Source organism: Tasmannia lanceolata, unplaced genomic scaffold (assembly GCF_043159265.1).
Source record: "Tasmannia lanceolata isolate RefF3 unplaced genomic scaffold, GAP_Taslan_0.1 ptg000008l, whole genome shotgun sequence".
In the NCBI taxonomy this organism is placed as follows: domain Eukaryota; kingdom Viridiplantae; phylum Streptophyta; class Magnoliopsida; order Canellales; family Winteraceae; genus Tasmannia; species Tasmannia lanceolata.
In genome coordinates this window covers 67627291-67765529 of record NW_027518685.1, presented here as the reverse complement: position 1 = coordinate 67765529, position 138239 = coordinate 67627291, and the positions used below count along the sequence as shown (strand labels likewise).

At 39.6% G+C, this 138239-nt stretch overlaps 2 protein-coding genes, 8 long non-coding RNA genes and 1 pseudogene across 13 annotated transcripts; 8 read left to right on the top strand and 3 right to left on the bottom strand.

Annotated features, from left to right (window-relative positions):
- The first annotated feature begins 5032 nt into the window (after nt 1-5032).
- On the top strand, nt 5033-8569 carry LOC143885517 (uncharacterized). The gene is made up of 2 exons (XR_013253366.1): nt 5033-5217; nt 8080-8569. It is a non-coding gene; the product is annotated as an uncharacterized LOC143885517 (long non-coding RNA).
- A 37406-nt stretch (nt 8570-45975) lies between these two features.
- On the top strand, nt 45976-48671 carry LOC143883771 (uncharacterized). 4 transcript variants are annotated; one of them, XR_013252515.1, is made up of 7 exons: nt 45976-46128; nt 46231-46404; nt 46519-46584; nt 46692-46832; nt 47356-47511; nt 47641-47731; nt 48619-48671. It is a non-coding gene; the product is annotated as an uncharacterized LOC143883771 (long non-coding RNA). The 4 variants fall into 4 exon arrangements; XR_013252513.1 differs by having other exon boundaries at nt 45977-46128; nt 47356-47435; nt 48619-48640; XR_013252514.1 differs by lacking the exon at nt 48619-48671 and having other exon boundaries at nt 45977-46128; nt 47641-48199.
- Nucleotides 48672-57498: 8827 nt separating this feature from the next.
- On the top strand, nt 57499-63534 carry LOC143885515 (uncharacterized). Its single transcript, XR_013253364.1, has 3 exons — nt 57499-57653; nt 57748-57851; nt 63484-63534. It is a non-coding gene; the product is annotated as an uncharacterized LOC143885515 (long non-coding RNA).
- Nucleotides 63535-63550: 16 nt separating this feature from the next.
- LOC143885516 (uncharacterized) lies at nt 63551-68921 on the top strand. The gene is made up of 3 exons (XR_013253365.1): nt 63551-63605; nt 63914-63957; nt 67275-68921. It is a non-coding gene; the product is annotated as an uncharacterized LOC143885516 (long non-coding RNA).
- On the bottom strand, nt 66801-67763 carry LOC143885514 (uncharacterized). Its single transcript, XR_013253363.1, has 2 exons — nt 67362-67763; nt 66801-67182 (listed from the first exon to the last, which is right to left on the bottom strand). It is a non-coding gene; the product is annotated as an uncharacterized LOC143885514 (long non-coding RNA).
- A 201-nt stretch (nt 68922-69122) lies between the features above and the next one.
- Nucleotides 69123-69623, top strand: LOC143883252 (uncharacterized). Its single transcript, XM_077386598.1, has one exon. The coding sequence runs from the start codon at nt 69123-69125 to the stop codon at nt 69621-69623; it is 501 nt and encodes a 166-aa protein (XP_077242713.1).
- Nucleotides 69624-77647: 8024 nt separating this feature from the next.
- Nucleotides 77648-92927, top strand: LOC143883251 (uncharacterized). The gene is made up of 7 exons (XM_077386596.1): nt 77648-78083; nt 78437-78514; nt 78732-78872; nt 89031-89183; nt 89400-89559; nt 90055-90152; nt 91069-92927. Exons 1-7 carry the CDS (start codon nt 77705-77707, stop codon nt 92925-92927), a joined length of 2868 nt encoding a protein of 955 aa, XP_077242711.1. The 5' UTR covers nt 77648-77704.
- A 7303-nt stretch (nt 92928-100230) lies between these two features.
- Nucleotides 100231-100860, bottom strand: LOC143883770 (uncharacterized). The gene is made up of 2 exons (XR_013252511.1): nt 100456-100860; nt 100231-100336 (listed from the first exon to the last, which is right to left on the bottom strand). It is a non-coding gene; the product is annotated as an uncharacterized LOC143883770 (long non-coding RNA).
- A 430-nt stretch (nt 100861-101290) lies between these two features.
- LOC143883769 (uncharacterized) lies at nt 101291-103488 on the top strand. The gene is made up of 3 exons (XR_013252510.1): nt 101291-101446; nt 101716-101763; nt 102120-103488. It is a non-coding gene; the product is annotated as an uncharacterized LOC143883769 (long non-coding RNA).
- Nucleotides 103489-110218: 6730 nt separating this feature from the next.
- LOC143883250 (serpin-ZX pseudogene) lies at nt 110219-111472 on the bottom strand (annotated as a pseudogene).
- Nucleotides 111473-111819: 347 nt separating this feature from the next.
- LOC143885513 (uncharacterized) lies at nt 111820-127204 on the top strand. The gene is made up of 2 exons (XR_013253362.1): nt 111820-111890; nt 126738-127204. It is a non-coding gene; the product is annotated as an uncharacterized LOC143885513 (long non-coding RNA).
- The last annotated feature ends 11035 nt before the right edge of the window (nt 127205-138239 follow it).

Here is a 138239-nt window from a genome sequence, read left to right as displayed (position 1 = left end):
AGGGGTATGCTGCCAAGCCGAGTAGGGTGTTCTCCCAAAACCAAACGACGCACAAAGAGGAGGTTTAGCTAGAGAATGAGATTGGGAAAGTCTCCTATATACAAAGGAGGGGTATGCTACTCGGACTGAGCAAGTCCCCTAAGGATGGGCTTGGGCTAGCGCCTTCATCGCCCTCGCAATGAGAGGGGATTCTAGTATCTAAAGAAATTTAACAGAAATCTATAAGACTGTGTTAGTCTATCAAAGAGCGAAGAAAAGGCTACCAGGTAATCGCAAATTCCATTCTATTCTTATAAAAATAAATCAAGTGCTAAGCAAAGAAGAATTTTCAATTAAAAAATGCACAACCTATAGCAATCATAAAATGATAAACAACATAAATTAGTCCAGACCAGCCGCTGGATAGCCTAATAAAGCAAAAAACAATATCAAACACTTCTATGCCCAGCCACAAACACCACCCCAATATGAGGATGAAATCAGATGATGCTAAAGTAATCATCTGATATCATAATACACATGATAATATTTCTAATCCCGCCTTGAAATCAGACAGTACTCAAGTCGATAATATCGAATAGAGTAGTCATCTGATCTCCTTCTTTCCTAAAACAATTTATTTAAATAAAATTAAACAAATATGATAGGCTTCAAGATAATCTCACCTGAACAGTCCATTCATTATTGTCTTCAGAACCTAACTCAATGCTTAAGATAAGAAGAGTATTAGAAATATCAAAAGATTATGATAATTCCAATTAGTAAAAATTTCAGTGCGTACAGGGGACATCAACTTGTGCAGATCCAAGTGCGAAGCGGTGAGCCACAAAATATAAAGACGGGCTCCAAGTAACCTTATCATTGCCCAGAGAAGGGTTCTTTTTTAAAAAAAAAGGTTAAAAGAAATCCAAAAGGTTGGGTAGGCCTACTAAACAAAAGAGCCAGACAAAAACCTTATAATAAGAACTACTAAACAATCAGCCACTAAGGGAGGGTCCTAACTGGCTAAACATTCTAAGATGAGAGAATCCCTTAACCTGCGAAAACTCTAAGGCAGGAAGGGAAGAGGTTGGCTCAAGAAACATTCCGTCATAGCCGAACCCAAGAGAAGTGTTCCCAAAACATGATGGAACATCGAAACTCAAAGAGGATCCCAAGGAATGTGCGAAGAACGATCCGGGAAGAAAGGAAACCCTGCGAAGACCCTAAGATGGAGAAAATGATAAGAAGGGCAAGGGGCTGTTAGCACCAAGAGTGTAAGGGCTACTAGCACTGGGCTGTTAGCACCAAGAGTATAAGGGCTACTAGCACCAAGGGTGTAAGTGCTGCCATTACCAAAATGAAGAAGTGGCTGCCATGGATATCATCATGCTCAGCCAACAAAATGAGGGCTGCTAGGATCCACATATGGTGATGGCGGATATAGAGCTGAACTCAATAAGTGGTGAAGGGTGGTCTTTATCAAGAAGGGTATAAGGGCTGCCCAAATAAAAAAAGTATGGGGCTGTCATTAACAAAGATGCATGGGCTGACATTATCAAGTGGATATGAGAAATGGGACTATCAATGAGCTTATTTATCCCTTTAAAGAATAACAATTCAACCCATATAGCATTTTTTTTATCAATGGATCTTATCCCAACATGCAAATTAGTTCGGTTCAGCACTAGATTGCTTGATCTTATCCCAAAACTCAAAGGGCCAAAATCAACTTATGGAGAAGGTTGGCTGGTCAGAACTTATCTCACTCTTAGACCAAGAGACAAATGGCTTGGATCACATGAATGAACCCTGCTTTATTTAGAACCAAACTTGTATAGCTATGCTCTGCATTAATTCTAATATGATCTCAAAACTAATGAAATCTGAAAATCTGATCGGAAATGGGATTCACGGAAACCTCAGAAGAAAATTCAGAATAGAAATCTCACAACAAAGGCTATAGGCAAACATGATTGGATTCTCATAAAAGGAATCAAAGAAAAAGGGTGAAAAGAGGGTTACCTCTGCTCTAGCTCCTCTTCTTCTTCATCTTCTTTTTTTTTCTACTAATTGGGCTTGAAATGACATAAAAAGAAAACAAAGCAATTTCGCAGCTCAAAACTTTGTCCAAACAGAGATGATTATGACCGGGTTTGGGAGAGGAAATGGCAGCAATAGAGTTGGGTATTGACAAAGTAGTGGAGATTGGAGGCTATTGAGGATAGAGGTGGTCGAATTGAAGGCAATAGAGGTGAAGATGGGTGTTGATGAGTTGGATTTGGGTAGTGAAGAGGGTGGGTTAGCTAGGGATAGAGGTTAGAAATGAAAAAATGGTAAAAACAGGGGAAGTTGAAGGTGGTGGTGGAGTTGGCGGCTGGCGGTATGGAGAGGGGCAGATGGTGTGTGGCTGAGATAGGTTTGAGATGGGCAACGATCGGATGGTGGTGGTGGTGTAGGAGGGTAGTGGTGGAAATGGATGGCTGAGAGATGGGAGAAGGGTCGGATTAGGTTTATGAGTTTGGGCAATAGAGAGGTCGAAGTGGGTTTGCTTGATAGGGTGTAGATGATGGAAGAGACACGGCCGGATTCCGGTTGAAGCCACCAGAGAAAATCAAAAATGGGTTTAAGAGGGGTGATGAAGGTATGGTAGAAATGGGTTTGGGTTAGAGGCGGTGGAAATGGAGGTTGAGATGGGTTTGCAGAGAAATGGAAGAGGGTTTGGGTTTTGGGAGGTGGAGGTTGGTGGCTGTGATGTTACTGGTGGATGGGGAAGGAGATGGTGAGATGGGTTTGTAGAGATGGCCGGAGATGGTGGTGGCTGATGGAGGAGATGGGAGGTGGGTGGTGAGATGAGATGGGTTTGAGTGACGAAATGGGCAGAGGGAGAAAATAGGATATGGTGGAGGGTTAGATTGGGGGTTCTGTAGATGGGGATGACCGGATTCCAGCAAGGCCACCGGAATCCATGGAGGTTGGAGGTGAATGGGTAAATGAAAGGGGGTTTTGGTGGTGGACCGGAGAAGATGGCGCTGGGCCGGATTTCCGCAAGGATGGCCGGACGGTTGGGGAAGATGATGACGGGGCAAGCCCCTTCTCCTCCTCCCTCTCCTCTCTTTCTCTTTTCTGTAAATTTCTCTCCCTCTCTGCTTCTCTCTGCTATGCGGCTGCAGATGGGGCTCCCTCCTTCTTTGAGAAAACCCTAGTTCGTGGGTTTTATGCAGAAAATGAAAATTTTATACACCCCCTTTTTTCCGAGACAACCCCCTTGGTATATTTGCAACTATTCATTTTTGTTAGCAGGGGCAACCCAAGGAGAAAACAGGGCGAAAATTCAATCAGCTATACATGATTCCTAACCCTCCGATCTGATCTAATGGCCACAAAATATTGCTTGCGAGGGAAGCAACATAAATTCCCAAGAATGCCCTCTTTTACATGGGAAATGACGTATTTCATCTCCGCCCTTCCGAACTTGCACCACGACCCTGCCTTAGCTCGTTCGCTAGGCAAACGTGGTCGGATCTTGACGAAATTTCAGAGGGACCTTGGTGGGACCCTAAGCTAGCCCAGGGTGCAATTTGGGACCCTAACGCACTGATTTGGAAAAGTTAAGCACAAAACATGGAGGTGCAGGGCACGGTCAAAATGGGGTGTCTACAGATGCCCCTCTTTGGCAGAGCGTGTACAACACGCGAATGGCAAAGCTGACCAGACAACACATTTTGATCGACCCGAAAACAAAGCAAAACAAGTTTTTGGATTTTGACTCTAAAATGATATTCACAAAGGTAAAACAACAGAATAACACTACGAGACTCACAGATTGAAAACAAAAGGAAGATAACCTCTCACCGACTCTTAACTCAAGAAAACATATCATGACATATCAATGAGATGGCTTCTCTTTAAACTCTACACTTGGCAAAACAAACCATATTGGTGAAACTACTTTTCACCTCAAGCATATTCCAAACAATGGGGAAACTGCTTTCAAACAAGCATTCTAAATGAAAAGAAACTACTTTTCTCTCGAACAATCAAAACCAAAAGGAAACTACTTTTCCGACAAACATCATAAACACGAGAAACTACTTTTCTCCAAAATCTCTATCTCTGAGGAACTACTTTTCTCCAAAAACTCTATTCATGAGAAACTACTTTTTTCTTCCAAAAACTTCAAATAATTGAGAAACTACTTTTCTCCTCAAAACTCTATTTTCGAGAAACTACTTTTCTCTTCAAAAACCTCAAATAATTGAGAAACTACTTTTCTCTTCTAAAAATCTTCAAATAATCGAGAAAATACTTTTCTCTTCAAAACCTTCCAATCAAAGGGGAAACTACTTCTCGCCCAATCTCAAAATGAACGGTGAAACTACTTTTCACCCAATCTTCCAAACAACGGGGAAACTACTTCTCGCCTGATCTTAAAATCCACGGGGAAACTACTTCTCGCCCGATCTTCCAAACAACGGGGAAACTACTTCTCGCCCGATTTTCAAATCCACGGGGAAACTACTTCTCGCCCGATCTTCAAATCCACGGGGAAACTACTTCTCGCCCGATCTTCCAAACAACGGGGAAACTACTTCTCGCCCGATCTTCCAAATAAACGGGTGTAGACACCCACATTTTGCTTTACTTTAACCAACAATAACCTAATATATGTTTTAGGTCATTAATATCTTGATCTGACTTTACGGATCATCAATCGGGACAAAATAAGATAGGGTCACTTCATAGCCCGAACCCTGATTCCATTCCGAGACCCGATTTCCGTAAATCGTTAGATCAATGGCAGATCTTGACCTGGGTCTAACCATCCAAAACCACCTAACCTCTCCTCTCATCCTAACCATCCAAACCTCACCTAACCTCACTTAACCTCTCCTCTCATCCTAACCATCCAAACCTCACCTAACCTCACCTAACCTCACCTAACCACCTAACCTCACCTAACCTTACCTAACCTCACCTAACCTCACCTAACCTCCTATCCCATTCTCCTATAAATACCCTCTCATCCCACCATCCAACAAAAAGAAGAAAAAGAACCCCTCTCTTAGAAAATTCATCCCTCTCCCTCATCTCTTCAAGGGTTCGGCCATCCTTGCCGGATCGGGTGATTTTATACGTTGGGTGATATATATCAAAAGCAGTCATTATCAAGCAAGGAATCATCTTCAAGGAATTACCATCAAAGAAAAATCAAACACAAAGTGGGTTTCCAAAGAGGTAGGCATTTATTTCAATTCTATGTAGGGTCTGTTTTCATGCATATCTTTTACTTTAAAAGAAAAACCATGTTAGGAAGCATGTAGGGTCTGTTTTCCCCCTGGTTAGCCTCTGGTTAGACCCTGGTTGCACCCAGGTTCGCTGCTGGTTGCACCCAGGTTCGATGCTGGTTGCACCCTGGTTCCCTACTGATTCGCACCCTGGTTCCCTGCTGGTTGCACCCTGGTTCCCTACTGGTTCGCACCCTGGTTCCCTACTGGTTCGCACCCTGCTTCCCTGCTGGTTGCACCCTGGTTCCCTACTGGTTCGCACCCTGGTTCGATATTGGTTCGCACCCTGGTTCCCTGCTGGTTCGCACTCTGGTTAGACCCTGGTTGCACCCAGGTTCGCTGCTGGTTGCACCCAGGTTCCCTGCTGGTTGCACCCTGGTTCCCCTGCTGGTTCGCACCCTGGTTCCCTGCTGGTTCGCACCCTGGTTCCCTGCTGGTTCGCACCCTGGTGCACCCTGGTCCGCACCCTGGTTTGTACCCTGCTTCCTCCTAGTTAGACCATGGCTAGTCTCGGGTTTGCTCCTAACTTAGACCCGACTCACTTGACCCTAACCATTAACCCAATCCAACCAAGTCATATCCCAACACAATCCGAGTCGCATGTCTGAATCCATTTGGCCGAATCTCATAAGCCCGCCCACTTTGAATTCCGAAAATTCAAACCCTTGATGATTCCAATATGCTCAATTCTTTGATGCAAATTCCCAATTCCAAAATCCCATTGCTATATCAATGTTTTTGAATCTCAAGTCCAATGCTCAAATACAAACCCGATTCCTGATCCAAATACCAAACCTGTTTTCCAAAATCCAAGCAACCTCCCCAGTGGAACTACGTGTGGCTTGATCCCCATCACGGGGTACGTAGGCAATTTGGCACTCCCAAGTTCAGTCGCACCTTTCTCTATCTTTCCCATTCCCTCACACTATTCATCATCTCGATTCATCTCGTGTCTCTCGGAACCATTGGATTATGGTTTCCGTCGTAAGGACCCTTAGAGCCCAATTTAGGAACACCGGTGTCGTGTCGTGTCCTAAGTTTTAGGGAGTCTTAGGTTTTAGGGAGTCCTAGAGTTAGGAGTCCAGCCTCATCACGGACGTTTGCTATGTATAGCAACCGTGCCATAGGTCTAGTTACACTAGTCACCCAATCTTTCCCTAGGACAAGCCTAGTAAACTAGGATGTAGGCAAACCTGCATTAGTCTAAGGGACCATTTGCATTTAGATGAGAATCATATAGCATCTTAGATGAAATCCTAAGATAATAAAATCCTCAACTTGAATTAAATAACTTCTCCTAAAACTGTTGAAACAGTCAATCCCGTCTAGGTCGGTGTCCTAGTTGAGTTAGGCATAAGTAGCTTAGCTTAGGTGCACCGAACTACGTCGACTCTGATCCCAGTGAGGCTTGGGTACGTAGGCAGCTTGGATGTCTGACGGCATACCACCCGCGAGTCGGCACCACAACAAATTGTGGTGTTTTATATATTAATTTTCTTGTAAATGCTTAATTAAATCACTTAGGATTTTCCATTGAAATTAGATTCTAGGATGCATGTCACTTAGTTCGCACATTAACATAGAGTTGAATGAGCCATTTAAAATAAATTTAAAAGAGTTAGCTTTTGGAATCGAAGACCGATTATCGGGCAGGAATGGTGCATGTGGCGGATAACTCCCCATACCTTCCATTCTCGTAACCAGGTAGCGAGTCTAGATTTCTGGTTAATTACGGGTCCTAGATCCCACATCTAGGTGGCGACTCTGTCAGTCTCTTTCGTGTGGAATTCGGATTGCCTTAGTGATCCCAAGTTCACAGGAAAGATTAATTCAAATCAACATTAAAATGCACGCGCCAATCGCGTGGATACGAGAGACCAAAAGAGAGAGCGCGTGGCGGCTCGCGCCCCACACCCCTCTCGCGGGATCAGGGTACCACAGTCTGGCGACTCTGCTGGGGACCACCTAACTTCATTAAAATTTCAAAAGATAATTTATTTGAATTTAATTTAACTGGCTCATAAAAACTCTATACTTGTTAGATTAGTTTGTCTTGTTTTATTTTCTCATCACATTTTACTCGAACTTAACCTAACAAAACCTGAGGGCATCATAGATTGCGCAAACATATTGCACACACTTACATCACTTGCATCTAAACCCTTGCATCTCACGTGCACACACATCCTATTTTAGGAACCCGGAGTGTTATCTAGCATGGTTGACTGGGATTTCATCACCTGGTGCCTCTGTGCTAGAGAAGCATTCCACCCTTAGCCTAGTACCTTTATGGTACGTAAACGGATCTCTTGTTCACGTACTGATACGCCGGACACTGGTACAGTATATCGAACATGGATTCGCGCTAAGGGAACTCTTGGCCTTACCCCTAGATTAACCCACACATGCATGTAGTATACGAACACATGTGCATCACGTGTGTGAGCCTAGTTTAGGATATCCTACCTATTTGTGTCTAGATTAGGCCGTAGTCCATCTTCCAATGGCTACGATCGGTCCTTAGATACACGAACAAAGTCATGAGTCGAGATCCTCTCTCCACTCCGATAGATTAGGATTAGGGTTGATGCCTTCAGGTAACACTGATAAAATGTGAAAAAAAAAAAAAAAAATTTTCCCTTTGGGTTAGGATATAAATCCCATAATTTTCAAAGATCTCATAGGATTAGTCATTCATGATCTATCCGTTGAAAGCAATCTTATGCTATCTCATCTAATCTTTTGATCGTGCGTCTTTCGTTCTTCTGTCATACGATTCGATCGTATCTTCATGCCATCCCCTAACTGGCAGATGCAGAATCTCACAATCTTTCGATTATGCGTTCTCATGATCTGATCATGCCTGGTCCAGATAATCCAATCTTGCTTGTACCCCTGGTCTGTTCCTCCTCTAGGGGCTACCTTTTTCAAGATTATTTTGCTAAGTCCTTCAGAGTTCACTCTCAGAATCCTTGAGCTAGGGGCATTTCCCTATGCGAATCAGTCATCATTGTCCAAAATTGAAAGTATCAGCCATGATGATGTTCAGAACGAACCAGCCTTCGCCGAGCCTTCAACGCCAAACAGTTGCGGCAGTTAAAGTTTTAGTCGTTTACTATTTTATTTTGAGTCAGCCATCATGGTCAGTACAATTGTTGAGTCCGGTTCTACAGTTCTAGGTTAATGCCTAGTCTAGGCAAGTTATCTTTTGTTTTTCTTTTAGAGTTGTGAATCCTGAACATGTTCAGGATAGGTTGTCAGATGTAGTATCTTTTTCTTTAAATAAAGTTTCAGTTCCAATAGTTCACTTGTGTCTATTTCTTAAGTGTGCTTCTGATCTTAAAATAAGACTCCCTCCTCAAATGAGAACAAAATTGACGAAACTCCACTTGAGTCACAACGATTACTTGAACAAGAGGAGGAGCGCCAATCTCAGCCTTTCAAAGATGAAATTGAAGTGGTAAACACTGGCACTGAAACCTTGATCCAATAAATGCCGATTGAAAATACATTACCCTCTGAAGAGTGTGAAGAATTGGTAAACCCGTTTTGAGGATAAAAAGATGGTCCCGTAAGCGTTACCATTAATGTCAAGAGAAAGACCCAGATAGAAGGTTCAAGAAAGAATGAAGTGAATATCATATGCTATGCAAGGGGCATAGAGTGGAAATAACTTTCATATTTCCAATCAATGACCTTGGTTCTCAAATTCATAACATGAAGCCAACAAATTCAAGATAAGAAGTTCAAGAGCAAGTATTGAAAAGTGGTCATCAGATATCAAGAGTTACAAATCCATAGATGGAGGATGTCAAGGAACAAGTTTCGCTCTATGAAAGCCGAAAGCACGCATTAGAATCTTGAAAGAAGAAAATCCATTATCTTACCTGGAAATGCCGTCAAACTCCGTGAAAAAAAAAAAAAAGAGAAAAAAAAGAAATAAATAATCAGTACCAGACAGACTCTAGTAACCTAGATCGATTCCCAATCTGAACATCGAAAGGCCTCCTTTGGCCGATTAAATCCCAAAATCAAAACCCAATGTCAAAAGAATACCGATTTGCAAACCCTTCGAGCCTAAATCAAATTTTCTTGAAAACCCATCAAACTTGGGGCATTCCCCCGAACTACACGAGACCTGATCCCTACACTGGGGTACGTAGGCAGCTCGGTTAAACCGAGTTCGGTCGATTCAAAAGAAAAAGAAAAAGAAAAATCAATCGTTCCAAAAAAAAAGAGGGACAAGTTCCAAAAGAAGAGAAGATAATTATTCCAGAAAGAAAAGAAAAAAAGAAAAATCAATTAACCTTCAAACAATTTATTTTCAAACTAGGGGCATTTGCCCTGAACTACACACGTCCTAATTCCTACATGGGGATATGGAGGCAACATGTTCACAGGTTTGGTCGAAATCTTTGTTGAGCCTTAAGCCATTCTTTGTAAAGCCCTATCCTACCTATAAAGTCCCTCCGGTGTTCAGATTTAATGATCTAGGTCCCGAAACACAAAAAGAAAAAAAAAGAACGGAGTTTGAAGATCTGCTAGACTGAAAACCTGAAAGGGCGGTCTAGGCAAAATTTAAGATCATTTCCCTGCTAAGTTGAAAACCCGAAAGGGCGGCTTAGGCAAAAGCTAAGGGGATAGCCTGCTGGATCGAAAACCTAGAAAGGTGGTTCAGGCAAAAGTTAAGGCTAGCGCGGTCCGCCAAGTTAAAAACCCTGAAGAGGTAACTTGGTCACGGTAAGAGAATCAGTATAAGAAGGCTACAGCCGGTATCAAGACTGAAGATCAACTGAAATTCAAGCAAATTCAAGTGATATCCTCAAAACTGGGGGCATTGAAGCTAAGCAATCTTAAGGGGCGTAATTAAATCCTTGAGGCATTACTGTTTCAAGGAAGAAGTCCCATGTGCACCAATTGAAAAAAAACATTCCTTGAAAGGATAGACTTACCAAATAAAATATTAACTAAGTCAGAAGTATTACTGTGTCTGTCAGTGTAGTCAGTCAATCTTTGTCATTCTATGTTCACTCCTTCAGAGCTGCTCAATCTTTTGAGTAGTGCATTTTATCTAAGTTTTCTCTTTAGAAAGAGTCAATCGTCGTCCTGGTGTCCAAATGATGCAACTGTCTCGGTGAAGAAGGCCCAGCCTCGTCAGCTCCCTGCGATCGTATGAAGGAGTTCGAGAATCTAGTCAAACAGCTACATTTCAAAGAAGATCAACTCAGAAGAGTTCAAAAGTAGAAACATCAGAAAGCCCAACTTTCGTAAAAAGATCATACCCCAGGAAGGCACCTTAAGCTTGGAAGAGCCCCAGATGCAATGGTGGTTGAGCCAATTTCTCAGAAAGATGAACCATTAAAATTCGGAATCTCCTTCCAGTTGTTAAATACTATCCTGGTCAAGAAATGTTTATCTAAACACCTGTCAAGAGGCAAATCCCACTTTTCCATGATTATATCCAAGAGAGCCATTGTTCTAAATTACCAATCTCAACTGTCTTGTTCAAGGTTTCAGTTATCAAAATCCCCAGAAGACAAGACCAACAGTCTCATTGAGAAAAATCTTGTTGAAGTTTCATAAAAGTGTTCCTAATCCATTCTTGTTACTAATGGTTCTTCGTTCATAAGGTTGGTCGTCTCATCATTCGTCAAAGTCTTGGTTTCCAATATCTTTACTGGGCACGATCTATAATGTCCCCGATTTCATTGAGTTCAAAAAATCTAAAATTCATCAAATCCAATTCTACGTCAAATTCAAATTCATGAAAACCTCTAAATTCTTCGAGCCCATTTGTGAACGGTGCCTCTTTTCTCGAGGCCATTTGTGAATGGTCTCATCTTCTCCATGAGCCCGTTTGCGGACGGTGCCACATTTCCCAAAAATACAAAAAAAATAAATAAAAATAATAAAAATTCATCAAATCAAATCCCAATTCAAAAAAAAAAAAACAAATCCAATCTTACGTCAAATTCAAATCCTACGAAAAATCTCATGTCCTCTTTGAGCCCGTTTGTGAACGGCGCCTCTTTTCTCGAAGCCATTTGTGAATGGTCTTGTCTTCTCCTTGAGCCCGTTTGTGAACGGTGCCTCATTTCTCGAATCCATTTGTGAATGGTCTCGTCTTCTCCTTGAGCCCGTTTGTGAATGGTGCCTCATTTCTCGAGTCCATTTGTGAATGGTCTTGTCTTATCCTTGAGCCCATTTGTGAATGGCGCCTCTTTTCTCGAATCCATTTGTGAATGGTATCGTCCTCCTTGAGCCCGTTTGTGAATGGTGCCTCATTTCTCGAGTCCATTTGTGAATGGTCTTGTCTTCTCCTTGAGCCCGTTTGTGAACGGTGCCTCTTTTCTTCGAGTCCATACAACTATAGTCTCTTATCCTCTTTGAACATCATACATCTATGATGTCTCATTTCCTTGGAATCCGTACAAATACGGTATTTCATTCTCTTCGAGTCCATACAACTATGGTCTCTTATCCCCTTTGAACATCATACAACTATGATGTCTCATTTCCTTGGAATCCGTACAAATACGGTATTTCATTCTCTTCGAGTCCATACAACTATGGTCTCTTATCCCCTTTGAACATCATACAACTATGATGTCTCATTTCCTTGGAATCCGTACAAATACGGTATTTCATTCTCTTCAAGTCCATACAACTATGGTCTCTTATCCTCTTTGAACATCATACAACTATGATGTCTCATTTCCTTGGAATCCGTACAAATACGGTATTTCATTCTCTTCGAGTCCATACAACTTTGATCTCTTATCCCCTTTGAACATCATACAACTATGATGTCTCATTTCCTTGGAATCCGTACAAATACGGTATTTCATTCTCTTCGAGTCCATACAACTATGGTCTCTTATCCCCTTTGAACATCATACAACTATGATGTCTCATTTCCTTGGAATCCGTACAAATACGGTATTTCATTCTCTTCAAGTCCATACAACTATGGTCTCTTATCCTCTTTGAACATCATACAACTATGATGTCTCATTTCCTTGGAATCCGTACAAATACGGTATTTCATTCTCTTCGAGTCCATACAACTTTGATCTCTTATCCCCTTTGAACATCATACAACTATGATGTCTCATTTCCTTGGAATCCTTACAAATACGGTATTTCATTCTCTTCGAGTCCATACAACTATGGTCTCTTATACCCTTTGAACATCATACAACTATGATGTCTCATTTCCTTGGAATCCGTACAAATACGGTATTTCATTCTCTTCGAGTCCATACAACTATGGTCTCTTATACCCTTTGAACATCATACAACTATGATGTCTCATTTCCTTGGAATCCGTACAAATACGGTATTTCATTCTCTTCGAGTCCATACAACTATGGTCTCTTATCCCCTTTGAACATCATACAACTATGATGTCTCATTTCCTTGGAATCCGTACAAATACGGTATTTCATTCTCTTCAAGTCCATACAACAATGATCTCTTATACCCTTTGAACATCATACAACTATGATGTCTCATTTCCTTGGAATCCGTATAAATACGGTATTTTATCTTGCCCAAGCCCATTCAAAAATGATGCTGCATTTTCATTAAGAATCTTTCAAAAGTCATCCATTATTCTCTCTGAGACCATTTGAAAATGACGTCTCATTTCCTCTGAAGCTGTTCAAAAGCGATATTCCTTTCCCTCCGAAAATCCATTTGAAAATGGTATCCCATTTCTCTCGTTGCCAGCGGCACCGCAGCGGGTTTGTTTTATTGCATTCCAATTCTATGATTTCATCTAAGGTCTTGCATTATATTAGGTTGCATTGTGTTTAGGGGGTTCCTTTGTCGATTAAAGTTACGCAAAATGGTTCTGTCATTTTAACTTTGGTATTCGATGACTACGTCGTCTCTACCAAAGAGGGGCATCTGTAGACACCCACATTTTGCTTTACTTTAACCAACAATAACCTAATATATGTTTTAGGTCATTAATATCTTGATCTGACTTTACGGATCATCAATCGGGACAAAATAAGATAGGGTCACTTCATAGCCCGAACCCTGATTCCATTCCGAGACCCGATTTCCGTAAATCGTTAGATCAATGGCAGATCTTGACCTGGGTCTAACCATCCAAAACCACCTAACCTCTCCTCTCATCCTAACCATCCAAACCTCACCTAACCTCACTTAACCTCTCCTCTCATCCTAACCATCCAAACCTCACCTAACCTCACCTAACCTCACCTAACCACCTAACCTCACCTAACCTTACCTAACCTCACCTAACCTCACCTAACCTCCTATCCCATTCTCCTATAAATACCCTCTCATCCCACCATCCAACAAAAAGAAGAAAAAGAACCCCTCTCTTAGAAAATTCATCCCTCTCCCTCATCTCTTCAAGGGTTCGGCCATCCTTGCCGGATCGGGTGATTTTATACGTTGGGTGATATATATCAAAAGCAGTCATTATCAAGCAAGGAATCATCTTCAAGGAATTACCATCAAAGAAAAATCAAACACAAAGTGGGTTTCCAAAGAGGTAGGCATTTATTTCAATTCTATGTAGGGTCTGTTTTCATGCATATCTTTTACTTTAAAAGAAAAACCATGTTAGGAAGCATGTAGGGTCTGTTTTCCCCCTGGTTAGCCTCTGGTTAGACCCTGGTTGCACCCAGGTTCGCTGCTGGTTGCACCCAGGTTCGATGCTGGTTGCACCCTGGTTCCCTACTGATTCGCACCCTGGTTCCCTGCTGGTTGCACCCTGGTTCCCTACTGGTTCGCACCCTGGTTCCCTACTGGTTCGCACCCTGCTTCCCTGCTGGTTGCACCCTGGTTCCCTACTGGTTCGCACCCTGGTTCGATATTGGTTCGCACCCTGGTTCCCTGCTGGTTCGCACTCTGGTTAGACCCTGGTTGCACCCAGGTTCGCTGCTGGTTGCACCCAGGTTCCCTGCTGGTTGCACCCTGGTTCCCCTGCTGGTTCGCACCCTGGTTCCCTGCTGGTTCGCACCCTGGTTCCCTGCTGGTTCGCACCCTGGTGCACCCTGGTCCGCACCCTGGTTTGTACCCTGCTTCCTCCTAGTTAGACCATGGCTAGTCTCGGGTTTGCTCCTAACTTAGACCCGACTCACTTGACCCTAACCATTAACCCAATCCAACCAAGTCATATCCCAACACAATCCGAGTCGCATGTCTGAATCCATTTGGCCGAATCTCATAAGCCCGCCCACTTTGAATTCCGAAAATTCAAACCCTTGATGATTCCAATATGCTCAATTCTTTGATGCAAATTCCCAATTCCAAAATCCCATTGCTATATCAATGTTTTTGAATCTCAAGTCCAATGCTCAAATACAAACCCGATTCCTGATCCAAATACCAAACCTGTTTTCCAAAATCCAAGCAACCTCCCCAGTGGAACTACGTGTGGCTTGATCCCCATCACGGGGTACGTAGGCAATTTGGCACTCCCAAGTTCAGTCGCACCTTTCTCTATCTTTCCCATTCCCTCACACTATTCATCATCTCGATTCATCTCGTGTCTCTCGGAACCATTGGATTATGGTTTCCGTCGTAAGGACCCTTAGAGCCCAATTTAGGAACACCGGTGTCGTGTCGTGTCCTAAGTTTTAGGGAGTCTTAGGTTTTAGGGAGTCCTAGAGTTAGGAGTCCAGCCTCATCACGGACGTTTGCTATGTATAGCAACCGTGCCATAGGTCTAGTTACACTAGTCACCCAATCTTTCCCTAGGACAAGCCTAGTAAACTAGGATGTAGGCAAACCTGCATTAGTCTAAGGGACCATTTGCATTTAGATGAGAATCATATAGCATCTTAGATGAAATCCTAAGATAATAAAATCCTCAACTTGAATTAAATAACTTCTCCTAAAACTGTTGAAACAGTCAATCCCGTCTAGGTCGGTGTCCTAGTTGAGTTAGGCATAAGTAGCTTAGCTTAGGTGCACCGAACTACGTCGACTCTGATCCCAGTGAGGCTTGGGTACGTAGGCAGCTTGGATGTCTGACGGCATACCACCCGCGAGTCGGCACCACAACAAATTGTGGTGTTTTATATATTAATTTTCTTGTAAATGCTTAATTAAATCACTTAGGATTTTCCATTGAAATTAGATTCTAGGATGCATGTCACTTAGTTCGCACATTAACATAGAGTTGAATGAGCCATTTAAAATAAATTTAAAAGAGTTAGCTTTTGGAATCGAAGACCGATTATCGGGCAGGAATGGTGCATGTGGCGGATAACTCCCCATACCTTCCATTCTCGTAACCAGGTAGCGAGTCTAGATTTCTGGTTAATTACGGGTCCTAGATCCCACATCTAGGTGGCGACTCTGTCAGTCTCTTTCGTGTGGAATTCGGATTGCCTTAGTGATCCCAAGTTCACAGGAAAGATTAATTCAAATCAACATTAAAATGCACGCGCCAATCGCGTGGATACGAGAGACCAAAAGAGAGAGCGCGTGGCGGCTCGCGCCCCACACCCCTCTCGCGGGATCAGGGTACCACAACGGGGAAACTACTTCTCGCCCGATCTTCCAAACAACGGGGAAACTACTTCTCGCCCGATTTTCAAATCCACGGGGAAACTACTTCTCGCCCGATCTTCCAAATAACGGGGAAACTACTTCTCGCCCGATTTTCAAATCCACGGGGAAACTACTTCTCGCCCGATCTTCCAAACAACGGGGAAACTACTTCTCGCCCGATTTTCAAATCCACGGGGAAACTACTTCTCGCCCGATCTTCCAAACAAACGGGGAAACTACTTCTCGCCCGATTTTCAAATCCACGGGGAAACTACTTCTCGCCCGATCCTTCAATCAACGGGGAAACTACTTTTCGCCCAATCTTTCAAACAACGGGGAAACTACTTCTCGCCCGATCTTAAAATCCACGGGGAAACTACTTCTCGCCCGATCTTCCAAATCAAAGGGGAAACTACTTTTCGCCCAAAAAAACACGGTGAAACTACTTTTCACCAGACGATAGCTATACAGACCACTGCTGAAAATCCATCTGTTTAGCTATCCGGGTAACTCTGACTCCTCTCTTTCAAGGTAGCGAATCACCCAAGATTTATATGGTCATGCTAAACAGTTCCATATAAATCTACGCAGATATACCTGACTCCTAACTCGTTAGGTAGCGGTACATTGCGAAGCGATGATTAAGCAAGTCACTACTTGACATTTCATTGCTAATCATCTCGGTATTCAAATATTTGAGGAAACTACTTCTCGCCCAAACATTCAATACCAAGGTGAAACTACTTTTCACCAAGCAACAATTAAACAGGCCACTACTTGGCACCTCACCAAACAAAAAAAAAATAGGCCACTACTTGGCACTTTACCAAACATCAAAAGATTTCATTTTTTTTCTGAAAAAAAAATGCCCCTTGTTTGGGTTTAACAAAGAAAAGATTTTTTAAGGCCCAAAGGGCTTGCAAACATGATTGATGGGATTATCGATATTATATCGAGTTCATTGATAGCATAGCTATCTCCTGTCGAGAATAAATGGGAGTGCATGATCATTGCTGAAGACCAGACTCGAAAAACTTGATGGGATTTTTGGATATTGACTCTTTTAAAGAGAGGAAAAGCATTCTGCTAAGATTTGAAAACTGCAAAAGCAGGAATTCTAGACTCCGTTGGGTACTAGATTTTCTGAAACATTGACTCTTTCAAAGAATGAGTTCAATTTAGAAATTTGGAAGTTTAGCTCATGAGATGTGCTCAAGCTTCTCTCCACTCTATCTGCTGAGAAAGTCTATCTCAATTATCAACATATTTGATATCTTTTATGACGCAAGTCATAAAAGATGCCCCTAGTATGATTACTTCCATGACAGGATTCATAGGAGAGCAAAACCAGGATTGGCAAGAAAGTTCAAGTTGACTTGGGTTCTTTCTTTGGTATATGGGTAAAAGGATATCCACAATGGATGAGTCTGAGAATTTTTTTTTCTTTCATTGCTCACTACTTGAAGCTTTGATGTCTCTGGCAAGTTTGAACAAAATGTCTCTTGCCATTTCCTTGATTTCTAAACCAGGATCTACTCTAAATTTTTTTCACATTTAAAAAGGTATACGCTCGCTCTTCCAGTGCCAAACACTTCGGACATTGAGAGAAAAAATGATAAAATAAGAAAGACTTCCAATGACTCAATCAAAGAAGATTCAAATTACTCAAGGGACTTGACTCACTTTTGATTCACCCTTAGATAAAATGTGTTATTTTATTATGGTAAGGCTAGCCACTCTTAGAGTACCCTCGAAAACCATGTCAAAAGGCTCTAGTTTCCTCCATCGGGACATCCGTCATGGTTATTACCCCCTTCGGATTGCTTGGTTTTAATGCCCCTAGTTTAAAAAGGATATCAAAGCAAGTCTCACTGACACTTCTCGGGTTCCGGGATCCTGTCCTGTTTGAAGACTACTTCTCCATCTCCTTGATTTCTCTCTCTTCAAAAGAAGTCACAACTTTGGCTTTACAAGTTTTCAGTCTAAAAGACCACTTGTCTCAACTTTCGTTTGCACTAGAAGGACTTTCTAGGAAGGCTTGGAATCAAAAGGGTGGGATATTTAAAGTTCAAACGATTTGGACCGAATCTGGTCTAGCCAGACTACCTACGTACCCCAAAAATGGAGGATCAGATCCGCGTAGTTCGCTTTGGGGTTTTTCAAAGAATGGTTTAGTATTTAGCTTCAAAATTTTGAAAGGAATTTTATCCTGAGGTTTGACCGAACCTGAATAAATCAAGTTGCCTACGTACCCCTGAAGAGGTGGGGATCAGGTCCGACGTAGTTCGGGTGCATAAATGCCCCGGGTTTATACTGTGTTTGAAAAGAAATGGTTTCATTTTACTTTAGGCCCAAAGGGTTTACAAAAAGATTTTTAAAACATTAGGATTTTGGCTATAAAAGCTTAGACTATCAAGGATGGCCTCCTGGTATACTTGGCGTACAAGCTCTTTTGCTTAAGATTGAAAGACTTAAAAAAAAAATTTCTAAGAGTTTGAAGGCATGTCAGGCAAAACTTCAACCACTGCGCTCCACTCCTATCTCGAAGATCTTGAATTTATGCTCAAGGTTCCACAACTCCTTGTCTCTTTTTTCTTCTTCTTTTTTTTCTTAGGGCTCAAATTTATCATCCAACTTCCTTGCCGGAAAGTCTTCTCTCAATATTTCATCAGCTCCACAGGATGTCTGATGTTTCACTCTTTAAAATTTTACTCTTCAACTGGATATCTAAAGCCGATGAAGTCTTGCTTTGCTCAATGACAGGGCATTCCCTTGGTTTATCCTTATAGGATCAAGCAAGACTACCTCAAATCCCTATAAACAGGTTTATCAATTCTTTGCGCTCCTCGGGAGATAAAGTTTTGCCACTCCATCTTTCTCTAGTTTCGAATTTTGATACCATTATCAATGGCTTCGATTTCTTCTTCAAGTGGCTATGCTCGACGCTCTTCCTCTCGTTTGACCATCTTTCAGATCTCGAGGTGAATTTCGTCTGCATTCTCATCCGAGAAGGGGGTCTTTAGTTGTTTTAAACATTAAATCCAAGAGTGAATCATAAACATATGAAGATACAGAACCAAATGCTATATTGAATTGAAAACTTTGAAGTACATAGATGACTCACAGACACGCCTCTATGAGCTTTACATTTGATTTGACAGAAAATAGAACACTGACTCTGAACACTAAAGACTTAACAAACACGAAACACATTCTTTCTTTCTTTTTTCTTTTTTTACTACAAGACTCACCAGCCTTCAACACAGGAGTTGGTAAACACTTAACAAAAATTGAATCTTGAAACAAGATACTTGACATATGACTCTTGAAACATAACAGTTGAACAGAGGCGAGGACTTGGCACTGAAGTTCACAAGTAGCACGCCTTCCTCCATGTTAATGCTGGCTAAGGAGTTCGACCCTGGTTCAGAAACCTTGGAAAGGGTGGTCCTTTGAAGTCCTGTTGACTTGGCCCAAATTGTCTTTGAAAATCTGCTGGTGACATCACCTTTTCCGCCTCAGCATTCTCAAGATATTCAAACTCTGATATTTTTTCTTTTCCCTTCAACTTATTCCCTGGCTCTGGAGTGACATAAGTGACAGGATCTCTGCGAGGTTGACTGGTTCTTTCAAGCGCCTGGTTCGCAAAAGCATAGATTTCAGCAAGGGCAGAAAAGTCTTTCTCTATCCGGTTATGGATTGCATGTTTCAAAGCTAAACAATTTTCCGTCAGGTGACCTGGGCCTCTATGATACTCACAGTATTGATCCATCCTCCAATTGTTGGGGAATGGTTCAGGCACAGGTTTAATATCTGGAAGTCTCAAACAACCTTCACTGACCCATTTCTTCATGATGACTATAAGAGAAAATGGCATTTGGGTAAATTCTCTTTCCCATTTCTGACCCATCTTTTCTTCCTCTACCACTAGCTTCTTTAAAGGTTGGCGAGAAGGTCCAACATTCTTAACCTCTCTCGGAGCAATGAGAGGCTTCTTAAGATGTTGGCGAGAAGGTCCAACACTTTTAACTTCCTTTGGAGCAATGCAAGGCTTTTTTCCAGTCTGCAAATCAACATATCTATCAAGGATTAAACTCTGAACAGAGGCCTCTTCTGTCATAGTACCCATATCAACAAGCTGCTTTGGAGCAGAGTCGCATTTAATGGACAAGTACTGCATCTGAATTTTCATCTCTCTTACTTCCTCAGTTAGCATAGCCATCTGACCAAAGAGCTTGACCATCCAGTTTTCCATTCTGACAAGTGTAGTCCTCTCAACAGATTCTTCTACAAATCGAGCGTTTGATGGGACAAGTGGCGTCTCAGAAATAGGGTGAATGAGAGATGCAGGATCCAAGATTGCTCCTTCAGTAGAAATGACATTTATCGAAGCTAGCGGCGGGACAGCATGCGCATCGAAAGGCTCTTCAATAGTGAGCTTGTCTTCATCGATCATATCTTGCACTTTATGCTTCAGAGTATAACATTTATCAGTCGTATGACCTGAACCACGATGATATGCACAATATAAATCCTTTCTCCAATTCTTAGGCAGAGGATTAGGTAGGACTCTTTGTTCAGGCAATTCAATCTTGTTGTCCTTGATCAATCTCCTGAGAATGTAGGATAACGAGCAAGGAAGCGGAGTAAATTTTCTTGTTTTCTTTTCTGCTGTCTCTTCCCCTTCCAATATTGTTTTGACTGGAGTCCTAACAAAATTGACATTATGCACCTCCTTTGGCTCGACCATAGGTCTTTTCCCCTCTTTGATATCAGATAAAGTCTTGGACCTTAGGCCTTTTACCAAAGCATCTTCAATTTGAGTTCCCGTCTTTATCAGATGATCAAAACTTGGGTAGTGCTGAGGTGCCATGAAATGAAAATATTCGGAGGATAGGCTCTTTACTACCAGTTTGATTTGATCTGCCTCTGAGAGTGCTTGACTCAATTGCGCTAACTTTCTTTTCCATCGCCGGATAAAAGAGCTAAAGGTCTCTTGCGGCCCTTGTTTCAACTGCTTCAAATCCCTCTTCGTAACCTCTATCCCGTCCTCCATCGAAAATTGTTCGACCAGTTTGTTTGCAATAGCCTCCATAGTCCTGACTTCTTCGGGTTTCAGGCGCAAGAACCACTGTTTTGCGATTCCCACAAGGGACACAGGGAATAATTGTGTCATCTGCTCAGGGTTGAGTCCATGTTGTTGGGAAAGCTTTATGAACCATCCTACATGACCCCGAGGACACCCAGTCCCATCATATTTATCATAGTCAGGGGCTTTGAATTTGGGTGGCAGAATAGCCTCAGGAGGTATCATAAACTCAGAAATGTCGAACTTCTTTGGCCCCTGAAATTTCATATTCTCTACATCTTGAGCCAACTTTCTGAACTTCTCGTACATCTCTTTCTCTAACTTGTCATACATCCCTTTCTCTTTACTGACCACAGGTACACAAAATTCCTCAGCATACTGCTCATCTTCTAAATTGATTTCAAATGGTGAAACAATTGGTCTGTTCGAATCTGGAGACGCAACTTGAGGAAATTGGGGTACTGGCCCTCTAGAATTGGAGGCCTTGTCAGTACTTTGAACTTTCAAATGGGTAATCTCTTCCTTCATGCCCGCCATGTCGCGAGTAAGATTCTTCAACATCTCCTGAATGGCTATCATAGGATCAACTGGGTCAGCCATTGGATGAACCTCTGGTAATTCAGACAACTCAGACAAAGAGAGTAAAGGTATTCTCGATGTAATGGGAGGATTAACTAAGTCTAGATACCAAAGATGGTCTAGACCAAGCAGGTTTGGCTTAGTTATCTCTTTTTAGGAACAGTGATTTGCACTTTTTAGAATCCTGAAATGGAGGTTAAAACACTAGGTTAAATGGATGATAACGGAGATAAAATATCTTGTACAAATAGAGACAAAAACAGTCCTGAACATGTTTGAATTACAAAACAGGTAAGTCAATCTATGAAGGTCAAGGAAAGGTAGGCACTGATAGCATGACCTACACCAACAGGATCTCAAGGAATCTTCAATTTATCCCTTTAAGTCTTTTTGGAATATGACTGCTCTCTTTTGGGGTATGAAAAAGTTAAGAATGATAAACACCCCTAATCTAAATGAGTTTAGACCTCAGCAATAATCGTGCACTTGCGACAGATAGGCAAGATTTAGCTAATCCATCAACGATCATGGTATAAGAAGGGTAAATCCATGACGGAAAATATGAATCAATTATATGCACAAAAGATTAAAAAAAAAATAGATTATGACAAAAGTCAAGAATCTGATGAAAATCCACAAATGGATAAATAGGAATAAACAAAAAGATCACGATACAACAAACTCATGGTCTATCCCTGACTTTGAAGAATAGCAGTTATGCTCAAAACGTTCCAGGTAAAATCCGGCAACATAACGGCTATACAAGAAGGTCGAAGTAAGGTAAACCCATGGTTTAACTAACTCTAAAGGATAGCCGTCATGCTCAAAATATTCTGCGAAAAAATCGGCAGCATAACGACTAGACAAGAAAGTCGAGGTAAGGTAAACTCATGGTTCTCCTAACTCTAAGAAATAGCGGTCATGCTAAAAAAAAATGCTCTGGATAAAATCCGGCAGCATAACGGCTATACAGGGGATCCCCACGGCTCAACAAAAGGGTATATGAATAAAAAAATAATAGAACAGGACTCCTAGCAAAAATATTGATGCTCAAATGACAGTGGCAGAAAAAGCTCACGACCAATAAACAACTCCTGACTACCGAAAAAAGGTAATCAAAAGAAGGACTAACCATAGATGGGAACATGTAACAACGGGTTAGATCCTATGAACAACAGATCGAAGGACAGATCATGGCCAAGGTAATGGCAAGCAAAAGCCACTGACTAGATCTAGATCTGAACAGAGAATGGATATAACCAATTGAAATGAATAAGGAACTCTAACTAAGAGGAGAACCCTAATACACATAATCAGTATATATATATATATATATATATATATATATATATATATATACACACATATACACAAATCCTAACCAGGGGCACCAGCCCTAATTCTAATCTAGCGGAGTCAAGGAAGTCTCAACTCAAGACAGACTTGTGAGTGAACTAGGACCGTGCTGTAGCCACGCAAGGTGAGCTACCCTAGTCTACAGATAGGACAAGGCTCCTAACTCTAGGCTCCACATGTGTGAGCAACACATGTTCGACCCCATATGAATGTAAAATATACATATATAAACACGGGTACTTCCTAGTTGGATTTCACTAAGTCAGTACGTATATACATAATATATAAAACAAAGTAGGGCTCCGGACTCAATCTAATGGGTACTATGCGTATGAAACATACTTAACATGTATAACTCAAGTGCACCGAGTGTTATACATAGTATGCTTCATTGCTCATCGGCTGCTGTAAACACAAATGCACCGAGTGTTTACGGTTGCAGCGCTGGCGCATAGCTTGGAAATAGATTCAATAGTACCATCAGTGTGTAATAACATCCCAGTTGAGTACGCATTGAATCTATCCCGTGGAGCCAATAATGAAAAACAATGAGAAACAATGAAAGAAAATAAAAAAAGACAATGCATACTGTGCAGTGTGTGAATCCCTTGTTTTAATTACGCACCTATCTGGTACCCCTGGATTCTAAGCGAAAAGGTTCCCATTTAAAAATGATTTTAACTCAAATTTCTCCAAAGTTAGTAAAAATGGCATTTTTATAGAGTTAGGCAATGTTTCAAGAACTTCCCCAGCAGAGTCGCCAGCCTGTGGACCCCGATCCGAGGACGGCTGCCGAGGGACGCGAGATCCCTCCTGCAATCCTCTAAGATCTCCACAATGTGAAGGAGAGCTCTGCCAAAGAACTCTCGAAACTGGTGCCACCCTCATAGCATAGCATGAGTGGCGATATAAAAGGAAGGAGATACATCCTGATCCGGAGCCAGGGCTCGAAACCAAGATATATCTAGAAATAACTCAGAGTCGCCATCCATGGATGCGCCATGGAACCAAAACAAATGCTCTGTTTGCAATGGATAACCACAGATATAAAAGGTCCGTGCCTGATGACGAATGGAGAAGGTCCGAAGAGCGCCCCCAATTCGCCCGAGTGCGAACACTTGGTCTCTTATGCCATTTATTATTAACCTTGAAGAGTTTCAAGCGAAACTCATATGAAATGGGAACACGCATCTCTGAGAAAACATCTATCTAATCATGCATGTCTCGGAGATGAAAATAAGCACACACAAAAGAATCGAAATAAATGTCAACTAATGATAACTAGGTTATGAATGACATGCCTAATGGGTGTCTAAGTTCTGATGTGCAAACACATGCAAGCTACAGCTAAAGGTATAGGATCAGTACAAGAGAATAAGAAAACACATCAAAACATACAATAACAACACAGCAAATCCTAAGACTCTAAATGATTAGCCCGAGTCCTCGGATGGTCTGATGTTCATCCAAAGAAGCCTACGTATCCCCGTCTCCACGAGAATCAAGGCAACGTAGTTCTCCGCACCTATTCTAAGCTAGGATGCCTAAGACACCTAGACCTCTATCTTAGACTCGATCTAAAAGACCGGACTAATTATTAAAGCTTCTTGAACAATTATTTAAATTCCAGTGAATTGTAGATTTTAGGACACCCTATATGCCCTAACTAAATACAGGTTAGCCTTAAGCTAATGCAGGTGGTTCCTACAACCTACGTGTAACTAGGCTGTGTGTCCTAAGGAAAACAATGGGATCGCTAACGCATCTTAGACCTAGTCATCAGTCGGCGATGTGAATCGCCAACTGACCGGACGGAGGCGCTCCTATAACTCTAGGACAAACCCCTAACTCTAAAACAAACAAAAGCAAGCACACAACAAATCCAAGACAAACTCCTAACTCTAAAACTCTCTATCTAGGACAAACTCCTAACTCTAGAGGAAGATCTTGTTGAAAACAAGGTTTTGAAGAAAAAAAAAGGGTTAAAGCATTTATTTACAAAGTTTGGCTGGACTTGGGATGTAAATCCCAAGCTGCACTACGTACCTCGTGGAAGAGGATCAAGCCAACGTAGTTCGAAACGAACTCTCAAACTACGCTTCTAAAAGAAACACTCACACTTCAGATTATTTAAGGTTTTTTATATTTTTAAATGTTTTTGATATTTTTAAAGTTTTCAAATGTTTTTGAGTTTTAAATTTCTAATGTTTTTGCTGTTTTAAAGCTTTTCCAATGCTCAGGACCTTTAGATGAATTCACTCTTACAGAGAACAAACAAGCATAACCATAAACTAGGGCAAAGCCCTAAAGCAAAAAGGGGAAACCCCAAACAAGCAACTAACGCCTCAAAGAGACGAAGCACAACAAGAAAGATAGCGTCCCAAGAAGAGAGAAAACGATCCAAGATCCCAAGCAAGCAAAGCTCTAATAAGACTGAGTTAGCCTCTAATCAAAGCGAAGTAATCAACAACTCTAAAGGAGAAACTCCGAACTAACAACACTAAAGAGGGGAACAAATGAGTCAGAGACTCTCTAATAACACTACCGAGTCAAAGACTCACTCTAAAAGAGGAGGCCACTCTAACATGAGGCTAGGTAAGCCTCCTAAAGGGGAAACTCTCTACATGAGACAAGGCTTGTCTCCGAGACACAAATTACGTAAAAAGGAATAAGAGACCCTGTGCATATTTGGCAAAGGTAAAACACCCAGCCGGGCTGGACAGCTGCCTAGCCCTAGGGTGCAACAAATGTGCAACCCAATACCCATAAGGGTAGGGGTATGCTGCCAAGCCGAGTAGGGTGTTCTCCCAAAACCAAACGACGCACAAAGAGGAGGTTTAGCAAGAGAATGAGACTGGGCAAGTCTCCTATATACAAAGGAGTGGTATGCTACTCGGACTGAGCAAGTCCCCTAAGGATGGGCTTGGGCTAGCGCCTTCATCGCCCTCGCAATGAGAGGGGATTCTAGTATCTAAAGAAATTTAACAGAAATCTATAAGACTGTGTTAGTCTATCAAAGAGAGAAGAAAAGGCTACCAGGTAATCGCAAATTCCATTCTATTCTTATAAAAATAAATCAAGTGCTAAGCAAAGAAGAATTTTCAATTAAAAAATGCACAACCTATAGCAATCATAAAATGATAAACAACATAAATTAGTCCAGACCAGCCGCTGGATAGCCTAATAAAGCAAAAAACAATATCAAACACTTCTATGCCCAGCCACAAACACCACCCCAATATGGGGATGAAATCAGATGATGCTAAAGTAATCATCTGATATCATAATACAAATGATAATATTTCTAATCCCGCCTTGAAATCAGACAGTACTCAAGTCGATAATATCGAATAGAGTAGTCATCTGATCTCCTTCTTTCCTAAAACAATTTATTTAAATAAAATTAAATAAATATGATAAGCTTCAAGATAATCTCACCTGAACAGTCCATTCATTATTGTCTTCAGAACCTAACTCAATGCTTAAGATAAGAAGAGTATTAGAAATATGAAAAGACTATGATAATTCCAATTAGTAAAAATTTCAGTGCGTACAGGGAACATCAACTTGTGCAGATCCAAGTGCGAAGCGGTGAGCCACAAAACATAAAGACGGGCTCCAAGTAACCTTATCATTGCCCAGAGAAGGGTTCTTTTTTAAAAAAAAAGGTTAAAAGAAATCCAAAAGGTTGGGTAGGCCTACTAAACAAAAGAGCCAGACAAAAACCTTATAATAAGAACTACTAAACAATCAGCCACTAAGGGAGGGTCCTAACTGGCTAAACATTCTAAGAGGAGAGAATCCCTTAACCTGCGAAAACTCTAAGGCAGGAAGGAAAGAGGTTGGCTCAAGAAACATTCCGTCATAGCCGAACCCAAGAGAAGTGTTCCAAAAACATGATGGAACATCGAAACTCAAAGAGGATCCCAAGGAATGTGCGAAGAACGATCCGGGAAGAAAGGAAACCCTGCGAAGACCCTAAGATGGGGAAAATGATAAGAAGGGCAAGGGGCTGTTAGCACCAAGAGTGTAAGGGCTACAAGCACCAAGGGTGTAAGTGCTGCCATTACCAAAATGAAGAAGTGGCTGCCATGGATATCATCATGCTCAGCCAACAAAATGAGGGCTGCTAGGATCCACATATGGTGATGGCGGATATAGAGCTGAACTCAATAAGTGGTGAAGGGTGGTCTTTATCAAGAAGGGTACAAGGGCTGCCCAAATAAAAAAAAGTATGGGGCTGTCATTAACAAAGATGCATGGGCTGACATTATCAAGTGGATATGAGAAATGGGACTATCAATGAGCTTATTTATCCCTTTAAAGAATAACAATTCAACCCATATAGCATTTTTTTATCAATGGATCTTATCCCAACATGCAAATTAGTTCGGTTCAGCACTAGATTGCTTGATCTTATCCCAAAACTCAAAGGGCCAAAATCAACTTATGGAGAAGGTTGGCTGGTCAGAACTTATCTCACTCTTAGACCAAGAGACAAATGGCTTGGATCACATGAATGAACCCTGCTTTATTTAGAACCAAACTTGTATAGCTATGCTCTGCATTAATTCTAATATGATCTCAAAACTAATGAAATCTGAAAATCTGATCGGAAATGGGATTCACGGAAACCTCAGAAGAAAATTCAGAATAGAAATCTCACAACAAAGGCTATAGGCAAACATGATTGGATTCTCATAAAAGGAATCAAAGAAAAAGGGTGAAAAGAGGGTTACCTCTGCTCTAGCTCCTCTTCTTCTTCATCTTCTTTTTTTTCTACTAATTGGGCTTGAAATGACATAAAAAGAAAACAAAGCAATTTCGCAGCTCAAAACTTTGTCCAAACAGAGATGATTATGACCGGGTTTGGGAGAGGAAATGGCAGCAATAGAGTTGGGTATTGACAAAGTAGTGGAGATTGGAGGCTATTGAGGATAGAGGTGGTCGAATTGAAGGCAATAGAGGTGAAGATGGGTGTTGATGAGTTGGATTTGGGTAGTGAAGAGGGTGGGTTAGCTAGGGATAGAGGTTAGAAATGAAAAAATGGTAAAAACAGGGGAAGTTGAAGGTGGTGGTGGAGTTGGCGGCTGGCGGTATGGAGAGGGGCAGATGGTGTGTGGCTGAGATGGGTTTGAGATGGGGAACGATCGGATGGTGGTGGTGGTGTAGGAGGGTAGTGGTGGAAATGGATGGCTGAGAGATGGGAGAAGGGTCGGATTAGGTTTATGAGTTTGGGCAATAGAGAGGTCGAAGTGGGTTTGCTTGATAGGGTGTAGATGATGGAAGAGACACGGCCGGATTCCGGTTGAAGCCACCGGAGAAAATCAAAAATGGGTTTAAGAGGGGTGATGAAGGTATGGTAGAAATGGGTTTGGGTTAGAGGCGGTGGAAATGGAGGTTGAGATGGGTTTGCAGAGAAATGGAAGAGGGTTTGGGTTTTGGGAGGTGGAGGTTGGTGGCTGTGATGTTACTGGTGGATGGGGAAGGAGATGGTGAGATGGGTTTGTAGAGATGGCCGGAGATGGTGGTGGCTGATGGAGGAGATGGGAGGTGGGTGGTGAGATGAGATGGGTTTGAGTGACGAAATGGGCAGAGGGAGAAAATAGGATATGGTGGAGGGTTAGATTGGGGGTTCTGTAGATGGGGATGACCGGATTCCGGCAAGGCCACCGGAATCCATGGAGGTTGGAGGTGAATGGGTAAATGAAAGGGGGTTTTGGTGGTGGAGGACCGGAGAAGATGGCGCTGGGCCGGATTTCCGCAAGGATGGCCGGACGGTTGGGGAAGATGATGACGGGGCAAGCTCCTTCTCCTCCTCCCTCTCCTCTCTTTCTCTTTTCTGTAAATTTCTCTCCCTCTCTGCTTCTCTCTGCTATGCGGCTGCAGATGGGGCTCCCTCCTCCTTTGAGAAAACCCTAGTTCGTGGGTTTTATGCAGAAAATGAAAATTTTATACACCCCCTTTTTTCTGAGACAACCCCCTTGGTATATTTGCAACTATTCATTTTTGTTAGCAGGGGCAACCCAAGGAGAAAACAGGGCAAAAATTCAATCAGCTATACATGATTCCTAACCCTCCGATCTGATCTAATGGCCACAAAAGATTGCTTGCGAGGGAAGCAACATAAATTCCCAAGAATGCCCTCTTTTACATGGGAAATGACGTATTTCATCTCCGCCCTTCCGAACTTGCACTACGACCCTGCCTTAGCTCGTTCGCTAGGCAAACGTGGTCGGATCTTAACGAAATTTCACAGGGACCTTGGTGGGACCCTAAGCTAGCCCAGGGTGCAATTTGGGACCCTAACGCACTGATTTGGAAAAGTTAAGCACAAAACATAGAGGTGCAGGGCACGGTCAAAATGGGGTGTCTACAGTACTCTGCCTCATCGTTTGACGCACGGAATCCAAACCTCAGGGCATAATTCAGGACAAAGTCATCTGGTCCTGTGAGAACTAGTCCGGCACCGCTGCCACTTTTATTTGAAGACCCGTCGACATATCCCTCCCAGAGCGGCTCTTCAGAACATGGAAGCGGGCTGGTCGGAGGAGCTGCACTCTCAAGCCCGGGAAGCGGAACCGCTTCGGCTTCGATCTGCTGCTCGGATATAACCGGTTCTGCTTCTGAAGGAAGCGCTGCTTCTGACCCGGGGTCTGAATCTGGCATGGTACATTCAGCTATGAAGTCTGCAAGAACCTGAGCTTTGATTGCTGGCCTGGGCAGATATTTGATGTCAAACTCGCTGAGCTCCACGGCCCACTTCACAAGTCGGCCTGAAGTGTCTGGACGGTGGAGGATCTGCCTGAGGGGCTGTCCCATCAGGACCTTGATCGTATGCGCCTGGAAATACGGCCTTAATTTTCTGGCCGCCATAACGAGGGCGTATACGAGCTTCTCGACTCGCTGATATCTCGTCTCTGCATCATGGAGGACCTTACTGACATAGTAGATCGGCTTTTGCTGGTGGTACTCCTCTCTGATCAGTACTGCTGCAACTGCCAAAGGTCCCGCTGAGAGATACAGAATCAGCTCTTCTCCTGGCTCTGGCTTCGACAGCAACGGCGGAGATGACAAGTACTGCTTCAGCTCTTCAAATGCCGCTTGACACTCCGAAGTCCAGGGCGCGATTTTTATACCTTTGACTGTGTTGAAGAACGGAAGGCATCTTTCTGCGGACTTAGAGATGAACCGCCCCAGGGCAGCTACTAATCCGGTCAGGCGCTGTACTTCTCTGATAGTTCTGGGCGGAGTCAGCTCCATCACCGCCTTGATTTTCTCAGGATTTGCCTCTATCCCTCTTTGGCTTACCATGAAGCCTAGAAACTTGCCTGCTCCGACGCTGAACGTACACTTGGTCGGATTGAGCTTCATGTTGTGCTCCCTCAAGACTTGAAATGCTTCTTTGAGGTCGGCAACATGATTGCAGGCAGCTCTGCTCTTGACCAGCATATCGTCCACATATACTTCCATATTGCGGTCGATCTGCTCTTTGAACAGCCTGTTGACGAGCCGCTGGTAGGTGGCTCCTGCGTTATTCAGTCCAAAAGGCATAACTCGATAGCAATAAGTCCCCTAATCGGTTACAAAGGATGTCTTCGGAATGTCGGACTCATGCATTCTGATCTGATTGTATCCTGAGAAGGCGTCCATGAAGCTTAGCAGTTCGTGACCTATAGTAGCGTCGATGAGCTGATCGATCTTTGGGAGCAGGTAGCTGTCCTTCGGGCAGGCCTTATTCAGGTCTGTGAAATCTATGCAGGTCCTCCACTTCCCATTAGACTTCTTCACCATCACAACATTCGCGAGCCAGTCCGGGTACTGGATCTTGCGGATGAAGTCGGCCTTCAGAAGCCTTTCCACCTCTTCTCTAATGGCCCTTCGCCTCTCCGGTGCAAAGTGCCTCCTCTTCTGTTTCACGGGCTTGCAGGTCTGATCAACCCCAAGCTCATGGGTGCTGATTGCAGGGTCGATGCCGGGCATGTCTGAAGGAGCCCAGGCAAAGACATCTGCATTGGCTCTGAGGAACTGAGCAAGATCCTGCTGCGCGGCCTCTGGCAGGGCAGAGCCGATCTGAACAACCCTCTGGTCGTCATCGCTATACAACGGGATAGATATAAGGTCCTCGGCCGGCTCGTTTACTGTGATCTGGGCTTCGTCCCTTAGATCAAACAGCTCGATCGGCAGAGACTCGGACGCATTCTTCCCTTTCAGTGCCGCTGCATAGCACTGCCTCGACTGGGGCTGGTCCCCTCTGACTTCCCCTACGCCCCCTGCTGTACTGAACTTCATCTTCTGATGATAGGCGGAGGGAACGGCTCGGACGAGATTCTGGCCGGGGCGACCCAGGATAGCATTGTAGGCGGACTTGGCCCTTACCACCAAGAAGTTCACCATGGCGACGGACTGGCAGGGCGGCTCCCCGATAAGAACTGGAAGCTCGATCTGCCCTTCAACTTTGACAACTTCTCTGGAGAACCCGAACAGATCAGAGTTGGCCGGCTTCAGACGGTCGGTTCCGATCAGCATCCGCTCGAAGGCGTGATAATAGAGGATGTCTGCGGAGCTCCCGTTGTCGACCAAGATCTTCTTCATTTCCCAGTTCGCCACCAGCATGGTGATGACCAGGGCATCATCATGCGGGAGGATCAGGCCGTCGAGATCTGCATCTGAAAAGGATATCTCGTTCTCTAGCCTGGCCTTCTTGCTGCAGGTATGGACGGCGTTGACCTGCCGGGCATAAGTCCTGCGGGCTGATGAAGAGGTTCCTCCTGCGGTCGGCCCTCCTGAAATGGTACCAATAACACCATGAGGTTGAGGTTGAGGTACCTGAGGAGGGGGGCTGGCCGGGGCCGGAGCTTGAATGCGGTCGCCTAAAGGTTGAGCGCCCCGGGGGCTTCTGCCTCTGGGCTTCGGCTTGTCCTTGCGTTCTCTTTTGTTGTCATCATTTTTCAAGTACCTTCCGAGGTACCCTCTGCTGATCAACTGCTCGATCTCCTCCTTCAAATGAAGGCACGCGTTGGTGTCGTGGCCGTGGTCCTTGTGGAACCTGCAGTACTGGGACATGTTTCTTTTTGCCGACGAGTTCTGCCTCTCCGGCCACCGGATGAAGTCCTCTTCCCGAATGGCTGCCAGGATCTGTGCTCTGGACGCGGTCAGCCGCGTGTAATGCTCTCTCGGGTGGGGGCTTCTTCCCTTTCGAGAAGGGCTTCTCTCCCTGCGGGAAGGGCTTCTCTCCTTCTTCTGAGACTTATCATCCCTACGCTGCTTGGTAGGGTTCTTCTCCTCGGGCCTTCTCTTGATAGCAGAGTCCAGGGCGGCGAGAGTTTCCTCCACCGAGATGTACTCCTCACAGCAGTCATTTCCTGGAAAAGGGCCCGCATCTCCCTCGGGGTCGGGGTAGGGTCTGAACGGTCCGAGCGAGTCGGACTTCGCTCTCCTACCGCCCGACCTCTATCTGCGAGGCCAGTCGCTCGCTTCTTCCTTCGCGGGGGGCTGTAGCCCGAGTCGTCCGGGAGGTTGGCACATGCTTTCCGTTTTTCCCTACCATTGCTTAAGTGAGGTTCCGAACAACTTTTTGTTGCGGGGTCCCACGGATGGCGCCAAATCTGTTAGGTCTAAAATTGATAACAGGTTATGGTAGGGCCGGAAGGGCTGATCTGACAAGCCACAGCTGAAGGGCTGGTGGAGTCCTGCGCTGCACAAGGGCACAGACAAGAAGACAAAGGGTCAGAAGACCAACCCGGAGTGTTGCTCCGGACGGGCGCTTCGACACTCAAGTCAGTATGAGCAGGAGTGCAGAGCAATGTCAGAGCAGAAAGCTTAGGGTTTTGATTTTCAGATCCCTCACCTTAGCACAAATGAGGGCTATTTATAGTGTGATCCTGAGCCACCTGTCCAGGACAGGTGGTGGTTCAGAGCCACCTGTCCAGGACAGGTGGTGGCCCCTGTATGGACCAGGTCTCATACCTAGGAGGGGCAGGTGGAAGTCCCTGATTGGTCCAGGTGTCATACCTAGCAGGGACAGGTGTTGGCTTTGCAGTGGTCCCTGTGAGGGCCACGTGTCAACAGCCAATTGGTTGCTGAGTTCGGACCCATCGCTGAGTTCGGACCCCATCAAGGGGAATATTGAGCTTCGAGTCAGAACAATCAACAGTACAGATCTTGACTAAAATCATATTCTACGGTCACTTTAGATCTCTGGATCATCACAATAACGAATACAAATCAAGTGTAGTTGAATACTTGAATTAATTGTTTCGGATTAGAGGCAAAAACAACAAAATCATTAAAATAAGGTTTTAATCTCTGTTTCGAAAAAGAAGCCAAATCAAATCCTAGTCACTTGGAATGCCACGATTGAGTACTCATATGAAAAAGTTATAATTATGGAGTCAAAGGAGAACGTATTTACTTTGAAGGGTCAAAATGCGGATTCGGACAGGAACTCGTCCAGCGTAAAAGGGAGTTGACACAACCGAGTCGACAATGATGCTGAGGCATTTTGAAACTATGGTTGTAACACCAGATACCTTTCCTCAGATTAAAATTGAACAAAATAAATTGTTGATACGAGAGGACTAAAACAATAAAAAGTTGTAAGATATGTGGACCTTCTAATTGAACAGGCTCAATGCCACAAACCATCATTTCTGCTTAACAGATTGAACCAAATCCCTCAAAATGACCAAAACAGCTCTGATGAAACCTGTTCTATCAAGGTAACAGGGAACACCATATATTGATATGAGAGTGCTGAAATAATGAAGACTAAAGGTTTGTAAGATTGGAAGACCTCCCAATTGAGCAAGAGGTTCAACCTTGGGAAGTGGGAACCATATTTGCTGCTGAACAAGTTGAACAAAGTCAACCACAGAAAGACCACTAGAGACAAACCTTTTCTAACAAGGTAACAGGTAACACCATATACTGAAACATGGGGATTGCTAGGACCATCGCAGAAAGGCATTTCATGGCTAGCTGTTGCATTTGAGAGCAGCCACCGCAGATGAATAAAATTAATAAAACAAAATCCGATGAAAAGTGGGCCTGTGTGGCTTCTCTCACATGCAACAGCCATCCGTGAAATGCCATCCGGGATAATCGCTAGCAAATCCCTTGTAGCAATATATGTACCACAACCCAATTAATGTAACCAACTACTAGCCAGCCGTGAAATACCATCCGGGATAGTCACTAGCAAATCCCTTGAAGCAATATATGTACCACAACTCAATCAATGTAACCAACTACTAGACACATAAGATATAATTTGTTGGATATGTTCTAAATAAAAGCCCAATAGATAGTGGACTAGGTGTAGTGGGCCCATATGGGCTGGAGCCCATTAGCCTTTCAAAACCCTTTAATATTTAACTTGTTTAAATAGGGGCTGGGGGCAGCTGGCATTCCATTCCACACCAGATGGCTTGTGAGCAATGCTTCAAGCACAACCAAGGTTATCTTCTCCACCGTTCTAACATTTCTTGAAGCAGGTCTCTTTGATTCAATTGAATGGTGTGGCTGATTTGCTCCCCCATCTCACTTGTTTTTTCTACCTTCATAAGGGTTGTCTTGGTTGCCTTTCAGTTGAAAACCCTCGTTGGATTCTAGACGGGCAAAAGAGAATATCTGTTTTGTGGTCTTTTCAAGCCCAAAATTAGAAATAAGAAATGTTTGCTTTTTTGAGGCAACCTGCAAATTGTCTACCAAACCGAGCAGCCCTTTTCGTGCTTTGTTTTGCCTGAGTGCTTGTGGTTGGCTCTTGGTAGTGGCCATCGTTGTTGGTCCATCTTTGTTGGCCGAACCCTCTTGTGGCTGATTCTTGTGTTTTTTGAACGTGGGTTTCTCTTCTCCCAAATTTGGCCATGGGTTGTGGCTGTTTATTGTGGCTGGCTCTCGGGTTGAGTGATTATTTTGGTAATCGTTTCGGGTTCCTCTTGCCGCCGGGTTAGCAAACGTTCTTTCGCGTTCGGTTTCGTGGTTCGGTTCGATTCTCGTGATTCGGCTTTCACGATTTGGTTCTTCAGCTCAGGTGCACTCTTTCCAATTTATGTTTTGTGATTATAAAATGGAAAAGACTGCTATTCCTTTTGAGATGGTCAAACTTCAATCCTTTGGAGGATCTGAGTTCAGTTCCTGGAAGCGAAAAACTCAGTTCGGTTTGAAATATGTGAATGTTTTCTATACTGTTCTGAGTACCTTTGCTGATACGGAAGAAGATGTTGATGAATCCCAATGGAAAAAGGATGAGGATTTCTGCAAAGACTTCTTATTGAATTGTTTATCAGATCGTCTTGCAGAAACCTACAGCAAATTTGGCACTGCTAAAGAAATCTGGGATCATTTAGATGCTCAATTCAAGAAAGAGGAGGAATTGTCCAAGATTCACCTTGTGGACAAATTCATGGATTTTAATTTCCAAGAAAAACCTGGAAATCACTCCTCAAGTATCTGATTTAGAAATTTTGAGATCTAAATTGGCCAATGAGAACATTCCTTTACCTGATGCTTTTCTGGTGGGTGCAATTATATACAAGTTACCATCTGCATTGCACACTTTCAAAACAGATATGTATAGAAAGAAGGTACAAGTGGGATTGGATGAACTTAAACGATTCGTTCGAATCGAAGATGAGAACAGAGCTAGGAATAACTTGGACATGAGTAGACAGCAACAGACAACTGCTAACACTGTGGTCGTTTCCAAGAAATTTCCTAAGTCATCTAAGTCAACCAAAAGTGATACCCTAAGTTGGAGGCCAAAAAGCCTATCTTTAAGAAAAAGAAGGACAAGTGCCACAACTGTGGGAAGTGGGGTCACTTTGCTGCAGATTGTAGGCAACCTAAAAAGGTTAAATCTGACACACCACAGAAGCAAGCTACTATGATGGTAGATAAGGCTGAGCCTAAAAGTTTTATTGCCATGTTGGACAAAGGGAAGGCCAGTACTTCTTCTGAGTGGTGGTTAGATACAGGTGCCACTTGTCATGTTTGCAACTCAAAGAAACTTCTCACTGATATTACCCAAGTAAAGGAGACTGTTACAGTGGCTAGTGGAGCAGATGTAGAGGTCACTCACACTGGTACTACGAACCTGGCCCTTTCTTCAGGTAAAATACTAACTTTAAAAGCTGTTAAAGTAGTTCCTGCTATTCAAAAGAATTTGATTTCCATTGGTTTGCTTGACAATGCTGGCATGTGTACATCCTTCTTGGGTGGTAGAGTAACTTTAATAGTTAACTCTTATTATTTTGGATGTGCTTTCTTGATAGATGGTATGTATAGATTGAGTTTAGCAAATGAGACTGTTAGTCAAGTGAGTTCACCTTTGATTGCTCCTAAGTTGTTACATAACAGACTGGGACATGTGAACTATAAGAAAATGGTCCAACTTGCTAAAACTTATGGTATACCTTTAGATATGTCAAATGATTTTGACAAGTGTGAGGTTTGTGCTCAAACTAAGATCACTAGAAAACCTTTTCGTCAGATTTCTAGGAGCACACAACTTCTTGAATTGATACATTCTGACCTCTGTGACTTTAAAAGTTTTACGACTAGAGGTGGTCGGAAGTATTTGATCACATTTATAGACGATATTTCAAAATATTATCATATTTATTTGTTAAAATCAAAGGATGAAGCTTTTGCTAAGTTTAAAGTTTTCAAGAATCGAGTTGAATTGCAACTGAACCTGAAAATTAAGAGAGTTAGGAGTGATAGAGGAGGAGAATATACTTTGACAGAGTTCAAGGAATTCTGTACCTCTCATGGCATAATATTTGAAACTACTGCTCCTTACTCGCCTCAATCTAATGGTGTAGCTGAGCGTAAGAACAGGACGTTAACAGAAATGTTAAACTCCATGTTATTGACAGCCGGCATGCCTAATTGCTATTGGGGAGAAGCAGCTTTGACTGCAAATCACATCCTGAATAGATTGCCACACTCAAAATGTTCCTCCACTCCTTATGAGTTATGGCATGGACATCCTTGTAGATATGATACTCTTAAGACTTGGGACTGTATTGCTTATGTAAGGATATCAGATCCTAGGAGACCTAAAGTGGGACCTAAACCAAACACTTGTGTTTATCTAGAAGGTGCAGAAGATACTGCTGCTGATCGGTTTTTGGATCTATCAACCAATATGGTTATAGAATCTCGAGATGAAGTTTTCTTTGAGAATAAATTTCTCAAAGATCAGGGTTTGACCATACCAGGCGATGTAGAGGTGGTTACAGAATTGCCGGTTGAGTCTAAACCAGTTACTTCTGACACTTGTCCTAAACTGATATCTGAGTCAGTTCCTGTAAGAGTTTCTATAAGAGATAGAGTACCCAAAAATTTTGGTGAGGACTTTGTGACCTACCATTTAGAAAATGATCCATCATCCTATAAGGAAGCGATGAGATCTAGGGACTCTTTGTTGTGGGCAGAAGCCATTGATGATGAAATGAGCTCTCTGTTACAAAATCTAACTTGGCAGCTAGTCGATTTGCCAAAATGGGCCAAGACTGTGGGCTGTAGATGGATATTGAAGAAGAAACTTAATCCTGACAGATCTATAGCTCGATATAAAGCACGTTTAGTAGCTAAGGGCTATACTCAAGTGAGTAGGATAGACTACTTTGATGTCTACTCACCGGTCTGTCATTTGGCTACGATAAGAATTCTTCTTGCTTTGACATCTATTAAGCATTTTGTTGCGTATCAAATGGATGTAAAGACAGCTTTTCTCAATGGAGAACTGTCAGAGGAAATCTACATGAATCAACCTGAAGGGTTTGTCATGAAAGGTTTTGAGAATAAAGTTTGTAAATTAAACAAATTTTTATATGGTCTTAAACAAGCACCTAAATTGTGGCATCAGAAATTTGACAAAGTAGTAAAGAGCCTTGGGTTTCTGTCAAGTTACTCAGATAAATGCCTTTATCATCGTTTTGTGTCGAATAAGGTCGCAATTATTTGCTTGTATGTAGATGACATGTTGATTCTTGGTTCCGATCTCTCTATAGTGAGTGACGTGAAACTAACCTTGGGTAAAGAATTCGACATGAAAGACCTGGGTGTTGTTGACACCATTCTTGGTATGAAAGTAAGTTTTAAGATGCAAGGAATTTCCCTTAGCCAAGCCCATTATATTGAAAAACTACTTTCTATATGGAGATGCAGTGAGTGCAAACTGATTGAGACATCATTTGATTATACCAAGAAGCTGATCTCTAATGAAAGAGACAGTGTGAATCAGTTAGATTATTCTAGACTGATTGGTAGTCTCATGTATGCTATGAGTTGCACTAGGCCAGACATAGCCTTTACAGTTGGCATGCTGAGTCGTTTTACTAGTAATCCTGGTCATGAGCATTGGGATGCCCTTATGAGGCTGATGAGATACCTTAAGAGTACTCAAAATTATGCTCTTTGTTATGGTGGCCATCCTCCTGTTTTGGAAGGATATTCAGATGCAACGTGGGGCTCAAAATTAAGAGACAGTAAGTCTACTAGTGGTTATGTATTTACCCTGGGTGGAGCTGCTGTTGCGTTGAAGTCGAAGAGACAGACTTGCATTTCCTTGTCGTCTATGGAATCAGAACTTTATGCTCTAGCTTCAGCTGCAGATGAAGCAGAGTGGATAAAGAATCTGATTATGGACATTCCACTTACTATGTTAAGGATTCATTCCTTAAGTGTCTTCTGTGATAACCAAGCTACAATTACGATTGTGAAGAACTCACTCTTTAATGGTAAGAGGAGACATCTTAGGCTGAAACATGTCATGCTGAATTATCTCATTAAACACGGGTTTATCACTTTGATTGATGTGAGATCGAAGGATAATATGGCCGATGCTCTCACAAAAGGATTAAATAAAGCTCAAACATTCAAAATTGTAAAGAAAATTGGATTAAAATCTGTAAAGATAGAGGAAAATTAAGTTAAAGCCTTTATAGAAAAGACTTAACTTATATTATCCAGGTTATGGACTTAATCTACATTCTCCATGTTAATTTGAATTTTCGAGTATTCCTTGTATGGCCCTAGATAAGCACTTGATATGTTTCTTTATGTTTAAAGTTGTTGTATATCATTCCACACTTGATGATATACCCTCTTTTGAGATAGGTTGTACATTCCACATTTGATGATATAATTTAACTCAAACTTGGTTAGCCTGTTTGGGAAGGGTTGAACATTCCACACTTGATGATTCAACTTGACTCAAATATGGATAAGATAACTTAACATTGTATGGCAACATGAAATGGTTGTTTGCAAAAGAAACCAACTTTTGGTCTTGTTCTTTATTGAAACTTGACAATTATGGTGTAATGGTTCTTTGCAAAACAAGCTATTTTGATCTTATTCTTTATTGAAACTTGATAATGATGCTTATGGTGAGAGTGAGACTGATACCTTTTTCAACCATTTTTGGAATGTACTAAGTTCTTCTTCAGGTAGAACTAGATACTTTTGTGAATTATGGAATTGTACTGAGTTCTTTTTCAGGAAGAACTATATACTTTCATCTTTACACTATTGATTGGATTCATTTTTCATGAAATCCATTTTGGTAATTCACAGGGATTGGCGAAAAAGGAGGAGCGCATCTTGATTTTGACTTTGATGAAGATGACTTACTTGATGAGTAAATCTTCTAAAGTTGTAAAGGCTGAGTGCATTCTTTCAGTATGTGTATAGAGTTCACTTATATGTGAAACTTTATTTTGGATCTTGATGAGAATCATACCCCATGAATGAATTCTTCTTAGAGCAGTGGGGTTCATGTATATATGAAACTACCTTTTGGTCGAGTTTATTGTATATGAAACTCTTGGTTGTTCATAAAAGTATTCGTGTTTTCAACTGAAAACATATCTTTATGATAATGTGATGTGGATGATTCAATATTTTGCTTGAACATCACACTATCTATCTATTCGATGGTGCTATATGTAGAACATAGGAGGAGATTGTTGGATATGTTCTAAATAAAAGCCCAATAGATAGTAGACTAGGTGTAGTGGGCCCATATGGGCTGGAGCCCATTAGCCTTTCAAAACCCTTTAATATTTAACTTGTTTAAATAGGGGCTGGGGGCAGCTGGCATTCCATTCCACACCAGATGGCTTGTGAGCAATGCTTCAAGCACAACCAAGGTTATCTTCTCCACCGTTCTAACATAATCTAGCAAGGCGAACCATGAATTTGCAGTAGCCTGAAACCCTCATTAGATGAACAATCTTAACTGTCTAGTCAGAAGATTTTTGTCCACGTTGAATATGAACCCGTAGTTAATTTCTCATTTTCTAGCATTTGAATATGACACATCGCAATAGAGTTTTCAAATGAACAATCCAGATATGGTGCCAATGTAAATTCAGGAAGAAGTTAAGAAAAGACCTTTTCAATTCTTCAGATATGGTAGAAAGAAGTTAATAGACCTTTTCAATTCAGATATGGCAGGAAGAAGTTAAGAAAAGACCTTTCAAATTCAGAAAAGGTGCCAATGTAGAAATGAATAGTGATACGAATAGATGTGCCCATATTATTTTTTCGCAATACAGGTTTCCAACTGTAAAAAATTGCACACCCAATGGTGTTCATCCTCATCCATCTGGTGTGCCTAGCTAGTCTAGAACATTGCCTCCAGTCCCAAGGTGATCGAGTGTTCAGCTTAATTATTGACATTATTTCCTCATTTTATGTTAAAATCATGTCTTTTATCCTACAGTCATATCCTTTTATCCAGGTCAGGATCATCCAATAATGGTGAGACTAGAGGTAATGGTGGCACGCCAAATGAGTGGAGCAAATGTCTAAGTGTGTCACATGTATTATACCTGTGACAAAAAAAAGTAACGGCAGCCCCATCCTTCCAGCAAAACAGTCAATTGAAATTCATTTTATTGAAGAAAATATCATACCAAGTTTTCCTTGTCATCTTGCTGTGTTTCATCGTTGGGCATAGGATTGCCTGAATCTGTAACATAACAAAAGGATAATTAGGTACATAACAAAAGGAGGGGTTAGGATGATTCAATGGTGCTGAATTTTGATACACACCCTATCTATGATGGGGCCTTGCAAATGAATGGTTTAGATGACCAAAAAAAATGTGGGACCCATGTGATTTGGCACTTAGGTACAGTTAGGTACGGTCGAGCGGACAATCTTTTTCCTCTCTCTCTCTCTCTCTCTCTCTCTCTCTCTCTCTCTCTCTCTCTCTATATATATATATATATATATATATATATATATATATATATATATATATATATATATATATATATATATATATATCGGAAAAGTGTTGCTACTCGGTCTTGTAGGTAAGCTTATCTACTCATTCAGGTTAAATACAATGCGGGCCCACATTGTTTGGGTGATCCAAACCATTCATTTGAAAGTCCCTTACCTAGATAGGGTGTCCACAAAAAATCAGACTCATAGGATGATCCTAACCCATCCAACAGTGGAGGGGAAAATGGAAAAAAATGGACACACAGTGTGTCCACAAAGAGGAAGGGAAATTTTACCCTTCACAGACACGTGTCGTCCTCCTCCTATTTATTTTGATATTCTCAAATTCCCAAAAAATCAGCAAAAAATACAAAAAAAAGAAAAAAGAAAACAGGAAAAAAACCATTAAAATAGGGAAAACCCTCTCTTGCCAAGAATATTGCCCTCTGTATCTCTCGCTCGCCCCCAAAATCTCGCCTAAGAGATAATCTCGATCGAGATTTTCGACCTAAGATTCTCACGAAGTCTCTCTCTGTCTCTCTCTCTCTCTCCAAAATCTCGGTATCGCGAGATCATTAGCAAAGCCCGAAAATCCTCACTGAACTTATCTTCTCAGGACCGCCTCGACACACGCACCACAACTGCCATACAGCTGCTTCATCAACCACGAAGTTTCTGGATTTTGCCAGATGTTAGGAGTGTCCGTTTGATTTGTGTTTTTTGTTTTGTTTCAAGTCTTCTATTTTTTCCCCACCAATTTCAGCCTCCACTTGTAGAGAGCACCAACTCAATGCACTGTTCGAACTTGTTCTTTTCCTTTTACCCTTTTCTCTTCCCAAAAGCTCACATCCTTCGTCTTTCTAATCCACCCCTTGAAGTTTTATTATGATGAATTATGCTCTGATTCTTTTCTCAGTTTTTTTCCCTGTATTTTCAGAGGAACGACCATGCAAATTGTTTGCCAGAATCTTCGATGGAGAATTCCATCTTCAATCTTATTAGAATTCATGAAAGTAATTTTTCCTGACCTAAACATTTTTAAAACTTTTATAATTTTTGAGCTGATTCTGCTATATATTCTGATTTCCACGCCTTATTTTGCATTCCACATAGTCGATGACTGAGTGTTTTTGTGGTTGAGGTACCAATATCTTTTCAATATCTTCTTGATTTGGATTCGATTGCTAAATGAATTCAGTCTCTGGTCGGCTAATTAGATGTGTTTTGACTATTGAGAATTACACCGATTCATCGATTGTTTAATCTGATGATACTTTGAAGATTATGGGCGTACTACTTTTTCCAGAGGATGTTGATGATGGCCGGCTTACTTGAATTATCTAAAATGTTCTTTCGTATATTTTTTTCTTCACAATTCGAATGCAACCTCCTCCCCTCGAATTTCATATCAACACTCCCAAAAAATGCTGCACTCGAAAAGCTTTTCCTACCATATTCCTTTTATTTATCTGAGGTGGCGGTTCTCTGGTGCAAAAGTTAGCCACAAAATGGCTTTCGGCTAAATTGCTTATCAAGCCCATTTATTCAACCGCTTTTCCTATTGCTTACATTTTCCCCCTTCGCTACTAGACCTATATCGTCATATGTAGAAAATCTCACGAGAAAATCGGAATCGCTCTCTTTACTGGCGAGTTCTTAGGGGAGAAAATCGTGCAAAAAGAGATGGTGTGAATCTCTCTTCCACGAATTCCCATCGGCCTTCACTCTTTCCATCCCTTCGGCATGTCCTGGTTTTTAAGACACCTTCTGTTGCCATCTGCTGCTAAGTTTGGATTCGAGACTTTAATTTCTCCTCCCTAGCCTTTTTTTGATGGATTTATCAGGAAGGGGATGCACTATATTTTGGTTGAGTGAAAATAAGGTTTATCAAAATTAGGGGATGCTAAAAAACTCAAACAGTGTAATCAAACAAATCTACAACTATAGGAAGTTTGTACTTCTGGATTGAAATGAAAAATTCAAACCATTCATTTGAAAGGCCCTTACCTAAATAGGGTGCCCACAAAAATTGGATCCATAGGATCATCCTAACCCCCTCCAAAAGTGGAGGGAAAATGGGCAAATTTCTGGACAAACATTGTCTTTCCATTTTTTCCCCATTTTCCCTCCTCAATTGGATGGGTTAGGATGATCCTATGGATATGATTTTATTGTGGACAACCTAACTAGGCCAGGGCCTTTCAAATGAACAATTTGGATCATGCAAACAATGTGGGCCCCCACTTTGTTTGCCCGGTCGAGTAGATAAGCTTATCTACTTGACCGAGTACAATCACTTTTTCGATATATATCTACTACTATATAGCTAGATAAAAAAGGAATTTCTTTTCTTTTTACCTGAGATTTACATATTACTCTTTTACCATTAACCCCTTTGCTGATATCTAACATCTATCTCTATGAGAAATTTTTTGAGGATAAAATCCTAATCTACATACGAAAAGTACAGACACAAGGTACCTGTCTATGACAATTACGGAAAAAAACTATCAAGAAGAGGTAAAGACATATGACAATGACGAAAGAACTACTTTATATTACTCATGCAGGACACTTGCAAAATATTGATGGATTCCGGGCACCTGAAGAGAAACAACAATTATGGAAACCTCTATCGATCGGAGGGCTAGGATCAGCCTATGGAAATAATTTTACAGACACAACCGATTGATGTTGTGTTCCATCATATGGACGGTTTGGATCAACTTATAACCCTCTATAAATCGAAGGGTTCGGATCAACCTATGAAAATTATTTTTGGGGCACAACCTATGTAGGCAGTGGCCCATCTAATGGACGGTTTGGATCATCCTATGGTACGTGCCATACCATACATTTTAATAAAGTGAGGAGTGCGATCATCAAAATACGGTGAGTAGTGCCATTATAAAATATGGTAGTGAGGACATTAGCACTATATATAATTTGAAACCATCGTTGTTACTTGGATGTTCCCACGCGGGTCGGGTTCAACCTGAATTTAGGTTGGGTCGGGTTAAGCTTTTTTGCAAATCGGGTTGGGTTGGGAAAAATCAACCCGAATTGGAAATCGTGTCGGGTCGGGTTGGGCTGTCGGGCAACCCGACCCATCCCGAAACCCGAATTTGGGTTCCATCTGAAGAAGTTCTATATATGTGTTTTTCTTTTTCAACATTGAAATAGTCTACACCGTCCACAATGGACGGTTTGGATAATCCTATGGTGCGGGCCATACCGTACTTTAATAAAGTGAGGAGTGTGATCATCAAAATATAGTAGTGCAGATAACATTTCCCTTTGTTAATTGTTAGTCCCTATTTGGTTTGGATTTTGAGAACCGATTGTGAGTTAAAAACTGATTATTGGTGACTCGCTATTGATTCTCAAAATCCAAAACAACCCGGCTTGAGTTGAGGTGGTCAACAATTAGTACCATATCAAATCGGCTCAACCCGACCCAACCCAACCTGAATTGGAAATCGAGTTGGGTCGGGTTGAGGAAATTGCAAATCGGGTTGGGTCGGGTTGCCCGATTTATTCAACCGCTTTTCGTATTGCTTACATTTTCCCCTTCGCTACTTTAAAAATGAATTAGAGAAAATCTATAAATCCATCTTTTTAATTCATTTTTTATGAATTATTTGCTTCCCTTAGCCATGTCGTTCAAGTAGAAATACTATATCAACAGATATTTTTATTTGTGTTTTCTAATAAATTATTTTAGGTGTTAGTTTGTTTTTTCCAGTTCTTTTTCCGTGTTTTAATCACCAACTGGATTATATAGAACTAGAAAAAACCCGTGCGATGCACGGGCCGACAAAGAACTGTACGGACCACGTCATAGGTTGATCCAAACCGTCCATGTGATGGAACACAACATAAATAGGTTGTGCCCCAAAAATCTTTTCCATAGGCTGATCCTAGCCCTCAAATCTATAGATGTTTCCATAATTCCTCTTATCTTAAATCGGATGGTCAAGATCACCCTATAGTTTTTAATTAAAAAACCATAAAGGAGGGGGGTAAGATCGAAATTATAGGGCTTTAATGGGTGCCTTTGTTAAAAGCATAAAGGAGGGGGTACGATTGAAATTATATGATTCAATGGGTGCCTTTGTTAAAAGCATAAAGGGTGGGGTAGGATTGAAATTATATGAGTTGAATGGGTGAAAAAGTCAAAAAATGTGACATGTAATTCTCACGTGATTTTCAAAAAAATGGAAAAAACTCTCTTCTTTTCATCCCAGCTTATTTTATTAGATATTAGATGTATTTCTTTTCTGTTTAAACAATTTTTCCACTGTTCAAAGACACCTGTCAGCCTCTCCTTCCTCCTCAGGGCATTTTCTATATTTAATATGTTTTTTACTAAATCAGAAAAAACCGAAAAAAGGAGAAAAGAACTGAGAAAAAGAAATAAAATCGCTCTCTTTACTGGCGAGTTCTTAGGGGAGAAAATCGTGCAAAAAGAGATGGTGTGAATCTCTCTTCCACGAATTCCCATCGGCCTTCCATCCCTTCGGCATGTCCTGGTTTTTTAAAGATTCGATGGATTTTGGGGCTCAACAATCGATCTGGAGATTCTTTTCCCAATCTGCGACTGATTATTCAACCTCTGCTGTTGGTTTTGGAATTTCTTTCTTCCTTCCTTCCTTTTTTTTTTTTTTTTTTTTTGCTGTTGATTCGATTCCTTTCTTCTCCCAGAGTAGGCTTTTGGGCGTCAAATATTTAAGACACCTTCTGTTGCCATCTGTTGCTAAGTTTGGGTTCCAGACTTTAATTTCACCTCTCTAGCCTTTTTTTGATGGATTTATCAGGAAGGGGATGCTCTATATTTTGGTTGAGTGAAAATAAGGTTTATCAAAATTAGGGGATGCTAAAAAACTCAGAGTGTAATCAAACAAACCTTCAACTATAGGAAGTTTGAACTTCTGGATTGAAATGAAAAATCCTTACTATGAGGTTTCTTTGTTGAATCAATGGATATTTATGGCAGATGGACTGTTACAGCCTTGGTGCGTCATTGCGGACGATGGTACTTTTAGTGAGAAGGTGGTGATGAGCAGTTGTATTAATTTTTTTCTACTTAAAGAATGTTTTTTTGAGGGTTTTATCTATTTTGATTATGATCTTACTCTTTCTATTGTATGGCAGGTATACCATTAAAAAAAAATTGTATTGCAGGTATAAACAAATCTCGCGAGATTTTCGCAAAAGAAAAATCTCGCGAGATTTTCTCCTTCCCTCACCTGCAATATCTTCATGTCATTGAAGCGGGGGCACGATTTGGATTTGGAACAGTTGGTTACTTGCTCGAGGGTTTGTAAGGTTTGTATTTGGATTTGGTGGTTGTCGTTTCGATATTTTCATGCTTCTCTTAGCCGATTAGGGTTTTTCTGATATGGAATTTCACTCCCAACTGAATCCGGGGAGAAAATTCAGGTTTGTCAAAGTGGCTTCAATCAACTCGAGGCTTAGATTTCCTTGGGAGCATTTTAGCAACTGAAGGTGAGTCCATCTATGAATCCATTTTCTTTATTGTCTTCTATGTAAACAGATTGTATGCACCCTTTTCCAATCAATTAATTAATATTATGCTTGCGGCATAAATCCAGGCTTTTGCTGATTTGATGGCGATGCAAGGGTGGTGGTAGTGCAAGGGATGGTGAGAGAGATGGGGCCGATCGAGAGAGAAAGACGGCGAGATTTTGGGTTAGCAGTGCCGTCGTCCTTGGAGAGAGAGAGAGACTGAGCTTGTGAGATATGACGAGCATTGCCACAAGAAAATTTGGATTCCTCTTTTGTTTCCTCTTAAGTAGTTCCTTGAATTGTTCCGCATTTGGATTCCTCTTAGTAGTTCCTTTTTTGAATTGTTCCTTTTTTTATTTCTCTCTATTTCTGATTTTTTGGTCCACAACAAAGCATTACTTAGTAGCTCTGAAAGAAATTGGCACGGTAAGGGAATTTCCCGTTTTTTAATATATCCTTTCAACTGACCCATTTCCTAGCAGCGAGCATGTGGTCCTTGGTTGCTTAATCATGTTTTTTCTAGGCTTATATTGAATTTTTTACGGTGTTTTGCTGACCCTAGAAGTCTTCTTTTGGGGTTGGTTTTGAATCTTTCCATTTTCATATGCTTGGCGTTGACGTGGAAATTGGGTTGTTTTTCCCATTTTCCATGTTTGTATTCTACTGTTCGGCCTCTAAAGGATGTTGTTTCTTGAACGATGACTCTTCTTTTTTCCCCTGTTTGTTCATTAAGATCTCTTCCGTTCACAGATTTACTGCAAGTGATGTGCTGGAAAAGATCAGAGGTGGCGAATTGTCTCTGTCGATGATTCACTTGGGAGGAATCAACGGTAGTCACCCTCATTTCCCACAGACTTATTCTCTTGGGAGGAATCAATGGGAGTCACTCATTTATCATGGAATTTGGTACTAGCCAACGTAACAAATCTCAGATATCAAACCCTGACAATTTCCTTATGAAGTTAAACAACCAACATACCTCCTATCTCTGTTTCTATGCACATGCATTCTAATTTTCTACTAAACTGCTATTAGGACAAGGAGTTTGACTCCCTATTGGGATGCAAGATGTTGATAAGTGAGCCTTTTTAGTCTGCCAAAACACCTTCCATTCACTAATAACAAGGTACTTCTGGATCAAAAATAGTGAGACCTTCTAACTCAACCTATTTCTTAGCTTTTTGGTTTCCTTTGGTTTGACCATGTGATCCAATTTGATGATTGTTCGGAATGTATTGTTTAGTGGTGAGTAGAGAAGTGCACTACTTTAGAGAAGAAATCCACGAGACAACTAGATTGTTACAACCATGTTAATGAAGCACTATCACCTGATTTGTTTTTGTGTTTCTCATTTTATGGTCTGTATGTGAGTAATTTTGACTGCAAAGTGCATATTACTTCTGTTGTTGGGTTCCTATGGCAATTTTGTTTGTTTGATAGCTTGGATCATATGCAAGTAGCCTTAGGATTTCTGGGGTTGCCTTTGTTTCTTACTTTCCCTATTTTCCGAAATTGAACATGTGTGGTGTGGGAGTTCTTAAAACGAGGTATGGGTGATAAATAAACTGCCCTAATTTCCCATCTTTTTTATTATTTCCTACTATAGACCAACGCGATTCGGAATTACTGAGTCCTAAACTGAATATTGAATTCCAATAGTTTGACTCCCAATCCCTCTCAAAATCCAAAACAAACAGGGCCTAAGGTATGTTTCAATTTATGGAATGCAATGAACTAACTGTTTGGTGTTGTTTAACCACTTATAGCCATCTAATGTGTTTTTCCCTTTTACTTTGTACATAATCATTTGAGAAGGTCCTGGGCAACGATAGTTACCTTCTCTAAATCTTACAATCCATTCACTTTTGATTTGTTTTTCTGCAATGTTTTTAACTAATCTATTTGGATTTGTGGATAGATGTTGTGAACTTCAATTGCATTTTGTGTTATTTTCCTTTTATCTATCATGCTACATCATTCTGTTTAATTTCAAAAACAGTTTTCTACTTTCAGGGTTTCCCCTTCGATCGAGATCGTAATGGGTTTTCTGTAAAATTGCAGGTCAATTTCAGATTACCTACTTTTCTTTTCTTTTTTGAGATTCCATCATCCATCACCTTTCTACCAGATATTTTCAGCAGGTCTAGATCTTGAGGTAAATTGATATGGATATTTTTATAAATTAGCATATATATTTGATGATTAAAGATTGGAAGGTGGATTTTGTTCTTCTCTTCTACTTTTCTCCCATTCCTGCTATTCGATTAAGATACTAGAGTTTCATAAATTTATGTTGTTTCCTCATATCTCTATTTACTTTAGTTTCTAATTATTTTTTCCATTTAGTTTGTAGCTGGACTTTTTCCCGGAGCTGAAGGAGGTCTTGACCAGAGAGCTTGGAGAGGAGGGATACTCCGTCCTTGAGGTTGGGATTAGGCCAATGCTCACGGAGATTATCACGCAGGCTACTTGAACTTAGAACGTCCTTGGTAATTTACATTAAAATTAGGGTTTGATGCCTTCTTTTGCTATTTGCATTCTACAGAATAGGCTTCCATTGTGCATATATTTTTGTGTCTTACATCAATTACGTTTTACAGTTCATAGTTATGAGAATGTGCGGATATTGCTTTTGCTAGAAGCTTCTCAATTATGTTTCATGGTACATTATACTTTTCAGATTTTTTCCGTTGCTTTTGTTTTTAATTTGATTTTATTTCAGTTTACATCTTTTCATCTTCTTTCTTCATTCTTTTATTCCTAAAATGAGATTATGCTTACTTTTGAAAATCAGGTTGTTTGCAAATATGCATGTGAGGTAGAACCCACATGGATTTAGTCGAGCTTATGCAAGTAAAAATTAGTTGCTAATGTTGGACAGAGAAACATATTCAGTATTGATCTAATCTTCTCAGATTTTTTTCTCATGGGGTATGAAGTGTTAGTTCCAAAGTTGTTCAATTTAAGGCTGTAAATTCCTGAAGTTTGAGGGAGGACTGCGTTTTTCTTTCAGCTGAAGGTACGCTCTTTCTTTCAGCTGAAACTGAAAGAGTGAATATGAAGAATACTTTCAAATCTGAAGCAGTTATGAATACGAGGCATTTATTCATATTATTGAAACATAATTTATTCAAGGATTAGGTGCAAATTCCAGGCATTCCTCCCCCCTATACCTGTTTTATTTTTCCCTAGGCATTGTTAGTTTTCGATTCTGAGAACTTAAACTTTCCTCTACTTGGAAGGAACTGTTAACCTGCTCTTCTCATCATCTCTAGGATGACCCCTGGTTTTCTATGATCTTAGTTTGCTTGCAAGTATAAAATCGCTCGAGTAAAACTCATATCGGCGGATACCTTCACCCTCAGGCCAACTCCATTACAATCTCACTCCCTTTCTTGATGTGTTATTTGCGCCATCCTTTGAAGTAAAAAATGTGTGTATCCTGAATTCCGAGACAAAAAATAAAAAAAATTGCATTTGTGTACCGCAGGATCAATGTTTCTTTCCTGATAATTTTTCTGTGTCTCTCTTTTATAATCTCAAAAAAGGAAAAAGTGTATATCCTGGGTACCGAACAATCCAAGCATTGTATTCCCTTGCTACCTTGCAACCATTTTGCCTGTTTTAATTTGAATCCCCATTCGAATTTTCTATGGAATTTGCATTGCAATACAACACAACTGGCTCTCACTGTCTGTGATAGGGTACTGGTTATTCTATGATTTTTGTGAGAGGTTATTATGAGAAGTGTTAAGGCCAGCAAGTAGCTTATTTCAAAAGGAGCTCTCCCAAGAACATTTCATTCATTTGTTATCTCCACTCCTTACTGCAGATCTCTTTTTACAACTGATTTACTTGATTATGCAATTCTACTAGTTGTAAACCCATGTTGTTTACTTTTTCTTTGTCGCCCCGTACATGATGCACAGGTGAAAGTAGAAAACAAAAAAAACTTCGTTATTCCTTTTATTTTTGCTTTTTATTCTTTCTTACTCTTGCTTTTCTGTTTTAGTGTGCAATCTTTTGGGATTTTCTCTAATATGTGATGGCATTTTTGGATTGTTGTACATTTCTTCTTCAGTAGGTCTCATGGGTTTATATTTGTTTTGTTCTTGATGGGATTAGTTTCTCATATGTGATTTTGGTTTCTGTCCTTATGTGCATTCTTTCTTATATAAAATTTAGCTTTTCTTAGATAAACTTTGTAGGCTATCCTCCTTGGTGCAACCAAAAGGAAGAGAAAATTAAGAAGGATTAGAGCTTCAGACATTATTCTACCCTACGAGGAGATTGAGGTGATGAGAAGTAATGCTCGCGAAAATTTTGTCTTTGTGTGCTTCAAATTTAAGAAATATCTATTTCTATTTCCTTTCTGGCTGTTTAATTAATAGCTGGAAAACTATTTCCTTTCTCTTGGATCTCTTTCCTTTCTTTAGACTCTTGATGTGGTATTTTCAATTGAATGTCTATAGACTTGATTTATATATATGTGCAGGTAGGTGGAGTGGTTGAAGTGTGTTCCTGATTTATACTCAGTTTTTTGGTTCTTCATTTTTTTCTTACTAGTATATATATATATATATATATATACACACACACACACTAGCAAAAAACCCCGTGCGATGCACGGGCCGACAAAGAATTCTACAGACCACATCATAGGTTGATCTAAACCGTCCATGTGATGGAACACAACATAAATAGGTTGTGCCCGTAAAATAATTTCCATAGGCTGATCCTAGCCCTCCAATCTATACAGGTTTCCATAATTATTGTTCCTCTTAAGGTGCCCAGGATTCGTCAATATTTTTACAGGTGTCCTACATTCGTAATATCAACATTTCCGTAATTTGACCTGCACATAGTGGATAAGGAAAAGTCGTTTTTCCGTCATCGTTAGGGGTGCAACTTGGGTCTCAACCCGACCCAACCCGAGGAACCCATGTTTTCCAACCCGACCCGACCCAACCCAATTTTCAGCCTGACTGGGTTCAACCCGACCCAACCCGATTTGCAATTTCCTCAACCCGACCCAACCCGATTTCCAATTCGGGTCGGGTTGGGTCGGGTTTCCCGATTATTGGTACCAATTGTTGACCACCTCAACTCAAGCTGGGTTGTTTTGAATTTTGAGAACCAATAGTGAGTCACCAATAATCATTTTTTAACTCACAATTGGTTCTCAAAACCCAAACCAAACAGAGACTAACAATTAACAAAGGGAAATGTTATCCGCACTACTATTTGATGATTACACTCCTCACTTTATTGAAGTAAGGTATGGCCCGCACCATAGGATTATCCAAATCTTCCATTGTGGACTGTGGAGGCTATTTCAATGTTGAAAAAGAAAAAGAAATATACATAACTTCTTTAGATGGAACCCAAATTCAGGTTTCGGGTAGGGTCGGGTTGCCCAACAACCCAACCCGACCCGATTTCCAATTCGGGTTAATTTTTCCCAACCCAACCCAACCCAAATTCGGGTTGAACCCGACCCGCGTGGGAACATCCAATTAACAACGATGGTTTCAAATTATATATAGTGCTAATGTCCTCACTACCATATTTTATAATGGTACTACTCACCGTATTTTGATGATCGCACTCCCCACTTTATTAAAATATATAGTATGGCCCGTACCATAGGATGATCCAGACCGTCCATTAGATGGGCCACTGCCTACATAGGTTGTGCCCCAAAAATAATTTTCCTAGGTTGATCCGAACCCTCCGATCTATAGAGGGTTATTGGTTGATCGAAACCGTCCATGTGATGGAACACAACATCAATCGGTTGTGCCCGTAAAATCATTTCCATAGGTTGATCCTAGCCCTCCAATCGATATAGGCTGATCCTAGCTCTCCAATCGATAGAGGTTTCCATAATTGTTGTTCCTCTTCAGGTGCCCGGAATCCGTCCATATTTTGCAAGTGTCATGCATGTATAATATAAAGTAGTTCTTTCGTCATTGTCATATGTCTTTACCTCTTCTTGGTATTTTTTTCCGTAATTGTCATAGACAGGTACCCTGTGTTGGTACTTTTCGTATGTAGATTACGATTTTTCCCTCAAATAATTTCTCATAGAGATAGATGTTAGATATCAGCAAAGGGGTTAATGGTAAAAGAGTAGATGTTAGATATCAGCAAAGGGGTTAATGGTAAAAGAGTAATGCTGACGTGTAAATCCCAGATAAAAAGAAAACAAATTTCTTTTTCCTCCCGCTAGATTGTAGTATATATATATATATATATATATAGAGGAAAAAGAGTGTGCGCTCAAGCGTTTTTCCAATTCATGCGGTTGAAGAGAGAGGAAGGTTCTCATTGGCTGTTGATAGTGGGCCCCAAAACTTACGCATTCTCGACTTCGCTTCTTTCGGAGAAAAGACAACGCAGCTTCTCTCTCTACTGTTGAAACCCTATCTGGTTTTAGAGTTTGAGAAGACCCAAATCGAAGGCGCCTTCCATCCTATCTTCTCCAAGCGGCGGCCTCGACCCCTCTGACCATCTTCTCCACCCATCCGCAAGCCCAAGGTTAGCTTCTTCCTGAGTTCTGTAGAAACCCTATCTGGTTTTTAGGGTTTGAGAAGACCCAAATCGAAGGCGCCTTCCATCCTATCTTCTCCGAGCGGCGGCCTTGACCTCTCCGACCATCTTCTTCACCCATCCGCAAGCCCCAGGTTAGTTTCTTCCTGGTTTTACTCTCTTTTTCTCCTTTTTTTTTTTTTTTTTGCTTTTAATCAGAGAGAAATACCACCATACAATTCTCCAGGTGTGTTTCCTTTTTCTTCTATTTCATTTTAGTTAGGTTTCGGATATGGTTTTGTTTTCTGCCTCCCTCGTTTTTTTTTCCTGAATCCAAGCACCTGTCAGCCTTCAAGAAATCAATTAGGCTGCATATTTTGGGTTTTTTATTTCTTTTGATAGGTAGGGTTTCTAATTTTTATGATTTTCTCCAGATAGGTATTAGGTTTTGAGTTTGGTTTCTCAAGTATAATTTCCTTTAGATATGGCCTAGGAATCATTCTTGTTGAAGAATTGAATTGATTTCTGGAAGTTCATTTCAAATTTGTCAGAAATTTTGTTGGATCTGATCTGAGCTTTTTTCCAAAACCTCAGAAAAGCAAAAGAATTTCTGCTAGGAATTGTCTTGTGGACAATTTTTGCATGCCACTGTCGATAATATTCATGGATTACCTTCAAGACCTCATCATCAGACATTTTTTTTAACCTTCCATGTAGTGGATCGAAGTACTGTCACGCCGCTTCTTGTATCACTCTCAATTAGTTGAATTTTCCTTTGCTGTTGTTTGAGTTACATAAGCTCTTCTTGCTACTTGGAAGATGTACTTGAGTCATCAGTTTACAATTGATTGAATAGAGGCCTGACAAATTGTCACAAAGTTGTGAGAGAACATGGGTGTGTGATTTCCCTCCTATGGTACATGGGTGTGTTGGGCATTTTGTGGTTTGGTTTGTATTGCTGATTTTGGACCAAAGAAAGTTTGTTTTTTCACCCAATTCCTTTCTCACAAGCTTTATCTTTTGAATAGAATGCTCCGAGCACATGTTTTTTTGCACCGAGCACAAGTTCATTGATCCACTTTGAGTGGCTCTTGATTCCAACTATCTTCTTCTGGATCTTTAGCTCAAATGGAAGAGCACTTGAGAAGTTTCTCAGGAGTATGGTAGTTCGAATCCACCAAGATCCTTAATCAATGTCCTTGAGATGGTATTAAAATGCACTATCTAATATTACAACAAGGTATTTTCATTTTTCCCTCATACTCATTAGATGTAATGGTTGTTGTTGTAGAATAGCTATTCATCTCTTGTAGTGATGTTATTTGGAATGATCTCAAGTACTTCAAAACCATGCTTGTGTATAGACTTATGGTGAATGCTTACCATGAGCAATGCACACTGATTGTTCTTCTACCAGACATCCAAACATGGAACTTAGTGCTACAATCAATGGGACCTATGGCAATTCTGGAAGAAAATAAAGTCCAACTAATGATATCAACAATAACATTGTATACATGTTAGTTATGAAATTGTTCAAACCACCCAAAAACATTAAAAAAACTAAGAAAAGAAATACATATAAATTCAAGAATGTGTGGAGATGCAAGTTCATGTTATGAGAACATTACTCAACCTTAGTGAGGTTGACCTGTTAAGTAAGTGGGCCATTGTTTCCAAGAATGAGCATTCCATTTATGCCAAAAGCTCTAAGCTGTTGGTGTTAATTAATCATCTGTACTTCAACAATGTTGTGCAATAGTTTCAGTTTAGGGAGTAGCATTGACTTAGTCTTTATGCATTGGAAGATTGTTTTAGTTAAGGTTGTGCAATAGTATGTGTGAGACTTTAGATTGACATCTAGTTAAGAAAAGGACCCTTCAATGTCATGGGCAAATAAGAAGCCACACTCCAACCCTATTTTCTCAGGTTACAACACATTAACTCCTTGAGTTTCTTTCCATGGAAATTGAAGCCACACTTCAACCCTCAATTTTACCACTATAAAGTTCATATGATTATGAATAAAGGGAAACTTAATAAAAGAAAATAACTCATGTGGATTATATATATACAAACAAAATACCCAAAAATCATTTGACCTTGAAAACTAAGCTTTGATCCACATTTACCAAGCATAAATCTTCACATTTAGTAACTGTGTTATCTTAAAAACATTTAGTAAAATGAAAAGGAAAGTGGATTAAAGCCCAACACTTTAACACACTCGACTGAATAATAGCTGAACACCACTCGACCCAACATTTGAGTTAAAAATCAGATCCACTAGAGACTATCATTAATAAAAAAATAAAATAAGATATAGACACAGGGAGGTCTTTTCTGTGCTAGACAATTCCAATGATCTCGAAAGAAAGCATGCACATTTAGAGAAATCTTTGTTATTTGTTGCCAAAATCCAATTGAATTTCCAAGAGATGGAAGCGTGGACTAGACTAGCATAAAAAATGAATCAAATTATTGCAAAGTTAGGGATCTTGGTGGATTCGAACCACCATCTTCTTGAGACCCATTTCTCAAGTGCTCTACCTGTTTTGAGCTAAAGATCCACAGGAAATACAATAACAAGAATTAGGAAAGGCTCTTTCCAGCCCAGAGTTTATCATATATGAATTCAATAATACCTATAAAAACCTTGAGATTTAAAAAACTGACAGAATTCCATGAAAATTGCCCTACACAATCTCAAAGATCATTTGAATTTTGTATGGGCACAACCCATTTTCATACTCAATAGTGATAAGTTAAAAGAACTCACCTAAAAGTTAATGGAATGAAAGAGTGCCTATCACATAAATTAATACAAACCTCCTGCCATACCAAATCAAGTTCTTTTTTTGAAATCGAAAGCCTTCCTCAAAAAACTCTAATCAGGTAATTAAATGAGAAAATTAAGAAAAGCCATGTGGACTTTGTGCATTAGAGAAATAGTACCTAGATCTGAATCCTAGCTGAAAAAATCCCAAATTTACAAAATGAGAGAGGGTTTTCTCCACCAACCGGGCACGGAATAGTTGAGAAACCAAACTCGAAACCTAATATCTAACTGGAAAAACTACCTAGCTGAAAAAATCACAACAATTGAAAAAAGAAACAAAAAACCCTAAATATGCAGCCGACTCAATTTCTTGAAGATTAACAGATGCTTGGATTCAGGAGAAAAACGAACCAACAAAGCATGGAATACTTGAGAAACCAAACTCAAAACCTAATACCTATCTAGAAAAAATCACAAAAATTAGAAACCCTACCTATTAAAAGAACAAAACCCCCAAAATATGCAGCAGCCTAATCGATTTCTTGAAGGCTGACAGGTGCTTGGATTCAGGAAAAAAAACGAGGGAGGCAGAAAACAAAACCATATCCGAAACCTAACTAAAAAGAAATAGAAGAAAAGGGAAACACACCTGGAGAATTGTATGGTGGTATTTCTCTCTGATTAAAAGCAAAAAAAAAAAAAAAAAAGGAGAAAAAGAGAGTAAAACCAGGAAGAAACTAACCTGGGGCTTGCGGATGGGTGAAGAAGATGGTTGGAGAGGTCAAGGCCGCCGCTCGGAGAGGATAGGATGGAAGGCGCCTTCGATTTGGGTCTTCTCAAACCCTAAAAACCAGATAGGGTTTCTACAGAACTCAGGAAGAAGCTAACCTTGGGCTTGCGGATGGGTGGAGAAGATGGTCGGAGGGGTCGAGGCCGCCGCTTGGAGAAGATAGGATGGAAGGCGCCTTCGATTTGGGTCTTCTCAAACTCTAAAACCAGATAGGGTTTCAACAGTAGAGAGAGAAGATGCGTTGTCTTTTCTCCGAAAGAAGCGAAAGTCGAGAATGCGTAAGTTTTGGGGCCCACTATCAACAGCCAATGAGAACCTTCCTCTCTCTTCAACCGCATGAATTGGAAAAACGCTTGAGCGCACACTCTTTTTCCTCATATATATATATATATATATATATATATACTAGTTAAAAACCCCGTGCGATGCACGGACCGAAAAAGAACTGTAAGGACTGGCCTCTCCTTTCGTCTTACCGTATATTTTCTACGATTTTAAAAAACTTTGCTTATGTGTGAACCTCCTATTTCGTCTCACCTGAGAGAAAACCTCTGCCCGATATTTTAGAGATTTTCTCTCGATATTTTCTCACCCTTTTAGTTAGCGAGAGAAAATCTCCGCCCGATAGTTTCAAGATTTTCTCTCCATATTTTCTCTTTCTCTTTCTCTTTCTCTTTCTCTCTCGATATTTCCATGCGTCCACATCATGCAACGCGAGACGTGTCCTCCTCCCGATGCTTCTCTTCCCACATCCCTCCATCTATCCAACCGAGCAAAACCCTAAATCGTTACTTCCAACCTTGAGAGGGTTTCTTCATCTCCCAAAAATCATCACTTCCAATTCATCTCCATCATTCCATGGCTGCCCAGATCTTTCGGTTGGCTAAGCATCCCGTCAACTGATTCTCGGTCAGATTGGTGAGGATTACAGGGCCTTCTGCAAAAATGGTGTGTAAGTTGGAATTTTCCTTATAACTTAAAAATTCTTCTATATTTTTACGAGTATTTGTTCTGTAATTTTATCTTTTTATGTTCTATATAGGGGCATTTCTAGGGCTTCTATAGGCTTTTGCTCTGATAACGGGAGGGGATTTTTTACAAAGAAGCAGCACAAATCTCTTCATCTCTGCTCAAAGACAACCGAAGGTCAGACGTGTTTACTGATTCTAATTGTGAAATCTCTATTTCTATTTTATCTCCTTTTTTTAATTTTTTCCATATATGTTTGTCATTTTATTCTTTACTTTGTTATCTACTTTACTCTTACTGCCTTGAGCTTGAATTTTCTGATAGTGAGATTAGATCCTTCACCTTTTATTTAAGGAATTATCTGCTTTTATGTCGCCCTTTATTGAAGCTGAGAACAATTTGTATTTCTCTTTTAAATGGTTTACTTTTTTGCAATATCAGTAATGGATCAATTGAAGTGAGGTCCTGCAAGGATCACGAAATGCAGTTAGGTTGAGTCAGACTCTGATGCATAGGTTCAATTGTTTTTTGTACTAGAGATTTTTGGATTGTGAAGGTGATGGAAAATCAGATAATTTTAGGTTCTCTTCTATAGGCTTACATTTCTTTCCTTTCATTTTCTTAGTATTTCACATACTAGGTTTCTCATCCGCTTCAAGGCTAAAGAATATTGCCCTCCCTCCCTCTCACAAAAGAAGAAACCAAAAAAGGGATAGGAGCACCAATTACCTTCCACAAATAATTGTGATTGATATAAGTGGCAAAAAGCAAAATTAATAACAAAATTTTATGTTTTTTCTCTTTCACCCACAAACACATTCTTCCAATTAATGGCACTACTCACCGTATTTTGATGATCGCACTCCTCACTTTATTAAAATGTACGGTATGGCCCGTACCATAGGATGATCCAAACCGTCCATTAGATGAGCCACTGTCTACATAGGTTGTGCCCCAAAAATAATTTTCATAGGTTGATCCGAACCCTCCGATCTATAGAGAGTTATAGGTTGATCCAAACCGTCAATGTGATGGAACACAACATCAATTGGTTGTGCCCGTAAAATCATTTCCATAGGTTGATCCTAGCCCTCCAATCGATATAGGCTGATCCTAGCCCTCCAATCGATAGAGGTTTCCATAATTATTGTTCCTCTTCAGGTGCCCGAAATCCGTCAATATTTTGCAAGTGTCCTCCATGAGTAACATAAAGTAGTTCTGTCGTCATTGTCATATGTTTTTACCTCTTCTTGGTAGTTTTTTTCCGTAATTGTCATAGATAGGTACCCGTGTCGGTACTTTTCATATGTAGATTACGATTTTACCCTCAAATAATTTCTCATAGAGATAGATGTTAGATATTAGCAAAGGGGTTAATGGTAAAAGAGTAATGCTGACGTGTAAATCTCAGATAAAAAGAAAAGAAATTCCTTTTTTTCTCTACCTACATAGGATGATCCAAACTGTCCATTAGATGGGCCGCTGCCTACATGGGTTGTGCCCCAAAAATAATTTTCATAGGTTGATCCAAACCCTCCGATATATAGAGGGTTATAGGTTGATCCAAACCGTCCATGTGATGGAACACAACATCAATTGGTTGTGCCCGTAAAATCATTTCCATAGGTTGATCCTAGCCCTCCAATCGATATAGGCTGATCCTAGCCCTCAAATCGATAGAGGTTTCCATAATTGTTGTTCCTCTTCAGGTGCCCGAAATCCGTCAATATTTTGCAAGTGTCCTCCATGAGTAACATAAAGTAGTTCTTTCGTCATTGTCATATGTTTTTACCTCTTCTTGGTAGTTTTTTTCCTTAATTGTCATAGACAGGTATCCTGTGTCGGTACTTTTCATATGTAGATTACGATTTTACCCTCAAATAATTTCTCATAGAGATAGATGTTAGATATTAGCAAAGGGGTTAATGGTAAAAAAGTAATGCTGACGTGTAAATCTCAGATAAAAAGAAAAGAAATTCCTTTTTTTCTCTACCTACATAGGATGATCCAAACCGTCCATTAGATGGGCCGCTGCTTACATGGGTTGTGCCCCCAAAATAATTTTCATAGGTTGATCCAAACCCTCCGATATATAGAGGGTTATAGGTTGATCCAAACCGTCCATGTGATGGAACACGACATCAATCGGTTGTGCCCGTAAAATCATTTCCATAGGTTGATCCTAGCCCTCCAATCGATATAGGCTGATCCTAGCTCTCCAATTGATAGAGGTTTCCATAATTGTTGTTCCTCTTCAGGTGCCCGGAATCCGTCAATATTTTGCAAGTGTCTTGCATGAGTAATATAGGATTTCTTACTTAAAATCTAAGATTCCAAAGAGAAGCGAAATAGATGGTCTCCTTCTGTTGTCTCTTATCTACAATTTTGAAGAAATCCAAGATTCTAAAATCCGCGTATCCAAATGGCCCCTAAGGGATTTTAGAATCTTGGATATCTTACAAATTGTAGATGGGAGACAAGAGGCAGCCTTCTATCCAGGTTTTAGCTTGAAAACAATGTAAAAAAGGGTTCATGATCAAGCTGTTGTATGCTGTCTTGATAGCGTTTCTTTGATTTTAAGTGAGAAATCCAGGTTTTAGAAATCTCTCCCAGAAATCTCCCATCTTGAGATTTCTACAAGGGATTTTTGCTGATTAGTCCCTACATGGCAAAATAATTGCTTATTAGTCCCTACGAAAAGCATATTTGCTTAACGGTCCTACTTTTAGAAAATATTTGCTAAAAGGTCCATAAAACTCATGAACTTCAATTTTCTCCGTTAAAAATTTTAAAATGGCAAATTTACCCCCCAACCCATTTAATAATTTTTAGCGTTTTTGGATTTCCCTTCCAATTTTTTAGGAAAAAAACTAGGAAATAAGCAACAATATTCTCTTCCAATATTTACTTTTCCTTTGAAATTCTCCCTTCTTCTTCTCCTAAGATTAGAAGCCAAAACCTAGTTCTTATTCCCAAAACAAAACTAAAAGCCTATCATATTGCGACCGGTGGCAGTGATCAAGAACACCGAGACCTCCAACTATTTGAAACTGCAGCTCTTTCCTAGCAAGATGGATTAGTGCTTCTCTTACAAAATGCCTTCTACTTAGGCCCCGTTGGATTGTAGGAATTTTATTGGAAAAGTTAGGACAGGAAAAAAAACCTAAAATTTCTTATTACACATAAAAAAAAGATAAGGTAAACCAACCCTATTCAATTTTTCAGTTAGGGACCTTTGGTTTATGATGTTATCCCTCTAAATTAATGAGACATAATTCCTCAATGAAAAACTTTCCATAGAAATAATTTTCCATTAGAGATATTTTCTTGCAATCCAACCAAGATAGGAATTTCTTAGAAAAATTAGAAACGAAAAATATTCATAAAATTTCTTACTTTATTTATCTATGAAGAAAAGATAACTCAAACCGACACTATTTAATTTATTTTAGAGGGATTTTCAAATTTTTTTAATTCCTAAAACGATTTTTTTGTTGGAGGTTTCTTGGCAAGAATATTGGAAGAGATAATATTGTCGCCTATTTCTTAGTTTTTTTCCTAAAAAATTGGAGGGAAAATCCAAAAACGCTAAAAACGATTAAATGGGTTGGGGGGTAAATTTGCCATTTTAAAATTTTTAACGGAGAAAATTGAAGTTCGTGAGTTTTAGGGACCTTTTAGCAAATATTTTCTAAAAGTAGGACCGTTAAGCAAATATGCTTTTCTTAAGGACTAATAAGCAATTATTTTGCCATGTAGAGACTAATCAGCAAAAATCCCTTTCTAAAACCTGGAAATGGGACGATCTCCTGCTCTCTGGCTCGACGGAAAGAAGGGCGTCAAATCTGAAAACGACAGACAGTCTCCTTCTTCACTCATCTTCCATCCAGGATTTTGAGAAAATCCAAGATTCTAAAATCCGCATATCCAAACGGCCCCTTGGTGTTTGTTCCGAACCTCGTAGTGGGAGGGGTTGTCATTACCAATATAGAAAACGAAGAGGGAGAGACAAGAAAGGAAGAGCATCATTCTCCAAGTCAAATTCTATGAGTTTGGTAACTGAACACTACATATCACTATTCTACAAGGTAAATTCGAAGTAAATCAAATGTTTCTCTCCTCCCTATAAACTACTTATACCACTAATTATCAAGGTAACTACCTGCAGCCAAACAAAGCCACATCATCAAAATTCTATTGTAAAGATAAGAGATTTCAACTGGGGAGGAGCCATCTTCTCCCATTTGTATTGATAGATAGCATGTGTCTCCCTTCATCTGTTTTCTTTTCTTCATCTTCATTTTTCAAAGTTGGAGAAAAAGGCTCTAGCCTCTCAAATTTTACACTATACGCCACCCATAATAGTTGTAGGACCTAAATTAACTCTATAGAGATCGGTCTACACTTGGAAATGGGCTCCTGGACAGGTTATGGAATCAAACGGCATCGGCTCTGCATGATTTTATGAATTAGTCTCTACTTGAAAATATGGCTTCCATGAATAAACTTCAAAATTAAAAAAACTATTTATTCATCCTCGTGGCTTCGTCATGAATTTTTCCTCATATGATGATATATAGTGATGCAAGCATCATACCAAATTGTTCTGATGCCATTTGTGATTGCATGATCGTATGCGATCATGAATAGCTCAAAGATTGTTATCCTGAATCATCAAAATCGTATGCAACAAATATATAGCTCTAGAATGCTTTCATTCTTTATTTAATTAAGTCTAATAGAATAAAACTGACCAAATAGCCACGTAATTGAACATAGAAAACCCATCATTGTACCCGGCATTCTATCTATCCAATGTGAATTATATCAAAAAAATTTTGGCTATGCTGCATAAGGCTATTCTATTGAGGAAGACCTATTTGACATTTTCACGAAACCTTGAACTCAAACATGTCCCCCATGATTCAAACCTGAATTCCTATGATCTAGAGCTTAGCCTCAATAATATCCAACTCTAGAATTGGAAGGATAAGAAACAAGGAAAGGGAAAAAAATCTCAATTAATATGGATCTTTCCTAAGGAATTGAAATTAGAAGGAAACTCAGTTTCCTAATGTAATAATGGAAATTTACTATGAAAACGCAGCAAATATACTTAGAAATATAACTAGAAATGGGCTTGTTGTTGCAGTGACTACTCCTAAGATCTTTTTTTTGTCTACAAGTCACAATCCAAAAATGGGAAACATTTCTAAAGATCGAATGTTATTTAACTCTGTTCAGAAGAACTCAGGCACATTCTCTCCTGGAAGGATGAAGGAATGCTCTTATACATTGAATTCTCTTGTACAACGTTCTGAGTTTTATTGTACATGGAATTTTCTTATATACCTAAGGGCGTGTTTGGATGCTGAAAAGATTTTGATTTTGATTTCTAACATTTGCAGCCCTTTTTGCATTGTAATTTGGATCGGATCAAATTCTTGGATTTCTAATTCAGCATCTGACAGTGAAAAAAAAAATCAGATTTCTAAATTTGCTGTGAAAATAAGAAATTGGAAATCCACAATTCTGGCAGTTTCCTTCACCCTCTTCGCTCCTCGACCTCTCTCCTCCACTTGGGAGTACCCTCCTCTCTCTCTCTCTCTCTCTCTCTCTCAACATCAGTTGCCGGATCTATTCATTTTGTAGTCAAAACTCAATTCCAAATCCAAATACAAAATATGAGGTATCCAAACGGGCCCTAATTGTATTGATTTGAGTGCGATATATAGTCCTCAAATAATGGGATATGGATGGTTTTAGGCGATGTGGTACTAAACATTCTACCTTAATTTTGAAATTGCAGAATTTTGGAAAGTTTTGCTAGAGTTTCAACCAACTTTTGAAATTACAATTTGCAGTGGTTAGAGTTTCTCACATGCAAAAGCCAGCAGCGAAATGGCTTTCCCCGAAATTGCCTATCCAAAAGTATACTTTTGTCAACTAAATATGGATCTTTGCTTCCTTTTCTTTTGGGAAGTGATAGTTACGCCCCTCTTGATCACCAGGGACACCCAGTGTCAGTGTATCAATGGCAAAAAAGGGGCTAATGTACTTTACGTCAGAAAAATTCAGTGGCTTTGATTGCAAAGTACACTAGCAAATGGGTGTCCCTGGTGATAAAAGGGGTGTAAATATCATTTCCCTTTCTTTTTTATGATCATCCATCTGTACGGTCTTAATCAGATGTATACGTTTATTGGCTCTATCATCTATGTGGTTTTGGATGGTTACAGGCCAAGGTGACCTATGACAACGTGACCGTCTAGATTGACCAAAGGTGAGTTTTAATGTTAAGTCTCATTTATAACATGTGTGATCTTCACAGTTTTTTACATAATTATTTTGGTAAATGATATTATCACCCCCTTGTCGTCCTTGGCCACACCCCTTCTAGTGTATTGAGGGTGAAAATATCACTTCCCTTAAAAAAATATGGGATACACCAAATGCTAGTTATTGGGACTATCCCTGTGAAGGTAAGATGAGAGGCAATATAAAAAGTGATTGGGGTTGCTCGCAAGGGGGTTCTCTAAATTAGGGCATGCTGAAAAACAGCACAGGATCCTCTATCGTTACACCTGCACAAGAGACAAAAAGAGAGAGCTTGCATCCCTACAAATCCAAAACAAAAAGGGTAAAACTATCCAAATCCTTCGGTGGTTCTCATACCTTCTTTATTTGGCACAGGATCCCATTTTGAAGTGTTTTCCAAGAGTGATTGAGATTGTCACGTGGAGTGTATGGCACGCCATACAGAGATTATCTTGAGTCGCTTGGTTTCTAGATCCCACATGGACCTCTGAATTGTTAGAGGATGGATAAGTAAAATACATTTCTAGCATACATGCAACTTTATCTAATTCTTTAGATAATTCAAAAATGCTAATTAGTGTAATTATTTTCTATGAGGGTATGTTTTGCGTGGCATGGACTAGAGAGTGCATAAGCCATGTTTTGCGTGGATGTACATAAGCCATAACATCTCTGATACGGTGATAGCAAGAGCCTTGTACTAAGCTTTGGCACTTGAGCGAGCAACAATGAGTTTTTTCTTTGAGCCCCATGAGAGGAGATTGGAGGCAAGAAATACACAATATCCGGTGGTGGAGCGAAGACTAGTGGGGTAACAGGCCCAATCAGCATTAGAAAAGGATACCATAAGCGATAGAGGTCCAGGTCGAAGAGTGAGGCCAAGCCCCAATGTTCCTTTGAGATAGTGAAGAATACGCTTAACGGCTTGTTCATGAATTGTTGTCGGCTTGTGCATAAACTAACAAACTTAATTAACAGCATAACAAATATTTGGTTTGGTAAGAGTAAGATATTGTAATACTCCAACAATACTGTGGTATTCATGAGGGTCTGGAAGAAGAGATCCTTCAGATATAAACATTTTAGAACCACTAGTAATAGGTGTGGAGCATGGCTTGCAGCCTATCATTCCTGTGCGGCTATGAATATCCAATGTATACTTGGTTTGAGTGAGAAGAAGGCCTGATGAAGAGCGTTTGACCTCAACACCCAAAAAATAGTGAAGATCACCAAGATATTTCATAGCAAATTTTTCCCCAAATAGCGAATAAAGGTAGAAGTAAGTGTTGTATTGTTACCGGTGAGAATAATATCATCGACATAGAGTAAGAGATCAATAGTGTCAACAGAGCAAGAAAAAACGAACATGGAAGTATCTGCCATACTATGACGAAATCCAATAGTAAGAAGAAATGCGCTAAACCGTTGAAACCATGCACGTGGGGCTGACAATGTCCAAAGACAGCATTATGTAACTTGCAAACATATTTAGGATGAGCAGCATCAATGAAGCTAGGAGGCTGGTCCATGTAAACCTCTTCTTCAAGAAGACCATGAAGGAAGGCATTCTTAAGATCAAGTTAGCGAATAGACCAACCGTTAGAGAGAGCAAGAGTTAGAATGGTTCTAATGGTGGCAGGTATGACAACGGTGTTTCCTAGAAATCTATGCCAGGCTGTTGGTGAAATCCTTTAGTAACGATTCATGCTTTGTACCTCTCAATTGTACCATTACTGCAATGTTTAATCCTATAGACCCAACAACAACCAACAACATTCATAGTTGGATGAGGAGGAACAAGGGTCCACATGTTGTTCTCATGAAGGGAATTGTATTCTTCACACTGCAGCTACCTACTTAGGATCATGATGTGTTGTTTGTAGGTGAATGGCTCAAGGGAATTGGACTCAAGGATGGCTACATAGGCTGATTGAAGAGGATGTTCTGTGGCAAAGTATACTTTGAGCTTTCGAGTACTGTCTTGAAGATGTGTAACCATGGGATGCCGTGGTGGGGGAGGGGGTGTGAAGGTGGGGATATTCGATCAACCAAATGAGGGGACTTGGGTGGTGGTGAAGATGGGGATATGGGATCAGCCAAATGAGGTAGTTGCGGTGGTGAAGGAGGAGCCAACTGAGAGGAGTCAGTGGGTAATGTTGGTAGATCCACAATAGGGATAGGAATTGAGGTGGTAGCAGATTTCGCTGTAGAGGGAGGTTGAGACACAACATGCGAGATAGCAAATGAAAAAATGTCCTCATTAAAGACAACTCTCGAGATGTAAACACGTCCTGATGTGGGTTCATAACAGCGATATCCCTTTTGAGTGTCATTGTAGCCCAGGAAAACACATGAGAGTGACTTTGGACTCAGTTTGTCACGCTGATATGGCCTAAGATAGGGAAAACACTGACAGCCAAACACGCGAAGTAGCCCATAGTCTGGACTTTGTCCATAAAGAGTTTCATGAGGGAATTTTCCATGTAGGACAGGTGTAGGCAGCTGATTAATTAAATAAACCGCAGCATAGAAAGTCTCAAGCCAGAAACATCTATTATGTCTAATCTTGCGCTCAACTACCCCATTTTGTTTAGGGGTATGGGGACAAGATATCCGCAAAACAATACCACATATATCTAAAAAATTTAAAGTCCCCTTTAGTTAACTCATAGGCAATATCACTTTGAAAGCACTTAATAGTAGTAGAGAAGAGATTTTCAACCATCAACTTAAAGTGTCTAAAGCACTCAATGCTAGAAGACTTAACAACCAGAGGATAAATCTAAGCATAGCGACTAAAGTCATCAATAAACAAAATATAGTACTTGAAACCACTAGCAGAATTAACTGGTGCAGGTCCCCAAATGTCACAATAGACAAGTTGCAATGGAGCAGTAGACTGCCTACTAGATGAAGAGAATGAAAGTTCCCTACTTTTACCCATCTAACAAGAGTCACAAATAGTATTAATAGATAAGAAGTTTGAAAATTCTAGAGTTCTACTCATCTTAAAATCAGAAAGTATCCTTGCGACAGGATATCCATGTCGCCTATGCCGGATGCGTGCTGGAGCTTTGGTCCCATAATACACGATGAACAGCTTAGTAACTGCATCTTGACATCGTATTGGGATAGGATAGAGGTTGTCCTTAACGGGGCCCGTTAGCACCGGTATCTTGGTCCGCAGATCCTTAATAGAAAAGCCCCATTGAAAAAAATCAATAGAACAATTATTATCCTTTGTGAGTTGTGCAACTGATAACAAGTTTTGTGTAATGCCAGGTACCAGAAGAACATTTCCATGTGCCAATTTAGATTGCAGAGTGGAAATAAATGAGTGGCCAATATTCTTAGTAGGTAGTGCCTTACCATCACCAATGAAGACTTGATCCGATCCATCTTAAGCCTGTGATTGCTGAAGGAGCGATGGGTCAAAGCTCATATGACTGGTCGCTCCTGAATCGAGAATCCATTGCAAATTGCGGGGAGTATTTTGTTGTCCTTGATTTCGAGGAGTAAGATGTAAGCCTGCAAAATCATGAGATAGCCCACTATTGCTGTAAGATCCATAATGAAAAATAACACTTATCTGCCTCATGACCTATTTTTTTGCATATTTGACACCGATTTGGACCATCAGATGATTTGGAGTTGGATTGGTTGGTGTTGGAGTTGCGAGGCTCATTGTTGCTGCTAGAGTCAATTTGACAAGGACCAGATCCATAACCATAAGAAAAGCCACGATTCCAAGAGTTGTTATTCCGTCTATTGGAGTTGCCCATTCTTGTGATTTTGGCTAGAGTAAAGTGTTGATTGGTTACCTAAGTCAGCGATGGCAACATGGATGCTGGTGAGTCGTTGTTCATGACTCAAAAGACGAGCATGCAACTTATTGAAACCTGGTGCATTCGATCTACTCTCCATGGCAATGACAAAGGAATAATACTCCGGACCTAATCCATTAAGATTCGATGTGACGAGGTTGTTATCTTATAAATGGCATCATTGGCAGCCAAGGAGTCAGAAATTGATCTGATGGTTTGAAGATATTCGGTGATGGGTTTTTACCCTTTTTTGAGTTCAACGAGTTCATTTCGAAGGAAAGAACGTCTTGCTTGTGATTGTTAGATGAAGAGTTCATATAGTGTATCCCATATTTCTTTTGAGGTTGGAATACCAAGTATTTGTGCAGACAATCCTTCGGTTAGAGCTGCCAACTCTTGACATAATGGTCGGTTTTACGCCATTTTGTGTATTCCGGGTTAGCAATGGTACTGGTTCCGAAGGTATTTTTCAATTGTTTTTGGTTGGGCCTCAATGGAACCGTAAACATGGCCCAAAAGTTCAGAGGAGATTAGATGGAATTCATTTCATCTTCCCATAGTAGGTAGTTGGATCCGTCAAGTTTTACGGAAACAAAGTTAGTGATGTTGGGAAAGGGAAAGGACGATGATGTTAAATTTTAAAGTGTATTTTTGGGTAGCTTTTATTTTGAGAGATGTAGTGAGGAGAAATATGTATTTTGTGTCCATGGGCATTTTGGTCTTTTGTTGGCCAAGCTTGCACATGTGTGAGCCACACATGTTTGGTCCATCTTTTCCCACTACTCACCTATTTCAAATTCAAACCCTACTTGAAACTCTAAACCCACCACTTCCCTAAGCAATAATGACACCACTTTGCCATACCTACTACCACTTACCTAAGCTATTTTGTCTTTACTTTCCATTGACTAAGCCTATTCTCATTAACTTCATTTTGGTAGAGATTCTCCACTATCTACCTAGACCTCCATTGAAGCTATTGAAGCTTTGTTGTGTTCAAGCTTAGGTTTGAAGCAAAGACCAACTTTCCATATTTTCTCTATGTGTTGAAGCTTTCCTTTTGAAGCTTTCTACTTGTAGTTTTGTTCTTCTCTCATAAATATTGGATTACATCTTGTGGTGATTGTTCTTCTTCTCTTTTGGTTATTGTTCTTGGGCTAGTGTAAACCTCGGTTGCATTATTTGAGAAGCGGATATTCCGGTTTTGTGAAATCTGTCTTTCTCCATATGTTATCAAAGCCACAAGGGTGGTAGTTGGTGCTTGTCTAGATTTCCTTGGTGAAGAAGTTTCATCGGTGCTTTGAAGATGGATATGAGTGGAAGGGTTAGTGGACTCAATATTGAGTTGCTAAATCGATCAAATTACAAGATATGGAGAACATGTATGGAGTCTTATCTTGTGGAAGAAGATTTATGGGAGGTTGTTTGTGGCAATGCCGTTGTAGTTTCGAAAGATACACAAGAGAATGCTGATGTATTGAACGCGTGGATGATGAAGAATGCCAAGGCCGAATTTCTTTTGAAGAGCTCTATTTCACATTACTTGTTTGAGCACGTCATTGGGTGTAAATCGGCGAGTGAGATTTGGATTACCCTTAATGGATTGCTCAACAAGAAAAATATAGCTCGTTTACAAATGTTGGAGAATGAGTTGGCAAATACTATACAAGATAGTCTCTCTATTTCTCAATTCTTTTTTAAGATCAAGAATCTTTGTTCTGAGATTTCTTTATTGGATCCGGAAGAGCCCATTTCAGAGGCACGAATGAAGCGGCATATTATTCGTGGGTTGCTTTACAAGAGATGAGTTGATTTTGTGTTGAATGGATTTACCGATGCCGATTATGGACGGGACTTGGATGATTGAAGATCTACTTCCGGTCATGTGTTTTTGTGTGGACCGACAGGTGTTTCTTGGTGTAGTAAGAAACAAGACTCGGTGTTTCTTTCAACAACGGAAGCGGAATATAAAGCCGCAACTCTTGCGTCTCAAGAATGCGTTTGGTTGCAGCTGTTGATTGAAGATGTTCATTTACCTATTCACAAGGCAACAACTATTTTTTGTGACAACCAAAGTGCACGCAAACTTACTACAAATCCGGTTTGTCATGCAAGAACAAAGCATATTGAGATCAAGCATCATTTCATTCGTAAAATGGTGTTAGATGGTACAATTGGTGTAGCAGAAGTGAGGAGCAGATCGAATTATTGAGATTTTCAAAGTAAAGAGTGATCTTTTTCTAGGCAGATCGAATTTATTAAATCACTAACATTATTGGGTCATGGGGAGGTGGTGGGCCCCACCTATCAAAACATGAAGTGTAAAATGGTGGGCCCAACCTGCTATAACAACCATTGTCTGCCCCTAGAGTAAATTCCTAGCTCCGCCCCAGCATATGGAGTATATGGCACGACATAGACATTTAGTGGGGTGTTCTTTTCATAAGAGGAATATACATGGACACTGAGAAAAAGAAAGTAGATGGGTGAAAGATAGAAAAGGAGAGAGAGAGAGAGAGAGAGAGAGAGAGAGAGAGAGAGAGAGAGAGAGAGAGACTGACTTTAGTGGGCAACCCATGTTGTTTGCAATTGAGAAAAGATGATAACAATAAAAAGTCTCCTACCTCCAATTGCTAAGTGGCCTAAAAAGCAAATTGGAAGGTAAACAAAATGACTATACCTCTTTATCATTCCCAAAATATCTCTTGGATTTTAGATCCCGTGGAGATAGACCTGGCAAATGGGCGGGCCGGGCCGGTTTTGACCTGGCTCGTACGGGTCCAGGTCAAAATGACTCGGAAAATTTTACGGGTGTGGATCCCATCCCGGAGGGTAGTGGCCCACAAGGGTGTGTGTTTTTGTGATGATGTCGCCTTTGACCATTGGATTTGAATATGGTTGCTTTTTCCATAAATTTAGGATGAAAATCCTAACTTCACGAAAGAAGCAACTGGCCAGAGTCGCCACCTAGATTAGGGATCTAGGACCCATGATTAACTCTGTATATTTGGTCTACGATTTAAATTCTGGGTAGGTTATCTGGTTACGAGATCGGAAGATGTACCGCACGAAGTGTACAACAACGATCTTGCCTGACGAAAGTCAGACTTTACCTTTTAAATGCTTTAGTTGTTTAAGTTTTAACTAAAAGGGGGTGAATGTGAGTTTTATTTGTGAAATCTAAATATTACTAATGATTTGACCGTGCACAGTTTAGACTCATGCGGGCCAGGAGTGCATCCTACATGCAACTACATGCCTACTTTTTTTGGTATTTTATTGAGATTGATGAGATTTGGTTTGAGTTGGATTATATTGTGGAAACTACGTTACATGCACCTAAGACTAATGCAATGGATTTTAGTTGCACTTATAGTGTATTTGTGAATTTTGGATTCAAAGAATTCTATTTTGGGGAACCTGGAGTGTGATTTCTAAGTCTAGAACCTCACAACTTTATGTCTTGGATGTTTCAATTTAAGTGATTACGAGTTCTTAGATTCTTTAAGATTTTTGAATTCTTTTCAGTTCCAAATCTAACAAGCACCATTAATCATACAAAATAACTAATATGCAAAGTAACAAAGCAAAACAACTAACAAGCATATGATACTGAAGAAATCTAAACATGTAATTAATCATGCAACTAGACGAAAAGAAGCATCTATCATGAAAAAAAAGGTTTAAGAAAAAGAAAATGGTGGAAAAGGGAATGGAAGAGATGAAGAAGGGTGTGGGGGAATGAGAATGAAGGAGAAAGGTGTGACTGAACTTGGGAGTGCCAAGTTGCCTACGTACCCCGTAGTGGGGATCAAGCCACACGTAGTTCCATAGGGAGGTTGCTTGGATTTTGGTTGGGTGCGGTTTGTTGGCGGAGTGGGCCATGGTTTGAGTGCAGGTTTGAGTGCAAGTACTGTTCCATTAATATATTGTTTATGAGGTCCATTGCATAGAGAGTGGGTCAGATGGGTTATGGGTACATGGGATGGCATAGGATAAGTAGGCTAATGGGCATGGGTTGGGTGCACGGACTAATGGATGTAGGTGGCATGTTATGGGTGACATGAATGGGGTCCATAAGGAGGTTGGATGTGCCTAATGAGTAGATATAGTTACTGATATGGTAGAATAATGGGAGTAGGAATGTACATGTACTTTGGGTAAGATAGATGATGGGCTATGGGGTGTGGTGTTAGGAGAGGCATGTTGATCGGATGGAGCATGGGATGGGATATGAATTAGGTGGGGATTGAATAAGGATAACGGGTGCTCGGTTGGGATTGAGATCAGGTTGGGTTGGGGCTGAACCGGGTTGGTTCTGGTTGGCTTGGGCTGGACCGGGTTGGGTTGGATTGAACCGGTTGGACCGGGTTGGGTCCGGCTGGCTTAAGGTTGAGGGATTGGGTTAGGTGTAACTTGGATCTGGTTGGGTGCGGCTCGGGTTAGACTCAGCTTGGGCGTGGCTTGGGTTAGACCGAGTGGGGACTGAACCGGGTTGAACAAGGTTGGGTCCGAGTTGGACCAGATTACGTCGGATTGGACCGGGTTGGTCCGATTGGGTGGGTTCCTTGGCTAGGCCGAGTAGTGTGGGGTCCTACGGTAGGCTGAATAGGCCGGTTGAGGGTGGCCGTAGGTTTGGGTAAGGGCTAACTTGGGGTTGGACCGATCGGATTAAGCGGGACCAGGTTTGTCCGGGTTGACTTGGATTAACTTGGATTCGTCCGGGTTGGGTCCGGGTTGGACCGATCCAAGTTGGCTTGGTTGGTTTAGGTGGGCTGGCTGGATGGAATTAAATATGAAGGGATGTGGATATGAGGCATGGGTGTTGAGGCATGGGACATGATGGCCATGGGGATTGAAGATGATGAATGTGCTTGGGCTGGGGTGTGGGTGCTCAGTTATGGGATGTAGCTTAAGCTAGGAGAGATGAGACATGGATTAAGCTAGGTGGCTAAGATTTATTGGATAGCAATTATTTGGAATAACCATGGGTCAATGGAATTAATTGGGATTTCTGATGGAGTGAGTATTTAAATGGGTGATGAGGGATGAGATGGGATGGCTGAGAGATGATGGCATGGTAGTTATAAGATGATGGGTATGTCTGATTGGAATGATGAAGCTATGAGATGGTTGCATGGGGTAATGGTCATGAAGTAACGTAGTTGGCTGATGGCCTCATGGGACATGGGAATGGAGGATGGGAGTATGTGTGTGTGGATATAGGGATGGGGGTAATGACCATGGGTGATGAGATGTGAGGCTTATGGCTATGGGTGATGGAGTATGAATTTTGACTGTGAGCTTATTGTGGTAGGGTCTGCTACTGGTGAATGGGGCATTGTGGTTTGTGCATAAGTATGAGGGGTAGGTTACCTACGTTACACTACATGAGTTAGGCTACATGGGTTGCGCTACATGGGTCGAGTTAGTTCTATAGGTGAGCCGAAGTGGGTGAGTTCTAAGACATTGCTGAGTAGGGTCCAGGTTAGGGGTGCGGCTCGGACCGGGTTGAGCTTGACGGGGCTAGGTTGAGTCAAGCCAGGTTGGGTTAGGTAGGGTTGACTTGGGTTGGACCCGAGTGGGTCCAGTTAAGTTGAAGAGGCTTGCACAACACTTATAATCAGTGCGCAATGTATGGTCTTAATTATTATTTTTGATGTGCACTACTCATACGCATGTCATAGGGCCTGGAGATATGTTCGTGTATAGCCCTTGAAGGGCTGAGATTAATCACTTATTTTAGGTAATATTTTGATGGAGATTTAATGCCCAAAAGTGTGTGATATGAGAAAAAAGCAACCTTTTGGAGGGTGGGGATGATTACACATATCTTGGGATTATAAGGAAGATTAGCAACAATCTTTTTGAAAGTGAAAACGACCCAAAACGTGTAAAGGATAGGCCTCCCATAAAATTTGGCATTTTTAACAATAACGGCCCCACTAAAAATCAAAATTTAAAATGGTAGTCCCCACTAGACATTGGCCGAATTGATATTTCCTTTAAATTCGAATTATTCTTTTTCACTTTCCTCAAAGTTGGTTGGCCTCAAAAAAAAATAAGCCAAATTCTACCCTCTTTAGAATTCCAATTTTCCATGAAAAAATCCCTAAGAAAATGAGAGATAATAGATGGAGACGAACGGAAAAGGGATGCATAGCTCGGGAAAACACCAAGAATCTAACTCTAAAATGTGGGAAAAAAAGAAGAAAAAGAAAGCCTTTGTTGGCTAAAATGGAACAAAATGGGAGTGTCTACAATGGGTCACTATGCTTGGACCCAGACCCGGCCCGTCGACCCGCGGGCCACCCGGATTTTTGACATATTTTTTAAGATTTTTTTTATTTGTATATGGATTTGCTAGCCACCTTCGCAACCCATTTATGTTCACTGTTTGAGAGATTTGTCTTATTGTGGCGTGGTGAAAACTGCAAAGATTGGCAGAAGTACCATTTGTGAAAAGGTGGCTAGCAATAAATAATAACCATGTGTACTAAGTTTTAAATGAGAAATTACGGAAAATTGGAAGAAAGTATAAAAATTATAAATAAAAAAAAACCAAAAGAATGTCCTAAAATATGACAATTACGGAAACAAATACGTAGAAGAAGGAAATGTTATGACAATGACAGAAAAAATACATAGAAAATATCAAAGTTATGACAATTACGGAGAAAAAAGTGCCATAAGGTGCCAAAATAACTTCTCTATGGGCACCCGCGGGTCCACCCGGCCCGGCCCAGTTTGACGGGCCGGTTGGACCCGCGGGTCAATTTCAAACGGGTCACTGATTGGTGACCCGGACCCGCGGGTCCGGGTCACTTTTTGCCAGGTCTACGTGGAGACTACTTTGAGTCATGTGGGACTGTTATCAATGAATCTAAGGAGAGACATACTAACAAGTGATTGTGATGGTCACGTGGTGTGTATGACACGACATGGTATATTAAATTTTAGTTGTTTAAATCTCTATCAGCAAGACTGCTTTTTCACTAGTAGATATTAAAAACAGCCCGACGCGTACTCCACACTAGACATAACCGTCTCAATTACTCATCATCTTCCATCCAAGGATGATAGGGTCCCACAAATTAAGATTTTCGATCTTCTGGGAGGTGATAACTTTGCACCCCCTGTAGCATGATTAGCACCCCTTTTACCGTGAATTGTGGCAGACGTTAACGTTTTTCTTAGGTGTAAAAGTCGTCCACAGGAGATGTCCTTTCATTTTCAGTTGGGTCCCATACTTTTCATAAGCCATCAACAAGGGAATACCTGGCTACTTATTTTATAAAAGAGGAAATGGTTTGTGAGCAGCTGCTCAAATAGGCTTATCTGAGCAGAGCTCACAAACCATAGGGTGGCCGCATTTTTGGGGGATCCAAAGCATTCATTTGGAAGGCCCTTCCATGGATAAGGTGCGTACCAAAAATCAACCCTATAGGATCATCCTAACCCGCCATTTGTGGAGGGGGGAAATGAGCAGAAACATGGACACACAGTGTCTATCCATTTTCCCCTCCACCTTTGATTGGGTTAAGATGATCTTATAGGGCTGATTCTTGGTACGCACACTATCTATGGAAGGGCCTTCTAAATGAATGCTTTGGATCCCCCAAAAATGTGCCCCCCCATGGTTTGTGAGCTCCTTTTCCTCTTTATAAAATAGTACTTATGGAATTTTATTAAAAGTTAAAATTTAAACTTAAAGAATTAAAAAACCTAAAATATCTTGAACTTTAAGTTTTGTCATTGGGCGATGATATTTTCACCCCCTGCAGGACGCATCAACCTCCCCTCCGCCGCGTATCGTGATTTGAAGTCAAAAAGCATTAAGTTGCCTACTGTTCACGTTATAAGGTTGGCGAATGCAGCATTCTGCATTAAGATATTGAACAATCCAATGGATGGCCTGAGTTTGAAATTGAATGTACGATCCGAGGGGAAACCCAATTAATTTGGATCCGCTTTGAAACAGATCCGAGTGGACATGCAGGGCGAATGGAAGAAATTTTGGGTCTGAATTTATTAGGACGTACCCATGAAAAACAAAAATCCAATCATCATATATTTCCGTTTTAGGGTCAATTTGTTTTTCCATAAAATGGGTGTAAAAGTTTACAGTCTTGAATTATTTACTTTGAAATTTTGTACCTTATTTGTTTTTAGCTGTGCATAACTCGTTATCTCCTCTTGAAAATGACCAAAGCAAAACTCTCACATAATAATAACCCCCGACCCCACACCACACACACACACACACTTTTTAAATATGAAGTCTATAAGAAGGTTATTGATGTTGGCAGTGAGACTTCCGCACTTTTTACTTGCACTAATTTACCTTGTCTTTTATTTCCTAATTTGCTTTTACGATATTTTTTTAAAGGGATTTGCTAGCGTCCATCGCAGAAGGCATTTTGCGGAGCATCTTATTCATTTAATTCATCTGAGCTGGCTGCTCCCTCATGCAAAAGACTCTCCGTGAAATGCCGTCTGCGAAGGACGCCAGCAAATCCCTATTTTGAAATTGTGATGCCATGGACAGCTGGTAAAATAGTACAAGACAATGTGAGTTAGTGAAATTATCAGAACATGGTGTGCAAATTTCAGAAGCCTATCAAAATTATTGAATGTGCTACAACAAAGTCTGTGTATCATATCACATACTTAAGAGATGTTATTTGGATTGCGTATGACGGTAAACTTTTAATACAATTTGGTCGAATTTAATTTGAACAGTGAACTTTTAGCATGAGGGGTGCCATGGCCCCCACTGACTGGCAAAATCTCTTTTATGATGCATGGTTAGCTAGTTTAGTGGTCATGTGCCCCAACGACCAATGCAGCCAAGTGTAAATTAGTCCGGCCCCCAAGTGTAAATTCCTGTCCAAATCGTTGTATTTTATAGATTAATGGATATGAAAATTAATGTTTTAATTTTTCTCCACCCAACTCTGAACAAGGATACATGATCACCAAGCCAATTTGAGACGAAAAGATGGGGCCGACCCTAATGGATGGTCCAGATTAATCAAAGGTGAAACTCACCACGGTGTACGTCTCCTAACTAAATTTTTCTTTCATGCATGTGTTACAAAATGGACCAAATCACCATGGCCTCGCTTTGATTGCAGGAATTTTATGAAAATGTTTGGAAAGGAAAAACTTTTCCAATTTTTCCTTCTTTTCTTTTGTTTGATTAATATGAAAAATTAAAATAACTTGAACCGACCAGTTCAAATTTTAGTGAAAAAGGAACTTTCAATTTATGAAGGTATTCCTCTAAATAAGCCACAAGGCCCATAACCATATCATTTTCCTCTATATTCCTCAGCTCTGTAGTTTTTGACGGTCTAGATTGACCAAAAGTGTCTTTGATCTAATTCTCATTTTGTAATATATATATATATATATATATATATATATATATATATATATATATATATATATATATATACCTGCATCTTCTTTAAATAAATAGAAAATAAATAAATAAAGGTTACACAAAATGATAATGAGCGTGGGACCTACCATCCTTTAATGTAAGGTGAATGAATTATTGATGAGTGATTTAGAGTGTGAGGCACGCAGTGGAAGTATTCTCTTGACTCTCATGTTAGACGGATAGAGAAAGAGACGACCTTTCCTGTCACGGTTGTGGGTCTCACTCTTTATGAGATGTCACTATTAGTACGCGTTTTTCCCTTATTTGTGACCTCAGCTTCTACTTTAGACATTTGGATGGTCCAGATTTATGAACGGTGAGGTGGCGAAGAGTGGCGAAGACTTTGAATATACACCTTTCCTTCTCTACATATATCTATGTTTAAGCTTAGAGTGAAACTACAACCGAGCTTTTAGTTTGGAGATAAACTTGTTAAAAATATGAGGGGTTTACACGCGTATAGTATTGTTGGGGTGTTGTGGTTTGTGAGTGTGTGTTGCTGCTTTTACGGGGGCCAAGCATGTTTGGAGGAAGAGAGAAAAGCTCTCTTACAATTGAAAGACTCCATTAACGACTATCCAAATAATGCTACTCATTCTGTCTTCCAAGATTGGGTTGGAGAGGATTGCTGTCAATGGGAGCGTGGGCGGATATCATGCTCTAGTTCTTCATCTCGCGTGATAAGAATCAACCTTAACTTCGAAAGGGATCCTTCGTTTGGAGTGTGGTATCCTAATGCTACTCTGTTTGCCCAATTCAAAGAATTGAAGTCACTATATTTGAGGTTTAATCAGATCGGTGGATGGGTTATGCCAGAAGGTAATGCTCGTTTCCTCCAATCTTATAAAATCCTTCCTCAAATTGCATAAAAATCCTCAATCTCTTTTCTTAGGCAATTCAAAGATATTGATGGATGTTTAGCAAATCAGGTTTTTCTTTTAGTTCAACAAAGACCTAAAATGGATTCACCGTCTGTATATTTTTCTGGAATTCTCCAAAAGGACAAAAGAACAAAATCAACAAGGGACAAATGGTAATTTGAAAACAGTGATATCCAACAATCATTACCGGCATGAGGCCCATATATTTTTATATTTTTTAGTATTATTATAAAGGGGGAGGAAATATAGTCATCAGCACCTCACTCTGTCATCGTCTCTTCCTTTTTGCAGGGTTCATTCAAATGAAAAACTTAGAGGGGTTGTCTCTTGGGGGCAATATGCTCAACCAAAGCAGCCAATCCTTGTCAGGTATCGAGTCTAGATCGAATTTTACAAACTCACACACATACAAAAATTCCAATAAATATTTAGTGGAGTAATAGTTGATAGAATCATATTCTAACGACATGCCTTGGATGGAAATTGATTCACGTTTATGATTTGTATGAAACATCTTCTCTTCTTTTCTTCTTAGTTTTCTCATTTGTAAAAAGCTTTTTCACTATAATTTGCCCATTTCTTACAGGATTATGTGGTTTGAAAAACCTACAATATTTGGATCTTAGCCGCAACAATCTTGAAGCACTTCCACCGTGTCTGCTGAGCAATCTCTCTGCATTGGAACGCTTGTTCTTATATTGGAATAACCTGAAAGGAGACTTACCTGGTATTCTACATTTTGCCATTTCATTTGTGTGTTTGTTGAAGCAGTGTGAAAAACCAAAGAGTAAATTTTCCATTTAGAATTAGTGATGTGGAACAGGTGAGTAGGAAATGGGTCTTAAGCTGAACAACTTTGATCTCTATCTTGGAACATTGGTAACAACTCAAAACCGATCGGCTGAAAAGAAAGACTTAAAACAGAACGTTAACTCCAACTCATTAAAGAACATGTTTCTAATTTTCTTAGCACATAGATCGCTTAGGAAAAATGATCAGATCTGATCACTATGGATGCAGAACTGATTTAGTAGGTGAAGGCTATGGAGATTCCTTAATTTCTCTTCACACTCGTCATTTGAATATAGAGATAACATGAGATGGGCAAGACCAGATTCAAAGCTGACTTGAAAGAGAAATTTTACAAGATTGGGACTGATTACATTCAAACAAATTCAAGATAAAGGAGATGAAATGGAGCAACTTACTTGGAAGGAATCTCTCACTACTTTTCCTCGGTGGGATTCGTCCACTCCTTAGAGGTTGACGCTCTACCCAACTCTTACCAAAACTTCCAATCTTACCTTAGAAAACTACGACAAATGAAACTCCTCTCCTCTATTTATAGAGGGAGAGAAGTCTACTAGAAGCTGCTGCCATCTTGTGACAGCTCAAGCCAGCTGGCTTGCTAAGGTGGCATGCCACATGGCTTCTTGTAAGGCTCCCAATCATGTGGTCCCTTCTTGCCCAAATGACCCCCCCTTCTCTAAGCTCCCACGCATGGTGTGTTCTTGTGCTTTCAAAGCAGTCCCACTTCTTCATGGCATCCTCTAGTTGCCACATGGCTGGTAATGTGGCAAACTTGTGGCCTCCAAAGCCTTTCAACAATCAGTCCCCCTCCCAACCAATTATGCCCTACCATCCTTTCTACCCTATATTGACTCTCATATTACAACATTGACATTACTACATTTAACCACCTGTACACATAAAGGAAAGTAAAAATCTGACAATTGTATGTTAAAAAGAAACCTGCGCTCCCCGTACTCTCCCCCTTCAAAAGATCATTTCCTCAAGCTCACATCTTTCTCCAGGCAGACTCGACACAGGTTCTAGGGCTTTAGGGATTCCGTCCACTTTGTTCGGCCAAGGAGGCAATGAAGCCAATTCCTAGGTCAAAGACAAAGCTTTCTTTAGCAAGGCTCTTTGCCCGGGGCCGATCCGTGTCAACACCTTGCCTCGTTGTCAATGGTGTATCGCACCACCAGGCTACTTCTGATGGTGCCTTGTCTTATCTCCATCTTGAATTTCAAGTAAGTTTTATTCCCCAAGGCTATCCTCACGAATCAAATGTTTCTGCCATAATGTTCTATCATGATCTAGAAAAGGATCGTGAAAGAAAAGCTCTATTAAGTCAAAATGGTCCCTTGTCATCTCAAGATCTAGGCCATCCACTGCCCACACCCCTGGGCACAATATGGTCGTCCTCTGCAAATGCCATCGACTCTTCATCATCCTCTATGAAATGCTCCTTTGTATCTACGACATCAGACTGACAATCCTCTCAAATCTCAACTTGTGTACCACAATCCTCACAAATCTCACTTTGTGTGTCATACTCCCCTGTCTCCACACAAGAATCTATCTTGTGTACCACAATCTAAATGCAGAGCTTTCAACAACAGTGATGAAGTTCGATCAACTCACTCTCCATAAATGAGTTTTAGAATTCTGGTCAGGCTGAGGCTTCGCTATCACTATATTCTTTGTGAAATTAATGCTCGCGAATCTCTATATTGCTGCTCAGATTGAACTCCAAGATTGAAGATTCTTCCAACCAAGGACTTTTGATTCTTTAGGATTCAGTTGTGTTTCAGTGATGGAAGCTGCAAAGCAATCTGAGTTTTGCAAGCTCCAGGTTAAAAGAAACTCCTCCAATGATTGCTCCTTAGTAAACTTGATTTGGCCAGATCCACATTAACACGATCTCGCTTGTTGTTTGACAATAGCTTGCTGGATTGGAGTTCAGCGAGGTTTGCTTGAACTGGTTCGAGTTTATTGTGAAGAGGAGAAGTAGATCCAGAAAAGATATTAAGAAGTATCAAATTGGTAACTGAATACCTTTTGCTCTAAGTTCTCCTGTTCTAGGAAACTCAGATCTGGCACTGGAACCCAAGTATTGGAGGGGAAAAAATATAAACGAGAGAGAAGGAGCAACAAGACCGCAGAATTCTAGAGTGGAGAGCCGGAACTTGTAGATCCGGAATGCCATTGTATTCAGGTGGACCACTTCAGAAAACTATCGTCTCAAGCCAGGATATGATGTTGATGAGTAACAACAAGTAGATGACAACTCAAACTCCACATTGTTGATTTCCACGATAACAGAGCACGATGTCTTTTCTCCTTCCAGCTCAAAACGGATCAAAGGTTCAACACTACCAATTCTCATATACCAGTGTTTGGATCGAACAACCAGAAGGCATTGAATTTCCTCAAAAATAGAGTGTCGCCTGGTACTCTGTTTCTGTGTTCTTGTAGAATATAAGAAACAAAAGTTGAATCCTTCCAGATCAAGTGGATTTGCTGTTTTGTAGAGATGTAAGAAGGTAAGTATAGGATCCATAATACTTGTTGTTAACAGTTAGCATTCCACATTCAATTAAGGCAAATGATCAGTTTTCCCAAAGACGAATGATCTGCCACGAAGTAGTGTAACAATACAGTGGTTTCATTGTCTACTAGATGACTCCTTTCCCCATTTCAATTCTGTTCAAGGAAGGCTTTCAAAATTTCAGGATAAACATGAACAGATTCTTGCATTTTCTATTTTGATCTATTAGATCTTTATGCGGAAAGATCTCAGAGATGAAGTCCACCAATGAAGGTAGAGAGGACGGAATTTTTGCACGTCCATAACAAAACAAAAAAGAACACTCAAGGATGTGGAATCAAACAGCGAGGCTCTCCTCCAATTGCTAAATCTCAATAACTCTAAGTCTCATGAAAACGAAGAAAATTCCTCAAGTATGCTAATAAGCTGCAGTTCCTGTGACAGGAATAGTTTTCCTGGTATGATCCAAGGAAAAAAAACAATGGAGGCAGAGCAATGTGTGATGCTCTACTTTTTTTTATTCTGTGAATAACTTCAATGGAAAACTGTAAAACTCTCAATGGAGGAAATATGATCGAGCAAAGAAGGTCTTTGTCACTCTTTGGCGTGCTTGTCATGAAGCTTTCCATTTGAGTTGCTTGTGGAGTAATCTCATATTGACCTGAACTTAACTCATAGTACTAACAAGCAAATCATTAGATTATAAATCTTAATCAATTTGGGCTTGGAATCAATCAAAACAGGGGTGATTGTTGAACCATTGGGCTTACAAAATTTCTACAAATTTGGTGGACTTTTCGACAATTTCTGTGGAAATCTTGGTGGACATCTTTAAAATTTTGATGGGAATATTTAAAATTTCGGTGGAAATCTTGTAAATAAGCATGAAAATGAAATTTCAGAATTTCAGCGAAATTTTGGAATTTCAATAAAACCATGTAAAACAAATGTCTCATTGTGAATTTCGTTTCGGTCTTGGCCGAAATCCGAAATTTAAACCCATGCCACCAGTCTGATGCCTTGGAAAGTAGCCCTCACTTCCACTTTGTTAGATTCCTTGATAGCAAAAGGCCCAGAGAAGGCTCGCTTAGTATCACCAATCTTGTCTCTAATAAGGCCTCCGATGCCGGTCGGGCCCGGGCTACCAAAGCTAGAACCATCGAAATTTATCTTCAAATAACCGGAGTGTAGGGACCATCTAGGGGTCATTAGCACCTTTCGATCCAACTTATGAAATCCCCCCCCCCCAATATCGCCTGATATTTGTGCCCGGGTATAATTTAAAGCAAGGGAGAATTCTAGCATAGTAGATTGTACGCAACATAATCCTCTCAAATGAGTAGGACGCACTTCTGACCATGATTTTGATTGCATGACCATTCCATTCCATCCATAATCCCCAGTATGCGGCTAAGAGAATGAACTTCCATAAAATTAGCCTTTCCTAGGCCAAGGCGCAAAAAACCAAGAACCGAGGAGATCAACAGTATGACTAGGAACATCCAGATTCCAAACCTATCGAGAATTTTTGCCTAGACATAGGGCTAGCAATTAAACCCACGAAAGAGGGGATCCGCCTCGACCGGGGCGAGGATTCCCCTACGGGGCCGGGGGTTCGAAAAATTCCCCGAAGCGGGGGCACGGCAGGGATGGGGATTGCTCCGAACCCCGCCCTGCCTTGCCCCGCTATCCAAATACAAAATTGAATTTTCTGCTAAGAAATTTGGGTTTGCCGCTTTTAATTTGGGTAGCCGCACTTGCCATCGAACACATTTCCTTTGGTATTCTTAAATTTTCCCTAATATCTTTTTCAAATGCATATTTAGTAGAATTTTTCAATTAAAAAATCCATCAAACACGTTTCACCATAGTGTGCGGGGTGGGGATTAGATTTTCCCCGCGGGGCGGGGATGGGGATTCCCCGCCATCCCCAAAGCGGGGACGGGGTGGAGATGGGGAATTTTCTCCGAGGCGGGGATGGGGACGGGTAATGCAACATCCGTCCCCACCCCACCCCGCCCTGTTTCCACCCCTACCTAGACAGGTATAGAATACTTACACGTTTCATTCACTTGTTTTCCTGGGAAAGGAAAAGAAAAGGATGCTTAAGAAACTGACGTGGCAAAGCTTGGATCTAAATGCAAAGCTTTCAACAGTGGTGATGAAGTTCGATCTACTCACTCTCCAAAAATGAGTTTTAGGAATTTGGTCAGGCTGAGGCTTCGCTATCACTATATTCTTTGTGAAATTAATGCTCGCGAATCTCTATATTGCTGCTCAGATTGAACTCTCAGATTGAAGATTCTTCTAACCAAGGACTTTTGATTCTTTAGGATTCAGTTGTGTTTCAGTGATGGAAGCTGCAAAGCAATCTGAGTTTTGCAAGCTCCAGGTTAAAAGAAACTCCTCCAATGATTGATCCTTAGTAAACTCGATTTGGCTAGATCCAGATTAACACGATCTCGCTTGTTGTTTGACAATAGCTCGCTGGATTGGACTTCAGCGAGCTTTGCTTCACTCTCTGAACTGGTTTGAGTTTATTGTGAAGAGGAGAAGTGGATCCAAAGAAGATAATAGGAAGTATCAAATTGGTAACTGAATACCTTTAGCTCTGAGTTCTCCTGTTCTAGGATGCTCAGATCTGGCACGTGAACCCAAGTATTGGAGGGGAAAAAATAAACGAGAGAGAAGGAGCAATAGGACCTAGAACTTGCATAATTCTAGAGTGGATAGCCGGAACTTGTAGATCCGGGATGCCTTTGTATTCATGTGGACCAAAGCTCAGCTTCAGAAAACTATCGCCTCAAGCTAGGATACGATGTTGATGAGTAACAACAAGCAGATGGCAACTCAAACTCCACATAGTTGATTTCCATGATAACAGAGCACGATGTCTTTTCTCCTTCCAGCTCAAAATAGATCTAAGGTTCAGCAATACCAATTCTCAAATACAAGTGTTTGGATCGAAGAATCAGAAAGCATAGAATTTTCTCAAAAACAGAGTGCCGGTGGTACTCTGTTTCTGTGTTCTTGTAGAATATAAGCAACAAAAGTTGCATCCTACAAGATCAAGTGGATTTGTTGTTTTGTAGAGATGTAAGAAGATAATAAGTATAGGATCCACAATACTTGTTGTTAACAGTTAGCACTCTGTATTCCATTAAGACGAATGATCTGCGACGAAGTAGTGTAACAACACTGTGGTTTCATTGCGTCTTAGATGACCCCTTTCCCCATTTCAGTTTTGTTCAAGGAAGTTTTTCGAAATGTCATGAAAAACATGAATAGATTCATGCATTTTCTATTTTGATCTATTAGATCTTTATGAGGAAAGATCTCAGAGATGAAGTCTAGCAATGAAGACAGAGATGACCGAATAGTCCAAAACAAAGCGAAAAAGAACACTCAAGGATGTGGAATCAAACAACGAGGCTCTCCTCCAATTGCTAAATCTCAATAACTCTAAGTCTCATGAAAACGAAGAGAATTCCTCAAGTATCCTAATAAGCTGCAGTTCGTGTGACGGGGATGATTTTTCTAGTATGATCCAAGGGAAAAAATAATGTACGCAGAGCAATGTGTGATGCTCTATTTTTTTATTCTATTAATAAATTCGATGAAAAACTATAAAACTCTCAATGGAGGAAATATGATCAACCAGAGAAGAACATCTTTGTCACTCCTTGACGTGCTTGTCATGAGGCTTTTCATTTGAGTTGCTTGTGGAGTAATCTCATATTGACCTGAACTTAATCCACAATACTAACAAGCAAATCATTAGATTATAAATTTCAATCAATTTGGGTTTGGGATCAATCAAAATAGGGGTGATTGTTGAACCATTTGGCTTACAAAATTTCCGCAAATTTGGTGGACTTTCCTGTGGAAATTTTGGTGGACATCTTTAAAATTTCGATGGGAATATTTAAACTTTGGGTGGAAATCTTGTAAATAAGCATGAAAATGAAATTTCGAAATTTTAGCGAAATTTTAGATTTTCAATGAAACCGGGTAAAATAAATGACTCATTATGATTTTCGTTTCGATCTTAGCCGAAACCAAAATTTTAGCCGAAATTTAAAACCATGCCACTAGTCTGATGTCTTGGAGAGCAGCCCTCACTTCCGCTTTGTTAGATTCCTTGATACCAAAAGGCCCAGAGAAGGCTCGCTTAGTATCACCAGTCTTGTCTCTAATAAGGTCTCCGATGCCAGTCGGGCCCGGGTTACCAAAGCTAGAACCATCGAAATTTAGCTTGAAACAACCAGGGTGTGGGTGACATTTTAAGCATTTTTCATAGAAGTGATATAGAAATTTGTGTTAGTATCTAAGTCAAATAAAAAATGTGGAAAATTGATCGTACCTCTTGCAAGGATGATCATATTGACATTGCTTTATGATATGTGCTACTATTGAAATTCCCGTATCTTCGAGTGTTGTTGATCATTGGAATGATTTTGCAATATAGCCAAGTCGTGATGCTCATATCAATAGAATCTTTGGCCTTACCTTTGGTATATCAATGAAAAATCATAAGAAATCCTGAGATCTGAATATATCTTGCTCCCATCAATCAGAAACCCATATTAATAAAAGAGATTAGGGTTAATCCTCCTAGTGAAACACACCTTCCTTCTTAAAGTTGAACTTCTAATAGATTTAATCTTTAATTTATCTAAAATCAATTTTTGCAAAAATCCTAAACACGGATTACTAAAAAATCTAAGTGGCAATGTCCGCTACCCTAATAGATCTCACGAGGGATTATTCCAGCATTCTCCCAGTGGTCCATATTGACACTTCTATGTTCTGGGTAAAAAAAGAATGGGCTTTGGACATTTTAAAATTTTGAAGTATGGGCATACATCATTTCCTTTAACAAATAATCTCTTTAGTCTAGTCTTTTAGGGAAAATGTACATTCATGTAAAGAGAGCTAAATATATAGATCATGGTAGCAAATACCCAAATAATGAGCATTACATTCCATATAACATAGAAATAATGGTGCAAGCCCCTCCTAGGCGTCTTCGACTAAGGATCAGGAGAGTGACAAACAGACACTCAATTGCTCAATAACTCGGATATAAAAAGAAACAGATTTACGTAAGATCAGTAAAATGAGCGTATCTCCCTCGATATAGGTCGGAATGACTTGATTCCAAAGCCAAAATTTCAATGACTCAAAGATATACAACTTTGCTTGCAAAAGTGTTCTCAGATTATCATCATAGGGTGCTCAAAAAATTACTTGAAGTGGACGAATGCGAATGGACAGAATTCTGGAAACAGAGTGGGATATGATAGGAAAAGATAACAACTTCAATGGCTACTCTTCAAGGTTGCCAATGAAGGTGGGTAACATCAATTCTTCTAGATTGATGTCTACAACTCTTCAAGGATGCGAATGATAGTGAAAGCTCATACTCTTAAAGGAATGAGTGAAACTCTTCTAGGTTTCAATGATGAACTTTCAAGGTTCAAAAGAAATGCTCTAGGCAATTTTTCATTCAATAATCAACTAAAAAATTCATTACAGATGTTTGCTGGACTCTTATAGAGAAAATACAAGAGAAAAAACGTTCAAGCTAGCCCACTAATTATTTTTGGGACTTACATACATCATTAGTAACTTAGGAACTCAAAACACATTGACTAGTCAAAGACCTACATACATAGTCTACTAAAATAGTCATAACTTTTCAAATACATGGTAAAATAAATACCCTAAATATCCGTTGGAAAGATAATTCAAATACCTACAACTTCTTAGTTAATTATTTTCCATTATTAGTCCATATAAAGGTCCAAAAAGGTGCTTAAAAAATGACTAGAATCATTATGACGGAAATTGCAACTGGATCAGGCCCGAATTGGCGTGTCCATGATCTTGGGCTGGACCTGGTCTTTATTCTTGGTGGATTCAAGTTGGGCTTGGGCCTTGTGTTACGAACCCGAATCGGTTCGCAAAGCAATTGATCTTCTTAGAGGGAAGATCGGCCTCTTGATCCACTTCGAGGGAAGGATCAGTCCTCCTTTGTGCACAAGACACAATTTCTCAAACTAGTTTCTTCATTGATTTCCCTTAACAGTAACATCTGCTTATATAAAACACTCAAAGATAAACATAGAAAGATCTAGAAATATCTTATTATAAGAATAAAAACAAGTAATTAGAAACTATCATATCTAACCTAACTACTAAATATATTAAGATATGATCTTATTCACTAAAATATCTAATTAACCTATTCCACTAAGTGGGACCCATCAAGTACGTATCACCTTGTGTTGGGCTTGAATGCGGGTTCTTCTTCTCATTGCTTAGGGTGGTTCATGTGGGCTTCAAATTTGTCAACCACATGGGTGTGGGCTGCATCAAATAATGATTTCCTTTTATGAGTACTTATTGTGGTGGACTCTTTATGATAAGACTAACTAATATCCATTCCATTCCAACTTTATTTTGTGCTCGTGGTTAATCTTCCTTTGACTATATCCAAATGTACACACTTTACATATAATATGAATCACCAAATTTAGTTTCAACATTAAATTTAAGTCTCTCGTAATCGCGATCAAACACTAAGGTCCTGTTTTTTTTAGATTTTGAGAATGGATTGTGAGTTCAAAACTGATTACTGGACTAAAAATTAAAAGTAATTTTGAGTCCAATAATCAGTTTAGGACTCACAAACGATTCTTAAAATCTAAAACAAATAGTGCCTAAATGAACTAATCAATCCCATATGCTCTACATGCCCCTTATGTGATATGTATGGAAGCCTTTTTTGTCACTTGGTATGCAACTATCATCACAATGTATATGTGCTTAACATCCAACTGATGATCCCTAATATTCTCTCTAACAATATGATACTATATGTAATTATGCCTACTTTCGTTGTCACCCTTCTTTCTTCTTAGAGAAGAAACCTACTGTAGAATTATCCCAATAAATAACATATAGCCTAGAGATATGAGTGCACGACTCCAAGCCTTGTGATAAAATTATGTAGCCATAGTGCTTGTATCACAGTCTTGTAGCATGGAACAAACTCTACCTCCATACTAGAAGAAAAGATCTGACACTAATGCTTCATGTTTTCTATGGATGAGATTGCCCTCCTTCCACCTAAGTAGTTACCCTAAAGTAGACTTCATTCAATTTATAAGCGAAAATTAGCAGGTTAGCCTTTTGTGACTGATCCTTAAACAGAACATCGCTCAAACAAAACCTCAAATGAGTCTTACGATCAAGCCTAGGGGCTTTGATGCATGCAGTCATCATCGTTGGGAAGTTGGTGGTCATGAGAGTTACACCTTTGATTGATCTAATCCGTTTTTCTCTCTAAAAACCCAAGTGTCATTCCAAACGAACACTCCTAACATCTCACAATGTGTCTATCCAAAATAAAACAAGGCCTAAGAACCACATTTTTAGCATTTTTCTTATAAGTAATTGATTTGTTTTCCTTTGCATTGAAAGGAATTTGTTTTTTGGTAATAGATGAAATGTGCTCATATTTATGTCTTCATCATTTTCTTGTAGGTTTATGCAGCTTGAAGAGACTCAAGACTCTATCTCTCCAAGATAACCAACTTGATGATCGAAGTCTTCCATCATGTCTAGGAAACCTTTCGTCCCTGAAAGATTTAGATTTATCAAATAATAATCTTAGCAATCCACTCGGCATGTCAACAGGTATGGAGTGGCAATAGTATTTTCTCATCCAAAATGATGATGGTTAAAGTAGTTTTTCTCTTCACTTTCGCTTATCTCATAAGCGATTTTTCTAGCAATTTTCTTGTAAGTAATATAAAACTTCAAGATTTTTTCCCTTGCAGCAAGAGCAATTTATTGTTTAGTAATAAATGAAATGGGTTTTGGGTGTTTTATGTCTTGATCATTTTCTTGTAGGTTTATGTTTCTTGAAGAGACTCACGAAGCTGCGACTTGGCCACAACAATCTTCACGATCAAAGTCTTGCATCATGTCTAGGCAACCTCTCCTCCCTTCAAACCCTGGATTTATCAGGGAATAATCTGACATCTACATTTGTCATCTCAACAGGTACGGGGCAATAGCATTTCCTCTCCCAAATGATGATGTGTGGAGTATTTTTTGACATGATTTTATTATTTTTCTGTCATAGTACCCGCTTTAAGAAAAGTAAACTATACATTTAATAAAGAAAATGGGAAATGATATTCCCAACCCCTCTTTTAAGATCTTTGGATCTCACAGCCTCACAGGCATCGTTTTAAATTTCGACCTAAATCCGAAATTTCTGTTTTCGGTGAGGACCGAAACTGAAATTCTCAAAATTTACCAAATTTCATCGAAATTTGGTATTAAAATAATAATATTTTATTCCGTCAAAACAATTTCAAATGAAATTACAGAAATTCCGGGTGAAATTTCTGTAATTTCGGTTGAAATTTCGTCCCAACAATTAGCCGTTTCGGTAGCAAATACTAAATTTAGCCCGAAATTTCCGGTTGAAATTTCGGTTTAGGATAAATCCGAAATTTTAGCCAAAACTAAAATTTAAAACCATGCTCACATGTCACAGCCCAGAGACAACCAATACAATGACTGGGCCATATCTTATAAGTATATCATCTCCACATGTTTACAGGACTAATTATGCTATTACCTTGAGTGGTCATGGTTGGCTCCAGACTGGAGGAACTTCCTCCAGCCCCTCTAATAGCAAGGGGTGTGGAAATATCAAATCCATGTCTGAAAAAAATAAACATGGAATTGAAATTTACACACCCCTTGCTATTAGAGGGGTGGAGGAAGTTCCTCCAGACGGTCTGGAGCCAAGTTTTGTTCCATGGTTAGGATCAAGCCTTGGGTCAACATTAAGTTCCACATATGGTCAAGGGTGTAATCAAGACCGTTGATCAAGTGGACCATCATGAGGCAACCCATATTGTCCAAGTCTTATGCCTAACTGAGATCCCATTTGTCAGATTAAGGCCTACAAATATCACCATATTTTTTTAGCATCTTTCTTGTGAAAAAATAATTAAAAATTTGAAAAAGGATGCGAAACCTTTTTCACGATTTTCTCAAACATAACGGAATGTTTTATCATTTTCCTAACAAGAGGGATGTTTTTGTCTTAAAAAATAATTATGACTGTTATGTTCTACGTACTACACAGGCCTTTCTAGGACTTAGAAGTTGTCTTTTTACCTTCTTTTTTTTTAAACTAGTGAAAATTTATTACAAGCAGCCTTAAAACTCACAAAGAAAATACCAACACAAGAAATCTTATGAAACTATGAGGGAAGAAAATAAAAAAACTCTTGAGGGTCCCACCTTTGATTGATCTTATCCATACATTTGATAGGCCTTACATTGAGTAAAGGCGTGAGGATATTATTTCCCAAAATATGACTATTTTTTTACATTTACACTAATAAATTGGAAAAAAAGAAAAATAAAATTTTGTGAGAAACTTATTTTTCAACGAAGAATTTTATCTTGCCTCATAATCATACAATGGGACTTCCTCGTTATCATTTTGCCACATCAATCTAATTTTGTCACCATTTTCTCTCTCTTATTCTTACAGGGATTTGCAAACTAAGGAACTTAAGTTACTTGAATCTCAAGAGCAATTATATTGAGGGTGGTATTCATCCATGTATGGAAGGCATGCATAACCTGCGATGGCTTCATCTCTCCGGCAATCACTTAACAGGAAGGATTCCTTCATTCTTTTTCAACAACCTAACGAAGATAAGGACTATTGATCTTTCAAATAATCAGTTCATGGGTGTGTTCTCATTTTCCATTTTTGCCAACCTCTCGCAGCTTTTAGATGTTGACCTTTCAAACAATGTCCAATTAGAGGTCGAAACCCAACACCCACATTGGGTTCCTACTTTTCAACTCACATCCTTGAGTTTAGAAAATTGCAAACTCAACCAACTGAGCACTCGTACCATTCCTAGATTCATTTCAACTCAGCTTCATTTATACGATTTAAATTTGGGCCATAGCTCTCTTAAAGGGATCATCCCATCTTGGCTGTTGTACAATACATCACGTGGTACCTTGTTGTTGAGCGGTAACTTGTTCGAAGGCTCAATTCCGCAGTCTACCCACAACGCTACATCATCTGTCATTTTTCTAGATATCTCTGAGAACAATCTGTCTGGGCCAATTCCTACAAACATCGGCACACTCTTCCCTCAGTTGAATTACTTCAACCTATCCAAAAATATTTTGCAAGGTAGGATCCCATCATCCATGGGTGAAATAATAAGCTTACAGGTATTGGATCTATCTTGCAACGAACTTTCAGGAGAAATGCCACATCAACTCACCAAAAACTGCACTCAGCTGGTTTACCTAAACGTATCAAGTAATAGATTGCAAGGAGACATTCTCCCAATTGATGCTAACTTGACACGATTGCAATATTTACTTGTCAGCAACAATAACTTCACTGGAATAATTCCATCTGGCCTGTTAAATAGCCATAACTTGATGATTCTTGATATGCGAAAAAATACCCTATCCGATACTATTCCTATTTGGTTATTCTCCCTCTCAAAATTGGTATCAATTCTTTTAGGGCATAATTTCTTTCGAGGACACATTCCAATACAACTGTGTCAACTAAATAACCTCCATACCTTGGATCTCTCCAACAATTCTTTTTCTGGAAGTATACCTTCTTGTCTCACCAACATAAGTTCATGGAAGAAAACAGATCAAATCCAAGTTTTCGATGTTTTTTTAAATGGTACATTGTTTCATCCTAGGCTTTCAACTACTTTCACGACAAAGAGGGTCACTTACTTTTACAAGGGCCTTCCTTTTAGCTTGATGACTGGAATTGATTTGTCCATGAATCAGTTGGAGGGTGACATTCCATTCCAAATAGGAGACTTGGGAGAGCTTCTCTCATTAAATTTTTCCAGCAACCTGCTAACAGGCCATCTTCCACGATCCTTTCAAAACCTAGAAAGCTTGGAGAGTTTGGATCTTTCTCACAACATGTTAGCTGGGAATATCCCTAATGAATTATCTCAACTGGATTCACTTGGCGTTTTCTCCGTCGCCTACAACAACCTATCAGGTAAGATCCCTTATGAGAAACACCTTACCACATTTGGTAATGATAGCTACGAGGGAAATCCAAATCTTTGTGGACCACCACTAGAAAGAAATTGCTCCTTGGAAATCCCTTCACAACCTCCTAGAGATGAGGGAAAAAATTATGGGGTACTTGATAATCCTGTGATTTTCTACTCATTCGTGGCAATGTCATATGCTTTGGGATTTTGGGGAGTCATCGGCTTTCTCATCCTCAACAAAAATTGGAGGCATAAATACTTTAGAGCTATGGATGCATATATTGACTGGTCGATCGAGAAGCTCTCAGAATTCCGTAGTTACTTGAAAATTTGTTGTTTCAAATAATGGTACAATTTTTCTTTAGTTGTAATGCATAATGATTGTTGGAACTAATAATAAGCTTTATCTTGAGTTTTAAGTTAAAAATTTGATATTTTTGCAATGAATGGCTTATAACCACGAAGATCAAACCGACTACCCAAATCAATGGTGTTGATCACTCCATATCAACAATTATATGATTGGGATAGCACAAAAAAATAACTGCTTGAACTTTTAATAAATTATTGTTAGATAATCATCACCTGCGTTGTGAGGATCTCGCAGATTGTGTTGGATGTTCCTAGCAATCTCTTTAGACTAGAACATCCTCTTAGAGTGATAGCTGAGATATCTTCGCTATAATATATAGACATTTTACTAAGTAATTACTCAAAGTTTTTGAATTTCTGGATGAATGGTGGTTTAAAAAATATTGACCTAGGAGGCGTGTCTCACGGTTTGAAAGACCATTTTGTCATCTTCTTCTCATATAATTTTTCCTATATTTTCATCTCCTGCGATTGTGTTCGTTGCACTACCAACTACCAATGGAACCCAAAAGTGGAAGAAGAGGAAATAGTAATATGTAGCCAATGGGTGCATATATCTAGTCCTAGACAATAAACAATTGACATTTAGTTTTTTTTGTTTTAAAGTAGAAATTTTGAAAAAATAAAATTTGATACTTTCTTTGGATAGGGCTTTATAAACCTTGTAAAAATTTCTTTTGATAGAGCTCAATTTCCTCATATAAAAATTTTCCAAGTATGAAGAAAAAATCACTGTGTAAAATAGGGCTTTATAAACCTTGTTCTCGTCATGTTCCACAAATTGCCACATCCAATGTGGATGTTGTGTGTTAGATATGTCGACTGATTATATATGGCACATCATACACACTAAAGAGAGATAATATATGGTGACAACAAGGCCCCATGTATGATCTATCATCACACTCAAAAGTAGTTTCATATCACATAATACATATCTATGACAAACAATATGAAATACCTTGCTCAAAACATTCTACTATCTAGTTAATCCATATAGCACAAACTCATCAAGATATATACCATTTACCTTAGTCATTGGAATACAGTAAAGGGAGATGATAAATTCGCACCCCTGTAGGATGATTCGCACCCATTTAAGGTGAATTGACGTCAAAAAGCGTCAAAAATCATAAACAAGCACCAGCCTTTCAACGCTTTTTTGACGTCAGTTCACGCTAAAGGGTGTGAATAATCATACAGCGGGTGCGAGTTTATCATCACCCCATAGTAAATCCATAAAGTATGCCAAAATGGTTGAGGTCAAATTGTTAACTATCTATAGCCATCAGAATATAGTATAATATTATATCCACAACTGCACAAGATAACCTAGAGGTTGGCAGTTCAATCCCAGCTTACCTACCGAAAAAAAGGAAAGTAATAACATTTGCTTGCTTGTGAAAGCTTTCGAAAACTTATAGAAGACTTCAAGCTCTTGCTAGCAGACTTGAAACCCTTTAGGCCCTGTTTAGATGGCAAGGATTTTGTGGAAAAGTTTGCATAGGAAAAATATTTCTAAAATTTCCTACTTGTTTTACACATGAAAAAGCTAATTGGAACCACCACTATTCAAATTTTATTAAGAGGAACTTACAATTTATAATAATATCCTTCCAAATTAACCACAATCATATTATTTCCATCTAAATCGTGGAAAGAAGAAACTTTTCGAAGAAAGTTTATTCCATCTGAAATTTTTTTCTTGCAATTCAAACAAGGCCTTAAGGTAGACCTGATGAGGAATCTTAATGACTAGCTTAATACATTCCAAAGGAGGACTTCAAGGAACCTAAAAATACAACACTTGCTAACGACTGGCATAAGTCTGCTAACTAATGCTATTTGTTGATGGGTCAAAAATGCTACACGCTTTAACACCAGACATTATTACTGAAAGGATATTCCAAATCAAACCGTATGAAACGAAGAATCCTGATCCTGGAGAGCTCATGATTAATATCGAAGGAGCTGGAATTGGTGGAATTCTTCCAAGATGATGAAAGAATGGTTCTTGGTTTATTCTCCATTGAAGTCATGAAAGAACAATTTTTTTGGACTAGAGCTCTCATCCATTTTCATGGGAGTGAAAATGGTGCAAAAATGGGGAACCCCAAATCTATATATTGGAGCCGATTAATTATTTGCAGTAGATGTAATTACGAGGAAAATCCAAGCCCCCATGGAAAATATCCCAATGATAACGCACATTCGAGAAATCCTCAACAACTTCAAAGCCCGGTGCATAATGCACGTGTCGATGGAAGCAAACTTGGCCTCAGACTTCCTCTCAAAGTGAGGTTGCCCATGCAAGGGAGAAGATATCCCTCTTCCCTCATCCCTCCAATGCTTATGGAAATAATCCAGTCAGATAGGGAAGGAAAATTGTACTCTTGTTTGTAATTTGTTCTCTACTTTCATCTGTTCTTCTTGTATTCTTTCCTTCTATTCAATGCACTGGTAGGGGTTCCACCAAACCCCAGCTCACCCATAAAAAAATCTAGGTACAATTCATTGTGGCTAACCATACCTTATCCGGTATGGTTTTCTTAGTGTGAAGATCCACACCTAAGACATACTTTAATTGTAGTTATCCACACTAGAACATATGATAGCCATCCTCACTAGCTTAGCTTTTCTCACTGAATCCATCCGCACTTTATAAAATACTCAGTGTGGGTGTCCACACTATAGTAAATTTTCGGTGTGGTTATCCATACTAATAACATTTTAAGTATAACTATTCACTATATTACATATTTTCAGTATGATTATTCACATTTATGGGGTTTTCTTTTTTAAATGTAGTTTTCTACACCTATAGTGAAAATTTTACTGCCTATAAGGTCCTACTTGTGATTGAAAATGAGCATGGGCTTTAGGCTTATACTAATAAACGGCGGAAATGAAGCAATTGATCGCAAGAAAGTAATGTAAGAATCAAATGGTAAAGAAGTGACTTATCGACTGAGTTGAGGCATGAATATGAATCTGCTATCCATAAGGCAAATATTGACCTCATAAACGACCAATGTATGGTACATATGGGATTGCCAATGTATGCCTCCAGGATACAATGACTCCGCTCCAGAGTTGTGCACTCACAACCTGGACACCTTGAGAACATGATTATGTTTGCCATGATTAAAAAATAGAACGGAAAAGGGAGCAAACTTAACAGGAGAAGCAGGGAGAGAACAAACATATTCTAGAATGACTTTTACGTATTCTCGATCGAATATTTCAAAAAGTTAAAGAGACGCGATTAATGAACAGTTATGTTGAAAACTGTTTTGAAATGTTTCCATAACGATAGTTTATGCTATACTAATGTGACCCGGCTCGGCCCATCTTGGAAAACTTGCTACTCAAGCCCCAAAATGATATTTCAAATCAAAGTAATTGAAAACATGCTACCCAAGCCCCGGAAAATGTGCTACCCTTGGAGACGATGCGCCCCCTTCGGCACTAGGTTGATCGGCATTCGGCTCCCAAGATACAACGATCCATTGGGTCTCTTCCGGAATCGATCTGTAGGGACGAGCGTAGAACTCACCCTTAAAAGCTAGCCGTTAAGGGGAGGGTGCCCATTCCCTTTTAAAGCCCATCCACATCTATTACACTTCCGATGTGGGATCCTTTCTTTCACGTGGATCCCCCAACAATCTCCCCCTCCATGTGGAGACAATGTGGGAACTACGAGATCTTCCCCGAGGGTGTCCACACTATCATAAATTTGCGGTGTGATTATCCATACTAATAACATTTTAAGTATAACTATTCACTATAGTACATATTTTCAGCATGATTATTCAAATTTATGGGGTTTTCTTTTTTAAATGTAGCTTTCTACACCTATGTGAAAGTTTTATTGCCTGTAAGGTCCTACTTGTGATTGAAAATGAGCATGGGCTTTAGGATTATACTAATAGATGGCGGAAATGAAGTAATTGATCTCAAGAAAGTAATGTAAGAATCAAATGGTAAAGAAGTGACTTATCGACTGAGTTGAGGCATGAATATAAATCTGCTATCCATAAGGCAAAATTGCCCTCATTAACGACAAATTGACGGTACATATGTGATCTCCAATGTATGCCTCTAGGATGCAACAACTCTGCTCAAGGGTTGTGCACTCACACAGCCTGGACGCCTTGAGAACATGATTATGTTTGCCAAGATAAAAAAATAGAACGGAAAAGAAAGCAAACTTTATAGCAGAAACCGGGAGAGAACAAACATATTCTAGAATAACTTTTACGTATTCTCGATCGAATATTTCAACAAGTTAAAGAGACGCGATTAATGAAAAGTTATGTTGAAGATTGTTTTGAAATGTTTCTATAACGATAGCTTATGCTAAACTAACCTGACCCGATCCGGCCCAGCCCGGCCCGGCTTGGCTCGGAAAAGTCGCTACCCAAGCCCCGGAAGGATATTCCAAATCAAAGCAAAAGAAAACACGCTACCCAAGCCCCGAAAAATGCGCTACCCTTGGAGGAGATGCACCCCCTTCTCCGCTGGGTTGATCGGCATGCCGCGCCCAAGATACAACGATCCATTGGGTCTCTTCCAGAATCGATCTATAGGGACGTGGGTAGAACTCACCCTTAAAAGCTAGCCGGTAAGGGGAGGGTGCCCATTCCCTTATAAAGTCCATCCACATCTATTACACTTCTGATGTGGGATCTTTGCTTTCACGTGGATCCCCCAACAATCTCCCCCTCCATGTGGAGGCAACGTTGGAACTACGACGAGATCTTCCCCGAGGGATATTTTACCATCCTCAGAGGCATACCGGGGTTACCGAGATCTTCCCTAAGGAATTTTCCGTCCTCGGAGGCACACTGGGGTTACCACGGCCCGGATTTGATACCACTGGTTGTTTGACATGGTATCGGATGCAAGGGTCTCAAGTTCAAACCTCCTTGATAACAAAAATCCATATGCAATGGCCAAATCCAAAAGAGAGGACACATATGCCACATGTAGGCCAACCCTAAAAGAGGGGCCACAAGTGATGGGGGCGTTAAAGTATAAAAGATTAAATAATGCCTTATCCAACCGCTTAAGCTTTTGAAGCAACTATGTTTGACACGATCCCTCGAACTCTTCACCACCTGTGTCACAAAAGATGATAAAAGATGTGACCAAAAATGAATCAATGGAGTTTCTGGAGAAGAAAACATATAGCTTTTATAGAGATGAAGAGACCTCACCAGAAAGTGGTCGTCCTCCCTTTTTGAGATTATCGAAAGAGAGATTTTGTAGGGAAGAATAGACATGAAACGTCTCCACCCCTCCTAAAAGCCCTGTCAACATTTCCACTTTCCCTCATTAATAGGTTTTAATGTCTGCCACCGTTTCAACCCATAAAAAGTATGTAGTAAATAAAATCTTTTGATTTCTTTAAACATTGAGAAACGTTAAAACCAAAATGTCACATAAATCTAGCATGCAAACGAAGCAGAAGTGGGTCTTGATAAATGTCTTTTAAAAAGGAGAATAAAAGGGAAATGATAAATGCACCCCTTTTCATAGCTTGGGACACCCGGCTAGAGTGCAAAGGGGCTGATGAACTTCACATTTAAGGAATGAAGTGACCTGATTGCCACGTACAATGCAGCCGGATGTCCCAAGCGATGGAAAGGGGTGCATTTATCATTTCCGAATAAAAGTGTCTTTCATTTTAGCATTTTCCTTTTCCATTTAGGCCCTATTTGGATTGCAAGAATTTTTTGGAAAAGTATGGAAAGGAAAAATATTTCAAAAAATTCCAAACTTCTTTTTACACAAACCAACCCTATTCAACTTTTACTTATGGCCCCTCAATTTCTGATAGTATCCCTCTAAATTAACCAAACAGGGTCATTGAAAAGAAAAAAAATTTGAAGAAAATATTTTCATTTGGAAATATTTTTATTGCAATCCAAGTAGGGTTTTAATGCTGGGCATCTTTCGCATGTGTATTTATTTCCGATTGAGCAGGGTTTGGTGAAGTTTTATTTCATTTACTTACATTTGCCTTGTACTTTCCTAAATGAAGTGTTCTTTACCTACATGTATCAGAATATGTAGGTCCCACCCATATCATTTAATCTGGATCATGTAACAGATCAATACACTCACAGAATCTTAACTATTTCTAAAAAGGCGGCCCAGTGCACGAGGCTCCCGCTATTTCGGGGTCTGGGTAGGGCTAGATGTACGCAGCCTTACCCTTGCTTTGCAGAGAGGCTGTTTCCGTGACTCGAACCGTGACCGAGAATCTTAACTACTAGTTGGAGACCCGTGCGATGCACGGGCAAAAAAGCTTTATAACTTTTTTTTTTTAAGAAAAGAAAAACTTTTTAAAAAAGAAAAGAGAAGAAAAAGAAAGAATACGCATTCATAAGGAAGATATAGAGAAAATTTCAACAGAAAGCCATAAGAAATCCATCTAAAGAGGCAAGACACATATATTTAACCAAAAGTAAAGAATAATTGAAATACATAACAAATTTAAGCACGGAAACAAAGGAACTAATAAAATTTTGCCAAATAGATTCTCAACGAATCCATAAGAAGTGTTCCAATTTTTTCATTGGTCTAGGTGGAGACCAAAGATCTTGAGCGACCGATCCGGCAGAACAACTCATGAATCCAAAACAAAATTAGAAATAAAACACCTAACTTTTGAAACAATGAAGCAAAATAAGCACGGGCAGTTATGAAAAAAAGAAAAGAAAAAAAGACAAAAAAATCAGACATTAATAAGAAATTTGCATATAAGCAGATAAAAGGAAAGAAGAAAAGAAAGCGAGAAAGAGGAACAAAAACTTGCAGTTTGGCTAACCGATCGAGCCTGCTGCTTGTTCTCTGTAGCCATGGTTCGGATCCCGAGCTTCAGTTTTGGAAAAATCACACGGACGTGCGAGACAGAGAGTTTACCAAAATTTTGAGATTTAGAACCCTAAAGTAGAGTTCGTTTCTTTATATATAATGAAAAAACACTGGCTGTGCAACGTTGCGCAGGAACCCCGCGCAACGCACTAAAATACACTAATAGCAGGGGGTGTGGACATGGTCTGAAACAATCAAATTAATCAGTACATTATACATAACACATACCCCACATTTCACACAACACATGCTGATATTTCATTTACACATCAGAAGATGGTATTTCAGCTCAATTCTAGGGTAAATGTGGTAAATGCTGAATAATAAACCATAACTACATGAAGAAATATAATATCATGCAACTAAATTCTTGTAACCATTTCTTCAAACCGGCATACATCTTAAGAAGCCTTTCATTTTAAGTAGACAAAAGGAAATCCATGGTAGCCAAGTAGAACATTTGTAGACATTATGACCGTTTTCCCAAAAGAGCCAAGAGACCTTGAGCATAGAAAACGCAATCAAATAAAGAAACAATCAAGAATATGAAAGAGGTATATTAAAATTGTTCATAAAATTGAAGGCGCATAATCATACTGAAATCTAAACGAAAATGCCACCTCTGCTCTTCATCATGAGGATTCCTCTCATCAGAAATCTTCATATGAGCCCCTGATTAGGGAGGACTCTGATGATGATGTTCCCCCCCAACCCTTTGGCCATCTTAACATCAATTGGTCCCTTGGGCTTCATAGCAAATCCAATTTGGAAGCTCCTCCATCTGATCTGTCAGGGACACCTCCTCTCATATTGCATGCTTGTCCTCTGGAGTCCCCTTCTTCTCTTTCCTCCTCAGCCAATACAAAGGACACTGCTTCCTCATCCCAAAAGAAGAAGAAGAATAAGAAGAGTAGGAAAAAAGGGTTATATGGTTGTTTCTACATAATCTTCTAATCCCTAAACCAATTAAAACACCTTATGCTAAAACACCTTCCTCATCCCTTAATTCCTACATAAACTATAATTTTGATGTTAAGTGGGACCCCTTAATTACATCTTTTAATCCCTAAACTAATTAAACCCCAATTTAGGAATATAAATAGGGGTATTTAAGTAAATAGTGAATAAAAGAGATAAAATAGGATCTCTTAGCAAAAATTTAGGAGGTATCCGATCTCCAAATTTGGAGTGGTTGTGCGGCACATCCAAAAATTTGGAGTGTGTGCACACCAATAAGTGGGCCATGTATAAAAAAGAAAAAAAAAAAAGAAATATCTTATTCCTTTGTGCCTTTGTGGTTGTTAATTGATTTAGATAAGAATTAGTAAATTAGGGAACTTGCTAACCTTTTCGTAATTGAATAAGAAACAACAGCTAAAAGGGAAAAAATATATATATACACGCATATCTTGGCTTCTCTTTCTCTCACGCTCAACTTGTGCAAGTAGAGAGAGAGAGAGAGAGAGAGAGAGACGTATTCTCTGTAAAAAAAAAAAGAGAGAGGAAAAAGATAGAGGGAGGGAGATATACCTTAAAGAGAGAAAAGAAATAAAGAAAAGGAGTTGGTGGCTCTTCTTTTCCTCATCAATCTTTAACATTCTTCTCCGTTAAGTAAGTAGCTATGACCTAAATTCCCTGGATGTCTCTTCAATTTTCTGAATTTGTAATTGTTTCCTCATTCTAGCTTCTCACCATGATTCACCTTATTCAAACCCTGTTTGCCTAATTTCCAGCCCCTGAAATTTCATCAAGCCATCTGTTTTGTCTATGAGAAATTTAAATACACCTAAATACAACAAAGGAAAATGAAATATTAGCCCTTATTCTTTTCTTGGGTCAGCTTCCTTTGTGATTATATGACTGCTCTTTTGCACTAACAGGAGCGGCCCTGGAAAAAAAAAAAAGGAGGTACGACATATGGGAATGAGGTGATGGCAGTATGCCCATATATGATATCTACACCCTTGTTTCTTGTCATCTAGCATTATATAAGGGGGTGGCTTTGGAAATAAAGGGGGTGATTATATCATTTCCTCATATACAAAAAAAAGGGCTATTGCTGTGGGTGCTACCATATTTTGATAATCGCACAAGCTCCACTTGTCCTTTATTATTTATTGAAATTATAAATGAAAATACAGTTGTGTTGATGTCATTCCCTAGAGTAGACTAACATAAAATGTACCCAAATAATAAACACATAAGACACCCAAATATGGATTTTTTAAACCATAGGAATCAAGAAAACTTGGAAAATTAATCTACATGCTACCTTATATTTCAGGTCGATCACAATCTCTTCTCACTTAGAGATTTTCAGGTTTTGCCCCACAAAATTTCCGGTTTGAATTCAAGGCAGGTGACGGTACTCTATTTAAGTGCTTTGAATAATTATTGATTTTAATTGTGTATGATAGGAATTATTTAGCGAGCATGAGATTTTTATTATTTGATGGTTGAAATCTAAAATCATGAAATGTTGGTGGTTTCATATCCTGATATATTAGTGTTACTTTAAAAATAAAAAATTGAAGTATAGAAAATGTTTAAACAGGTATAGGAATATGATTGGTAAATAATACCAATACACTGGCAAAAGATATAAATGCATAAGCAACAGGGTTAAATGGTTGTTTGGGTGGAGGTATGAGTCGTCCAGGAATCATAGAATTCCAAGCCGGCCTTGGGTTTTAGCACACCCCCTTAGCGGTAAATGCATCCTCTTAGACCTTGACGTTAAGAGGCAGAGCGGCCAGTAGGCGCATCGTAAAAAGTCTCACATCCCCACTATCTTTGGCAAGGGTAGTGGAACGTATTGGTGGGAGAGGTAACATGCAATATGGGAGCCTGAGTACCTTGGGAAAGCTGTCACATGTTACCCATTTCGTAATTAAAGAAATTCTAATTTTTGTGTTACACATTCAGAGTTTAATAAGAACTATAATTGTTTTGATATCCCCTGTGTAGTGTAGTTACGATGAATTTTTGGTAAGTAGTTTCTCTTCTTAATTATCTAGTTGCTATATTCTTGTAGATATCATTGTTAATCTACGCTTACAAATAGTTCAATTATGCACTCTAATATCGTAATTGTTTTTAGTACTTCTTTAGAGTATCAAATGACCTTGTATAGTTCTATGAACTAACACAAACATCACCCTACAGGTTTCGCAACTTTGGACAATAACGAGATGAATTCAAATGGGGGCAAATAGATAAATGTGTAGAGCGTTGGAATAAGACTTAGTAGCGTGACGGATGTCGTCATTTATCTTCTTTATTTTCATTTATGTTTGGTATTTAAGACTTGGTTAACTGGTCAGGAGTTTTAAATAAACTCAATTTGGAGGGATTTGATTTTGGATGTAGTGACATTTTATTTAGATGGTTTCATTTTAGTATGTTAGTATAGTAGTGGATATGGATATTGATGGTTCCTTTATAGTTTTAAAAAATTCTTGGTAAATTTATTACAGGTTTTAATGTCTTTTTGTGGTAACGGCCCGATACGGTTTTGGGTCGTTACAATATTGGTGCAATGGCTCCTAAGGCAAAGATCTGAAGACCTGTCCTTACAGTTTTTTAACTTCCGCAATCATCAGGTTCAACTCCAAGCTAGCTCCACATAGCATGAAGTTATAGGACTGCAATTGTGGAACACCGAGTTACTTAAGAAAACGTTAATTCTCACACCCATTACCCTCAAAATTGAGCATCCAGACCATGTAGTATGAGATCTGATGTACAGCCCAATTGAGTTCATCTGCAACCTAATTCAAGTTGTCAAAATTCAAACTTGTTGTCAAAATTCAAGAAAAGAACAAACTAAAAAATAACAGAAACCCAAATACCCACAAAAAAAAACATATTAATTCCAAAAAAAAAGGCCATAAGAATAAAATTAATAAACCGTCAAGCAGAGGTATCGATCTTTTGCAATTACCTCGGAACCCTAGAAAGTCCCTATTCTTGATTAAAAAACCCTAAAGCGTAGGGTGCAGAGGACATCTAGCACACATAGATATTGTGGTGTCTTTGACAATAGGAGAACGTAGTGGTTTATACAGAGAAGAAATTGTAGTGTCGGTGGAAAAAATAAAAAACATAATTTATAAAAGGAAAGAGGAAGATCGAAATTTTTTTTAGAATCTGTGGACAGCCATTGCCGTTTTCTATTTTCTTTTGATATAGGGTCTGTTTAGTTGCGCGCAGGAAACAGAAAGGAAAACGAAATGACGTGGCAGAAGGAAATGGAAAGGAAAAGAAACTGCTAAGAAGGCAGTAGGAATGTGCATTCAGTTGCCAGGAAACAGAAAAGAAACAGTAAAGAAATTGCAGGAATGTGCATTCAATTGCCAGGAAACGGAAAAGAAACAGCGCAGAATATGTTCTTTACCATATATTCTTTACCACATATAAAGCAAGTTACGCCCCTAAGCCCTTCCAAATAGTCCACTAACACAAATAAATAGTCAAAAAAGCTTAAGAAGCAGATTTTAAAAGCAATATAATGGAACCAACAAGAAAGAGGGACACCCATGGTACCATCGATGTCGCCGCCTGTGGCACCGCCTCTGCCCTTTTATTTGGCATCTTTACTACCCTTTGCGCTTCCTCAACCCTTTTACGACTCTAATATTTGGCTCTCTCCAAATATGTGGCTAGCTATGAATGGTAGCATGCTCCGCTAAATTTGTCAACTTGCTCACGGTACTCTGGCCAAGTGTAGTAAATCCCAGGCTGCCTGCCATTAAAGACAACATAATACTTCTGCTTCCCCATACTTACCTAACAAAACGACAACATATCACATCCAAATATATAAGATAAGAATATGACAGTAGGCATGAAATTCCACCACCAAAAGTTTATTACATCCATCAAAAGTAATTAACATCATTACAGATAAGTTAACTACAACATCACTTATATTAACACTACCATAACAAGATAACCACCATCCAAAATAAAACAAAGACTGTAAAGTTCATATAACAGTAACTACCACCATAACAACCAACATAAAGTTTATATCACCATAACTACCACCCAAAAAGTGCCATAAAAGTATTCTTCTATGAAATGAAAAGATAGAAGATATGTCGCCCATCACCGTATCCTCCCTCAACCATCCATCTCCTGCCTGATGAAACGAGTCATCTTCCTTCGGATGTATGACCTCTCATCCTCCTCGTACATGATGAAAAGATGCGCTTGAAATAGATTTATTGTGAGGTACTCCGTGGTCCTCAACAAGATCTCCTGCGAAAAACCACCAACTCCTTTAACAGCTTCGCAAAGCTGTGCAAGGTAAGCAGGGGCACTCGAACCTGTGAGGGCATCGACAACCTTGTCCATGCTTGATGACAGGCGCGACATACTGTCCAAATGTGCCCCACCCTGGCGAGTCCTCTGTCGTCTTGTACTAACCCGCCTTAGGGGAGATGTCTCACTACCATCATTAATGGGATTTGCTGCCGGAGATGGTGAGCGTTGAGATATCATTGTTAATCTATGCTTACAAATAGTTCAATTATACACTTTAATATTGTAATTGTTTTTAGTACTTCTTTAGAGTATCAAATGACCTTGTATAGTTCTATTAACTAACACAAAAATCACCCTACAAGTTTCGTAACTTTGGACAATAACGAGATGAATTCAAATGGGGGCGAATAGATAAATGTGTAGAGCGTTGGAATAAGACTTAGTAGCATGACGGATATCGTCATTTATCTTCTTTATTTTCATTTATGTTTGGTATTTAAGACTTGGTTAACTTGTCAGGAGTTTTAAATAAACTCAATTTGGAGGGATTTGATTTTGGATGTAGTGACATTTTATTTAGATGGTTTCATTTTAGCATGTTAGTATAGTAGTGGATATAGTTATTTATGGTTCTTCTATAGTTTTTTAAAAAAAAATTCTTGGTAAATTTATTAGAGGTTTTTATGTCTTTTTGTGGTAACGGCCCGATACGGTTTTGGGTCGTTACAATATTGGTGCAGTTTTTTAACTTCCGCAAGGCAAAGATCTGAAGACCTGTCCTTTCAGTTTTTTAACTTCCGCAATCATCAGCTTCACCTCCAAGCTAGCTCCACTTAGCATGAAGTTATAGGACTGCAATTGTGGAACACCGAGATACTTAAAAAGAAAAAGTTAATTCTCACACCCATTACCCTCAAAATTGAGCATCCAGACCATGTAGTATGAGGTCTGATGTATAGCCCAATTGAGTTCATCTGCCACCTAATTCAAGTTGGCAAAATTCAGACATGTTGTCAAAATTCAAGAAAATAACAATCTAAAAAATAATAGAAACCCAAATACCCACAAAAAAAAAAACATATTAATTCCAAAAAAAAAGTCCATAACAATAAAATCAATAAAAAGTCAAGCAGAGGTATCGATTTTTTGCAATTACCTTGGAGCCCTAGAATGTCCCTGTTCTTCATTAAAAAACCCTAAAGGGTAGGGTGCAGAGGACATCTAGCACACATAGATATTGTGGTGTCTTTGACAATAGGAGAACGTAGTGGCTTATAGAGAGAAGAATTTGTAGTGTCGGTGGAAAAAATAAAAACGTAATATATAAAAGGAAAGAGGAAGATCGAAATCTTTTTTTAGAATCTGTGGATAGCCATTGCCGTTTTCTATTTTCTTTTGATATAGAGAAAGTTGCCGAATTTCTTGAGAGAGAGAGAGAGAGAGAGAGAGAGAGAGAGAGAGCAACTTTCCCAAATCTAGTTCTTTCTAGTATAGTTCATGTATATCTCTTTGGAAACGTGGAGGGGTAGAATTCTTTCCAATGTAGTACTTCATGTATATCTCTTTGGAAACGTGGAATGGTAATTTAACTAAAATTTTAATTTTTTCCACCTAGGATATAAGCCGGATGGGGGAGCTGTCCATGTGGGTGTGAACAGTGAAACCCCCATCCTGCTATATATTATAAATACATTTCTGCAAATGTATTTTTTCATCATTATTCCTTCTGTTCTTTTCTTGATCATCCATTTCTAGGATCTTGACCAGATGGTTACGATAATAAAAATACAAGAAAATCGAGTAAGAAATATGCCACCAAACCAATACTCAATTCATGATAGAGTAGAGTAATTGTATTGTCCATGTGCTTCATTTGGGGAGACCTCATTGTATGACAATGGGGCATGCCCCACTAGGACATAGTGGGTCCCAACTTAGGTTGATCTAAATCGCCCATTTCATGTTGTGACAAATTGTAATGGTGGATGAACAAAGAGACTCTTTAGAACAAAGAAAAAGAGAATAGAAGGAGAGAGAAAGAGAGGCAAGGCACAACAAAGCTTTCTCTAATAGATTCTTTTCCCCCACTTATGCAGGTAGCTACACAGAGATAAGTCCCACTAAAATAATGCATATGCCACGAACAAGGTCTGCACCCTGAGTTCAAGACAACAAGTATGCCCTTACATATAGGAAAATAGAAGAGTCAAAAGGGGAGATAGTTATCTTAAAATTGAGACCGCATGCCTTTTTTTTTGTGAATAGAAAAAAAACGGATATGAAGGCACCACGTCAAATTGAGACCGCAAGCCTTTGTGCTTAAACACACAATTTTTGGGAAAAATTTCTCCATTCATTTAAGAAAGAGTACTTACGTGTTATTTATAGAAAACTCACTTGACCACTTCCTCTAAAACTCCTACCCAAGCCAATCTAGATAACTCTTATCTCTAGGACTCCTATCCATACCAAACAACTAGAGAGAAAATTCCAAGAGCTATAAAAAATATAAAATAATTTATTCTATCCTAAGTGAGACCTATCTAGGCACGTAACATTCCACCGCCTTGAAATCAACATTGTCTTCAAGGTTGGGGATTAAGAGCTTGACAATTACTGAAAAACGAGATCTTGTGCAAAACTTTTTGAAATCCTTCTCTCTTCTCTTTTTCTTATCCCCCTCCCCTCTTCTTCTCTTCTTCTTGCAATTAGTCACCATTTGGTATGTCATCATCATCGACTGAGGCATCTCCATTTTTAAACTGATCTCATTGTGTCATTCATCAAAGCTTCTCTATTGTATTTTTTGGAATGATTGAAATGTTGATGGACGGATGATTGTGGGTGAAGACCTTCTTAATGGGGTTGAGAGATTTGAGCAAAATAATAGAGTTTTTGATGACGACATTGTCGGAATTGACAACGCTGATAATCATCGACGCCTTTCTTTTGTGGGTTTTTTCTCTTTTTTCTTCTATCCGATTTCTTTCTCTCTCTTTTTTTTCTTTTCTTCTTTTGCTTCTTTTTTTCATGGAAGCCTTCTCGACATTGCTCCTGGTGCATAAATTAAACTCTTCGCTCAGCTTATTCAAACATGAAGGTTCCTCCAGCTTTAGACCGAATATCGATGCCATTCAATTGTAATTGGAATTTAGTAAAGCCATATGCCTTTTGATCTCTCTCATTGTCCCCTCTCAATTATTCATTGTTGCTCAGATTTGTTTCTACTTGAGGGCGCAAGATCGTGCTTCTCTAATACCAATTGTTATGAACACAAATTAGTTTGCAATGTGATTGATCTTCTTAGAGGGAAGATCAGCCTCTTGACCCACTATGAGGGAATTGTTAGTCTTCCTCCTGACCCCACTTCTAGGGAAGGGTCAGTCCTCCTTTGTACTCAAAGACACAATTTCAAAGATAAATTTATTCATCCATTTGAAAAAGACTGCTTGTTATTTATAGAAAACCCAGTTGAGCACTTCCTCTAAGACTCCTACCCAAGCCAATCTAGATAACCCTTATCTCTAAGTCTCCTATCCATACCAAACAGCTAGAGAGAAAATTCCAAGAGTTATAAAAAATATAAACTAATTTATTCTACCTTAAGTGGAACCTATCTAAGCACGTAACACTACCAATGAAAAAAATTTCAGAAGAGAAATCAAATCTCGGCTTGTAGATCTGAAAATCCACAATAGCTTGAGGTAACAAAGAGTCCACTTGAGGTAATAAATAGTTTTGATTGAAAAATTAGAACTTGCATTCTCACCTCACCTGATCTCTCGTTTACAATGTCAAATCATAATCAAACTTTTATCTTCAAATATATATCAAACATAATCATTTTGGTCAAGGCAACACCCAAACCTTTCGTTACAATATGCTAGATATAATCTTTGAATGGAAACAAGTGTTATATCTATGTTTTAAATTCTATCCATGTATATGCCTATTTGTCCCTCTATTTCCCCCCCTAATTTCCTCCTCTTCATCCTCCTCCTTCCCAGACTTTTAGGAATTTTTTATTCTTCTTCTTCTCTGATGAAGTTTTAATTTCCCCCCGTTTTTTTGCCTGTATTTTTCTCTTATTTTCTTCTTCATCTTCTTTCCCAATACTTAGGTATTTTTTGTAATTTTCTCCTTTTTCCTATTTTTCTTCTTTCTTTCTTCCTCGTTTTATTATGAGGGTTTTATGATTTTTTCTGTTTTTCTTCTTCTTCTTATTCCGTGAGAAAAAAAACCCTTAAAATATTGAATAAAAAGATTTTAGAAGGAAGGAAATGTGTTATTTTTACCCTTTAAACTTGGTGTATTGGTAGTTTCTTTAAAACCTTGGCAACTTTTAATAGCTTCAACAAATGATAGTTGGTCCTTAAAAAATATAATCAACAGGTAGTAGCTTCGACAATGATAGTTGGTCCTTAATGAAAATGTAATCAACAGTTATTCAGCAGGATAAAGCAGAGCATAAGACCATCCATTCAATTACGGGAGTCTAGAGGTGTGACCCACATGGTATGGCCCAGACACCATTATCAACTTGCAAATCTCACCAATGGTGGAATTTGTTAGGGATTTAACGATGCAGCAGAATAACGATATGAATAAGATAAACGAAAATTCACACACACAAAACACACAGATTTACGAGGTTCACCCAACCAGTGTGGTATGGGCTACGTCCGCGGCAGAGCGACAAGCCAACAATTCCACTATTCTGAAGAAGAGATTACAAAAGCCCTCACATCCTTCTCTCCGGTGGCTCCTAATATCACACCTTTTTATATGGCGTTCTGAGACGCGTTACAATTAAGGGAAAAACCCTAATTCATGAAAGTACAAAACTATCCCTAGTATAAAAATACCTTAAAAAAGATCTCTGAGAATGCTTTCATGAAAAAGATATGTGGCATACTGTACTCACTCCTGCATCTTCCAAAAGGGAAAAAGACCTCTGAGAAGGCTTTCATGAATAAGAAAGAGAGTACTTAGGTTCTCCCAATAACTAATAAGGGTATCATACCAAACCTAATTGGGGTTCGATCGGAATAAAGTGGGTTTACTAATTCGACAAAAACCAACTGCCAAAGGATCAACTCACAACAAGTCACATCAATTACCAAACCAAACAAACATATTTCACTCTACCATTGAACTAATGTTCCTATAACGTTTCCTTCATAGGTTACATAATTGGTACATCCACTTCCTGAAAAGCGAATAAATCATATTCTTACAGACAAGAGAATGGCCAAAATTTTGTCATAGCAAGATATTGGTTATTGCAGCTCATTAAGAAAAAAAAAGACCAAGAAAAAAAAATTGTCAGGATCTTGGATATCACACCATATTTAAGATTTAGAAGAATATACAATCTATGATATTCAGGAAGCATTGTAGAACAACGTGGAAGATTAGATAACTATAACTTTACCTAAGGCTGATCTTCAACTCCCATATAACTTAACTAGCCAGGAGGGGATTGAGAACATGTCCAAAGAAAAGAACCACTCCAATCATATCTTCTCTGATCAGAAACACGAATGGGTGATCAGCTACGAAGTCCATGGGCTCTTTAGGAGAAAAAGACCTCAAGGTTACCATAGCCGCAGAAGCAGCGGCTGCTTCAGTTCCTTCTTCATTTACTTCGATTACAGATTTATGGGAAATGCTCGAAACATATAGGCTCCGGCTCAAAGGTGAATCCACCATCTCAGTTAGATCACCTCCATCGGAGAAGGGCAATGTCAGTCCTAATTCCTTTAGAACTGTAGAAACTTCAAACCCAAATGAGAATTTGAACTTTGGAATCCTAAACTCTCCAACTTGGACTTTTTGGACTGGTAGATGACAATCTATGAATCCAGAATCAGAACCCAACTTCTCTACGAAATTTTGCAGCCCGTCTTTTTCATCAGGAAGAAAAAATACATGGAGAACTGCCTCTTATCTGTGCCTTGTTTGTAAGGAAGTGTAAGGACTTTGAACCCATTGAAGGAGCTAAGAAATTGCTTCTTCATGCTGGTCATGAAAGGCACTTGAACAGAGCCACCATCAAGAAGGTGGAAGTCATAGTCTTTGGTTTTAGAGCTATCAAACTTCTCATTCTAAGCTCCTTTAAAATAGAGTGCATTTGCAAACATTAGTTTAGTCAAATTGTCAACTGATGTGGCAGGAAGCTCTTTGATAAGGCCATTGGTCTCATTTTCGGCCCATGAGTTCACTTCACTAGCTACTTGGGAAGCTTCAAGAACACCACGACAAACATATTCAATTCATCAACATCAACAATATCAATGACACAATGGCATGTGAATCATGCATGCATAAAAATCATATCACCAGCATTAGCATAGTCAATAACACCATTCTAAAGACCAACATAATCTTGAGAGAATTATATCATTAAAAAGGAAAAAATGGAGGTTTCTAAAGCTTGAATGAAAAGTCATTTAAGAAAAAAAACACCAAGAATTGTACAATTATTATCAAATGTTTATGCCTCATTTTTTATGTCAGAAGGCCTCCAACATAAAGGAAATGGAGTTGCCAACTAAAACTAAAACAGATTAATGTGTATCAATTTGGAATATCATGTTAATTATTTTCGCATACGCATGCCCAAAGGCCAAAATAATCTATTTCTATACAGCTCAGCATTTAATGATGACAGGTTCTTGCAGTTTATCATCATTTCATGGATAAAGGTTGAAATGGCGCAGATTAAAAGATTCCACCTTATGGAGATGATGAAGAGATGGTTTGCATAACAATTACATGGATTCAGGTAACTCCTACCAGTCATAATTCTGTTAGATGAACTTTCTCGGAATTTTACTTCAATATTATGTGTATGCTTTTGACAAGCTCTCAAGGAATATATTAGTAAGGGATTTGAAATGAGGTATCTGGGTAAAGTTAGTTATCTCTGGGGCACACTGCAACAAATAAATAGGAGTACAATTTAGTGTCATCTGGCAGTTGGACTGAGCCATACACACTGCTAATCCTCCTGAGGTCACTTCAGATAAGTTGATTAAGTTCTATGTCAAGGGATTTCAAATGATGGTAACCACACGTTATGTTCATATGCAGCTGTGCTTGTTTCAAGCCTCTGTTTGTTTTTCAGAAATTCATTAAATTTGAATGAAATCGGAGACCAAAATTAAGTTCCATCACTACACAAAGTTCCAGACAAGGTACTCCTGTTTAACAGATTATTGCAAAATTTAAAATATTATAGATTGCTTTATGCAACCTAAGAATGGGCATAGACTTCACTGGTTATGTTGCTTAAATTATCTTGAACAATTTTTTTTTTGAATGGCAAATTACCTACATTCTCTCCAACACATTGTAGTACATTGTAGTAAAGACATTTAAACCATTTTCGGTGTAAATATAGACATAAATACCTCGTACTAGGCAATCTGTGTCTATAAAACGTGTATATAGTATTATGGCTCTAGAGGATTGTCCTAAGACTTATCGTAAAGTATAGCAACTCCCTCTTTATTATTCAGCAAATCATTTCTTAAAGGTAACAAGAATTTTGTTAATATGGCATCACCGAAATACATCATTGGAGATGAGGCATCTCACCGACGCTATGACAGTTGCATCATAACCCTATAAGAAAAAGCAGCTTCAATTATTCAGCAAGTCTTGTAGATCAAACATATTTATTCTGGACACTGAAGTCCTTTCCAAACACTAATTTGTTATTGATGCAGCTCAAAAACCTTCCAAGCAAGGGCCCATGGATGTTAGAGGCAGTGTTTAAAAACGTGGATGTGATGCAAAACGCTGCGAAGAAAAATTCTTGTCGACTCGGCGCGGACACAGCCAAGAATGCGGTTGACGCGGTTACGTAGTCATAACTTGGGAAGTCAAAGGAGTTTTTATTGACTCTCTAAGGCAAAACGCGGAATGCGGGTGAGGTGCAAACACGGAACACGGCTAAGAAAATTTTTTCTCGACTCGGGAGAGTTCCTTGTTGTGTTAACGAGTTTTTAAACACTAGTTAAAGATGCTTCGGCTTTGTTTTTTTTTATAGATAGCTGAAACTAGTTGTTGCCTAGAAGATGTGGGCATATGAACTACCAAGATTCATACAAGTTGGCAAAATCTGCTTATATGGAAAGCTTATCCTGCAAATTTGCATGAGTTGGCAGATTTGTTCAGATTTTTGTACATTTGCTGAAATGGGAAGGCTATCTTGCAGGAGAAAGGGTTGCAGTGGGCTTTGGAAAAGAGAAATGATCTAGAAGGAAAGACTTTTGTTTGCTGTCTTTTCTCATATCGTATATTCTGTATAGTTATAAATAAGATCTCCCCAAAATCTTCTCCATGTATTATCTGCCAACTTGAATTCCACATTAGTTACAAAGATTTATTCCTTCATTCCAGTAATAAATATAATGAAATCTTAAAAAGAGAATCAAATCAAATATCTGTCTGGGAGTTGTGGCAAACACTATTTGATGTCAAAATTACAACAAGCAGATAGAACTTAGTATGTGAGCATCAACATAAACTATCGCCCTGCCAATTGTGTCATCGTGAGTAAATATCTTCGCATTGGTGAAAGCCTCAGTCGTGTATCATTGTGTCAAAATGGTGAAACCATGCTCATAGTGACTAGTCATATATAGACTCGGTGACACACCTTTCCATCCTCTCCTTGAAGCAGAGAACCAGGAGTCGTCATGTATACTTCCTCTATGTGAGTCCTATGCAAGAAGGCATTCTTCACATAAAGCTGTTGAATAGGCCAACCCTGGTTGGCAGCAATTGTCAGAAGGCCCGAACCATTGCTAACTTAAACGCATGGGCAAAAGTGGAACTTTAATCAAGGTCATACGCCTGAATAAATCCCCAAGCAACAAGAAGCACCTTATACCTCCCAACAATGCCATCATAGCGATGCCTCACTGTAAAGACCCATCTACAGGCTACAGATTTCTTCCTAGGAGGAGAGATGAGAACCGAAGTATGGCCGTGCTGAAGTGACGCCATCTCCTCAACAATAGAAGCCTTCCATGCTGAATGACTCAAGGCAACATGAGTAGTATAAGGAATAGCGAGAGAATCAACAACAGTGAGGAAGGAGCGCTAAGACTAAGAGTGTAGGACACAAAGTGGGCAATAGGATATGCAGAAGCACACTGGTAGACCCCTTTGTGAGGTACTACAGGGAAGTCAAGGTCAAACACAACATGAGGGTAAGTAGAAGCAACAAGAATATACAGTAAAGATGAAAGCGATATACCTGGAGGAACTTCTTGCGTAGAGGAAAGAGGAAGCAACAAGACCGGGACGATCATGATGTCAAAGGAACATAAGCAACTAGCCCCTGGGGCGAAGGAGTAGGAGGTGCAAGTGCAGAAGATTGCTCTGAGACAATAGGTCAAGTAATGGGCAAAGACACATGTAGAGCACCCACAAGCACTGAAGATCATAGGCAGCCAAAAAGCCAAAAAGGAGTGTCCTGAAAAGTAACATCCATAGTAGTATAAAAAGATGTAAGAGGGCAGAGTAGCACCTATAAGGTGCCTACTCTTGCTCTCAGCCTGTGGGTTTATGGGCAAGAAAATGATGAGCAATACTCTGTTTTGAGAAAAGTTGAGCAAGGGAACAAGAGGTGTACTCGCCTTCATTACCAAATCAGAGGGCTTTGATAAGGCCCCCATACCGAGTATGGATCATGGCATATACCATATGAAAAATGGAAAATGCTTCATCCTTAGATTTCATTACATACACCCATGTCATACGAGAGTAAACATCGATAAAGGTCACAAAAAAGAAACAGAAAAAATCATCAAAGAAGGTGATTGGAGATGATTCACGAATATCGTAGTGAATCAAATCAAAAGAAGATCTACATCTATGCATTTGAAAATGATAAACAGTGTGAATATGTTTCAACAACTCATAAAAGTATCGCAATAAAACTTGAACATTTTATGTAAGAATTAAATATGGGAATCTCAGTACATAGAGATTGAAATCCTACATATGCCCCAGTATGGCATACCACAGAAAAAATAGTTTCATGACCAGTTACAATATGAAAAGAAAAGCAACAAATAGAAACAGGAGGCAGTGCAGTAGAATCGATAGTTGCAGCATCAAGACATCCTAAATCAGTAACAAAATAGTAAAAGCTCCTGAAAGACACATTGAAATTGGTAAAACATCACACAATGATTCCCCCCCCCCCCCCACCACCACCACCTCTTTTCAAGTGAATTGTTGCAGACTTTAACGCTTATTGACGTCAAATCACATGAAAAAAGGGGGGCGCATAATCCTACGGGGGGGGAAGTCATCGCCCCTACTAATAGAAAGAAGGATAGCGGAGAGATGAGGAACACACAAAACTCTAGAAAGTGAAAAAGAAGAGAATATGGGAATGGTTCCAACACCTTCATCGGAATGGAGGAACATTAGCCAAACAAACCCCGAGTAGGTGTGAAAGGTAGAGAAGACAAAAAGGGACTACCAGACTCACCACTCATATCATTGGTCGTGCCAGAGTCAATTAGCCAACTAAATGATGAAAGGAATAGGCGGAAATTGCAGATGTAACATGAATACCTGGGAGCTCGACCTCGGCAGTAGATGAAGGTCTACATGGCACCCTAGTATGACGAGCCAGAGCGTGCAAAGTCGCATGGATAGTATCCAACTCAGCTCTCATAGGTCAGCAGCAACAATGTGGCAGAGGGGTAGGAAGGAGTGAATGATGATCCAGGAGGATCTGGCATAAATGTTAGCCCAGTTCAGGGGTCCCATAGTTGGAAACATCAAAGTGGGCCCACAAGAGGCACCACAATCGGAAATAGAAGTGGCTCCATTGTATTTTTTACAATCCCAAGCAGGTGGTGTGTTTTGATATGTGGAGGCATCCTTTGGGGGAAAATCAGAGGAGGAGATAGTGATGGAAAGTCGTATGGAGGTTTCCTATTGGTGGAAAATACGAGTAGAAAAACAAGGAGACTAAGAAGGAGCTTTGACTTAAACAAGGATAATACGTTGGAATTCGAGTCCAACAACAAAAAATGCAGTTGCCATCTTTTTTTTTATATTAGTACAAATAGGACTCCTCATTGGAGGAGTAGGTTGTTTTTTGCTCATTAATATCAATGTAGAAGAGAGGAGACAGTCAATTGGCTTCTCTCCTCTCCTTTATCTTGCCTTATGTAAAACCGGAGAAATGCAAAATATTAGTTTATGGGTTGTTAAAAACCGTAAGCTACCTTCGCGTGTGATCCATTTTTGGGTTGATCCCATAATCGAGAACAGCATTCATCCTCAAATTGGAGCTGCTCCCAACTACAGGCCGCGAACTGCCTCCAAAACTACTGTAGTTGTCTTGATTCTACAGAAACCGAGTAGTATTTTGTTTTCATGTAACTCATGGGTCCACAAGAGGGATCTTGTCTGTTGCATCTTAGATCAAGTGGTATAAGAGCCGCTAGACTCTGTAGTATCCAAACCCAAGTTTGGATCAAAGGAGCAGAGGGATGTGTCAAAGGAAGGTCCAATGTATCAGATGATAGCCATTGAGCTTGTAGCAGTAATCATACTCATATCCTGACCCACCATAGTATATACATGTAAATGAGGATCACCAATGACCACAACCACCTCAAGGGCCTCTACCCTCGCCACAAGTGACTCTACCATCACCAAGAACAGGGAAAAGGTGAGTACCAGAGACAAATGCAGTACACTCTGGACTCTGGATGTGTCTCAGGAACATTAGAAAGCTAACTATAATAGAGCGAAGCACTTCCTCAGCAAAAAGAATGGCATACAATGTTGGGGGAGGAAGACGCCATGTTGATAGAATCAACCGCCTGCATCTGCTTGGACTCAAGACGTAGGCCACCAAGAAAGGTGTATATCTGATGCCATTCCATACACTGGGATACATTAGCCGTAATGTCTACTAGAAATTCCAATAGGGGCTCTTATTGACTAAGCTCCTCCCACATACACTATAGAGAGCCATAATGCTCTCCTATACTAGGATCTCCATGCTTACATCCGGCGATGGCTTGCACGAGTTGACAAATGCGATGATTATGCTTATTAGGTGTGAACGCAACAACCATTTTGTTCTATAACCTCGAGTTGAAGTCATACAAAATATAAACCTGAGTAAGGGACGTCTCCATAGAGTCGAAGAGCTATCAAAAAATGATATAGTTGTCAGCATCCCATTTCTATGCATCAAGGGTGCAGGCCTTCGACCTTGGAGTAGCACTAGTGAGGAGACCGTTCTTCATATGACCTTGAACGTACAAAATAATTGCCTGGGATCATTGCAAATAATTAGACGATGAAAGTTTAAAACTCGTAATGGTCGTGAGGTTATTCTCCAAGGCTAGAGACTGACAGGAGTCAAGAGGGTTAGGATATTACAAGCGCAGCCAATGTGATTATTCTCTTTGCTCAGTACACAAGTTCGTGTATGGTACTAGTTTAAGTTTAAGTTGACAATATTATAATTATTGGAAGTGCTATTGCTAAAACTCAGAGAAAGATGGTTTGAAAAGCTTATCAACCACTTAGATAACAGAATTACAAGCGCATTAAATGTGATCAATCATTCTTTGCTTAGTACACAAGCTCATGTATGGTACTAGTTTAAGTTTAAGTTGACAATTTTATAATTATTGAAAGTGCCATTGCTAAAACTCGAACGAAGAGTTTAATATGAAAAATCTGGGTTAGCTTAATTACTTCCCTGGTGTCAAGATTAACCATTAAAAAAATTATAATAATTAAGGAATGGCTTTAACCCAAAGAAAGCATACATTTGATCTTCTCAAAAAGTTCAAGTACAAAGGTATACTGATGCAAGCTGGGCTAGTCACTCCGATAAGCACCAATTTGTAACTGGTTTTTGTGTGCTTGTGAATGGCTACATTGTATAATTGAGCACTAGATGCACCAAACTGTAGCATGTCCCAGTGCAAAGGGCGAATATAAGTGCATGGCATCAACCAGAACTGAACTTACATGGATATGACATCTCCTACACGAACTGCATTTGAAGGTGCATATAAAACCTCTTTTGTGCAACAATCAAAGTGCAATCAAGATGTCCCAAAATATCATTCTCCATGCTAGAACCAAATACATAGAGATTGACTATTACCTTGTTCAAAAGTAAGTTGCTAGAAGTGGGGTGCTTCCTTTAAATATATCTAGTCAAGATCCGCTTGGCAATGCATTCACAAAAGGGGGCCACTCAGACCGACATCATAACCTGATTAGCAAGCTGAGAATGTTCAAAGGAACATTTCAGCTTGAGGAATGTTAAAAAATACCACGAAAAAATACTTTAGATATTTTATAGAGTATTGTATATAAGTCATTGTATGTCTTATCTTCGAAATTAATGAGTCACTCTCCCCACGTCGGATGGTATCTCTCTTCTTTTCTCCTTCACGGTATCATTTTATCTAATTTTAGTATTTTACTAACCACGTGCTTTGGACTTATCACCACGTATCGCATTACCAGCTCAAGTTCTTGTACTTCTAGCAACCTTAAATAATCAAAGGGTAAAGAATACACCATCGACTACACCACTCTCAATCAACTTTCTAGGTTGTGTGTGAAATACAGAAAAATACTATGGGATCTGCGTGGCTGCCTACAAATACAAGAAGACAAGGTCATAGTTGCCTATCAGCACAATTAGTTTTTTTAATATAGAAAGGTGAATGCTTTATTAGGAGAAGAAATGTATAGCCCAATGACCGAGATGATTTAAAGGCACAATCCAATAATAAAGAGAACAAGAAAAAAAAGGAAAGATGCAGCGTAGAGGTAACCAAAAACAAAGAAAACCCACAAGAGATTATTTGCCACCAAACTATACACTCTATAGCTGGTCAGTTGTATAAAAATGGGGTCTCCTCTCAGCTAACCCCCGATCGCAATAGCAAATCAGCCATAGTATCTCAGTATCAAGTTCTTCCAAAGAATCCCTAATCTCCTCTTTGGCATCCACAAAGCTCCATGGGTAGTTAATCTCATCTCTCACCTATTTGACCACATTGAGGGAGTCTCCTTCAATGATCATATGTTGAATCTGCTCCTAAGAAGCGTATTGAATCCCAAATTACCTCTTTGTTTGCATTTTTCAACAGCTCCCCAATGCATGTCAGACCAACATTACCAATACTCGAACCATCAAAAGTACAGTCTTAACCTCCCACGAGGTCAAGGGGTCCATTGGGCTTGGGGTGCTTCGAATGAATGCTGCTTAGCCTAATCACCTCCCATGAGCTGTCCAAAGATGTTATCAAAACTCCACTGAAAATAGAAAGGATTGATGCCACCGAGCAATTACTGAGAAAATTTGTCTGTGTAAACTTTGCATGCCTCTGAAAGTACCTTTAAAGAACTCTCATGTTTCTTTCCTTCCATACCAGCCGGAAAGTGGCAGCTAGGAATAGGGTTTATAAAGTCCTACATCTGGAGGGTCAAGGGGCAAAACTCCATGACTCAATATGATATGGGAGAACCCAACAAACCTATGATTTGTGGACACGGACACGAGTGTCGCGTGTCGACACAGACACGAAGTGTCAGACACGGCAAACTCCCAAAATTTAGAAACGGGGACATGGCTAAAATAGAAAGTACGTATACTCATGATTGTTGGACACGGTTTCGTGTGCCAAGTTTCAACACAGATACGAGGTATCTGACAAGGAAACCCCTAAAAATCTAGAAATAGTGTCATACATATACATACAAACATATAAAGTTATTAACACTTCTAGAGTATATTTAAAAGTGTCTAAAGGAGTGTCGACATGTGTGTACAGGGGTGTCGTGTCGGACACGACGGGACACGTGTGTCGGCAATAAATTCGAAGTGTCGGACAAATCATAGCAACAAACTCTAAAGAGACACAGATAAATTACCACAACTCACGAGCAAATTGATAGTGAAGAAGAAGGTGGTCAATGGAGTCGACTGAAAGACAAATGGCAGAATGATTAACTATAATATTTTGTCTATTAAGAAGCTAATCCACAGTGAGGATTTTATGAAAACAAGTGGACCAATAGAATACATTAATTCTCGTAGGGGTTTTAAATTCCCAAACTAGCTGCGCTAGTGATGAATTATGACTCAAGAACAAGTGTTTATAGAAAGATTTGAAGGTCAACATGCCCATCGAGGTCCATTGCCAAACTCTTTTGTTCTTTTCCCCGTGTTGTATTTAGATTGAGTTAATTCTTCATTGAAAGGATGTAACTTCTCTCATTTCTTGCCTAAAGAAATTCCTCCTGAATCTGAAATTACAATCTACTCTATCATTAACCCTGCACAAAGATTTAACCACCAAAATATCATTTCTAGATGCTGCCTTAAATAATGTTGGAAAGTCCTCCATTAATGTTCCATCGCCACACAAGTTATCTAACCAAAATCTAATCATTTCCCCATCTCCTATCCTGAATCACAATCCTTTTTGAATGAAACTCGAGAATTTCATAATCTCTCCATAGTGTAGTCCCGATAGATATATACTCATCTAAAGGGGAGTACTCTCTCGAGCCAGAACCATATTTTGCCTTAATAACCCTTCTCCATTGCATATCTCTATCATTGCCAAATTTTTAGAGCCATTTCCCAATTAACGCCTTGTTCATTGCTTTCAGCCTTCTAATCCCAAGACTTACCTAGCTACAAGGCCTACACACCACATCCAAACTGACCAAATGATAGTTCCAACATTCTTCCTTATTGATCTATAAAAAAATTCCTTTGAAGTTGTTCAGTTATATTATCGATGGAAGTGGGACAGAGGAGGTCAACATAAAATAGAGTGGAAGGCTAGCCAAGACTGCCTTGAGTAAGGTGGTTCTCCCTCTAAAGGCAACAATCTTTTTTTTTCCAAAAGGAGAGTTTCCTTTCCACGCATTCAATTACTGTTCCCAAAGCCTTTTTGACAGTCTTCATGTACATGGAGGAAGCCCTAAGTATGTATTAGGGATAGAACCCATCTTACAACCCAATACTTTAGCCCAATACTCTAGATATGAAATTTCCCAGCACAACCCCTATGACCACCGATTTGGCATAGTTCACTCGTTGAGCAGATATTGTTTCGTAGCATCTGATCACTGCCATAAAGTTTTTAAAATTGCAGGGGTCTGGGCTGCTGAATAATAATGTACTAACAACATATCAGCACAATAAGTGCTACTAAATTGTATATGTTCGAGAATCTAGTCCAAGCAGATGTGGCATAATTTTGCTTGGATATTAAATTATTAATGTTAAATATTTTAGTAGATCATATATACATATGTGATATAAAATTGTACACCTTAAAGACTACAAAAATCTCAACCTTCCAAAGAACTCAGATGAATATTTAATACAAAGGGAAAAATGCAACACTAGCAATATAAACTATAAAAGCAAAGACCTTCTAGTCCATTTAGAAACTTGAAAACACCAAATTAGTGAAGCCTAAGCAGTAAGTATGGAATCAACCCACATAAATATAATCCCAAAGCAGCTAATTGAACACTAGTTTCAAGAAGGAAACAAACAGCAATATAAATTTGCAAAGCCAAAGCAAAGAACTAGCCCACCAAATATTATAATCTTAAAGCAGCCAATTAAACAATAGTTTCAAGTATAAAACACCAATCTAAAGCAAAAGATTTTGTAAGAGAAAAATTACTTTTTATACCCTTCATAGAGTAATTCACAACAAAGGCCATATGGGTATTCTTCAAAATCAGAGATTATCCATACTAATAACATTTTAAGTATAACTATCGTAAATTTTTGGTGTGATTATCCATACTAATAACATTTTAAGTATAACTATTCACTATAGTACATATTTTCAGTATGATTATTCACATGTAGGGGGTTTTCTTTTTTAAATGTAGTTTTCTACACCTATAGTGAAAATTTTACCGCCTATAAGGTCCTACTTGTGATTGAAATGAGCATGGGCTTTAGGATTATACTAATAAACGGTGGATATGAAGTAATTGATCGCAAGAAAGTAATGTAAGAATCAAATGGTAAAGAAGTGACTTATTGACTGAGTTGAGGCATGAAATCTGCTATCCATGAGGCAAATATTGCATTCATAAACGACTAATCGATGGTACATATGGGATCTCCAATGTATGCCTCCAGGATACAACGACTCCACTCCAAGATTGTGCACTCACACAGCCTGGACTCCTTGAGAAAATGATTATGTTTGCCATGATAAAAAAAATAGAACAGAAAAGGGACCAAACTTTACAGGAGAAGAAGGGAGAGAACAAACATATTCTAAAATAACGTTTATGTATTCTCGATCGAATATTTCAAAAAGTTCAAGAGACGCGATTAATGAAAAGTTATGTTGAAAACTGTTTTGAAATGTTTTCATAACGATAGCTTATGCTAAACTAACCTGACCCGGCCCGGCCCGACCCGACTCGGAAAACTTGCTACTCAAGCCCCGGAATGATACTCCTAATCAAAGTAATTGAAAACATGCTACCCAAGCCCCGGAAAATGCGCTACCCTTGGAGACGATGTGCCCCCTTCCGCACTGGGTTGATCGGCGTTTGGCTCCCAAGATACAACGATCCATTGGGTCTCTTCCGGAATTGATCTGTAGGGACACGGGTAGAACTCACCCCTAAAAGCTAGCCGTTAAGGGGAGGGTGCCCATTCCCTTATAAAGCCCATCCACATCTATTACACTTCCGATGTGGGATCTTTGCTTTCACGTGGATTCCCCAACAATCTCCCCCTCCATGTGGAGACAACATGGGAACTACGAGATCTTCCCCGAGGGATATTTTACCATTCTTGGAGGCATACCGGGGTTACTGAGATCTTCTTTGAGGGATTTTTCATCCTCAGAGGCACACCAAGGTTACCACGGCCTCGCATTGATACCACTAGTTGTTTGACATGCTATTGGATGCAAGGGTCCTGAGTTCAAACCTCCTTGATAACAAAAATCCATATGCAATGGCCATATCCAAAAGAGAGGACGCATGTGCCACATGTAGGCCAACCCTAAAAGAGGGGCCACAAGTGAGGGGGGTGTTAAAGTATAAAAGATTAAATAATGCCTTCTCCAGCCGCTTAAGCTTTTGAAGCAACTGGTTGTTTGACATGATCCCTCGAACTCATCACCACTTGTGTCACAAAAGATGATAAAAGATGTAACCAAAAATAAATCAATGCAGTTTCTGGAGAAGAAAACAGATAGCTTTTATAGACATGAAAGGACCTCACCAGAAAGTGGTCCTTCTCCCATTTTGAGATTATCGAAAGAGAGATTTTGTAGGGAAGAATAGACATGAAATGTCTCCACCCCTCCTAAAAGCCCTCTTAACGTTTCCACTTTCCCTCATTTCAACCCATAAAATAGAATAGGTTTTAATGTCTCCCACCATTTCAACCCATAAAAAGTAGGTAGTAAATAAAATCTTTTGATTTCTTTAAACATTGAGAAACATTAAAACCAAAATGTCACAGAAATCTAGCATGTAAACGAAGCAGAAGTGGGTCTTGATAAATGTCTTTTAAAAAGGAGAATAAAAGGGAAATGATAAATGCACCCCTTTTCATCCCTTGGGACACCCGGCTAGAGTGTATCTATGACTGCAAAGGGGCTGATGTACTTCACATTTAAGGAATGAAGTGACCTGATTGGCACGTACAATGCAGCCGGGTGTCCCAAGCGATGGAAAGGGGCGCATTTATCATTTCCCGAATAAACGTGTCTTTCATTTTAGCATTTTCCATTTCCATGTAGGCCCTGTTTGGATTGCAATAATTTTTCGGAAAAGTATGGAAAGGAAAAATATTTCAAAAAATTCCAAACTTCAACCCTATTCAATTTTTACTTCGGGGCCCTCAATTTCTGATAGGATCCCTCTAAATGAACCAAACAGGGTCATAGAAAAGAAAAAAATTGAAGAAAATACTTTCATTCGGAAATATTTTTATTGTAATCCAAACAGGGTTTTAATGCTGGCCATCTTTCGCATGTGTATTTATTTTCGATTGAGTGGGGTTTGGTGAAGTTTGATTTCATTTACTTACATTTGCCTTGTACTTTCCTAAATGAAGTGTTCTTTACCTACATGTATTAGAATATGTAGGTCCCACCCATATCATTTAATTTGGACCATGTAGCAGATCAATACACTCACAAAATCTTAACTATTTCTAAAAAGGAGGCTCAGTGCACGAGGCTGCCGCTATTGCGGGGCCTGGGTAGGGCTAGATGTATGCAGCCTTACCCCTATTTTGCAGAGAGGCTGTTTCCGTGACTCGAACCCGTGACCATGGTTTAAAATTTCGACCGAAATCCGAAATTTCGGATGCCAGTGGGGACCGAAACTGAAAATTTCCGAAATTCAATTTTTCGGCATTTATCAAATTTCGGATTTCGGTCCGAAATTTCAATAATTTCAGTCCGGAATTTGGAACCAAATAACCAAATTTCGGTTTTTTTTTGGGGGGTCCGAAACGGTTACCGAAACCAAAATTTTAAACCTTGCCCGTGACCACTAATGGAGCAACCTTACCGTTGGACCAAGAATCTTAACTATTTCTGCAAATGTATTTTTTCATCATTATTTCTTCTGTTCTTTTCTTGATCATTAATTTCGAGGATCTTGACCTGATGGTTACGATGATTAGCTGTGTGTTTTATGCATGGTTGTAGATCAAGGTGGGCCCATGATGATTTGATGAGTGTTGAGACGATGGTGTTGTATATATGAGAGATTTTCCCCACTTTTGTAGTTTCCTTTGGATCCCATGCCTGCAACATTGCCTCATGTCGGATGGGGATGAAAATGGTGGATTAGAAATGACCTTTTGTATCCTTATATGGGAAGTGATATATTCACCCCCTTTTCTTCCTCGGGCCACCCCTCTAGTGTATTTATGACTACTCTTTTCAACAGGGGTGGCCAGTGAAGGAAAAGGGGCTAGATATCATTTCCCTTCAAAAAGAGAATGTGGAATACACAATTGCTAATTAGTGGGACCACCACCCACGAATGTAAGGTGGGAAACTTGGTAGGTAGTGATTCAGCTGGTCGTCTGAAGTGTATAACACGGCATAGATATGGATAATTGAAATGGAGATTAAGAGACCTTTCATTGAAATTGTTGGTAATCTTTTGGAGTATATATGGGAAATGATACTTTTTCCATTCTTTTCTAATATTTTCACCCATTTTTGTTTATCTTTTCCTAAAAAAGATGGCATTTCCAAACTATGTTTGATTTTTAAAGGAAACAAAAGGAAGGGAAAAAATGCAAGAAAACCGAGTAAGAAATATGCTACCAGACCAATACTCAATTCCCGGTAGAGTAGAATAATTGTTTTGTCAATGTGTTTAATTTGGGCACACTTCATTGTGTGACAATGGGGCATGCCCCACTAGGACACAGTGGGTGCAAACTTAGGTTGATCTAAATCCCCCATTTCATGTTGTGACAACTTGTAACGGTGGATGAACAAAGTGACTCTTTACAACAAATAATCATAATAGGTGAGAGAGAGGTAGGCAAGGCACAACGAAGCTTTTATAGATTCTTTTTCTCCACTTATGAAGGTGGCTACACAGAAATAAGTCCCAAGAAAATTGTTGGGGTTCCACGCAAAAGCAAAATAGTCCCACATCGGTTAAGTAAGATGGATGGGGATGGGTTAAAAGGGAATGGGCACCCCCCTTCTAACAACTAGCTTTTAGGGGCGAGTTCTACCCGGTTAAATTCCCTACAGATGGTATCAGAGCTGGGGCGTGTCAACCCCGGTTTGCTTTTGAGGGCGGGAATGTACCTCGGAGAAGATCTCGGAAACCCCGGTTTGCCTCTGAGGGCGGGAATGTCCCTCGGGGAAGACCTCAGAAACCCCGGTGTAGTATCTCCTGGTTCCCACGTTGCCACCACGTGGAGGGGGAGATTGTCCATGTTGCTTCCGCGTGGAGGGGGAGATTGTTGGGGTTCCACGCAAAAGCAAAATAGTCCCACATCGGTTAAGTAAGATGGATGGGGATGGGTTATAAGGGAATGGGCACCCTCCTTCTAACAGCTAACTTTTAGGGGCGAGTTTTACCCGGTTAAATTCCCTACAAAAATAATGCATACGCCAAGAACAAGGTCTGCACCCTGAATTCAGGACAACAAGTATGCCCTTACATATAGGAAAAGAGCAGAGTTAAAGGGGAGAAAGTCATCTTAAAATTGAGACCGCAAGCCTTTTTTTTGTTTATAGAAGATAAAAAAGATATGAAGGCACCACGTCAGATGAAAAGTACCCTTTCATTTTAAAACAATACTTTTTCACAACCTAAGTGTCTTCTAGTTGGAAACATCATTTCACACAAAGAGAAATGTCTCTTTCAAATTTCTCATTGAAAAATCACATTTTTCTATTTTAAAAATTAAATATTTTAAAAATATCCAACATTTCAAAGCCACACCAATCATGCATTATATCTTAATAATATGTGTTTTATGTCTTTGACCCCTTGATTATGAGATGAATATCACGAGATGACCAACATGTTCTATGTACTTTTTGGATTGCTGCAGATCAAGATGGGTCCACAATAATTTGATGGTTTAGATTTACCAAAGATGTGTCGTGTGGAGTGTAATGAGTTTATGGCCGACTCTTATGACTTGTAGTTTCCTAATGATCCCCTGCCGACATCTTTGACCAGTGTTGAAATGATATTAGAAAATGAGAAATTCTAGAAAGGTTGATCACCTTTCACTTTCCTCACCCTCTCCTGTATTTCTTTTGACCTTTTGATGGCTTAGGATTAGTGGTGCTTATTCACATTGAAGACTTAAGAGGTGTGGTTACGAAAGACACCCTGTGCCGCACGATTTTAGAATACCATGGGAGTTGTGTCTCTAGTAGTAGAAAGAGAGATTGGTTTGGAAATCAAACTAAAGTTGGGTTTCTTCTTTTGTGTAAGCTGAGCTTCTTCTTTGAAGTTTGGACAGTGGAGGACACTTAGTCTGAGTGGATGACTTTGAAATTTCGATCATCATTCCACCTTTCTTTCTCTACATATATTTAAGTTATGATCGGAGGGCAATTAAAGTTGATATTTTAGTTGGAGTTTTGGGTTTGGGCATAAAGGTGTTAAAATCATGAGTAATTTATGTGCATATAGTATTGGGGTGGTGGTAATGATTGTGAGTTTTTGTTGCTGTTTTTATGTGTGCCAAGCTTGTTTAGAGGTATGCTCCCCCTCACTTATGTATTTCTATAAAGAGAGAACATAACAATGACCATTAAGCCCTTAGGCATCTACATTGCGCACACACACATGCATCTAACATATACAAAAAATTAATCAAAGGATTACAAGCTACCCTCGACTAGGCAAATATCCAGTATGAAAATATATCTAATGTGCCCTTAATTACAACAAGACTAAAATGAAAAAAAAAATAACCTGATTCTATACTACAGGATTATACAGGTTGATCTTGACACTAGCTTGGGAGGAGAGCCGATGAAATAAGTTAGTTTCTGTTGTTTCTCACTTTCAAAGTTAAGTATAGTTTTTCTTCTATACAGTGCTACTATTGTTAATAGGGATTTGCGAGCGCCCATCGCTAAAGGCATTTCACGGATGAGCTGCTGCATGTGAGAGAAGCCACACAGGCTCACTTTTCAGCAGATTTTGTCTTCATTCACAAAGTGGCTGCTCTCACATGCAACAGCCCATCCGTGAAATGCCTTCTGCGATGAACGCTAGCAAATCCCTTGTTAATAAGGGCATTATTCTTTTTGAAAGATAATGAGTATATGTTATACTCGGTTTTCTTTTCAATTGGTATGCATTCAAAAATAAATTAATAGTATGAATAATTCATCTTCGTGGAACTGAATTTGAATATCGACAATTATGAAACCAAAATTTTCCAATAGAACAACTAATTCATCATGCAAGTGCTGAAACCCACGTTCAATTAAATGTTAATTGAATTCCATATTCTGGTCAGAAAGATTCTCATCTCTTTAACAGAAACAATATGTAAATATTAAAAAATGACAACCCAAGTGCAGCAAAACCAAAGACGAAGGCCAATAAATCCGGCCAATTATGGCATCATTACAACTTCAATAAAGATCTACATTCGGAAAATAATTAAGGGTAAATAGTTTACAAGCTTGGGTGAACAAATTTAATACGTGGAGATTATAATATTTGAGAATACATACCACATTCAATGAGCGTGGGAGACGCACCAAAGCCAGAGGAAGACTCCCAGTGTCATTCTTATAGGTTGCATTATACCAAATGCTAACATTGAAATTATTTTCGTTCGTGTTTAAGAGATCATAAGCTGCAAAAAAATGACTTCTGCATCTGATCCACACATGATAAATGATTGCAGAAAATATGTGAAGAATCAAAGCAAATCTGACCAACCTGCAATAATTGCATTAATCTTCCTCTCTTGATTCCCTCCACGGTAACCCTTAAACAGCTCATCATTTACCACTGAAGAACTATCATGCCACAAATGTACACCTTGCACACATGTTACCTTTGAGAACAAGATAAAATAAGTAAAGACTCAGATTGAGCCAACTGAGTGGGGAACTGTGTTGTGCAAGACACACAACAAGGTTATGTGATTGGTTTGGTCAGGTCCAAAAGGGGTGTACGGATGACTCTTTTTTTATGACATATGGTATCCCCACCCCATTTTAGGGCGGGACTAATCCCTATGGTATCCCCACCCCATTTTAGGGCGGGACTAATCCCTATGGATGCATGTGTATGGATGGCTATGTCAACCTGAAAAGAGACAGGTGGATATTGGAAAAACATTGATACATCTGATTGTGAAAAAAGCATAAGTGTATTGTTGAACTCAAAAGCTTTATCAAATGAAAGGGGTAACAGAAAAATGCCCTGGTAACAAAAAAGAAAAGAAAAGTGGTTACACATTGTTAGAAATGAGATTAGGGTTAGAAGAGAGGAAGAAGAAGAGGAGTGAAGGATGGAGAGTCTCCACTCGGGAGCTCCTAATGAATATGATGTATATATAGGCCCAAACTAGGGCAACAACATACAATGACTACAATACCCCTAACTAATACAAGTAATGTCTAAACTAACCTAATACATTATTCAACACTCCCTCTCAAGCTGGAGTGTATATACTATGAAGCTCCAGCTTGCTACAAAGAAATACGTCAACAACTAAAAAAGTACAAGAAGCTCATGCACATCTAGCTTGGTATAACACTCATCCTCAAGCTGGTGTGGTACATACATAATGAAAAACATAAACAAAAAAATAGAGGCCACCATGAACAGCATCGAGATCAATGTCCATCAAAAGAGTAGCTCCCCTGAAGTAGCACAACAACGAGAGCGATCAAATAGGGCATCTCCCTGAATGAGAGCACGACGAACATATCCGCATATCTTGGGCAATGGAGGCGCCATGGCAAGAACAACTACAATTCAGCAAGCAAAAGAGGCACACCAAAGGTGCGCACAACGAACATTGGTGTAGCAGCACAACGCCAAGTGAAGAGGATAGCAACTGATGGGGAAACCATCGAAGACAAGGTCGACGGAGAAACTATTGCCTGGAGAGAAGGGATAGAGAGAAAGAGGATAACCAACCAACGATGGGGAAACCATCATCTGGAGACTAGGTTGACGGCATGAACATCGTCACCTGAAAAGATAAGAAAATAGGAAGAGGATAACCAACCAGCGATGGAAAAACCATCATCTGGTGACAACGTCGACAGCATGAACATCGTCGCCTGAAGATAAGAAGAGGAAGATAACCAACCAACGATGGGGACATCATCGCCTGGAGACAAGGTCGACGGCATGAACATCGTCGCCTAAAAAGAGCATACCAACGATGGGGAAACCATCGCCCGGAAAGGAGAGGTCGACGGGAAAAGACAGTCGCCTGTAAGAGAGCCGACCAACGATGGATATGGAAGCCATCGCCCGGAAAAGGAGGAAGAAGATAACATGAAGGGATAAGGCAAAAAGCCGAACAACACGAAGAGACATGAAAACAAGACAACACTCCCTCAAGAAGACAAAGACAACACTAACAACACTCCCCCTCAAGAAAAGACAACAAAGTGGACAACACTCCTAAGAAAAGACACAAAGAACTAAATGAAAATACTCCCCCTCAAGTTGAAGGTCAAATAACGCACTACACCGCTTTCGGACATTTGATCAAACACTTGATGTGCGCCGTAGAGAAGAAGACAAAGGAAAGATGACAAACAAGGCACCACACCTCTCTTAGACATTTTATCAAATACTTGGTGCGCGCCTTGAAGAACTACATAAAAGACATAGAAGGTAATCAAAAGAAAGAGCTGATAAGAAGACGACAACAAAACAAGCACAAGAGAACAACAAGAAACCATACAAGACAACACTCCCCCTCAAGTTGAGGCCAAAGGCCTTCAACTTGAAACAAAAAGAACACTTTCAAGGCACAAAACCACTTTGAGACATTGCATCAAACACTTGGGGTGCACCTTCAAGATGAGATGAGAAAGACAAAGGCCATAGGCCAAAAAAGCTATAGAGAAGAGAAAATAAAGAGAGCTTTGGAGTGGAGGAGAACCCAAAATGGATTTAGACAAGTAATACAAACATGATTTTTGTTTTGTTTTGAGATATACGATAGAGGGAAAATGGGTTAAAAACGAAATACGTTTGACGAAATGAAAGAGAAAGAGTGAGATTTCTAGGGTATAGAAATGATTTTTTTTATTTTATTTGGGTATTGTAACGGGCTACTGTAGCGATTTACTGTAGCGGCACTGTAGCGGTTACTGTAGCAGTACTGTAGCGGGTTACTGTGGCAGGGAATGGAGGGGTTAGGGAAAAGGGAAGAGGGGCAGTGGGAGGAGGAGGAGGAGAAGGGAAGGACACGAGCGAGGAGAAGAATTGAGGGAGAAACTATAGAGAGATAAAGAGAGAAAAATGAGATACGAGAGAAAGGGATGATGGCATGGAGGGAGATACTCTTCTTCTTTTCTTCTTGAAGGATTAGCCCATTGGCTCTGATACCATGTTAAAAATGAGATTAGGGTTAGAAGAGAGGAAGAAGAAGAAGAGTGAAGGATGGAGAGTCTCCACTGGGGAGCTCCTCATGAATATGAAGTATATATAGGCCCAATCTAGGGCAAATTAAGATCGTGAAGTCAAAGATAAGGGATGAGTGGAAGTTGCCAAGGACTCAAAGAAAATTCTATAAATAGAGGGAGAATCATTTTGAAAGAGATCTGATCTTTTGGAGAAAAGAGCGACGTGAAGGATAAGAAGAACCAAAAAAAGAAGAGGGAAAAAAGAGAAGGTAAAAAAAGCTCTTGAACTGATTGCTCTCTTTTGCTTTTTGCTAACTCCCACTCTAAGAAAAAGGTTGGTTCTTTTGAGTTTCTTCTAGAAGACTCAAAACGAGGGTTCCTCAAAAGAGAAGGTAGATTCTTTTGAATCTCTTCCGGGAGACTCAAAAGGAAAATTCATCAAAAAAAAAAAAACAAGGAGAAAGTCTCTTCAAGGCATAGTTGTAAATTTCGTTTCGGTGGCCATTTCGTTTTGGCCAGTGAAACGAAATTTCGGAAAATTTCGGACAATTTCGTTCGGAACTTTTCGGTAAATTTCTGTAAATTTCAGTCAATTCCGGTCAATTTCGGATTTTCGTCACTTCGTTCCGATTTTCAGCTGAAACCAAAACGTTTCGTCCATTTCGAACGAAACGAAACGAAATTTACAACTATGCTTCAAGGAGACTCAAGTCTCTTCCGGTCTGTGTTACATGGATTCTTTGCCCCGTATGCCACAATTGGTGACACATTTCGACATGTGAATTGGACATGGATTCTCGTGGGACATGTCCGGATTCTTGCATGTCCGCACGAATCCTATTTTTTCGGACGAATATGACACATTGTTGTCTCTTTTAAAATGTAAAACTTGCATATTTTCCCTTTAAATACATTTTCTTTCTAACTTTTTTTAATGAAAAAAAGCCAGTCTTCTCTTAATAAAAACCTTAATGCATTGACCCTCCACCCTTGAACATAAATCCCCTTCCCCTTTCTTTGACTCTCTTAAAATAAACCCTAATAACTCGACCCTCCATCCTCAAATTCTTCATGAATATATATATATATATATATATATATATATATATATATATAGAGAGAGAGAGAGAGAGAGCGAGATGGTCAAATACAACAAAAGAGGCAATACAACAACAATAAAAGCAAAAGAAGAGGAAAATCAAGGTGGCAAGAAATCAAAAAGCTCCAAATCATCTTGAGCTACAACTTCCCCAGGAAGCGCGTAGGCCACCCGATTAGCAGAATGACGCACATGCTTATAAACAATAGACATAGACCCCACTTAATCTTGAATCTCATCAAAGAATCTAGGAGATCTCCAAGGATAAGGGTGAAGTCCTTTGAGCCATCGTATCACATTCAAGGAATCTCCTTCAATCACCACTTTATCAAGTGTATTTTTATCAAGCAATTTGAAGCCTTGATACACCGCCCTAACCTTAGCTTCATTGGAATCTACTATACCAATGGGGCCCGCGAAATCCCAAATCACCTCCCCACTATCAACTCTAAGCACACCCCCACTCCTGCAGGACCAGTTCCCCAAACTGAACCCATCAAAATTGAATTTCAAAAATCCTGGAATCGGAGGCTCCCAATCCTACATTACCTTCGGCTTCACCTCCTTACTTTGACACACCTCTCGCCACCCAAACCAAAAATCATAGGCTGACACAAATTTGTATGAGTAATTTTCTTTCTTTTATTGATGTATTGCAATAAAGTTAAAGTTTTAAGTAATAAAATGTGGTTTTTTATTAAATTTTGTTCATATAATGATTTTTATATTTTTCTAGGAATATTTTATTTTTTGAATTTTTGAATTTTTGAACTATAAAAAAATTTCTGGTCGTAGCGTCTTTTTCCGAAACGAAAAGCCAAAACAAAAAAACATTTTGTTCCACTAACCAAAACAAAACAGCGAACGAAACAGAATTGACAACTATGATTAGTAGCATGGATGTTGCCTTATATATGACGTAAAAGATCTTTTGTTTTTCTGTCTTGGGGTCACAGAACCATGGACAGCCCTTTGATTTTAATGTTACAATTATCTCTCGAAAACATACCTTTACAAAAACCAAATACCAGAAAACAAGATACAAAAAAGTTTTCTTCCCTACTAGCTGTTTCCATGTGCGTCAAGCAGGTATGTCCAACTTGCAAATTTGGGGATCGATTTATCAATCCCCATAAAATATTGTAGAATATTATGTTAGTTATTTTGCATATACATGCCCAAAGGCCAAGAGAATCTATTTCTATACAGCTCAGCATAAAATGATCCATGTAGACGAACCCAACTTAGTGTCAGGATTAGACTTAGTAAATTTGATCCGGGTAGATTATTTTACCTTCTTCATGAAAATTTTCTAAATGATTCATTAGCCGACCCCAACTAGTTTGGGACAAAGGCTTAGTTGAGTTGAGTAGAAGTTCTTGTAGTTTATCGTCATTTCATGGATAAAGGTAGAAATGGAGCAGATTAAAAGATTCCACTGTATGGAGATTATGAAGAGATGGTTTGCATAACAATTACATGGATTCAGGTCTTTTAAGAAAAACTCCAACCATTAATAATTCTGTTAGATCTTACTCAGAATTTTACTTCAATGTGTGTACGATTTTGACATGCTCTCAAGGAATATATTAGCAAGGGATTTGAAATGAGGTATCTGGGTAAAGTTAGTTATATTTGGGGGCACACTGCAACAAATAAATATGACTATAATTTAGTGTCAGCTGGCAGTTGGACTTCAAGAACCATACACACTGCTAATCCTACTGAGGTCACTCCAAATAAGTTGATTAAGTCCTATGTCAAGGGAATTCAAATGATGGTGAACACATGTTATGTTCATACGGGACATTGCTTGTTTCAAGCCTCTTTTTCAGAAATTCATTAAATTTCAATGAAATCAGGGACTTAAATCACTGCTCAAAGTTTCAGAGAAGGTACTCCTGTTTAAGGATCCATCACTGATCTTTTCCCAGATAACGTGAACATCCACTTTAATATGCCTCATTCTCTCATGAAGAATTGCATTGGAAGCATTGTAGATAACAGCTTGGTTATCAGTTATCACAAAGAAATGGCATGGGACCCTTAGTATGAAATCACAACTCAGAATATGGAACGAAGTCATAGAAGCTCACATGCGCCATCGGATGCGACCTTGTATTCAGCCTCAATACTAGAGCCAGAAACCACCGATTGTTTCTTGCTATTCCATGTAAATTGCCCCTAGGAAGGTACAATATCATGCTATGGAGCACTTGCCAGTGGCGAATCCGGCTCAATCCGCATTGGTACAAGATGAGATATCCAAGTGGCCATGACCGTAGAGAAGCCCACAATCGATGCTAGACTTGATGAAGCCAGGATGCGATACACCCCAGGAAGGTAAGGCGAACAAGGAGCATGCATGAATTGACTAACCATGCTAACTGCAAATGTGATCTTTGTCCAAGTAATTTTAAAGTATAAGACAACCTACCAAATGCTGATACTCCTAAGGATCAAGGAGTAGCTCCCCTTCACTGCATGAACAGAGGGCTTTAGATCCATAACAGAATTATAGGGTTTGCGCCCCAATATTCCAGGGCAGACTTTCACCGAGATAAAAATATCCCTTTTCTGGATTGAATGACCTTAAGACCCAGAAAGAAGTTCATAATTCCTTCACTTAAAAAATCTGACCACGTGCCCCTTTCACATGGGAGATGAACGTCGTATCCTCTCAGTGAGAATGATATAATCAACATAAACTAAGAGAATCATCCTGCTAATTGTATCGTCGTGAGTAAATACCGTGTGATCAGATTGGCATTGGTGAAAGCCTATCTCACATATCACTGTGCCAAAACGGTGAAATCATGCTCGTCGTGACTGGTCATATATAGACTTATGAAGGCGACATACCTTTCCATCAATCCATCCTCTCCTTGCAGCAGAGAGCCAGGAGGCGTCGTCATGTATACTTCTTCTGCGAGAGTCCCATGCAAGAAGGCATTCTTCACATAAAGCTATTGAAGAGGCCAACCCTAGTTGGCAGCAATCAACAGAAGGACCCGGACCTTCGCCAACTTAGATGCATAAGCAAAAGTGGCACTGTAATCAATGAAATAAGTCTGAGTAAAACCCCAAGCAACAAGACACACCTTATAGGCTTGTACCTCTAAACAATCCCACCAGAGCAATGCTTCACTGCAAAGACAATTTTTTTTTTGAAAGGCTACAAATTTCTTCTTAGGAGGAATAGATAAGAGATCCCAAGTATGATCGCACTGAAGTGCCACCATCTCCTCAACAATAGCAGCCCTCCATGCAGGATGACACGGGGTAGCATGAATAGTATGAGGAATAGAGAGAGAATCAACAACAGTGAGGAAGGAGTGCTAAGATTGAGAGTGTAGGACACAAAGTGGACAATATGACGTGTAGAAGCACACCGGTGCACCCCTTTGTGAAGTGCTATAGGGAAGTCAAGGTCAAACACAACATGAGGGTCAGTAGAAGCAACATGAATATCCAGTAAAGATGAAAGAGATATACCAAGAGGAGCTTCTTGCATAAAGGAAAGAGGAAGCAATGCGAGAGAGGGACAATCATGTTGTCAAAGACAAACATAAGCAACTAGCCCCTGGGGTAAAGGAGTAGGAGGTGCAAGTGTAGGAGATTGCGCTCGGACAATAGGCCAAGTAATGGGAAAAGGCATAGGTAGAGCACCCACATACAGCTCAACTCAAAACTCAATTCAACTAAGCCTTTGTCCCAAACTAGTTGGGGTCGGCTAATGAATCCTTATAAAATTTTCATGAAAAGGTGAAAGGATCTACCCTGCTCAAATTGACTAAGTCTAATCCTGACACTAGTTGGGTTCGTCTACATGGATCATTTTCTTCCATTCTATCCTATCCAAGGTCATGTTCTCTGTTATGTTCCTAGCCCTCAAGTCTTTCCTTACTGTTTCTACCTAAGTTCTTTTCGGTCTGCCCCTACCTCTTTTTACTCCATCAGCCTGGCACGAGTCACTTCTTCTCACTGGAGCATCCAAAGGCCTACGTTAGATATGCCCAGAACCATCTTAAGCGGTGCTCTCATCTTCTCCTCAATTGGTGCCACCCCCACCTTTTTACGGATGTCTTCATTTTTAATTCGACCTAACCTTGTGTGGCCGCACATCCATCTAAGCATTCACATCTCCGCTACACTCATCTTATGCACATGCTGCTTCTTGGTAACAAGTGTACTAGAAAATCATAGGCAGGCAAAAAGTAATGAGTGTACTCCTGAAAAATAACATCCATAGTGGTATAAAACACAAGAGAGGATCAAAATACAGATTGTCGTTAGAGAAGCTAGTGTACCCAAGAAAGACATAACAGACACATCAAGTTTGTGTCTATTAGGACAAAGATCCTAAACAAAACACAATCATCCAAATAGACAAGGTTTAACCTGAAAAATAATTACCATGGGCGCACAGAATCTGAAAGGGGGTATAACACTTTAAGGTACGGGAGGGAGTGTGGTTAATTAGATATCAAGCAGTATGAAGAACCATAGACCAAAAGGATTTTGAGATGTGCACATATAATAGAGACAGAGAAACACCTATAACGTGCCTATTCTTGCTCTCAACCACCCTATTCTGTTGTGGGTTTATGGGCAGTAAATGATAAGCAATCCCATTCTGAGTTGAGCAAAGGTACGAGAGGTGAGCAAGGGTACGAGAGGTGTACTCGCCATCGTTACTACATTAGAGGGCCTTGATAAGGTCCCCATACTGAGTATGGAAAACAAAACCATCAACGAAGATGATTGGAGAACATCTGAAAAATGGAGAATACTTCAACCTTAGATTTCATTAGATACACCCATGTCGTGTGAATCGATAAAGTCACAAAGGAAAACAAAACCATCAACGAAGATGATTGGAGATGATCCACATATACCAGAGTGGATCAAATCAAAAGAAGACCTACATCAATGCATGCGAGAATGATAAACAGTGGGAACATGTTCAACAACTCACAAAAGTATCAAAATGAAATTTAACCATTTTATTTAAGGATTTAAAACGAGGAATCAGAGTACATAGATATTGAAATCCTACAAATGCCCTAGTATGGAATGCCACTGGAAAAATAGTTTCACGACGGGCTACAATATGAAAAGAAAAACAGGAAATAGACACTGGAGGCTCTGCAGTAGAATCGACAATTGCAACGGCAAGTCATTATGAATCAATAACAAAATAGTAAAAGCCTCCTCTCTCAACACCTCAATCAACTAATCCTCCTCGTAGTAAGCTCCTGATAGACACATTGAGATGGGTAAACATCACACAACAATTTAACTATTTTGCAATACCACTAATAGAAAGAAGGATAGAGAAGAGATGAGGAAAACACAAAACTCTAGAAAGTGAAAAAAGAACAAGATATGGGAATGTCTTTAAAAAAAAACAGGATATGGGAATGGTTCCAACACCTTCATAGAAGTGGAGGAACATTAGCCAAACGAACCTGAGTAGGTGAGAAAGGTGGAGAACACAAAAAAGGACTACCAGACTCACCAGTCATATCATTGGTCATGCCAGAGTCAAATAGCCAAATATAGGAAGGATGGAAGGAAAAGGCGGCAAATGCGGATGTAAAATGAATACCTTGGAGCTCAGCCTCTATAGTAGATGAAGGTATGCATGGAGCCATAGTGTGATGAGCCTGAGCATGCAAAGGAACACGGATAGTATCCAACTCAGATCTCATAGAGATAAGAGGGTCAACAACAACAGCGTGGGTAGAGGGGTAGGAAGGAGCAGAGGATTTGTCGCAGGACGTCCCAAGGTATCAGAAGACAACATGAAAAGAAGAAAGGATGTAGGGTAGAAGTAACAAAAATCAAAGAAAATCCACAAAAGATTATTTGCCACCAA

What these genes read in the sequence shown, in the direction of transcription:
- LOC143883252 (XM_077386598.1), top strand. Translation starts at nt 69,123, where the DNA reads ATGGATATGAGTGGAAGGGTTAGTGGACTCAATATTGAGTTGCTAAAT.
- LOC143883251 (XM_077386596.1), top strand. Translation starts at nt 77,705, where the DNA reads ATGAGGGGTTTACACGCGTATAGTATTGTTGGGGTGTTGTGGTTTGTG. An exon ending in TGGATGGGTTATGCCAGAAG is followed by an intron (nt 78,084 to 78,436) that starts GTAATGCTCGTT and finishes TCCTTTTTGCAG; the next exon opens with GGTTCATTCAAATGAAAAAC. An exon ending in GTCATCTCAACAGGTACGGG is followed by an intron (nt 89,560 to 90,054) that starts GCAATAGCATTT and finishes CACATGTCACAG; the next exon opens with CCCAGAGACAACCAATACAA.